The sequence below is a fragment of the Salvia hispanica genome, chromosome 2, assembly GCF_023119035.1.
Source record: "Salvia hispanica cultivar TCC Black 2014 chromosome 2, UniMelb_Shisp_WGS_1.0, whole genome shotgun sequence".
In the NCBI taxonomy this organism is placed as follows: domain Eukaryota; kingdom Viridiplantae; phylum Streptophyta; class Magnoliopsida; order Lamiales; family Lamiaceae; genus Salvia; species Salvia hispanica.
In genome coordinates, this window is record NC_062966.1 from 38,459,816 (window position 1) to 38,592,127 (window position 132,312).

Here is a 132,312-nt window from a genome sequence, read left to right on the forward strand (position 1 = left end):
TATAACATGTCAAAGAAGATATGATGAGAATAAATGATCAAGCTAGGTATGCTTGAGCTTAATTATAGTAAAATAAGTTACGTACGAATAAATGGCTAATGAGCTGTTAAGATAACGATTCTCTTAACGAAGAATTCCCGTCACTAAACCAACAACACACGATTCCGGCGTCCCTAAGCTTGGGATCGGCGGCTGAAACAAAACGGAAAGGTTGCTGGGGCGGAAGAGATTTCTGTCGGCAGCGTGAAGAGTTTTGTCGTTTGTGTATTGCACAAGTATGTGGGCAAATATTACTTCATTAATTGATTGACGGAAATAATGAAAGCCCTATTTATAACCTCTAAGGACCCAAGGGTTGGTTCGACCTAAACCTACATCAGAAAAGAACCAACGAAGAAAATCCGACGGAGCTTATAAAACGCTCAATAAAAATAAGTTCGTGAATGCCAAAAATAATATCCAAAAATACTTAACAAAATAACAGAATAAAATAAAATAAAATAAAGAGCTGCTCGACGCCTTTATTTGGAGCTGTAATCACGGAGGCGGTCAGGCTGCTTCAGACTCTCCCGAGGTCGGAGCTGCCTTCCCGTCGGAGCCTTCTCCATCGCTGCATTGCTCAACTCTTCATTCTGCTACTCCGCTGCTTCACCTGTGAACCCGGTCGACACCACTGTTTCTTCATGGCTGTCATCAAGAACCTCCGCCGGGGGATCGGGAGTTGGTGCGTTCGTAACATGATCCTTCAGCCGCAGCCTGCGTTCTACCCTCGTCTTCAGACGCAAAAACACCGTCATAACTATACGTGTAGATATATTCTTGTTGGATTTCGAAGACCCTGAAAGCGGATCTTCAGATGCATCCGCCTCTTGTCCGAAGCCGGAGACAGAGGCGGAGCTTTCCACTATATCTTCTCCACACATTCTTATCTCTCCGGGCTCAGAAAGAGTCTGTTGGCGCACCTCTAACTCGACCAACGGTTGTCGTATCCGTACCACCGCGCCACCAAACAGTAGACCACAAAATTCCCAAAACTCAAACACCCCAAAAAAATATAATACTTGTCGAGGCGACTATCTTCTAGATCCTTCTGAAACCACTCGAACGGCTTTCTGCTGAAGATAACAACGCAAACGATGCTCAGATATCTACCAACCCCCGTCACAAACTCCACAAATGGCGGCACGAATCTGAATAAACTCTCCAGAACCTGAGATTTGTAGAACAGTTGCAGCCCATCTCCGGTGAGTCCCGCCGTTATCCCCAACAGCAAGTAGCGCGGGGTTAGCCAATACATGCCTATGTCAGTCTCGCGCTGCCTTTGTGCTGCTGCGGTGGCCCAGGCCACCACACAGCACAGCGTGCAGCAAAACATCCCGATTCCGATTCTCACCAGCTCCATTTTCTGCTCACTGTAACGTTTCAGACGCTCCACTGTGTAGTTGGATATTACCGAGACTACTAACTCAGTGAACCTCTGTAGATTGGCGAAGAAGATGATGTCGCGTATGCTTACCTTGTCGAGGCTGTAGGCTTCTTCGAAGAAGAAGGTGCTGCCGGAAGCGGCAACCAGGCTCAAGGTGAGGAAACAAGACCATAATGGGAGCATCTTCAACAAAAGCTTCACTCTCCTCACTTGTTCGACGGTGGAAGGGTCGTCGACCTTCCCCAGCTGGATTCCTCGTCCCACCGCCGCTCTGTCTACCCACCTGGGAATTAGATTCAATCAAGATCTTGTAAAAATAGGAAATAAAAGCTTTTATATTTCTATACTTAGATCGCCCTATAAGGGTGGTGAACAACTAAACCCTAGTGTTTTAGTGGGCTAGGTATGATCACATTTGTGGGGGCTCAACAGTTATCCCACATTGGAGAATTAACAAATGTGCAAGCAATATATAAGTGTAACAGTGGTATCCCATGTGTGATCTTGGTCTTGTGGTGTGCAAAGCAATCTGGAGTATAAGTGTAAAAGTGGTATCCTATGAGCAAAATTATGACTTTCGCACAAAGCGGGACAATATCATACTAATGCACCGACAAACCCTGGTTTAATGAATATGAATATCTCAACAAAACCTTGTCAACCCACCTTAACCATGAAACACGAGGCGGGATATGCTGATCGCCATCTGGAGTTTGCGGATAGTCGACTTTTCTCTTCACGACAGCTTTGACGATGACGGATCCAACATCTCTGAAAGGGTTCGGAATTGTGGGGGCAAAGAAATAGTATCTGGTACCCAGCAAGAACAATATGAAGCAAAAATCCACCATGGCAGCTAACACTAGTGCGAGTTCCGTAAACTTGAATTTCGCTATAGGACCAAACTGAGCGAAAATGCCGGCAACAAAGGCGACAAAGTACCACCAGAACATGCTGTGTCTCTCATCCGTGAGGTGGGCGGCTGCGGTGAGATCCCTCGGCCGCAGCTGATCGTCAAGAAATGCTCGCAGTGTGAATGGCAGCGCTGCTTCCGCCAGAGTCAGGAGCACCAATGCAGGGTAGAACAGACGAAGCTCAAGCGATTCATCGTCGTCTCCAGCTGCCAGAGCGTTGAGAGACAATCCCTGCCAGAATTAGACCAGTTAATTCTGATTAGGTAGATATGTATTTCACCCGAAATTTGGGGTTTAATCAACAATTTCATCAACAGATTTTTCATGTATGTAGCTATGATAGGTTGATGTCACCCTGTAGTAGACAATTCCATGGTAAATTTCTCTCCATACGCCACTAAAACTCTCATTTCTTTTATTTGATTATAATTAGTATAAATTGAGTCCGTGTAATTTTTTTTCACTCATTTTCCTTCATATTCCTTAAAACGTACATCGATCCTAAATGAGACATATTGCAAACGACGGGAGTGTCTTTCTTATTGTAAATTTGTTATACCTTATACATGGAAATTTTCGCATTTTTCTTTCTATTGTTAATCTTGTCAAATTATCTCTAATCATAGCCTCACTAAACTGACGCAGAGAAAAGGACTAATTGTCAAATATAGGAGGATTTAGGAGGTGCTGAAATTAGAGAAAAAATAAAAAATAATTGCAAAAAATTGATTTGATCAAGAAGGAAGAATAAATGTTTAAATGAGTAATAAAAGTAAATGAGAAAGGTCAAAACATACATAAGTATAATTCTAAAATAAGTTAATATAGTGTACTAATTTTATAATATCCGTAGTAAATATACAGTACTCCCTCCGTTTCTTCATAGTTGAGGCGGAACTTTTCGATACCGAGTTTTAGAAATAAATATTGGGTGTGTAAATAAATACTCCCTCCGTTCCATAGTAGTGGAAGCATTTCTTTTCGGCACTGAGATTAAGAAAAATTGTGTTAGGTGAGTTAAGTAAATGAAGAATAAAGTAGGAAATGAAAAAGGTAGAGAGATGTAGAGAGAATAAAGTAAGAGAGAGTAAAGTAGGTGGGAAGAAATGTGTTGACTTTTACCAAAAAAGGGAAATGACTCTACTACTATGGAACGTACCAAAATGACAAAATGACTCTACTACTATGGAACGGAGGGAGTAGATAAAAGAGTAAGAGAGAGGAAAAGTTTGAGAGAATAAAGTATAAAGTGAATAAAGTAGAGAGAATAAAGTAAGAGAGAGGAAAAAGTTACCATATAAGGAAATGACCCAACTATAAAGAAACTGCCTGAAATGATAAAATGACTCAACCATGAAGAAACGGAGGGAGCACCTATTCGATTTTAAGAAAATTGAGCTAAATAAAGCATCTACCAAAATTTTTTATTTGTCTACAACCTACCTCCACGCAAATTTCATGTAGAATTTCATTTTTGGCATATGGAAAATACAACTCACACTGATGCAAACTGCGGTGGAGAAAACCGCCATTTTGAAGTGGCCGGAGTGAACGTCAGCGAGGTAAGCGAAGAACATCACCAGAAGCTTGGCTGTTCCTTCCTGCAAATTGACGACCACGACAGCCTGCCGGAAGTCGTAATCCTTCCACTCGTAGGTGATGCGCGTGATCAAGATATCTAGAAACGTCTTCTCCACCAACTTGTAGCTGAATATTAGGCCTGCGCTTATTTAGCACAATCAATATTAGTTCTAGAAGAATCCGTCGATAAATTTCGCTATGATTATTAATCTCACCTAAGATGAAAACGATGGACTTCGTGAAGACAAGGTTGTCACGACACCATTGACGGATGAGTTGGACTAGCTTCATCGCTGGATTCGAGAATAAAAATTTTATTTAATCTTTCATACTTTACTATCTCTCCATTTAATTTTTAAACACCAATTTTTTAAAATTCGTACCCGAAGGAAATGCCTCAAATAGCTAGGGATAAAGAGAATTATATTTATTGTAAAAATGAATAATTATTATAACATCAAATAAAAACTTGAAAATTTGAAATTTGCAATTTGAAATTATATATATTTACATATCCTAATTTATGTTACAATGAGAAATTTCATGGAAATAAACCATGCTCCAACCCTTTGACATTTTCGGACTTCACTTCATTTTCTAAATTAGATATGTTCAAATTAAAAAAATAGTATTTCAAATCCAAATAAGTATTTATATCTTATTTTGACTAGCAACTGCTCCCTTCGTCCATGAAAGTTTATCCCATTTTTCTATTTTCGTCTGTCCCATAAAATTTGTCTCATTTCACTTTTTACCATTTTTTTATAGTGGATCTCATATTCCACTAAATTATTCCTACTCATATTTTATTATAAAATTAATATATAAAAATAGGACTCATATTCCACTAACTTTTTCAACTCACTTTTTATTATATTTCTTAAAACTCGTGCTCGGTTAAAATAAGATAAAATTTAAGGAACGGAGGAAGTAGGACAGCGTATACCCTCAGACGACTAATCAAAATTTGAATGACTGTGTGGAAGGAAGGATTACACGTATGCTAGTGGTTGCAAAGTTAACATCATAAATAAATGCACAACTAATCAAAATTTGAATGACTGTGGAAGGAAGGATGACACGTATGCTAGTGGTTGCAAAGTTAACATCATAAATAAATGCACAAGGAGAAAAGAATGATATACTGTTAAGATGTTTAGTCGTCAAATAAGAATGTTAGTAGTAACCAATATAACACCCGTGCTGCACGGATTAAGATATTTTCAAAATATTAATTTAGATTATAAATTAGTTAATGAAATTAGAAACAATATAATGAAAATGGTAAACAAAAATGGAGTAGTATATAGTAAATAGATCAATAGGGGAGTGTTATATTGCTAACTCATAACTTAATTGCTAACTACAACTAAATAATAGCCATTAGATATTCAAATTAAGGGCTTAGATCATTAATCCCTAAATGTCAATACGATTAACGAAAAACGTCAATAAGGCCATAGGATTAATTCCAAAAAATATCACTAGGGGTATGAATGTCAATTAACTACATGTTTAATTATAATTAACTTTTAAAAGAAATCTCAAAACTTTAAATTTATATTACATATATCAAATTAAAGATAATTTCATAAGGATTCCAACGATATCATACATGCATATATTTCGACGTCAAAATTTGAAAAAAATTTCAAAATTTTTTAATTTTTTCGTATAAGCAGAAAATGTCAACATGTAATATAAAATATGTCAATATAATACATGTAGAATGTCAATATAAGCAATGGATTAACATTCTTAAAGCATTGTGTTGACATTCTCAAAGCATTGTGTTGATATTTTCGGAATACTATATTGACATTTTCATCCAAAACCCTAATTTGGAGTTTTTTTTTAATCTTTTTCGATTTAATTAATAAAAATGAAAAATTACACGTGGCAAATTGTAGACCACACGTTTTCTAAAATCCTATGACCTTAAATTAGTTGTAGTTAGCAATGAAATGATGAGTTAGCAATTGATCACTCTCCTAGATCAATAATAATATGAAAAAATTAATCATAGACTACAATATTCCATTATTAACTCATGGAGATAAAAACCTACTGTATCATATTAAAGAATTGAACAAAAGAGGAAACATCTATAAATTTTGGAAAACTTTTTTATACTACACTACATAACCTGTAGAATTAAACGAACATAATTATAGTTCTTTATCGATAAAATAGATCCACTCACGTCTTTTATAAAATATATGTGTATAGGTAGGGATGTAATCAATTGCTAACTAATTACCAATCCAAAATTGAGACCAATTTTTAACTATTACATTAGAAGATCTTGTGGTTGATATAATGACAAGTGTAATATATTTTAAATTTAAATAATTATTAATTAAATAAAAAGGTTCCTTTTTAGTTTGTCCCAACTAAGATGACACATTTCCTTTATTGGTAACTTTCTCTCTTCGATTAATACACTCAACAACTTTTTCTCACTCCTATTAAAATATCCATCTTTCTTTATCTCTCTAATTTAATACTTACACACACATTCTCTCTCCAATTAAACACTTTAACTAATAGCTCCTAAAATTAATCTCGTGCCGGCTAAGTAATGTGTCATCTTAGTCGGGACGGAGGGAGTACTATTTTCTCTTTCACCTAACCACATACATATCTACTTACCGGCGCAATGGCTTATCCAGAATATTTTACACAGCAATGAAGCTCGTCCAACTCATCCGCGAATGGTGTCGCGACTACGTTGTCTTCACCAAATCCATCGTTTTCATATTAGGTGAGATTAATCATCGCAAAATTTACAGACAGATTCTTTCAGAATTAATATTAATTGTGCTAAACAAACAGGCCTCATATTCAGCTACAAGTTGGTGGAGAAGACGTTTCTGAACATCTTGATCACGCGCCTCACCAGCGCGTGGGGGGATTACAACTTCCGGCGAGCTGTTGTGGTCGTGAATTTGCAGGAAGGATCGGCCGCGCTTCTGGTGGCGTTCTTCGCTTATGTCGCCGAAGTTCACACCGGCCGCTTCAAAATGGCGGTTTTCTCCACCGCAGTTTGCATCATCGTGAGTAGAAATTTTCCGTATACCAAAATGAAATTATAGATAAAATAATGTAAGTACTCCGTTCTTCCCACTCCACTCAAGATATCCACTTTCTATATTGGAAATAAATTCATCTCTCCTCTCTATTCATCTAAATATTTAACTAGAATGTGGACATCTTGAATACGACATGGTAGTATATATTTTGACATTTCTCATTTACTTTTATTACTCATTTTAACATTTTAAGTCTTTGACTGCATCAATTTAGTGAGGGCCAAATATGATTTCGGATAATTTCGACAAAATTAACAATAAAAAAATGTGAAAATTTCCGCGTAGAGGTATTACAGTAAGAAAGACCCTCCTGTCTGATTTAAATCGATATACGTTAAGAAATAGTACGAAGGAAAATTGGTGAAAAAGTAAGTAAAGCATGGACTCGTTTTAAATACAGTATTAGTTTTATAATTAAAAGTTAGGTAATGTTGAAAAGTAAAATGCGGAAAATAAAACTGAAGAACTCTTAAGATTACATTTTGATTGATTTGAATTGTTGTTGATGCATGGAATGCATAGTATTTATAGGACTCTAGATATAACTATACCTAGGAACTATACTTATTGGTACTCTACATTATAAATGGTATTCTCTTTCCAAAATATCTAGGACTCACATGTTTTCTTCCCAATATACTTGAGATTGAGACTCACATGTTCTTTTTCCAACACTCCCCCTCAAGTTAAGTATCGAGTTTTTTCAACATTTAACTTGCACGATCTTCACTTTTATAGATAGTTTATACTCGTATTCAGGAGTTCTTCACTTTTCAGTTTATGCTCGTATCATAGAGCTTCTTCAATTCATCTTGATAGTTTATACTCGTATCAAGGAGTTTTTTTTTTCATTGAAAGTTTAAACTCGTTTCAAGGAGCTTCTTCGTTTTTCTTCATTGAAAGTTTAGGCTCTTATCAAGGAGCTCTTCATCATTGAAAGTTTAGACTCATTTCAAGGAGCTTCTTCATTTTTTTGTTGACAGTTTTAACTCGTGTCACAGTTCTTCAATTTTTTGTTGGCAGTTTCAACTCATGTCAAGGAGCCTTCTTAGACATTTTTAGCTCGTATCAATTAGCATCTTAGATAGTTTTAACCCGTAGCTAGGAGCGTTCTTAGACAGTTTTTGCTCATATCCAGGAGCCATTTTAGACAATTTTTTTTTCTCTTCTGATGACAGTTTTGACTCGTGTCGAGTAGTTCACTTGGACTGAATTTAATTTGCAGCCCAAAGCTTCATTTTGGAAGGCCATTCTTGGCCCATTCCAGCTCAAACTCATATGAGCCCTTTTTTCATTTTATTCTTCTTCTTAGGCCCAATAACAATAGCCCAAATTACTCTTTCTTGAAAATTAACGAATTCTTTTTTTCTTCTTCTTGGGCCCAACAGCAATAGCCCAAATTACTCTTTCTTACAAACGAACGACTTTAAACAAGCGCCTCCTTTCTCCTTCGCGGCTCCCCTTCAAACGAGCGCCTTCTTTCTCCTTCTTTCTCAACCTCTTTCTCGGCAATGGCGAGACTTCCACTTCTTGTTCTCTTGTGGGCATCTTTTAAGCCAGCTCCTAGTCGTTCCTTCTGGCAACCTTCTTCTCCGGGCATGGCTACTCCATCTTCTGATGAGCCGCCTCCTTCAGGTTTCTCGGGATTGTGGGTGGAACTATCCGGCAGTGGTATTCCTCTCCCCCTCGGCCGGATGGTTCGTTAAACAGCGTTGATACAGATCCAGTTGCTGCTGCAACACAACCAACCGCCTTTTTCTCTTGGCAAGGTTTTCATGCCCACGGCCTCCGCGGTCTCCTCCCATCGGCGTTTGCCTTTCCCGACGGTTGCTCTTTCTTGCCCGGCGATAACCTCTCTAGTAGACCACCATGAGCTTCCTCTCCTCCTCGTCATATCATTTCTGTCATCCACATCCTCGTCCATTTTGTTACGAGCCTTTCATTTAATTAGTTTAGATATATTTGGGTTTTGCATATCTTTTATTTAATTAGTTTAAATATATTAGGATTTTGCATATCTTTTCATATATTTTGTTTCTTATTCAATAAGTTAGAGTAGTACTATTAGAGTATTATAAATAGGAGATGTTATTATCATTTTTATCATTCAATGAATACATTATTTTGGCCAAGTTCCATGTGTGATACGTTGAATCCTAAATTCCATACGCCACCGGCTGCCCGACGGAATCTCTCCTTGTTATTTTCCGTTTAATCGGTTCGTTAGGAATTTAGGTTCCTAACACATTTCTTCGCCAATTTTCTGCTTCTTCGAGGGCTCCTCGTCGGAGGAGCACGACGCCTGCTGCACGCGCTGATAAGTTGGCTCGGGCTTGCCGCCTCTATGGAGCTTGAACAGGTGCTTCAGCTTCTTCTCCCTCCGGCGCTGGTCATCTTCGTCCGCGAACACTTCGTCCTCGTCGGAGTAGTCGTCTAGGTCGAAGACGTACTTCACACTGCGGCGGCGGTGGCTCCGCCGCAGGTCGCGTTCCGTCTGCTTGGGATCTGCCTTCGCCGGTCTCCCTTTCTTCTTCTTCTTCTTCTTCACGACCTGCCCCATCTTTTCTCAGATGAATTCAAGCTCCAGCTGTTTCTCTCTTTTCATCAATCTTCTAGGCGCCCTTGCACCAATAATTCCTTCGCCATTCGCTCCAAGGGTGTTTCTATTACAAGTTGTCCGGTTGGTAAGGTTCTCGCCCTCTCAGCCGGATAACTTGTCCTTTTTTTTTCATGACCCTCTTCACCCGACCATTACAGTTCCGAAATCAGTGACAACCTTCTCAGTGGTGGATGCTTCGTCTTTTCTGGTGGCTGTCTCAATGGTCAGCGACTATTCTATCGTCGGCTCCTTTTCCGGCGGTCTTCTCTCCAGCCAAGTGTTAGAGCTTCCCTTTCTTCCCAATGGCATCCTCTCCTGATGGATCCACTGATGCTGGCAAAGAGCTATCTTTGGATGGTTGGTAATTAGATCTCAGGGGTGGTTTTTGATTTTGGTTTGTTTAGGTGAATTTGTGAAGGATTTAGGTGAAATTCTTGCCGTAGCCAGGGAACATCTTTGAAGGAGATTTTGGATAGTTTTGAATTTTTTTTTTCCAACCAAACACAGATCAGCCATGAACCGAACTCAGATCTGGCTCTCTCAATACTGTGATTGGTTTTTTTTTTGTTTTTTTGCTTTTTGTTTTTTTGGTTTGGAACAAACTAACGAATTAAGGATCGTTAGCTGCTCTGATACCATGTTGGAAGTAAAATGCGGAAAATAAAACTGAAGAACTCTTGAAGACTACATTTTGATTGATTTGAATTGTTGTTGATGCATGGAGTACATAGTATTTATAGGACACTAGATATAACTATACCTTGGAACTATACTTATTGGTACTCTATATTATAAATGGTATTCTCTTCCCAAAATACTTGGGACTCACATGTTTTCTTCTCAACATACTTGAGACTTACATGTTTTTTTTTCCAACTGCTAGAACGTGTAATCTATTTACTAAATACTACGTATAATAAAAGTGAAATGAGATATGCAGCGACGAGATGAAAAATATGAGAGTTTTAATGGCGGAGAGAATATTATTTCCATACTAATATTGACAACTATAGGGTGACACCAACCTAACATATCTACCCAACATGAAAAATCTCTTGATGAAATTGTCGATTAACCCTAAATTTTGGGTAAACATATCAACCTGATTTACGAATAATTGGTCTAATTTTGGCAGGGATTGTTGCTCAACGCTCTGCAAGTCGGAAACAACGAGCAACGCCTCGATGTCCATTTATTCTACCCAGCACTGGCCCTTATGACTCTAGCGCAAGCAGCACAAACTTTCACACTGCGTGCGTTTCTTGACGATCAGCTGCGGCCGAGGAATGTCACTGTAGCCCCCGCAGCCGCCCACCTCACGGATGAGAGGCGCAGCATGTTCTGGTGGTACTTTGTCGCGTTCATTGCCGCCATTTTCGCACAGTTTGGGCCTTTAGCGGATTACGGGTTTAGGAAACTCGCATTAGTGTTAGTGGCCATGATGGGATCTAGCTTCTTACTGTTCTTGCTGGGTACCAAATATTACCTCTTCGTCTCCACGGTTCCGAACCCTCTCAGAGGCGTTGGATCTGTCCTTGTCAAGGCGGTTGCAAAGAGAAAAGTCGAGTATCCGCAAGCTCCAGAGGGGTTGTTCCACAACTTTAATGGCGACCTGCATATCCCGCCTCGTGTTCCATGGTTGAGGTGGGTAGAAAATTGTTTTGTTCAGATATTCACATGTAAGTTGTCTAGTAATGTTAATTAAAAAGTTGATCAACTTAATTAAATACTCCCTCTGTTCCCCCATAGTTGAGGCAAAACTTTTCGGCACGGGAGTTTTAGTAAAGGATGTTGAATGTGTTAACCAAATAGATTAGAAAGTAAGAGAGAAAAAAATATAGAGAGAATAAAGTAGAAAGAATAAAGTAAGAGAAACAAAAAAAGTTACTCCCTCCGTCCCATAAAGATTGTCCCATTTTTCCATTTCCGTCCGTCTCACAAAGTTTGTCTCATTTCACTTTTACCATTTTTGGTAGTGGGCCCCATATTCCACCAACTCATTCCTACTCACATTTTATTATAAAACTAATACTTTAAAAGTAGGACCCACATCCCACAAACTTTTTCAACTCACTTTTCATTACATTTCTTAAAACTCGTGCCCGGTCAAAGTGAGACTATCTTTGTGGGACGGAGGGAGTACTATATATGGAAATGACCCAACTATGAGGGAACTTTCCGAAATGAAAAAAATGACTCAATAATGAGGGAATGGAGGGAGTAAAAGATTGAACCATTTGATTTTAAAGTAGATATTCATTAAGGTTTAATGTGAGCATACCAAACCCCTGGAAGACTAGGGTTTAGTTCTTATATATGTCTTCATCTCGCAATAGGAGTCCTATTTAGTTATGGCACGAGTTTTAAGAAATGTAAAGAAAAATGAATTGAATTAGTTACTGGAATATGGGTCTCACTACATATATTAGTTTTATAATAAAGATGTGAGTGGAATAAGTTAGTGAAATGTGAAGCCTACTTACTAAAGTAAAATAAAACTCTTATTATCGGACGGACCGAAATAGTAAAATAGAACTTTTATTGTTGTTCATGGCAATCTCTTATTCGTTGTGCATACCTGAAGTGAAATGCACATGATAATCTTGATTTGATCATTCATTATTTTGTAGGCATGGGCGGATTTAGGGGTAGGGGCACCTATTTAATTAACTACGCTATACATTTCGTTAAGCGTAAAAAATCGATTTTAGCTTCTCCAAATTAATTTTCTGCGTGCGTCCTATTTAAAAACTACGAAAAAGAAACACTGATTGATCGTAAGGACTACATTGTCTTATTTGTTGTAAAATAGAATTAAAATGTGAAATATTATAAATACTAAAATTAAAGAAGGAAAACAGATCTTGATTGAATCTAATTCCCAGGTGGGTAGATAGAGCGGCGGTCGTGCAAGGAGGCGAGGCCGTCCCTTCCACCGTTGAGCAAGTGAGGAGAGTGAAGCTTTTGTTGAAGATGCTCCCATTATGGTCGTGTTTCCTCACTCTGAGCCTGGTTGCCGCTTCGGGCAGCACCTTCTTCTTGGAAGAAGCCTACAGCCTCAACGGCGGAAACATACGCAACATCATCTTCTTCGCCAATCTTCAGAGGTTCACACAGGCCGTAGTCTTGGTAATATCTGACTACACAATCACGCGTCTGAAACGTTACAGTGAGCAGAAAATGGAACTGGTGAGAATCGGAATTGGGATGTTTTGTTGCACGCTGTGCTGCGCAGTGGCCTGGGCAACCGCAGCAGAACGAAGGCAGCACCGGACTGGCATGAGCGTGTACTGGCTAACCCCGCGCTACTTGCTGCTGGGGATAACGGGAGGACTCGCCGGAGATGGGCTGCAACTGTTCTACAAATCTCAGGTTTTGGAGAGTTTGTTCCGATTCGGGCCGCCGTTTGTCGAGATCATGATGGGGGTTGGTAGATATCTGAGCATAGTTTGTGTCTTTGTGTTTAGCGGAAAGTGGTTTCAGAAGGATCTAGAAGACAGTCGCCTCGACAAGTATTATATTTTTTTGGGGTGTTTGAGTGTTGGGAATTTCGTGGCCTACTGTTTGGCAGCGCGGTGGTATGGAGACGACGACTTCCTGGTGGACGAAGAGACGGGGATTGTAGAGCAAATGCTGGCCGAGATAGAGCGGCGCCAGCGGGCTCTGTCAGAGCCCGAAGAGAGAAGAATGCGTGGAGAAGATAATAGAGGGGAAAGCTCCGCCTCTGTCTCTGGATTCGGACAGGAGGCGGAGGTATATGAAGACCCGCTTTTGGGGTCTTCGGAATCCAACAAAAATTTATCTGCATATAATTATGTGTTGATGCGCGCAGTGACGGTGTTTTCGCGTCTGAACTCAAGGGCGGCGCGCAGGCGGCAGTTGAAGGATCAATAGAGTATATATATATAGTATTCCCTCCGTCCACCCATAAGAGTCTCAATTTGACTTACCATAAATTTTAAGAAAGGTAAAATATGAATGTAAAAATATTAGTGGAATATGATGTATATTACCATGGCAAATTATATGTAAATAGACTATTCCGAATGCATAGATTGATTTTGTTTTCTATAAAAAATTGTAAATTTGTATATTTCTATAAGAAAATGCGTAAAATTGATAAACTTTGGGGAGTGTGAATTTTATAATTATTCTAAATTATAATGAATAATTTATAGGAATACAAAATATGAACTAATAAATCATTTATATCACCATAAAGTATTGATTAGACTTGACAACATCTTAATATAGATGACGGAAATAAAACTTTATAAATATTTATTCAAAATGCAATTCTTTTATACCATCGTTAAACAAACATTGGATTATAGAGAAATTAAAAACTTACGCATTAAAACACAATCATGTTTAATAGATAACGATTTTTGGTATTTCCAGTTTCCAACACAAAATAAAATCCTAACAAGTGATCTACTACGATACAAGGAGGTGATCAATTAAGAGTGGAGATTTAGTCTTGATTTTGAATTAGTGTGCTATAAGCATTAGAATATGACCCCTACAATACATTATCTATCTAAATGGATGTTAATTAGAAGATATTTGCGACAAGAAATAAGCATAGTGATGAACCGAAGCCGCATCAAGAAGAGGAAGTGGTTGCATTAGGCCCGGGGATGGTTGTCCAATACTCCCTCCATTTCATAGTAATGGAGGCAAAACTTTTCGGTACGGATATTAAGAAAAATTGTGTTAGGTGAGTTAAGTAAAGAGAGAATAAAGTGGAAAATGAAAAAGGTAGAGAAATGAAGAGAGAAAAAAGTAAGAAGAGAGTAAAGTAGGTGTGGAAAAATGTGTTGACTTTTACTAAAAAGGAAAATGACTCTATTACTATGGAACAGACGGAAATGGAAAAACGCCCCTATTATTATGGAACGGAGGGAGTAGTATATAGTACGCAACGGTAGCCTGCACCATAATTAAGGCCATCATTTATAGTATCATAAGAAATTTTCATTAAAACAAAAATAATTCAAATTAGAGAGTTGTTAGTTTACATACATTATTTTGTAGGTTGGCATGCAGTGAAAGAATAAGGTAGCCCCTCACAAACCCTAACCCAACAACTTGCTTAATGATTTCTTTATCAAGCTGCAACAATAATCAAACTGCATATGATTTTTTCGGAAACTTGTGGAAAACCAAATGGTTAATTAATTTGTTACCATATTTAGAGGTTGGGGTGCATTGAGAGCTAAATAGGGAGGAAGATTTGGTTGGAACCAAGGATGGCGTCGTATACGATCAATGGTTATCCTCCTCGCTGGGTCGACGACCAGGATCCTTTCAATCAAATCACGAGCACCTGCAGACACGTGGCTCGTACGAGCGTACTTTGCAGTCTAAAATTGATCATAAGTTAGCTAGGTATATAATGATACATCTCAATTGAAAGCATAATTTAGTACATAAATATACATACCGTTATTTTGTTGCATAGTGTGGAAAAATTTTGATCATCAAAAGCAAGAGTCCTACAAAGAAGAAAATACAAATAGCACCACAACTCCAAATATCCACTCCATGCCCATAATGCCTCCCAAAAAGAATCTGCCATTTAACTTAACTTAATTAGCCCTAACCCTAACCCTAACCCTAACCCTAACTCCTAACCCTAAATAAATAAGTACAATTATATATAAAAGAATTAGCAAAAGCAACCTAAGGTGCCATATAGTTTGTGCTTCCACAAGCTGTTGTTAGTAAATTGCCATCCCTCATAATGTTGCTTAATCCAAAATCAGCAATCTTCACGTTGCCTTGTCCATCTAAAAGCAAATTCTCTGGCTTAAGGTCGCGATGAACGACATTTTTACTATGGCAATGCTCCACTCCTGCAATAATCTGCTGGAAATATTGTCTAGCCTCATCTTCTGGCAACCTCCCTTTTCGAACAATGTAATCGAAGAGCTCACCTTGCACCATGTACTCCATGATCATATATATATCTGTTGGTGTGTCTATAAACTCATAGACGCGCACCACATGTCGATGTACACACATTCTCCATAATTGTATTTCTTGTCTCACTGCATATAACTCACTCACTCTTAGAAACAAAAAAAAAACCATTTTTTCTACTATTAGCAATCTAAAAAAAACAAAGGGTATGCATATCAGTGGTGAAGCCAGAATTTTTATACTGGCGGGCCCAAATTATTGATAACAGTTGTGGTTATTTTCGGTTTCGAATAGTAGCTCCGGCCTAAGGAGCAACCAGAGAAAGATGGATAATGAAGAAGAAATATTTATGTCCTTTTTCCACTTACTAAATCATAAATACTATACTAGAATTAATTTCACTTGTTATTTCTCATCATAGATAAAATTCAATACATAAAATGTACTCCCATATATATGTGGCTTCGCCACTGATACATATATGTTATAAATTCATAGTTTTTTAAATTCGAATTATCATGGAGATAAACTGAGAAATCATTGCTAACAATCTAAATAAAACACATGTGTTATTAATTCATAATCTTTGAAATATAGGACATTCTCATGCAACAAGCATTGGAAAATTGGAGAAATTTATTAAGCTTAGTAATCAATTTATTATAACATCAATTATAAACTTGAAAATTTGAAATTTGAAATTATATATATTTACATATCCTAATTTATGTTACAATGAGAAATTTCATGGAAATAAATCATGCTCCAACAGTCCTTGCCTTCCGTTTGACGTTTTCGGACGTCACTTCATTTTCTAAATTAGATATTTTCAAATTAAAAAGATAGTATTTCAAATCCGAATAAGTATTTGTATTTTATTTTGACTAGCAACTACTCCCCCGTCCCTGAAAGTTTGTCCCATTTTTCCATTTTCGTCTATCCCACAAAATTTGTCTCATTTCACTTTTTACCATTTTTTATAGTGGACCTCATATTCCACTAACTCATTTCTACTCACATTTTATTATAAAATTAATATATAAAAATAGGACCCACATTCCACTAACTTTTTCAACTCACTTTTCATTACATTTCTTAAAACTCGTGTCCGGTTAAAATGAGACAAAATTTAAGGGACGGAGGGAGTAGCGTAACATATACCCCTAAATGACGACTAATCAAAATTTGAATGACTATGTGGAAGGAAGGATGACACGTATGCTAGTGGTTGCAAAGTTAACATCATAAATAAATGCACAAGGAGAAAAGAATGATATACCGTTAAGATGTTTAGTCGTCAAAGAAGAATGTTAGTAGTAACCAGTATTCCACCCGTGTTATGCACGGATTAAGATATTTTCAAAATATTGATTTAGATAATAAATTAGTTAATGAAATTAGAAACAATATAATGAAAATGGTAAACAAATATCCACTTCATGCCCATAATGCCTCCCATAAAGAATCTGCCATTTAACTTAACTTAATTAGCCCTAACCCTAACCCTAACCCTAATTCCTAACCCTAAATAAATACAATTATATTTAAAAGAATTAGTAAAAGCCACCTCAGGTGCAATATAGTTTGTGCTTCCACAAGCTGTTGTTAGTAAATTGCCATCCCTCATAATGTTGCTTAATCCAAAATCAGCAATCTTCAGGTTGCCTTGTCCATCTAAAAGCAAATTCTCTGGCTTAAGGTCGCGATGAACGACATTTTTGCTATGGCAATGCTCCACTCCTGCAATAATCTGCTGGAAATAATGCCTAGCCTCATCTTCTAGAACCTCCCTTTTCCAATAATGTTATCGAAGAGCTCACCTTGCACCATGTACTCCATGGTCATATATATATTTGTCGGTGTGTCTATAACCTCATAGACACGCACCACGTGTGGATGCACACACAATCCCCCTAATTGTATTTCTCGTCTCACTGCATATAACTCACTGATCACTCTTAGAAACAAAAAGAAACATTTTTTCTACTATTAGCAATCTAAAAAAACAAAGGGTATGCATATCAGTGGTGAAGCCAAAAATTTTATACTAGCGGGCCCAAATTATTGATAACAGTTATGGTTATTTTCGGTTTCGAATAGTAGCTCCGACCTAAGGAGCAACGAGAGAAAGATGGATAATGAAAAAGAAATATTTTATGTCCTTTTTCCACTTACTAAATCATAAATACTATACTAGACTTAATTTCACTTGTTATTTCTCATCATAGATAAAATTCAATACATAAAATGTACTCCCATACATGTGTGGCTTCGCCACTGATACATATATGTTATAAATTCATAATTTTTTAAATTCGAATTATCATGGAGATGAACTGAGAAATCATTATTAACAATCTAAATAAAACACATGTGTTATTAATTCATAATCTTTGAAATATATGACATTCCCATGCAACAAGCATTGGAAAATTGGAGAAATTTTCAATTCACGAGATTTGATTTGAAAGTAGAGAGATTTTGAGCAAATTAATTAGGAGAAATTTCGGAATATGGGTCTCATGTCACGGACATATTAGTAAAGAGTGACATATACTATAACCAAGGAAATAAAATAATATGAAATCAAATTAAATCATAATAAAAGAAATAAATTGTAATAATGGAAATATGGTTATGTGGCCGCTGTCACTATTTTTTTCAATCATCTTTGTTCTCAAAAGGAAATTTACATGCTATAGCGTTTCACTGGCAAACCTAAAATCTTATTTTTTGAGCTTATTTAATTTTGACATTTGTTAATTATGGTTGATTGTACCGAGGATCTTGTCTAATGGAGTATATTTTTATTTCTTATTTCCTACTTTAGTTAATAATATAGGTATTAGTTAATAGTTATTACCCAAGATTCCATTTTTAATAAAACAAAATATATCATTCCTTATTTATATTATGTTTCATACTATATAATTAATACACATAGAACATGAGCTACATATTGTCAGCCCATTTATTTTTAAAAAAAAATTGGCATTTAAGATTTTGAAATTGGTCTTCACAATATAAAAGAAGATTGTGGGCTCGTATTCATCTTTTCTCTCAAGCCCAACAAATTCCATTCCCCATCCATTACTTTCATAGAGTTTAAATGTTTAATTTTCTCCGGTAAAAGTCTCGTTTTTTCATTTTGGTCGCCTGCTCTCGTTTTATTTTTACTATAAATGATAACTAGGCTTTACATTCACTTATATATTATATTATAAAATTTATTTTCCTGTTTTGAACTCCTCTTGAAATAAATGTTTTGTATTTGGTTTTCAGTTTGTTTATTTATTTGGTATATTTTCGTTGGAAAAAAAAATCAATTCTTACTGTATGGAGAAACTAATTGAAATATACATTGTCGGAAAATGGGGGAAAATAAAAATATAAAATTAATGTAGGAATTGCAGAAATGGAAGTCAAAGCAACACCAAAATAACAAATAAGGCACTGTGGAGAAAAAAATCAAAGATGATTGGTTGGGAGCAGAAATTGCAATATTTTGGTTGGGCACCAGAAAAAGAGATGGAAAAAAGCATGTTGAAATTGCAGAGTAGAGGAGGAAAGTAAATGTAGGGGATGGGCCATGGAAATGTACTAGTCTCGTCGCTATTTATTTTTCTTATTTTTTCTTTTCTTTGTCAAAGTTATAAATTATAATCTCTTTGTATTTTGCCGTTTTTCAAATTTTCATTATATAATTTTATTTTCATTAGATTATGAATTATATTCAATATAATTAAGAGTAGTACTTCATACTCTCTCCATTCGCTGTTAGAAGTCTCATTCCATAATGGCACAAGTTTTAAGAAATATTAAGAAAAATTGATGAAAAAAATTAGTGAAATATAAGTCTCACTTGTATATATTAGTTTTAAATGAGATGTGAGTGGAATAAGTTAGTAGAATGTGTGACCTTATCATTTATGGTAAAAATGAATCTAGACTCTTATTCGCGAACAGATTAAAATAGAAAAATGGGACTCTTATTCGCAGACAAAGAGAGCATGATGTTGCGTTATTTTGTAAATAGAATATACTGTTAGAGAAGGAAACAAATCACACCACAATCTTATAAAAGGTTATAGAACTGTTAGAGATTACTCTTTACCTTGTAAGAATTGCGTTATTTACTTATTTTAATGTGTATATTATTTCCTAACTTAATGTCTTACTTCCTCCGTCCCACGTTAGGAGTCCCGATTTACTATTTTTGGGTGTCCCATTTTAAGAGTCCCTGTTGGAATATTCCATAATTGGTAATAGGCCCCACATTCCACTCAATTTTTCTACTCATATTTTATTATAAAACTAATATATAAAAGTATGACTCACATTCCACTATCTTTTTTCACCAACTTTCCTTTGTATTTCTTAAAACCCGTGCCGAACTTAACCGGGACTCCTAAAGTGAGACAGATGGAGTAGTATTTTGTAATTTTATTTAAAAATAATGCCGAACTATCAAATTTATACTATAATGATATTACACCTTAACATATTCTTGATATTCCTCATACTAATTTTGTATTTTTAGAAAAACTTCATTAATTATACTTCAGAAACGAAAAACATTTATTGTGAGGCTTAACCAATCGTCTAATGTTCATTAATTATTGTCAAAGTCGACAAAATAAAATGATGGCCTTCTGTTGGAATGGGGTTGAGGTTTATGACCAGTCGGCACACATTTTAAGACAGCCCTCTTTTTCTCTCTCTCTCACAAACACACACATCTATATATATAGTACTCATTTGATATATAGATACAATTATTCACAACACAAAAAATTTCATATTCCTAGTAGTATTACAATTGATTTAGGCACGTGAAATATATTAAATTTAGAACTATTAAATTCAAAATCCATATAACTATGAAACTCGATAAAAAAAAGATAAAGAAGAAAAATGATTTTTTTAAAAAATTAAAAATTGAACATACTAATTAAATCATAGATACAATTTTCAAATCTTAGTATGATTGATTGTGTGAACACTACCAAGAAAAGGTAGCAATTCCAATTTAAATATACACAAGTCCTAGTCCTACTATTGGCCTCTCAATAACCAACAAAAAACTTGGTTTCATTTCTCAACTTACACAAAAAAGACATCATCCATTGCAAAATCATCTCCCCTTTTTCCCATCTACATCACTTGAGCCACAATAAGTTGTGTATTTTCCTACAAAAGTTGACAAAATCCTAACACCAACCCTATCATGATCTAAGTCTTGTCTGAATACCATTCACTCACTCCACAAAGCAAATGTAGGAGCCTCTTGCACCAATCCCACATCGGGCTCGGCCCGGCCCGAACCACCGAGATCGCACCCCACGTCCACGTACTTCTGTCCCTCCAAGAAATACCCCCGCGAATACCCACCCCCATCTCCGATCACTTGGTCCATCCGGGGCGGGCTCATGTGTGGGCCCGGCGATTCGCCACTCCCCTGCCCCTGGCCCGGTTGAGCGTCATCCTTGGTGGCCCGGTTGTCTTCCGGGTTGGCATTCCACATCATGTCAGCGAGCTCCTCAGCTTCGCCTCTCTCCTCGCCATTGGTTATCAGCAACGGAGCCTGAGGCGAAGCCGACGAAGCGCAAGAGTTGTAGTCTTCAACGCCCGCGAGCTCCGGGTGTTTTGGGGACCGCTTGGCTAGGTCTCCCGCTATCAGGGTCGAGCTCGAGCAGATCCTCTTCACGTCGTACCTACTTATATCAAAATTCGTGACCGCGCTCGTCCCTCTAAACTTGATCGCGGCAATGTCATAGGCTTCCGCGGCTTCCTCCTGCGTGCCTAAGTATGATTCAAAATTTAGTTCTTTTTCGACAACCATAAGCGAAACACGAGATGTAATATCATACTATTAGTCGGTTCTAAAGTTCGAATTCAACCTTAAGTGAAACACGAGATGTAATATCATATTTAGACGATTCTTGAGGCCGAATTCAAGCCCTAAGAAACCATAAGTGACACACACGGGATGTATTATAGTATTTAGACAGTCGACGATCGTAACAAATAGGCATCAATTTTGACCTAGGGATGCAAATTAAGGACCATTACTCAAAGATTCTAGCATTTATGAGACAGGTCCTATATAAAGCAAGTGTATGACTTATGAGATGAGAGAGCATTTATTTTTCAATGTGGACTTGTGAGGTACAAGCAGTGGAAGCTACAGAATGTGAAAATTGAATTAGAAAATAACAGCACACTTACTAAAAGTACCAAGGTACAAGTCCTTGTTGCCTGCAACTCTTCCAATTCTGGCTTGCCATCTCCCATGTTGATGATGCCTGCAAACCATAATAAGATTAGACCAAACCAAATTGATGTATGCAAGAAACAGACAAAGACCAATCTGGTGGGTGTCTTAAATTCCATACTACTAAATTTATTGAATTTTGAAATTATTCAATTATAGTACTATTGTCTATTGTAACTCAACAATGCACATGAATGATTGTTCTTGTTCTTGTTTTTATTCTTGATTGTTACATATGAGCATTGCAACAAAAAATATCAGCAAACCACCTTGTTACTCCCCTGTACATCGATGCCCCTCTCGAGAATCCGCTGCTTTTCCTGCGAAATCAACGTGAAATCAAAATTTAACCCAAAAACGCAAAAACCATGTCATGGAAACGCATCGAACCTTCTCAAATGGGCTACAAATTCTTGCCGAGTCATGCTCTTCATGTCCTCGAGCTCCCTCTCGTAGTCACTTAGCTGATTCGCGAACGAATTTGTTACACGATCAATTATAAACACAAACAAAATGTAAGGAGAAAAAACTACACATACTGGGAAATTTATGTGAGTGGTTGGTCCCCAATATTTCAAGGCGGCAAGATCATAAGCCCGGGCAGCTTTCTCCTCTTTATCATATCCCCCTACACAAAAACACGAAAACGAACACGAACAAGAACATGAACATCTCCACAAGCACACATTAATCAAAATGCTAAATCAAATCGCAGTGACGGTATAATCTTACCAAGATACACTGTTTATTTCGCGGAAAGGAAGCCGGAAACAGAACAAAACCAGAGTTAGTCCAAATCAAAACAAGAAAGCTACAAACATTGAGAAAGTGAACTAGAAATACATACATACATACACAAAATAAAAAATAAAAATAAAAAGATCAAAATTTTCACCTTGCCTTCCTTTTCTTGTCTGCCCTTCCTTTCTACAACTATTGTCCCATAAATGAGCTTCATATCTACCTGTCCATCTATGCCTACAACACATTTTCTCCTCCATAAATAACTAAATAAACAATAATTAACACCAAAAATTTATTAAATTGATTAAAGATCAAATCTTTCTTTGAACTTAGTTGAAAAATTCTACTAACACACAAAAAATTGTAAAAACTGATTAAAGATCCAATTTGTTTTCTAGTTTTTGTTCTGGAAGTCCATCTATGCCTACAATTTTTTCCTCCATGAATAACTAAATAAACAATACTTAACACCAAAAATTTATTAAATTGATTAAAGCTCAAATCTTTGTTTAAAATTACCTAAAAAGCTCAAATAATTAACTAAAAAAACTAAAAATTGATTAAAGATCAAATTTTTATTTCTAAATTTTGAATAAAATTAGATAAAATCTCTACCTAGTAACGCCGCGATACTGAGAAGTTCTCTGCCCAAAAGTATCAATCGATTTTCTCGGCACGGCCTCCTTCGCCGCCCCGGACTTCGCCACCGCCCGTTTCTTCCCCTCCGCCACCGCCTGCAGCGGCGCCACCACCTGAGAGCTCGGATGCACGGTCAGAGAAAGAGCCTGAAGATCGCCGCCCTCCGCCGCCGGCTTCTCCAGCCATGTCTTGAGCCCTCCACCGCCGAAGTAAGCTCCGGCGGCGGCGTACTGATACGGCGGGTAAAACAGAGGCGGATTGCTGAAGCCTTCTTCCCTCTTTTGATCATCGAAATTTGGCGGCATGTTCATGTTGATCTCTCCCGGTTCATTTTGAGGTGAATTTGAGTAGCAACACCCCAAGAAATCTTCGAATTTTGGGACTTCTTCTTCATTTGGGTTTGATCCATTCATCTCATTGTCATATCTCCAATCTAAAAATAGCCAAAAAAATTTAAAAAGATTAAAAAATTTAATATATATGTACCATAAAAATGCAATCTTGAAGTTTTAGAGCAAGGTAAGTAGTAACATACAATCTCCAATCTACAAATATCCCAAGAATTTTTGTAGCACTAGAAAAAGTAAGAACTTCAAGAATCAAGAAATACAACATGAAAGCTTAAAAATGCAGTCTTGAAATTTGAGAAATGTGAAATAAAATCCAATTTCCAATACCAAACAGCTCAAGAATTGCTTAAAAATGCAATCTTGAAGTTTTAGAGCAAGGTAACATACAATCTCCAATCCACAAATATCCCAATAGTTTTTGTAGAGAAAGTAAGAGCTTCAAAATTCAAGAAAATACCATATGAAAGCTTAAAAATGCAGTCTTGAAATTTGAAATAAAATCCAATTTCCAACACACAAACAGCCCAAGAATTGCTTAAAAATGCAATCTTGAAATCTGAGAAAGGTAACATACAATCTCTCCAACATACAAATAGGCCCAAGAATGATTTGTTCATAAAAATGCAATCTTGAAATTGAAGAGAGAAAGGTGACAAATGTATACAATTCTCAGAGCGCAGAGGCATGGATGGAATATGAGGAGGCAAGCAACCGCTTCCACCGCCGCCGCCATTGCTTTCCTCCGCCGCCTCTTCGCCGCCGCCGACCCTGAGGTGGGGGGTGAGGGAAAACCCCAACCAATTACTCATACTATTTGAATAAAAAAAGTTTTTGTTTTTCTCTCAAATCCTTTCCTTCTCAAACTATGTTTGTTTGTGGGGTTGGAGAAAAGCTCAAACTTCAAAGCTGAAGGAGAGAAAAGATATTTACACACACTAGATATATAGGGATGATTTGTGAATATGTCATCAAGAACAACCCATACACCTCATGCAAAAAAAAGAATGGTTTTTTTTATTAATTTATTGAGTAAAGCCCAGAATAGTCCTGAATATATATCTATTTTATGATTTCGGTCATATACTTTATCTTTTGAATTTTTGCATGCTGGACATTTCAATTCGGATTACAATTGATCCTACACTAACATTTCCATCAATTTAAACGGTTTTAACCCAATTTTGATCGATTTTTAAACGATTTTAACCCGAATGGGACTGTTAAAATCATCCAAATCGGTTAAAATCGGGTTAAAACTGTTTAAAAATTGATGGAATTGTTAGTGTAGTACTTCCTCCGTCCCTGAAAATTTGTCACCTATTTCTTTTTTCGTCCGTCCCTAAAAATTTGTTACCTTTCACTTTTTCCATTTTTGGTAGTGGATCCTACATTCCACTAATTCATTCTCATTCACATTTTATTTTAAAACTAATATATAAAAATAGGACCCACGTGCTACCAATTTTTTCAACCCACTTTTTATTACATTTCTTAAAACTTGTGCTGGATCAAATGGTGCCGAATTTTAAGGAACGGAGGGAGTACCAATTATGATTCTGAATTGAAATATTCATGATACAAAAATTCAAAATATAAAATATATGACCAAAATTGTAAAATAAGCATATATTCGGGACCAGCCTTTACTCGAATTTATTAATTGTTTATTGAATTTTTATGTAATTTTATTAGAATCTACTATTGAATAATATCATCGGCTATGTTTCTCTCTCTTGTTGTTCTGAGCAATTCTGAAACATGAAACCTCGTTTTTCGTTCCTCTCTCTGAGGTTTTTGCAGGTTTTTGTGGTTAAGAGGCGGGACACGATCAGATGGGTCGCGGGTGCATGTGCCTTTTCTTGGACCCGAGTTGTTTTGATTCCAATCATTCTATTGGCCCGATTTCGCAGCTATATTTACGTCGATATTTTAATGATATTTTTAATGCAATGCACCGATTGGAATAATTAGACTGACTTGTGTTGTCAATTATCCATCAACTTTTTTATTTTTTAACTCCCTCCATCCCCGATTAAGAGTCACACTTTGACCGAGTACAAGTTTTAAGAAATATAAAGAAAAATTGGTTGAAAAAGTTAGTGGAAGATGAGACCATTTTTTATATTGGTTTTATAAGAAAATATGAATGAATTGAGTTAATGGAATATGGGACCTATTTACTATTTATGGTAAAAATGAAGTGTGACTCTTAATTGGGAACGGATTAAAATGAAAAAGTGTGTCTTTTATTCGGGAACAGAGGTAGTATATTTTTAGCATATTTTAATTTTTCTTTTTTTCCCAGAATTTTAGACAATTTTGAGACTATATATCACCGTGACACCGTCTGACGATTTATTATAAATTCAATTCAATATGTTATCATAATTAGAGGCACATCTCATTGGTGACGTAGGTTTAGTAGTTTCAGTTCAAATGGTATTGTGTTCAACAAGTAATTTTGAGCATTAATATACTTTCTCAGTCCATGGCTGAATTCCTATAGTTGACCAACTTGGATTTTCTGAAAAATTATTTAACTTTACGGAAAAAAAAATGGTAGAGTATAAAAAAATTAATGGAATATAGATCATACTTTTATAAAATAGTTTTTATAATTAAATGTGAGTATAATAAATTAGTGGATATGATACATTTATTGGCGAATGAAAAAAAAGATATTTAGTGGTAGAATGAGAGAGTATATTTATTGTATAACAAATAGTCTAAATGAAATAAGATATTTATTGATAGATAAAAATAAGAAAATAAGACATTTAATGGCTGAAGTAGAGAGTATATTTGTTGTGCAATAAATAATTGTAATGGCTAAACTCTATGGGCTATCATTTTTTTCTCTTTACTCTATTAGTTTATTTCTCATTTTTCAAAATTTTATATGGATGACAAAGTATTAACTTAAACCGTTCAAAGCTCAAATGACTACAAATATTTGAAAATAAATTACTATAATTGGACTTTTTAATTTGATTGAAGCATAATGATAATACATATACAATGAAAAACAACAATATTAAGATAGAACTTCAAAAATAATGTTAAAATTATAGAATATACTTATGAAATTTTATAAATTAGTTCACAATTATTTGATCCACGTGAATATGCAATTGTACTCTGACTTGCATAAAATGTCTTTTACCATATAAAAAGTGTGAAAAGTATAACAAAACATGTCGAGTATAGTATGTTTCATTTATTTGTATATGGTATGTGTGTTTATTATAGCAAAAGAATATGGGTGTGACACGTGGGATCTTATTACTGGTAGCTGGAATAGGCGTTGATTGGGTGTATTCTAGCTTAAATTTTCCATGTTGTGTGAAGACTCTATTGCCCTTGTATATTTCTACTTGCAACAAAGTTCAAGAACACAACATACATTTGTCAAATCATAGAGATAAGAGTTCTAAAAAGTAGAATGGTGGAAGCAGCTTTCTCTCACACATACACACACAGTCCACAAAAGAAATGGTTGACTAAAAGTAGTATACATTTAACAAAAAAAAATTGCATATTGGTCGACTGTGAAAGAAAATGTGGAGGTAGAAATTGGCATCATATTTTCATGAGAGGAAGAGGGTAGTACTCCCTCCGTCAGTGTATAGGAGTTTCGTTTTTCCATTTTAGTGTGTCCGTGAATAGGAGTCCCGGTTCACTTTTACCATAAATGGTAATAGGTCCAACCTTCCACTAACTCATTTCACTCATATTTCATTTAAAACTAATATATACAAGTGGGACCTACTTTTTTCCATCAACTTTTCTTAACCTTTCTTAAAAGCCATAACCCCATGAATGGGACTCCTAATGGCGGACGAAGAGAGTATATAGTACTTCCTCCGTCACCCATGATTTATCATCATTTGACCCGGCATGGGTTTTAAGAAATGTAATAAAAAGTGGATTGAAAAAGTTAATGGCGTGTGGATCCTACTTTTATATATTAGTTTTATAATAAAATGTGAGTTGGAATGAGTTAATATGGGATCCACTACCAAAAATGGTAAAAGTGAAAGGTGACAAATTTTCAGGAACGGACAAAAAAAGAAATAGGTAACAAATTTCCCGGGTAACATATTTTTAGTGGATATATGCATTTTCTTAAGTTTTTTTCTTTTTTTTTTGAAAAAAAAGCAGTTGAAAAGAATCTGAAACTATATTACTCCCTCCGTCTCACTCAGCCTGAGAAATACCGGTCATATATTGCACGGTGTGCTCACCTAAATTAGAGCTTACCGATTTCAATCCGGGTTATTAAAGAAAATGGTGTTTAGGGATAGTTTTGAATACTACAACTTTGTAAACTATGATATGTCCAATGCTTAGAGATAGTTTTGAACTCAATCAATTTTGTAGAAGATCCATCTGCAGCTAATACTAACAGAGAAGATGCAAAGAAACCAAAAGAAAGAGATTCATAATCCCCATTGCCAAGTCCTACACAATCGGTTTCGCCAGCTGAATGCAACACGAACTACAGCGAAACCTTGCACCAATGGGAATTGAATAGCAATCTCCAAGTCCTAAACAGGACACATACCTTATGTACAGTGATGTGATCTTGGTAGTAGTCATCCCCATGCCATGGAACATGCATAATTCACCACCAATTTACCATCAAAACCGAAGTTCTGTGATGCAAAAACACACGGCTAAATAACATCATGAAGCGTTCCACATTTTGTGCAAAGAAACTCAAACATCTGATGACTCTATGAACAATTCCATCCATTATCTGGGAGAGGTTAATTTTAAAGTTCTAAACAACAAAATAACTCAGTTTCAAAGAGTTTGAGCATAAAGCAAGTAGTTTAGCAGTACTTAAAAAATGATTTCAAGCAAACATGTGCTACACCATCAATATAGATAGCTTATATGGTTAGATCGATTCTTCCTAGCATACCTCTAGTTAGAGAAAAACGTTGCGTTTAATGGCTTAAAAGACTGAATATGAGCAACAACACAAGAGTAAGCAAAATCTTGGATAGAAAAATAGAGCTATCAGAAATTTCTGTAGTTAATGAAAAGTTCATCAGCCTAAAGGAAAAATAAACATCAAAGCACATAGCAACTGCAACTTACGTTATATAGGTCCGTCACTAGCTCATCAGGATTTGGTGAGAAGGCGCTGTTGAGATACACGAACTAAGAGAAAAATATGAAACTTAGTGACATTCTGAAAAGGGGATAATATGAAATGGCTAACACAAACACAGTGATTATTCATGCCATTTTCATTAAAAAAATTGAACATAAACGTTATTTCAGCCTGACTTACAAAACGACCATTACTAAGAGAGAGTCGAACTCCCTCACTTGGATAAGCCAATGAAAAGATTACTTCAATCGAATGATTGCATCGTGTCATGCAATCAGGTTTTATGTTACTTTACTGTGTTATCCAATAACATGGCGAATGAGTGATATTAGCAGCTAAGCACGCAACAATACGAACCAGTTTTTGCGAAGTACACAAATATGTTAAGGAACGAATAACAGTGACTCAAACCACAAAAAACCAAAACAATTTTTTCTTATCCAAATGGCTAAAAACCAACATTCACACCTATGAAGTAGGGAGTAACTCACTAATGTCTCCCGGTGAAGTTGACGACGAAGAAAATCGATCACTTTTAAGAACTTCTCATCTCCACCAATCTGGATTGCAAAATCCATAACACAGCGATCAATATCCAAAATCAACAAAATTCAAACAGTTTTCCCTCAGAAGCCCTATCACAAGCATAATCAACATTAATTTAAAGGTATCAGAGATTGGGGAATACAATTTCATCGACCCCTTCGATGCTTCGAATCACCTCATTGTCAAACAATTGTGATTAATTAATCAGGAATCCAAATTGAATCGCATATCAACAATGATTCATAATTAGAGCTAAAGTTCACTGAAATACTCATCTCTAGCAACTTAAAGCAGCTGAATATGCGATTCAGAAACAAATTGATTCAACATATAGGCAAATTTATCAGTGTATATCACGAAACAAATAGATTCAACATATAGGCAAATTTAATCAGGAATCCAAATTGATTCGCATATCAACAATGATCCATAATTAGAGCTAAATTTCACTGAAATACTCATCTCTAGCAACTTAAAGCAGCTGAATATGCGATTCAGAAACAAATAGATTCAACATATAGGCAAATTTATCAGTGTATATCACGAAATTAAGAGGTAGATCACCTTGAATTTGGATTGCTTGAGAATCGGTGCGTCGCCGGTGGCTCGTAGATGAACTACTACTGCAAAATATCGAAATTTTAGCATCGATAGATATCTGAAGAGAATACGATCATGATCGGCGGCTTGCACCAGCGATTGATTGATTGAATTTCAAGGAAAAAGGGAAAAGGTGTACAAACCTTTTTGAGTCTCCGACGCCATAGCCCGTTTACGAAGTAAGCTGCAAATATTTGAACTTTTAATTTCGCTTTTACTCGACGGTGCGTTTGGTGCAGTTTTATGCGGTTTGAGTAGAGAGCGTCGTTGCCACATTTTCAATAATAAGTGCCTCATTTTTATTATACTTTAAAATTGATTAAACTGGTTAAATATGTTACGAGCCACAGTTTAAGCATGTCTAAAATTAAATCACCGTTAAAAAGTTTAATACAAAATTAAAAATAATGCACTTTAATTATTAGAGGTTGGAGAAGACACAATTGGAAATAAGTGTCGGGCAATATATATTTCAATATTTGAAACTAAATAAAATATTTGAAAACCCTAATCCTTAAAATACCGGGTATTATCGGGTTTATCGGGCATACCCGCGCAGGTAGCGGGTATACATACCTATACTTGCAAAAATTTAAAGCACAACTACCTGATCCCGCCCCGTTTTCTGTTGCTGTCGGATAGCTGGTACCCGATACCCGGCGGGTAGCGGGTCGGGATGTGAATTACCCGATACCCACTAACCGTTTTTACACCCCTAAGTCAAACATAGATTTGATTTTTTTTAATAATAATAATTATAGTGAATTCAATAATGACCTTATAATTAAATGGAATATATAGTATAGTTAATAAAAATAAAACGGAATAATATATTATGAACTGACTAAAATAGTAAAATGAATCACTACTTAGAAATAGCCGAGTCTTTTTTTTCTTATTCTTCTCGTCTTTTTCTTTTTCACAAAATATTTAATATGACTTATTTTGTTTTACAAAGAAAGGGATGAGGTTTTTTTTATGAAAAGATAGTCAATAATGATTCTCCATTTATAAGATGAAAATTTACCATGGATGTGGACAATTATACGTTAATAATCCCTCATTAAAGCATTGGAAACAGAAAAGGTATAGCATCACAAAACTAAGAAATTTTGACAACATTTAAAATGGACTAAAAATTGCACTTTTTAACTGAAATCAATCATATTACTATTGAAAGATATGTACATAACAGAATCCTGTAAGTACACTACAGAGTGTCCAAACAAACTTGAATCATGGCAACATTCATCATTTTATTTAACTTCCAAATAAGATGGTAATTAACTTAAATTACTATAATATAGACTATATAGATAGATAGATAGATCTTCCAAGAAGCTATTTGTTGATTTGGTTATGCTACCAGCACAAGGCAAGCCCACCGCTGCAACAAGATAACGCGGTGTTATAAGATATAGCACATCCACAATAATATATACTTATGCATAGCTTTTTTCAAGAACATTATCTCATAGGCGTCGCAGCAATTTAAGACACTTGCAGAGAAATAAACTCACCGAGCCATGAGATTGCGAAAGTGCTGGTGGTGAAGCGAGAAAGAGCACTGCAGAAAAACGTATCATTAACAAGAGATAATCAAAGAAGAAAAACAACTCTCCCATTTTTTCTTGTATGAACATGTTGGAAGGAAAGGAGAGAAGAAAAGAAGAGAGAGAGGATGAAAATATATAAAGGTATAGAGCAACCAAAACAGCATATGCTACCAAGGAGTCAAGACATAAGTTTTGCATTCAAAGCGACACATTTCTTGTTCCGCATAAGATTTTATGCAATGTTGTTTAGTGTGTTAAATGAAGAGAGAATAAGTAGGAGAGAGAGTGATGTTTTCTTTTTTTGAAATATATGTAACTATGAGAGGGGCGGGGAAGTATAAAACAGCAATAATAATCAGTAAACATAGAAGGTCACACATATTCAACTTGTAATCAAATATATAAGAAAACATCATGCATCTATATATCTGAGAGGAGATACCTTCAGAATCTAGTGTTCTGCTGCAGCATTTGGGGCACAGCAGACTGCGAAACTAACTGCTCGGAGCTTGGAGAAGGTCTTATCATATGGTTTTGACCAACTTGATTTCCTGATCCCTGCCTGACCATCTGCTTAGCTCCACTGTTTGTCTCAGATTGTGCAGGTTCCGTCAAGGTGCGAATCTAATGATAAATTTCTTGATCAGCTCGACTCGTTGAGGGAGGAAATGGGAGAAAGTAGATGCAAAATAGAGAGAGCTTACCACATCCATACGCTTTTTGTGGGCATCAGTAGGGGGCTGCATGTAATTTCAAGTCGGTTTCAGTATAAAGGATATGTATTTTCTAATGCAAAGTTCATCAAATAACCGGAAAACATTTCTGTGTAACTAATAGATTGTTGCTATTTCCATTATGGCATAGATTTAAATATTAAACAACAACTAAATTAAAGAATTTTATATACTATTGAATTAAAAATAACTAACAATGCATACAAAATTAGAAAATAGTACTACTACTTTATAAAGACAGAACCAATCTTACATTTTCAGTACTTTGTTTTTTCTCCTCGCTCGAATACCCAGGAATGGTCAGTTTCCAGTTTTTCTCTGCAAATAATTCGTTCAGTCAGTACAATACACAAAACACAAAATTAGAAAAATGTGGTCATTCTGTTCTGATAGACATTTTATGGGGTATTTGGTTTATAGACAGTAAATCCTTGATAAGTTCCTAACTTGCATTTAAATTGGAATGATATTTGGTACCACTCTTGGTTGTAAATATGCAAAAGTCAAAAGGACAGCTCCGTCCTATCTTTTACTCGTGTGAGGTATAATGTAAAAGTTAGACCGAAAATAGTTGATTTTTTTTTTTTGGAAATGGAGAAAATTTTATGTTCTGCTTGAAGAAGAGAAATAACAGCACCAACCTAAATGCAGCAAGACATCCTTGGCCTCCAACGTTGAAGATTTGCGATGCTTTGCCAAGGTGCATGCAAAAGTAGTAACCTGCATTGTATAAGACATGTTAGACATCAAAAAGGAGAGTTCACTTTACTGGTCAAGAGAAGAAATCATCCATCAGGTATTGCTAAAATATACTAGTAATCAATAGTCATATACACATTTGGAATTTCAAGAAATCGGCAACTGGCATAATAATTAGCTTGAAAGATGATAACAATGTATATCCTCAAGTAGCACATCTGCTTAAAGAAATAGCGAGATACAGAGCTGACAATTCCAAATAACCTCTGCCCAACATGGTATAACCTCCTAGTACTTAAATTCACATTAGATGTGCAACCAAGATTCAAGATAATTTCGAGGTAACTGCCAAATAGTGAAAAAAAAAAGAAAATAAGGAAAGAAATTCAAGTTGGGCACAATACCAAAAAAAAAACAATGTGGATACAACTGTACTAAGCACACAATTAAAGCACAATGCAATATCATCAAAGATTGAGACACACAAAGACGAAGCATAACCGCAAAAATTCACTCTTATACAGATTGCAGGTTATGGTGAGCCTACCGAATCAATAAAGTTATCAGCAATCTCTAACAGAAGCTCTTCAACTTCAGGGTCCAGTTTCCCATTGAAATCCAACTGCAACAAGTGAACAAACAAAAGTACTAATCAATCCACACATATTCGTTACCCATTTCTCTTAAAAAAAGTAAAAAACGTCAGCAGAAACTTCTGATATGTATCAAATCCTGCCCTAATCTAATCATAAATCACTAGCAAACTGATTGAAGAAATTTCAAATCATCAAAATAGTCTAACACCAAACTGATTCTTATGATCAGAAAAATCATAATTTGCGAGGGACAGAAGGAGTACTAAAAGAGAAAACTCACAAACCTGTGACACTAAATCTTGTATCTTTCTCTTCCCAAGAAGTTGATTACCAGCTTCTGTGCCATGGCTTGAACTTCCACCTGGTGTAGTTGCTCCTGATCCAGTGGCATCAGGCTGTGATCCAGTCAAACTCACCGATTTCTGCCCTCCCGGTCCAGCGATTCTTGGTGACTGCTGCTGATGGAAAAGCTGCTGTTGTGGAGGCTGCTGCGGCTGCTGCATTGGCGACTGCAGCTGTTGCTGTTGTTTCTGCTGATGCATCTGTGACTGGGCCTGTGTTTGCTGCTGTACTATTTGAGACAACTGCTGTTGTTGCTGCAACTGGGAAGAAGCTAGTTGTTGTTGCATGAGCAGCTGTTGTTGAAGACGATATGAAGAAGTGTTGGGGGAGGATATTGCTGGCATTTGCTTTAACCACTGCTGTTGTGATATAGCATTCTGCATCATACCCGGTTGTCCATTCTGAGCCAGCCCAGCAATTTGCGCGTTCATAAATGACGTCCTTGCAATATTCTGCCCCTGCAATTTCTTAGAAATCCTATCATTAAATTCCAACCATAAAAGAAAAGTATAACGACATAAAAGAGAGCAAGCGAAATTCAACTTGTAATTTGCTTATTTCAACGGACTGACATCATCAATTTAGGACAACCCCTTAAATTCCTCGGAAAAAGTTCATAAAACGAAAATAGGCTTGGTAGCAACGCTTATTTAGAGCATATATCATTTATTGCAGGCGCTCCTTTATAGAAAGTAGATCAAATTTTCCGTTGACATTAATATTTTATTTCATGAAGAACTAATTGAAATGTATAAATGTGTCTTGAAAGAAGATTTGTGGAAAAGAAATTAAAAGAGTACTGAAAATCTGATGTATTTGGAAAAACGTATATTTATGTTCATCCACTCCTAATCTTTGAGCAATTATTTGTGAACCATTTGGTGATAGATTCAAAAAATGTTTCTAATTATGCTCGTCTATGTGACCAAAAAAGACAATCTTCATATTTGCTTTGAGAGGTGAATATTTTAATGTATTCAATTAGTCAAGCAGGCAAACTAAAATAAATCTTGAGTATTTTCTCACAAGAAAGTAGTAGCAAAATATTTCCAGTTAAGTTAATCTATTAAGGAATAGAGGTGAATCATACTTTGCAAAATAAGTGAACCGGGAAAACACAATCAGGCACAAAATAAAAGACAATTATAAACACATCAGAGGCGATAAACTTAACCACTCGAGATTCGCATAACCAATATTTACTAGTCAAACGGAGATATGCCTTATACATGTTGAAACGCCTTTAAGTACTACATGCCAATGTACATAACAAACAACAACAAAAATCAGGCAACCTTGAAGCTATACCTTTTAATTGTATGCCATAGATCAACATTTCCGATTACGATCAAGATTATCATGTACACCAATACCAATTCAACCACATCAATAAGAATACAGACACATTTTTCCCTTTAAAGGAAGTGTTAAGGGCTAACAGTGAAAATTCCATAAAAGTAACCATTATAATTTAGAATGTGTACATTCAGCATAATTTACATGTCAATTCAAGGTGACATATTACATAATCAATTTTGCCTCAATAGTCGATCAAACTCTTTCACACGAGACAGGCACACACATTAAACCTCGAGGATAGATAAGATTGACTTAGTAACTTATACCTGGCCAGTAGTAAGTGCATTTTGCTGAGAAAGATGCTGCCTTAGTTGGCTTGGAGTCATTCTCTGCTGCTGGGCGTAAGCAAGTGTGCTATTTGGTCTTAGTTGAGAAGCCAGATTAATTGACCCCATCATTCCCATTGCTTGCATTCCTGGCAATGACTGCCCAGGAGAATTACCCTGGTGGAACTGAGACCCTTGCATGAACCCCGCCTTCTGACGTGGCTGCACTCAAAACACCAGGTTGCTCAAAAGCTCATCATAAAACCCCATAAAAGAAAATCAGAAAAGGTACTCAAATGGGTTAAATCTCTATGTTAATAAATAAGCTCTTACATAAATAATACTGATACCAATAAAATATGGTTGGTCGGCACAAACCAAGTTCATTTATCCACAAGCAATGCGTGAAACACTACAACTAGAATAGGCCTAAATTGTACATAGGCAAACATAAAAAAAATATCGAATCCCCTCTAGAAACTTGTAAGTTGATAAAAATCAACAATTCCATTTCTTGTCAAAAGAAAAAAAATGCAAAGCACAAATAAAAAAATGTAATTGAGCAATGATTCATATATATAAATGTACATACATGACTAGATCAAATCATGATCACATAAATGGTCCCACATCACAGTCAAAAAGAAATGGGAGACCTACATGCACAGATCACCTTTTGAACATGTTAACACATAATCATGCAATCATAAACCTTCACACAATCAAGAGATCAAAGTTCACAAAATACACAAACATAGATCATTTCTTTCCAGAAAATCATAAATCACCATCTATCTTACTCCGTACCGAATTCAAATACTGATTTTGCAAATTAAACTGGGCTGCTTGACCAGATAACATAGGCAAATTCCCAGTCCCCATCAGAGCGGACCTCGACAAATTCCCACCAGCCATCTGCCCCATTTGTGATTGCTGCAATTGCCCCTGCCCCATTTGCTGCTGCTGCATCGAGCCCTGTCCTCCTAGTTGCTGCTGCAACTGACTCTGTTGCCCGACTTGCTGTTGCAGTTGACTTTGCTGGCCGATCTGCTGCAACTGATTCTGTTGCCCAATTTGCTGCTGCTGCTGCTGCTGCTGCAGCAGCTGGTTTTGCTGCCCCAGCTGCTGCTGCAACTGATTTTGCTGCCCTAACTGCTGCTGCAACTGGTTTTGCCCCATTTGCTGTTGCAATTGGCTCTGTTGCCCCATTTGCTGCTGCAATTGGCTCTGTTGCCCCATTTGCTGCTGCAATTGGCTTTGCTGCCCGATTTGTTGCTGCAATTGGCCTTGTTGCCCCATCTGCTGTTGCTGCTGCTGGCTGCTATTGCCTCCATTGATACCAACGCTACTGCTCTGCTGCTGTTGCTGCGTCACGCTCATTCCACCGAAATTCATCTGACCGTAAATTGCCGACGAATTCTGCTGCTGTTGGTGCTGCTGTCTCATCATTCCTAACTGGCTATTAATACTACCACTCTGCTGCATCTGATTAAGCCTAGCTATCGAAGGATTCCTTTGCATACCTTGAAAATTCGAAACTCCTATCAAATTGCCACCGCCGCTACCGCCATTGACGCTGCTGCTGTTGCCCTGCTGCTGCATTATCTGCTGCTGCAGCTGCTGCAATTGCTGCTGCTGCGGCTGCTGCTGCTGCTGCTGTACCAACTGCTGCTGCGATTGTACCAATTGCTGCTGCTGCGATTGCATCAATTGCTGCTGCTGCTGCTGGTGGTCGAGCGACGGAGATGGCGATTGCAGCGGCTGTAATTGCTGCGAATTTGAAGGAGGTTCAATCATGGCGGAGCTCTGCTGCACTGGCAAGGGTTTCGGTGGGGAAGACGATGACGGCGAATTCTCCGCCATCTTCGCGAGGAATCAATCTGAATTGCTTCTCTGGATTGATCGTAATCGAATTGAACTTCAATTCATGAATTTCGTTGAAGGCATTTTCTTCGCTTTGTTCAATTCGATCAGACGAAGAAAAGGAAACAATACACTCAACTCTGTGTCTTTTATATATTTGTTAATTTTCTAAAATTATTAAATTAGGGATAATTATTTTTAAATTCTAAAAAGAAACACAAATTTTCCCCTTTTCTATTAAATTAGGGATAATTAGGAAGAATTCTATCAATTTGTATCTCAATCTTTGAATTTATTTAACTAATTAGGAATGTGATCAAATAAAACTATAAATATTGTACAAACTCAAAACTATGATCTGGACTATTGAAAAATGTCAACAGATCACAAAAAGGCACCAACTGGAAAATGTCAACAGAATTTCAACGATAGTCAATGATGAATGTTGTGTTGTTGATATTGTGTTGATACTATGTTGACATTAAAATCTTGAAATTTTACACTGTGCTGATATTGTATTGAAACTGTGTTGGGGAATTTTGAGTTTGTAAATTATATAAGTTTGCATTTCATCACTAACCGAACTAATTAATAGTATCTATTATTTCGAATTTAACTCCAATAGTAGAATCATAACATAACATAATGGTTAAAATTTTATCTGAAGCTTTAAAATCTAATTAAGAATACATGATCACTTGTCGACCAAAATCTAAAGTATTATCCGAAATTTATGTCTAATAATTATCTAAAAATGATTAATTGGATTGAAAATATTATGTTAAAATTAGTAAACTGAAATATCATTCCAAACTATACAAGAAAACTGTTTTCAGGATTTTTCTAACTATACACATGAGGATTCAAGATTCTCATTGTTTCGACCTTCCACGGCTACAACGCCTCCATCCCGATCACGTGCTATGCAAATCAGTCACTGGGATCGCTCTAGAGCAAGGTTGTGGTCGAGGGATTTGCATAGAAATGGACTCGACATATTAACTTCGGTTTTTTGCATTTACCGCCAAGAAGATTGGCCAGAATGGAGGGAGGCTGAGACGATGTCATCTGCTGCATTTTTCGCGGAGTTATGTGGTTATCCAGAATCATCATCTGTAACAGCTGTCTGCAGCTCTGCAAGGCGTTGAATTATGCCGTTAGCAATAAATCACGGCGAAATGAAGTGAGATAAGGAAAGTTGACAGTGATTACAGCAAGCTGCATATAGGAAAGGCAGTTTAGGTGATTGAAGGCATTAAATTACGAGAAATGCAGCGAATTAAGGAAGTCGAGGGTAAATATATGGAAGTTCAGGACCTTGATCGTAGACTATTGGTGACTGGTAAAACTAACATCATGAGGTAAATAGAGTTAGAATTTCCAGCACGGTTTTTATTTCTCGAAAGCCTTTCAACCGCAGAAAAAAACCGATCTAGTGCTGTGAAATATGGTGATTGAGATGAAAACTGTATTTTGTAGATGCTAAGTTGAGAACAAGAATGAATAGTTGAAAGATTTAAACCGTAAAGCTTTCGAAATCTATTTTCTTGATGTAATGTGCTTTCGTCTTTTGCTGAGAAAGAAGAAAGTTGCATACCTGAGGATTTAGACCTTGCATCTGATTTATGATTTCATCCTGTACATAAAGAAAGAAGAATATAAGAAATTGTAAATAAAATCATAAAAAGCTGGTTGATTTGAATGCAACAGATGATTATGAAGCATTGAGAAGATTAAATATAATAAGCTTCAATGAAAAAGATAGCAGACCTCTAATATCCCTGGATTTAGCATGACAATACCAAGAACACGGCGAAGAAGCCTGTGGTATATACGCTCATTTACAGTACCATCTCCATTCACCCATGGCAACAGGGGTCTACTTATGAGATTTGAACGAATACGAAAGCATTCAAGATTTTCTGCTCTAGTCACTTTGGTTGAAGCAACTTCAGAATGTTGATGGCCTGTAATCGTAGTCCCTGCTAATATTTCTGAAGGACGATTTGTGAGATCATGAGGATGATTTAAAATTGTGACCCTATGTCCTTCATTGCCATTTGTGTTGATAGTGCCCTCTGAAGCGGCCAAATCTTCCATGGGATCGTCAAGATTAAGAGGCGTAGGCCCATCCTTGGTTTTCCTTTCTGATTTGAGATGATGAGCAACACGATCATCTATATTGGTCAAGAAATATTTGGATCGGTATAGAGAATCAACCACGTGAACTGAATTGTAAGCATTGACCTGCATTTGAGATGCAATGCGATAAAGTGTCAAAATCAAGAGTGATTCCCTTCCACACTCAGATGAATATGAGACAGAAAACCTGCGGAAAGGAGCTTCGAAAGCAAAATCTAGGATAATGAGTGGGAAAAAAGCAAACCTTTAACGCTCGCCCAAATGCTTCAAGCACCTCAATTGTAACTTCCAATATTTTGTTGTCTGGAAAGAATAATGATGGTTTCAGTTTAATGGAAATTTTACAATAAAGGGTAAATGTAAAAGAAATACCAATCTCTGGAAAGTATCCAAGAGTAAAAGTACATACCCTTAATGTTCAGAACTTTGTGGATCTCTTTCATGCTCAAACCATTGTCACCAGACTTCTGAATGGCTGAATAGAGTGTCCTGAATAAGTCGGATTGAAGCAACGAACCATTTACTTCATAAGAACATGAAGAAAGTAGATGCTTCGCATAGCCCGCCATAGCTTCCCATGGAGACTCACTGAGCTGGAACGTGGGATGATTTATCTTCCCGGGATCAGTAATGTCAGAAGGAAACAAACTTGAGGTAACATCCAAACCAGATGAAGTATTGCTTTGATCTTTTCCACCAAGGAATGGGGTTGGATGCATGTTAACCTTTCTGAATGAGTCGATAGCCGTTAATCTTGGAATTGTTTCTCGGTGAAAGCATAACTTTAGTCTTGGAAAACCTTTTTCTCTCCGAGAAGCTAACTCACTATCACCAGGAAACATTTTTCTTAATTTTTTTGGTGATTCTCCATCAGGCTCAGCACTATCACTTTTACGTTTAGAAGCTCTAATATCTTCTGCCTCTCCAACCCCTTCATTGGGTAGCATTGGAGTAATTGACAGTTCACCTGAAGATAGTAGAGCGCATAAAGAGAAAACTTCACCACACTGGAGATCAGATGGAACTTCAATACCCTCTTCAACTAAATCATTTTCTCTCTCATGAAGCCAGATAGCAAGCTTGGCAGCTCTGCTTCCAGTATCAGTGGGAAATTCGGATGACGTGATACTATGCAAGAAGTTCTGTGATAATTCAAATTGACCATTGCCACCACCAACCTGCATAAGGGAGATAAAAGACCACTTTATTTCGTAGAAATACAGATCAGGATGAAACAGACCAGTGACAGCTAGAGAACTGCCATATAGTTCATTATCAGAGAGCAAACAAGTATTGAGTATTTAAGCCAATGAATATGTCCATAATATTAATAGCTTAATGAGCTAGCATAACTAAATATGGGACCCTCTCACTCACATTATTGAATTATAGTCACTGAACTTATTCCCACCATTGCCTTCTATGACAATAGAGGCATCACAACTCTAAATCATAACTCATAACATTCATCCATATGGTGCCGGGTAACTACTATGAGAATTACATAAATTCTACTACTTACCATTATTTTTTTCTCTCTCAAGTAATTAAAAGCAGCACAGAGGTCATGCTCAGAATAGCGGCGTAGTGTTTTGGCCAGCAAAGCCGCTGCTTCTGGAGCTTTCGATTTGCTTAGAAAGATCAGCTTAAATAGCTCCACAGCATTTGCAACTGCAACGGATTCATGCATCTGCCTCAAAATTTTTGCACCTTTAATTATATGCAAATGTTTTCTGAGACGTTGGGTGCTTGATAATTGGCCAGAAGCATTACTCTGGCTACAATCCTCAATGTCCTGACCATGAGAAGCAGATCAAAATCAAACAGCAACAAAATATTGCACAAAAGGACAGTAAGGAAAAGTTATGCAAAACCAGACAATGCTTCCACAACTAAGCTGGACATACAGTGATACAGACAAAGGTTAATCTGCATAATTGTAATATGTAGGACATATACATCAATTATGTCCGCTGAGTAAATTATTTAGTGTGAAAGCGTATTTTCCAAAAACTATTTCTTAAAGCATGAGATATATAAAACTTACATCATCCTCGCTCATTTCCTGTTCTGGGAATGTTTCTCGAGCAGCATTCAGCTTAACCAATCTTTTGCATCTTAAGACATCATCCAATGCAACCTTAATAATATCCTCATCAAAATTAGCCCATTTCTCAAGCATGGCAGCTTCTTCGGATGGAGGACCCCGAATCATCTCTTTAGAATCTGAATGTATCAACAACTTGTCCTGGAACTTCTCAAGGTATTTTGCATATTGTTCTGAAAGAGCAGTGCATAGTTTCATAACAGCCTCTCTGAAAGGGATAAAACTATTTAGCAATGCCATTCTTCTTTTGCACGCATCAGGAGGTGCTGGAAGATTTATAATTGACACCCAATCTGTACGATGAAAATTTGCTCCCCGAGCAGCTCGGTGTGTAGCATATTCAATCACTAATTGCCTGTGATAAAAATGTCAACAGGCTCCAGACTTAAGAAATTATATTGGATAGGGTGAAGCATGAATCAGCATACTGATAAGCAATTCACATATGGTAGTCACAACTTAACAATTAAATAAAAATTAAATAAAACAGAAATTGAGATACTAACTATCACTTATTAGAAGCTGCTAGCTGCTATTGATATATAAACTTTACGAACAAATATGATAGTATTACCTCTCAGCCTCTTCTGACCAAAAAAACTTTTTATGGCGTGTTGGGTTCAACCTTGATAGTGCTTGCTTGAAAGAATAGTTCTCCGTATCTTCTTCATCCAACCCTTCCACCCCCAAATGCTCTCTATCATCACCTTCAGAATTTCTGTGAGACAGGCAATCATCATCTTCAGCAGCAATTGTCGAAGAACATTGTTCTGTGGTAGGCTGGTTATTTAGATCTATTAACGAATTAGATGCCTTCAGTCCTGAATGAACATTTGCAAGCTTTAATGAAATTCTATCCGATATACGTCTCCTCTTCCGTGGAGATATTATATGTTTTCCTTTGACTTTCTGAAGCTCTCCACCTTCAGAATCCACAGCACTCGTAGATCTAGTAGCAGACCGCTGCCTCTTGCCCTCATACACACGGAGCACCTGCAATTACATAAGCTGATTATATGCATGTCATAACTAATAATTGTTACCCGAAGCCTGCAGTATTACAGATCTTTATAAGTTATTATTTTATTCTAAAAATCAGCTTGTGTAAATGCCCTGGAATTAGTTCGCGGAAATGCTGAGTTTAATTGTTTGTGTAAATAATAACCTTAACTATATCAGAGAGTAATTACAGTCGAAATAAAAGTGAGCTTAAGAAATTATAGTGATACTGAACATGAAATCTTTTTAAGTCTTCAACTCAGCATACTTACTTTGCTTAGGAACCATCTTTTATATTGTATCGAGTCAAGGAAAAAAACAGAACACTAAAGACTTCCCAAATGAACCAACCTGCTCCAGTGTCAAATTGAGATCTTCAGCAATCTTCTCACAGTCCTTGAATGAAAGCTTCTTCTTTGTGCCATCTTGAGCAACGCGCTTCAGAAGTTCTGCTCGCTGGGCAGCTGTCATGATCCGGGAAGATGCCCACGATTTCGGATGAAATATCTGAACAAGTTATATAAATATGAAACACAGACGAACTCAGTTATAATGCCCAATATCAAATCACTCAATATCTATGTATTTTGTTCATGTTGAGACAGTGGCTCCAGCCATGCCCGTGAAAACTTCAAACAAGGGAATACATCTTCCGAGGACAAATATGATTCTTTTCAACCAATCAAGATGAGAATGAAACTAGTGTAATCTCTAGAAATCAGCATTAACTCCGAAAAGGTAAAGTTATAAGTTACTGAATCTTATTTTATACCATTAGTTGTTTTAAGGAGGTTATAAGCTCAGCCAAACACCCTCTTAAACTGATCATAATTGAAATTGATGAAAAGAAATAATCAAATAAAAGAATTGGTATTGAGAGGACACCTGGCTAACTGCAGATCCTGGAAACGCGAGTAATGCAGCCTTTGATTTAGCTGCAGCATAACAATACTCCAGGGTACCCCAATACTCATCAATGGCTTTTTTGCTCGAAAGGACAAAATCATGTCTGATTTGAGGGCGCAGATCAGCAAAAGCGAGATCAGATGATGCAACAGTTGATGTTGGTTCTTCAAGGTAAGGCTTAAACTCCAATGCATAAGTAAGAGTAGTGTGTAGTCTGCTGGATCCATCTTCTGCATGGCCCTTACTCATTAGACGAATCAACTGCCCAAAAGTCCCAATTCACACTTCCAATTAATAACTTAGATCACAAATGAAGCCATATAAGATTCCAGGAAAGTCAGTTCCGAATTCCAATGAGTAAGGAAAAGAAACAATAAGTAATAGGATTATCGGAAAGAATAGAGTACTGAAAGTAGGAATTATAATATTTGTTTGAAAGGGATGGTGGCATGGTGCATCCTACCTTCAAACGCCGTAATATTTCAATTAGATACGACAAGCGATTAGATGCTCGAGTATCCATCAGGCAATTTTGTTTTCCAATAGGAAGATCACAAAGTAGCAAGCCGCTTTTGCACTCCTCGAGCACATCCTCTAGCTTTTCAGCAGATCCAACTACTTGGAAGAACAGTTCAAGTGGCATTGACCTAATTGATAGATTTAAATCGAATAACTTACAAGATCTGTGTGGATTTTCTAAATCATGAGAATGGTCACTAAAGAATAAAGCTTGATTCCAACCAGGGGAGCTACAGACCGAACCCCAAAGAAAGGTGTGAAGAAGCCTTGTCCTAACCATTTTTGCCAGAACAAATCCATTAGCACGCATCAGTCCTGCATTCTCTGATTGACCCTGCATGCTACAGGGGATTCTCTGCACATTGTCCAATATGGGAACTGATTGGAATTTCTTCTGCCGTATATTTGCTTGCTTACGCACTTGGGCTTCGAAACGCCTCATCTTATCATGAATTTGAGTCAATAACTCAGATGTGACATTAAACACTGATGGATGGAGAACAACTTCTGTTGTCCTGCTACGACCACAATTTGTCACACCAGGGACACTCACATGGATGCATTTACAATTACCTTCTCGCTGAATTTTGTTAAGAATACGTTGTAAGGTCTTCCTATCCATCATTGTGTTCTTTTCTGTCTCAAGACTCTCAAGATGCCTGTGGAGCTCAGGTTTTAATAGGAACTTTTCCTCCTTCACACATAAAAGTTTCAAAGATTAGGCAATTAAAACAACTAGTCATAACAGGAATGTAAGTGTGGCAGATTAGGGAATAGACCTCCAAAATCTTGAGTATATGCTGCTCCCTCCCTGAGCCGGATGCACGAAATGCAGGACTGGAAGACCTTGGATGTGATCGATGCCTTGGAGACTTTACAAGAGCAAGATGGTCTGTTTCTGGCATATTGTAGTCACTAGGTACCGATATACTTCCCTGCAATGGTTCCTCGGCAAGGACCCCAGTGCATTGATCCACCTCAGAACTCTGTGTATTGCATAGAACAAGCACACCAGTGGAACATTCATCTACAGTCGTACAGTTGGAAGCTTCTGTTTTGCGAGCTGCATCATTCCCACTTTCATTATTTCCACTATTATTCCCCACAGAGATAGAAGTATCTAGCATCTGCACAGGCTGAGATGAGTCCTTTAGAATGTACTGATCCACAACAAGTGATTTAGATTCATTAATCCGCTGACGAACTGTTTCTCCTTCATTGGGGGTCATGTTCGACACTTCTGGTTTGAAGTTACCAGCTGTCCAAAGTCGGTAGACCTCGCCTTTTTTGTGGCTTTCCTTTAAGGAATGTACGCCAAACATAGAAATCAATGGTTTAAAATGTCGCTTGTGGTACTCCTTACAGCATAGTCCAAGCCTTCCACATACCTGTTCACATAATTTGTTGTGAAGTGGACACTTGAACAATTCTATTGATGTTAAAAACTATTCTCAAGTTTAGTTACACCTTCTACGCACTGTTCAGTGAATTGTAAGTACACCCAGAATATGAAGGATAGCAGCACATGACAATCCCTGTCTGTGTCAATAGTCTAGATATTATGTGTGATCTAAATAAGACACGGAAGAAACTCTGTATATTGAAGTCATCACAACCATGTAAATTATGTTTTATTGAATACAATAGTTAAATTAGTAGAGTGAACAATTAAGCTGTGGGAAGTAGAAAATTAAACCACGGGATGAATAAAGGCATACTAAGTGAAGCAAATATGGAAATAAGATCAAGGAAATTTAAGAAAGAATCTGTTTAAGATGTAAAACCAAAGTTTGTGAACGAAAGGTAAATTGCATTGTTTATGTTTCACTACAATAGTTGCACTTACTTCTGTAGTGGTCAATCCTTTTAATCCTGCAGCATCAATCATGTCATAGATCTGACGCAAGATGGGAAGCTCTACAAGTTGTTCAGTAACTAGTCCTCTTTTCGCCAAATTTTGTGATTGTTGTTCTGTGTCCATATTATTTGGTCCGTGTCCATGGGACTTTGGCTCAAAAAGCGACGTTGAGAAACTTCGAAGTAGACGTAAACAATCCACCTCCTAAATAAATATTATAAGTAGTTAAATGGATGTAAAATTAGAAGCCAGTAGTCCTTCACTTATTCAGAATGTGCACACATCAAAAGTCCATGTCACACACCTTATTATTGATTAGTGTGCAACACTCTTCTACAACTCGAGCATCTTTCAACCTGTGACATATCTAACCATAAATTGCAGGTAAATCAAGTCTGACGGTAAGATATAGGAGCACTCAAAATGATATGATCATAAGATTTATTAATAACAAAATAAAATAAATAAAGACACAAATGAAAAGTGAAAACAGTTTACAACTTACATTTCTCCAGCTTCTGTGACCATGAGTACCCCGATAACCAAGGCCTTTTTTTATATCCGAGACTACCAGGACCTGCCAGCAGCACAACAGTAATAAAATGTTATAAGCATGAGATTATGCAGAGAAGTAGGTTTGTGCATTTTAGTTGCAGACCTTGCCCTCAGCTTTCTCAAGTTTATCGCAGATGGTTTTCAATGCCGGTATAAAATCTTTGACAGACACATCATCGGCCACAATTCCGTCAACCACTCCATCATTAGTTCCAGTGTGACCATCTGCACCCTCCCCATCCATAAACATCCGATCTGTCCTAGTGATTTCAAGCCTCTGCTGAGAACCGAAATGCCTAGCATAACGGGCAAGATATAGCATATTCGTGGACACAATGTTGCCATTCTTCCTAATAACAGACGGCTGCTTTGCCATCAATCCTCTGGTTTCAAGTGTCTTAAATTGGTAGGATAAGCTGTTAGCAGCAATATTTAATTCCTTAGTGAGATCATTCTGAGCAATTCCATTGTTCCTGTGCATAATAATAATGGATATTAACATCTTCAGCTAATTCAAACTAACCAAAAAACACAAAACTAAATCCAGTAGAATTCAATAACTTCATGATCAAAAGCAATATCATCAATCCCATCGCGCAGGCAAATTCTAGGGCACATTATCCAAATCTCGATAAACTGAAGCTCACCGAGCTAGGGCGAGGCGTTCGAGAATCAGGCGTTGAATATCAGCCGATGATGATTCCGGTATTCCGGCATCGTAAAGTCCGAGAAAGCTTCTCCTCATAGCTTCAGGCGCCACGATTTTGACATCCATCGCCTCACACTCTTCAGCCGTGTATCGAATTAAGGCCTCCGCGAGCACGGACGGAGCGCCGTCGCGCGCCACAAGCTTCAGCTCCGGTATCTCCGCCAGATTCTCCAGCACTGCCCGCTTCACGTTCGGGCAGATTGGGAGGCCCCGGGCAGCGAGAGTGGGGGCGATTTTTGCCCACAGGTCGCTGAGATGGAGCCCCTCCGCCGCGCCGCAGCATATCTCTTCCAGTGCTGAGTCGACGGCGGCGTCCATGCGGCGGCGGTTGATCAGTCAAATTCGCCTTTTAAATTTTACTGCGTTTATTTACTTTTTTCTTTTGGCGGGGAAATTGGGATTTTGCCGGCGTTGATTTCTGTGTTAATCAGTCAGGTTTAGGGTTCGATTCTATTTGGGGGAAAATGATGGATTATTTGAATCCGGATCGGGTCGGGCGGGTCGGTTCAAAGCCGAACCCGAAGGGTTGTTAAATTTGCCAGCACTTTTTGTAAGATGAAAAGTAATAGGAGTGTATAGAGGTGCCCACGTTACGGAACCAGCGGTTACGGTTTTGGAAATTTTCGAACCGGAACCGAACCGTGAGAGTGTTTCGCGGTTAAGGTTCCGGTTCGAAAACCGTCGGTTTCGGTTTCGATTCCGAACCGGCGGTTTTTTGACGGTTTTTTTACGGTTTTCACTGTTCCGAACCGTCGGTTTTTTATGATTTCGGCTTGGTTTCACGATTTTTCGGCGGTTTTTCACGGTTCCGATTTGGAACAGCCCGGAACCGGCGGTCCCGGCATGGTTTCGGTTCCAAAATTTTTGAACCTGAACCGCACCACAGTTCAAAAATCGACAGTTTCGGTTTTAACCGCCGGTTCGATAAACCTTGGGCAGGTCTAGGAATATGCATATGTTAATTATTTTATTACTCCCTTCGTCCACAAAAAATATGTCACATTGTAAATGACACGAGTTTTAATGTGGAATTAGTAAAGTAAAAGAGAAGTAGTGGTAGTGGAATGTGAGGTCCCATATTAATAGTACTTCATCCGTCTCATGTTATTTGCACTATTCCATTTCGGCTCGTCCCAAACTACTTACGTAATTTCTAGTCTAAGTTAGAATTAATGTATTTAATTAATAATGTTAGATTAAGTAAGTGCTTCTTATAAAGTGGTGTCTCGTAACACTTAAAATTCTAATTTAATTACACTAAAAAAACACTCTCAAATCTACTGCCTAAAATAAAAAGTGCGAGTAACATGGGACGGAGAGAATAGTGTTTAATTGTGTTAGGTAGCAAATGTAAGGTCTTTTTTTTGTAAACTTGGTCTATTTTTCGTGGACAGCTTAAAATGGCAAATGTAGTCTATTTTTGTTACGGAGAGAGTATCGTTCTTATTCAATTAATGCAACAAAATTATGTATTCATGATTCAATATAAATAATCTACTGTATAATTCTGCTTTTCTAGTTCCAGAAAATTAGAGGTGGGGCTCGTTTGGCACTAGGTATTAGGGTAATGCTAAATCCATGACACTCGAATATCTTATTTGGTGGGAAATATATGATCTTTTATAAATTGAAATCCTACAAATATATGGAGTATCAATTTGCTCTTATTAATATAACTCCTTCCGTATTCAAAAAATCGAAATACTTGAAACGGACACGGATTTTAATGCACAATTGGTAAAATAAGTGAGAGGATTCGGTGAAGTAAGAGAGAGGAAAAGAAAAATGAGTAAAGTAAGAGGGATTAAGAGAAAAAGTAGTGAAATTAGACTTAGTGGATTGTGGGGTCCATGTCGTAGAATAGAAAGATTCTAAAGTTTCTATTTTTAAGAAACGACCTAAAATGAAAATAGTTGCAAGTATTTTAAAAAAAAAAGTAATATTTTCACTCTAATTTGGTACGTTTCAATGGAGGCCCTACTAATAAATTCATGCTAGAGCTTTTTCTTTTTGATAATAATAGAAAAATATCAAAATTTCATTTCATTTTTGGTTATAATGTGTGTCTCATTGTGTGTAGATGAACAACATTTCCACCCAATAGCAAAAGATTCCAAAGATGGAAAAGATTGTGAAAGTTTGTTTTGGAAATGTATAATCAGCTAATGCTCAATTTGATATTACAATTGCAAGATTTACACCAACTACCATGATAGATAGCTATATGTATCCACAGTCCTTTTATCCCAAGAAAAATATGCTCAATTCTAGCTAAAGATCAAGAAAATTCCCAAGAAATAAAGTTACACTAACCAGAACTGTATTTGTATCACCTCAAGAATTAGATAAAAAAAATCCCCAGACATTCTCAATTACCAGATCTCACTCTCTTCTGCCCACCTCTTCCATCAGACCTCGTCGCCCCGGCCGACTCGCCCTCCGAGGAGGCCTCCATGGATTTGGCGAAGGAGTTCGACAGATCGTTGTACAGATCGACCACCCTCCTGATGTTGTTGTTGAGCTCCCGGATCAGCCCCACGTTCCGCGACAGGTTATCCGGGATCTTCGACTCGTGATTCTGGTTGATCTCACTGATCAGCACCCTGTTCTGGTCCAGAATGTTCTGCACTTGCACAAAACTCTTCTGGAACGTTTGGACGACCTTGCTCTCGATCTGTTGGCCGTTGGCAAGGCCAGAAAACACGTCGTCCTCCATAGCCCTTCGCCCTCAAAACGTATTACAGCCACTGCATTAGAAGGGAAATTCTTGAACTTTGCATTACCACACTAATAGTTCATCATCTTCTTCATTTATCCCTTTTGTTTTTTCACAAAGTAAAACACACAAATTCAACATAGATCAACAAATGCAGAGCAAGAAAATTCAGAAATTAGCTTCGATTTTCAGAAAATTCGTCTCGTTTCCTTCACTCAAGTTCCATCGGAGCATACAAATTCAACGAAAAACGAAACTATTGATCAAATACAGAGCAAGAATCCTAATAAACAGTAGCTTCAATCTCCATAAAATTCATCTTTCCTTTCACACAAGTAGCTTCAATCTCCATAAAATTCATCTTTCCTTTCAAACATAATCAATTACTGCTACAAAATTCCTTGTCTTCACAAATCCATGGACAAAAAGGTGAATTCAGCAAGAACAAAAAGAGAAACTGAGTTAAAAGAATAAAAAGAAAGCTGACTTCTTTTTCTTGATGAAATGACCTTTTTCACAAAGTGCTTCTCTTCCACAAACAAAGCATTGACTCCTACAACTCCCAAAACTCATAAATTCTACTTACTCATCTAAAATTCTGGCATTAATAGCATTAAATGTGTACCAATCCTCACTTTGTTGAAGAACAATGAAAGGTCTCTCTCAAATTAAATTCACCACTTTGGGTTTAAAAGGGACCATTTGCAGAAAGTGCAAAAAATGAATTCAGCATTAAATATCGCAAAATTCTCCAAAAATCCCCAACAATCAAAGAGAAAAACCATACAATTTTACCTCAATCGCAGTGAATTGCATCTAAACGGTCAAACAGAGATAAACAAAACCACAGAAATGAGAAGCCCCAAATTTGATTAAATTAAGGGCAGAAAAAATTAAGCAGAAGAAACAAAATTTCGCAGCAATTTCCAGCTGGTTTACCTAGAAATTGTGGACCATTATTGGAGGAGGAGGAGAATCAAGAGGCACAGGGATTGGGAAAAGACCCTGAAATCATGAAGGGGATTGAAAAGAGGAAAGAGAGTAGTATTATTCAGTTACTTTGAGATTTGACAATTCACACACAGAAACAAAGGGGCCCTCTTTGGGAGTTTTGTGGGGTTTGAGCTTTTTTATTCTCCCATGGCGGATTATTAAGGTTTTATTGTGTAATAGTTAGGGATCTAATTATTTCATTGTTTACTTTATAATTGGTGATTGATGCCGGCCTGTCAAATCGGGGATCTGCGGATACCCGATCCGAAAATTTCGGGTACCCGATCCCAAATTTCTCAAAATCTAATACCCGATACCCGACCCGAAAGTTATTTCGGGTACCCGAATATCTGACTCGGGTATCCAGTCCCGAAAAATCGGATATCCAGTCCCAATTTTGGGTTTTTTTAATATTTTTTAATTATTTTTTTTAAGAAAACTGACTACAAACTTTTAGAAATACAACTTGTAGTTCGAATTTTGATACAAACTTGAAGTAGTTCAAAGTTATGAGGAAAAAATTTACTAAAATTTAATTATTTAATTTTTAAAATAATAGAATTAATAATAGTAATTTATTTAATTTTAAAATAAAATTAGAAAATCGGGTAATTTGGGTATACCCGATAGGGTATCGGGTTACCCGATATCCAATAATCCAAAAATCTTATACCCGAACCCGATTCCGAAACCCGAAAAATCGGATATCGGATATCCAATTACCCGATATTTCGGGTTTGGATATCGGGTATCCAATATCCAATATCTATTTTGACACCCCTAATTGATGGAATCTAGATAAATTAATGTTTTATTATTGTTATTATTATTATGGATTTACAGGGAAAATATTTCTGACAAATTTTTCTTGAATAGTTCATCCCGTTTTGGTTATTTTGGAATTAGCAACTTCTTCTTAAAGTGATGTGAGCCGAATTGACTAGGGTTTAATATTCTTCTTTGCTTTTGAGTGGATAACGTCCAAATCAATAATGACAATGAGAAAACTATGAAATCAATTAGTCTCTAATTAATTTAGGTGATCGTAGTCCTCACATTTTTGAATTCCGAAATAATTTTATAATGTTTTGGCTGACGAAGAAAAATTGGTAGTTATCATAGTATCTCAAATTTATAAACTCTACTGATTAAATTATTTCATCTCAACTCATAAATGGGACAATGAGACACTAGCCGATCTAAGTGGGGTTGGTTAGGTTGACTGACTCAACCGTCGATCTGGGTGTTCATAAAACTTCATTATATTATGACTCTATAGTTGTTGTTGACTAACGGTGTAGCAACTCTATTCCAACTCAAGAGGTTCACTTATGTTATTTGTTTATATGAACTATCATATTGACTCTTAACGCTAGTAACAATTTATGTTAATCTATCCAGTCTCTACAAGTTTTGTTTCTTTAGTCATGAGCCCAAATTACTATTCTTTTTAATTTTAAGTACACACTTTACTAATCTATTTATTTCAAGTACAAGTGATATTAAATAGAAAGTGGAAATATAACCAAACAAGTGAAATGTGACATTCACATATTTAAATGGATACTTTGCTATTGCAAAGTCGTAGATTATCATGCCAAAAATAAAATATCTATTTGAGTTCTATTTTGTCCCGGATTAATGTGGTAGCATTACATTTGTCCTTTCAAAGACATCATCATAATGTTTTATAAAAGCTTCAATGTCGGATAAACATCATAATTATGAATTCAAGTTCATTCATATTCGTCTTTGTTATATTACACAACTTTCGACCACTCACAAAAGTAACCATGCTCCACACAAAAAATTAAATATAAAATTAAATTCAAATTTTTTGATTTGATGATTGAATAAATAATAACAATCTCTTAAAGATTCAAAATCCAATTATAATCCCCCGCGAATACGAGACACTGAAGTCTATGAAACATCAATTTTCTTTCTTCTCGTATTATTCTACTGTTTTCTTAGTCCCTGAAAATTTGTCACTTATTTTTATTTTCGTCAATCCCTAAAAATTTATCATCTTTCACTTTTATCATTTTTAGGAGTGGACTCTACATTCCACTAACTCATTTTCACGTACATTTTATTATAAAACTAATAGAAGTATATAAAAGTATGATTCACATGCCACTAACTTTTTCAACATGCTATATTACATTTTTTAAAACTCATGCCGAATCAAATAGTAACAAATTATAAGAGACGGAGGGAATAATATTTTGCTGTTATCTCAATTATCACCTCCCTCTTTCTGTTTCTTCAAATACATAGAAGTAAAAACGAGTTTTCTTTATTAGTTTAGGACCACACAATTAAACATATAATAAACCAAATTAAATTCAAACTTGACGTTTTAGTTATTTTTCCATAAAATGAAAAGAGTTAAGCCCATTGGGCCTGTTTTCTTTGTAAGTCAGCATATTATTGTCTAAAGCTCCATTTATATGGGCCTGATTCAAGCCCAATTAAGTGGGCCTGTTTTGCAGTAACCTAAACAAAATCAGTACTCCCTTCGTCTCTGAAAATTTATTATTTATTTCTTTTTTCGTCCGTCCCTAAAAATTATCACTTTTTACTTTTACCATTTTTAGGAGTGGACCTTACATTCCACCGACTCATTCCTAAACCCCATTTCCCATCGAATGCCTAATGCCAAAAGGTTGAGATTTAATATATGTCGCACATTATAGGTCAACGCTCTGATCAATTTTTATATACTGTCATCAATGATCTCATTCTTAGACAAAAAAAATATTGTTATGAATCATTATGGTTGTTACAATTTGCATAAGCCGCCGCCATGGTGGTATTAAATCTACCAATGTATTTTCATATTTTAATGGTAGCATGCATGATTACACTCTAAAATATAATCTATATTAATAATTAAAGCTTGCATGATATATACCCTATACCCTAATCATGGTACAATGAAGCCTAATAATCAATTATTAAAAAAAGCTGAAATAAAAAACCTAAAAAAAACACACCCTCAATACCAAACATAATGATACATGTAAGAGTTGTGTAAGATTTTATGTTGCAAGTATGACAATTTGAACAAAGTATAATGTCTCTAACAAGGTTGACATTAAGATACAACAATTTTAGTTTAGTACATCATTTTACACTACATTAATATCCATGAATTACACATCTTTACACTACAATCTTATGCTTTTAAAAATGTCCCCTCAAATTTCCCACAAACATACATATAACTTATTTATAAAATTTATTTCTGATCCACTATCTCTTCCCAAGTTTTCATATGATCTCCATATGCTCCGCCCCCCTCAATATTTCCTGGCCCTGCCTCCTCTGGGTGAGTCCGAGTATCCGTGGACTGCCCCGGAATAACCTGATCCGTCTTTGCGTCCCCAACGACTCCATACGAATACGCAACCCAACAATACACCAAAAGGTTCACAACACTCAAAACTGCTAAGAAGATATAATACTTGTCGAGGCTACTGTAATATAGCTCTTTCTTGAACCATTCGAAAGGCGGACTTCTTAAGACGAGAATGCAAAGTATGCTCGCAAATATACCAACTCCATTCGCAAGTGCCATGAACGGCACTCCATATTTCGACAAGTTTTCAGAAACCTGAGACGATGAAGCGAAACTTAATTAGCGAATGAGTAACCATTATTGATCATCTTGTAAAAAGAAAATTAGTACTAGTACGTACTACTTTAATTATAAATTTTGATTGACTTCTGATCAATCTCATTATTTTCCAATCACATGAATTAAATTGTAACTTTACCAAACACAATTCGCAAATGTGCCATCTCATTAATTAATGGGCGCCACATAAAATAATTGTTAATCATAGTAAACTTATATGATTTAATTAGCAAGAATTGAAATCTACCAAAAGATACTACATTTGAATACAAATAGTCTCATTTGTGGATAATATGATTTTAATGCATAATTGATAAAGTATTAGAGGGAAAAAAGAAAAAAAAAGGTAAAGTATGAGTGGTGAAAAAGAGAACAAAGGTAAAAAAAAAATTGATGGACTAAATTGGAATAATTAGACTATTTTTTATGGACGGAGAGAGTATGATGTAAATGACAATTTTCAAAAAAAAAAGAAAGGTTGCAGAACCTGAGACTCGTAGAACGATTCGAACCCGTCTTCGGAAAGTCCCCACATCATTCCTAGTAAAAAGTATTGTGGAGTTAGCCAGTATGTGCTCATGTTGTCGTTGCTGAAGTCGTACTCACCAATGTCCTGCCTGCGTCTCGCAGTCTCCGAAGCAATGATGCAGCAAAGCAAGCAACAGATCATCCCAGTGCCAATTCTCACGAGCTCCATCTTTTGACGGTTGCATTTCTTCCAATCTTCGAGTTTCCCGATTAAGAAGCTGGACGCGTAAGAGACCACGTACTGCGTGAGCCTCGACAGGTTGGAGAATAAGAGAATGGCATTTATGTAATTGTGGTCGGTAGTAAGGTACATGGCCTCATTGAAGAAGAAGGTGCTTCCAGAAGCAGAAACAAGGCTGAAAGTGAGGAAACAACACCACAATGGAAGCATCTTGAAAAGAAGCTTCACTCCTCTCACTTGTTCACTACTGCAACTGCCTTCTGCCGCCGCTTTGTCTAACCACCTGTGTCATGTGTGAAATTTATAAAATTAGCGTTGAAAATTTCTAATCCGATTAATCTGCAACCCGAGAAGAACTGATGAGGAACCCTATACTATGTCCCAACTTAGTTGAATATTTTCTTTTGGATATAGAGATTAGAGAATAGGTGGTTAATAAGTTATATAGTATTTAATTTTGTCATATATGTCTATAGATAGGACCATTACAAGTGAAAAATACAAATGTTAATTTTCATCATTAGTTTTTAGCCCAGATTAGCACGAAATCAGAACATTTTGAACTAGGGTAAAAAACTTTAATGCAATAAACTTCTAGCATGACTAGCAATATTAATATGCATGACCCAAAATTCGATAACCTCCCCAACTAACATCCCTAAATTTATAAATTCATGTGATGGTATAAAGTCATTCTTTATTAATTACTTCATATTGATGATTTTTCAATTATCTAATAGTTATTGTTTCTCATTTCTAAATTTAAAATCCACAATAGTATTATTGTTCCTACTTTTCATTTTAGTTTGATAATAAAATTGACAATGTTAGTCGAATATTAATATGCATGACCCAAAATTCGATAACCTCCCCAACTAACATCCCTAAATTTATAAATTCATGTGATGGTATAAAGTCATTCTATATTAATTACTTCATATTGATGATTTTTCAATTATCTAATAGTTATTGTTTCTCATTTCTAAATTTAAAATCCACAATAGTATTATTGTTTCTCATTTCAGTTGATTAATTGACAATGTTAAATTAGTACTCCCTCCGTCCCATTGAAGCGGGGCTCTTGAGTTTCCGGAGACTCGATATTTCGGTTAGAGATGGCTCCGTGGATGACAATTCCAACATCCTTAAACGGGTTTTCAATCTCGGGGACGAAGTGGTAGCGTTTGAAAGCCAACAAGAAGACAAAGAAGCAAAATCCCATCACAGAGATTAATGTTAATGCAAGGTCCTCGAAGTGAAGTCGTGGTAAAGGCCCGAACCCTGCAAAGATGGCCGCCGCGAAGGAGACCAAAGTCCACCAGAATTTGCTTCGTCTTTTTCTGCGATCGTCTTCAAGACCCTTCGGCCTGAGCTGATCGTCAAGAAACCCTTCAAGGTTGACTCTTTGTGCCGCCAGCGCCAAAGCCAATAGCCCCAGCGCTGGGTAGAATAAACGCATGCTGAGCGTTTCATCGTCGCGGGCCGCCCGTTTGTTGAGCATTAGCCCCTACCAAAATTGCACGATGATTAATGTTACAGACTAAATATGAGAACTCATCCTAAAATAAGAGTTTATCAAGAGAGAGCATTCCCCTCCATATCAATATCAAATCAACTAGAACAAGTAATAAAGAATAGATGGAATATTAAAAAGACTCATCCCATTATCCCAAAAGATTAGTTTATCAATATCTAGTTTTTATATAAGATAAAAAAACATCCAATCAAAAAATTTTCCTTTAAATTGATTATGAACATGTCATTTATGATTTGGAACACATTAATAATTAAGGTTGTTTTAAGACCTTTTATAAGTACATAATAGGAGTAATATTATTGCTTTTTATTTATTGAACGAGAGATTTATATACAAGACATTCCGTTCTATTTTCATAATTGATAAAAAATTTATAGTAGTATGATAAAAGACCCTATAGTATTTTTGGAAATTCCTTTCTCATATATTTTCTTTACTAAAGTCATTATAATTTCAGCTACTCACGATGATGCAAACTGCGGTGGAGAAAACCACCGTCTTGAAGCGGCCGTGATGCATAACATCGGCGGCATAAACGAACAACAGTACGAGAACTGCGGCCGTTCCTTCGTGTAAATTGACGATTATGACAACCGTTCGGAGATCGAAGTTATCCCCTTCCCATGCTTCGGCGAGACGCGTCATCAAGATGTTGAGAAATGTCTTCTCCACTAACTTGTAGCTAAATATGAGGCCTGGGATTGTGTAGCACAACTTAATAAATATGTATGGCAAAAATGAGTCAATTAATTAATATTGCAAGATTGTTATGTACCTAAGATGAAGAAGATGGAGGTGGTGAAAACGACGTAGTATCGAAACTTCTCTCGGCACCAGGGTAGGACTTGATTGAGCTTCATTTTTGCACAATACCAGATTTTTAGCTGTTTACATATATATAGAATTTGTAATTGGCTCATCTTCTTCCCAATTTTTTTTTTTTAATCTTCTTCCCAAGTTGGCCATATAGTATTGTTCAATCATGAATAATCCATAGTGGTGACTTAGGGCTGTAAATTCGGAAGCCGGGTTTGGGCCGACCCGATACCCACAACTCTCAAGATTTTCAGCCTCGTTTCGGATGCCACGTCAGCAAACCCTCATGCTGAAATAAATATTTGTAAAATAACATTACCAAAAATCGAAAAATAACATAAGTTAAATTTAAGATTATAGTATTACATGATCTATAATAAATTTTCCAATTCATGGATTTTAAAATTGTTGGTTATTTGAAAGTTATAGCATCCTCATGGAGTATGTTACTGTTAGTATGTAAAATTAAATGTACTTTGATTTGACTTTTGAGAGGTAGTAATATTTTTCTTTGTAATTTGGTTTCAATCAGCAAATGAATAGAGGGAAATGCTCAATTCATAAATAAATTTGTTTACCAACTAACTAGTGTGACAAGATCATGATCATCCCGCAACACCAAAGCCTTAGTACTCATGTGGCTATAAGAGAAATAATTTATCAAATTAAAAAAAGAAAGAAAATTCATTCTTTTACCAATTAGTGGGCTAGAGTGAAATTTTATCACTTTTAATTTTATAAATAAAACCTATTTTTAATGAAAAAAATGACTTTAAAAAAAAAAAAAAAGGTATGCTGCCTGAATTCACGGCAGCGCCACTCTGGATGGTCTTATGGTGGTTTGATGATCAAATAAAACAAACCTATATCTACATAGATAGTCAACTGTTATATAGTAGTAGTACAAGCTAGTAAATCATAAATTATGTAACTAGTTAATATTGTAAACAGTTAGTTAGGGTTATTATTAAAATGACCTCAACTTTAATCTCAAGTTGTATAATTTATAACCAGAGTCAAACTTGAAGACATCTGAATACTACATTAACTGATAACAATTGCATTTGTTGTTTAATTCATATATACAATTAATTTGACCTTCCAAATATCCCACATGTGTGAGAGAGAATCTTTATCTAACCAACACATGACATACTAATTAAGGAATGTCAAGAGGGGTTGATGACGTTTTGATTCTACCTCAGCACAAAGCAGTTGGAAATGAGCAATTAAAATAGCAGCTAAACGCAAACAGGCAGTCTACTTATCTGTGTGAACATAAAAAGCTTTCATATTTCAGTCATTTTTAATCTATCATTTGTGAGATTGATGAGTTAATTTTGATGTAGCATAGAAGACATTACGGAGGCACGGATATATTACCAAATTTGACTCCTCCGTCCCCTAAAAGTAGAAGTTCTTTCCATTTTAGTCCGTTTTCTAAAAATAAAAACTTTTATATCTAGGAAATTTCTATCTCTCTAATAAGATCTTAGACTTATTTTTTAGCTTTTTTTTGTTATATTTTTTTCAATATAATTTTATTACGCTATATATATCTAGCCATAAAATTACCATATTTATATGTAGTACAATTCTCTCTTTTTCATTGGATCTTCTAATGTATTATTATCACATAAACTTGAAAGCATAAACTAATTTAATGTATAATAGTAAGATTTTTTAATTTTGGTTTCATTTCTGTCATTCATAAATTGAAACCCAACTACCCAGCCTTTTTTTTAAAAATGAAAAAAGAGAGAATACTACAGTACTCTTTAAAATAGTGAAGCCTAATTTTTAAGGGACAAAGATGAGACATCCAAATGTCCAATATACTGGAGTACCTTTTTTTAGCAAGGGTCCATTACTTAAAATCACGCATGAATGCAGTGTATTTTTCTCACATTAACGTGGTGTAAGAGCATCCCCATTCGTGTTCTTAAATAAAAGTACGGAGGTGGGTCCGAACCCACTTTTACTCTTTGTTCTTAGGCAAGGGCACAACACTCACATCCATGCTCTCCCGCAAGGACAAACTCAAGGGTCTCATCATTCTAATTAAAACATTTCTACAATATAAAAATATATTAAAAAATAAAAATATATAATTAAAATCCTAGAAAATAAAAAAATATATAATTAAAATCCCACAAATTAAAAATTACATAATTAAAGACTAAAAAATACTCCGTGGAAGACTTGTCCTTTATCCCCAATGTTCTTCGAAGACTAGTCCTCTATCCCCAATGTTATTGGGAAAATTGAAAAATAAATTATAAGTGTGTAGAAAACGGATATAATTTATTGGGAAGTGGAAAAATTTTTCTTTTTATTACAGAACGATTTTTTAATTAATTTTGATTTTTTTAAAAAAAAGAAAAAAAAACAAATTCTATGTCGTTGGTCAATCGCAGCCCGCCACGTAAGCTGCTCAGCGGCACGGACGTGCTATTATTTAAGAGCACCGCCCTATCGTTGGCAAGGACGGACGACGTGCATTGGTGAGCAGCGGCGTCCTTGCCAGCGGCAAGGATGGACAACGTTACTGCTGCAAATACTCTAATGATCCCACAGCATGAAAAAAAATTATTATAATACTGCCCGTTTACCAAAAATAGAAAAGTTTTAGAGAAAATTTTTATATCATAAATTTTAATGCAAATTGATAAAATAAGAATGAGAAGGAGAAAAAGTTGTGTTAGTACACTTTATTAGAGAAAAGGAAATTTTTAAGTCTGTTTTTTAAATTTTTAATAGACGAACTAAAAATAAAAGCAGATGAAATATACTCATATTCTAATTAGAATGGGTTTGGATGGGCTTAGGTGAGCCTGAATGAAGAAGCCCACAACGTTTTCTCAAAATTACAAATAAATACCCTCTAAATGGGCCAATTTAACTTTAAATGGGAAAAATAGAAGGGAAACTTATCTATGGACTAAAATTTTAAATTACTTCCTCCCTCCCAGTAATGTACTACTTCCTCCGTTCCATAGCAGTGTAGACATTTCTTTTTGGCACGGAGAATAAGAAAAGTTGTGTTAGGTGAGTTAAATAAATAAAGAATAAAGTAGGAAATGAAAAAGGTAGAGAAAATAAAGTAAGAGAGAGTAAAGTAGGTGTGGATGAAATGTGTTGACTTTTACCAAAAAAGGAAATGACTCTACTACTATGGAACGTACCAAAATGACAAATTGACTCTACTACTCCCTCGGTCCCATAAAAGTTGAGTCGTATTCCTTTTTAGTCCGTCCCAACAAAGTTGAGTCATTACCTTTTTTCACAAAAGACAAAATATCTAATCACTCTTACTTTACTCTATCATTTACTTTACTCTCTCTTATCTTTCCTACTTTTTTCATCTCTCCTATTTATTTAATATAAATTCTTAATCTCCGTGCCCAAAAGTTTTGTCTAAATTTTTGTGGGACGGAGGGAGTACTATAGAACGGAGAGAGTAGTATTTTTTTAATTTATCCCACAAGGCTATGCATTTTTAATTTTAAAAATTACTCTCTCTAATGAGACGAGATATTATCCACTAACAATATTTTAATTATTTTTTTCTTTACTTTTTTTTTATTTTATTAATTTTGCATTAAAACCCGTGGCAAAATAAAAGTGCATATTTTGCAGCAACTTTATTCCAACTCAAATTATTGAGATTAACTTACGTTCTCTGTTTAGATGAACGATTATTGACTTTTAATACTAGTAACAATTTATGTTAATGTATTTGATCTTTACTAGTATTGTTTCTTTAGTCATGTGCCCAAATTACTATTCTTTTAAAGTACACACTTTACGAATCTATTTATTTTACAAGTACAAGTAATATTCAAATAGAAAGTGGAATTATTAAAACTAAACAAGTGACATGTGACATCCACATATTTAAATGGATGATTTGCTATACGCCATTGCATTGCAAAGTCGTGGATTATCATGCTAAAAATAAAATATCTATTTGCATGAGTTTTATTTTTGTCCCGAATTGTAGTGGTATTACATTTGTCCTTTCAAAAACAACATCATAATGTTTTATAAAAGCTTCAATGTCGGATAAACATCATAATTATGAATTCGAGTTCATTCTTATTCTTCTTTGTTATTACCCAACTTTCGACCACTCACAAAAGTAACCATGCTCCACACAAAAAAAAAAAAATACATTGTAAAAAAAAAATTTTCAATTTGATGATTCAATAAAAAATATAACAATCTCTTAAAGATTCAAAATCCAATTATAATCCCCGGCGAATACGAGACACTGAAGTCTATGAAACATAAATTTCTTTCTTCTCGTATTGTTCCTAATTTTTCTATCACCTCAATTATCACCTCTCTCTTTCTATTTCTTCACATACATAGAAGTAAAAATTAGTTTTCTTTATTAGTTTAGGACTACAAAATTAAACATAAAATAAATCAAATTAAATGCAAATTTGACATTTTAGTTATTTGTTTTCTGTGTGAGTTATCATATCTATGTCAAAAGCTCCATTTATGTGGGCCTGATTCAAGCCCAATTAAGTGGGCCTGTTTTGCAGTAACCTAAACAAAATCAGTACTAGTAGTATAAAATTATATTCAATTTTGCATGCACAAATCATGGAGTAAAAATTCGATGGTGGCATGATGGTTTGACTTGCCTCACCAATACTTTTTTGACAATTAGAAATAAAAAAGTCCACTCAAGATGGTACCTTTATTTGATTGGTTATGTGATTGCTTAACATTCTTTATAAGTATTTCTTTGGCTTGTTTTAGAAATTTATATATAAACTTATTTCTTATTATTCTTAAACTTTTATTTATGGAATATGCATGTTTTTTAGAATTATTATTATTCATAAATTTCTTGGTCATGGAATCGTTTGTGGTGAAATAAGATATCCCATATCTTATTGATTTATCTAGTTTGAAAACGTTAAATTTTACTAAACGTATTCCTGTTTTGACTGTCCCACCACTATAAGTGAGATATTTAATTTTATGACAAAAAAACAACATTTTGTCTCTCTCTCTCTCACGTCATCATCTCTCCTACTTTTTCTCTCTATTTTTTTCACTTCTAAAAACTCAAAAATGTCTCACGTGTAAATCGTAATGGGACGGAAGGAGTATAAAATAAATAATCATATAATTAATTGAACAAGTATTCATAGACTTTGTTACTAGGAGTATTAAAATGTGTTAACATATCAAATAACGAGGGATGTAATCACTAACCGCTAGCTATGTCAACGGCTTTATGTTATAGATGTCAAGAATGTATTTGTATGTGTTGAAAACAAATGTCTTTGTGTTGACCTTTATAAAATTATAACATAGACCGTTGACATTGTGCTTCATTCAAACTTAACAGGACTCTCAAATAATATTAACCAAATTTAATTTAAAATTATGCTCTTTATTCATAAGATAATTTATTTATGATCGTGATGACTGGAAAATGGTGAGTGACGACAAAATAAATACTCTCAAATTTGGGACCCCGGACACAAATTTCTAGCTCCGTCACTGTTCAAGGCAGTAGTCGTCTCGTGAACTGCTGGCTCCACCAGTTGCGTTGCTGCATCGTGAGAATTGGGACGAGGAGGCAAATTCACATCAGGCTGCTCCGGATCAAGATTACCATCTTCGACTAGGAAGGCGTCGCCTGCATACCAACGCGCAACCTTGCAGTATATCACAAGCGTCACAAAACACAAAATTTCCAAGAAAAAATAATAGTTGTCGAGCCTACTGTCTTTCAGATGGCGCCGGAACCATCTGAAAGGCCTCCTTCTGAGAATGCCGATGCACAGTACGCTCGAGAACTTACCAACTCCCTCCACAAGTTCTCCGAACGGCATTCCATACCTCCATAAGCTTTTGGAGACCTGCGATTTGTAGAACGACCGAAGCCCATGTTGAGCGCATCCCAACATTAGACCTAGTAAAAGGAACTGTGGTATTAGCCAACATATGTTCATGACGTGGTGCTGCCTGCGCGTTGCAGTCACCCAAGCAGCAGCGCAGCACAGCCCGCCCCATGCCATCCCAATGCCGATTCTCAGCAGTTCCATCTTCTGTTTGCTGTAATATTTCCTTTTTTCCATTATGAGCTTGCATGCTGATTTGGCCTTGGACTCTGCAAATCTCATCATAGTGGAGAGATAGATAGCGATAGTTACACGATCGTGGTCATTAACAAGGCTGGTGGCCTCTGCGAGGAAGAAGGTGCTCTTACAAGCATAAACAAGGCCGAAAGTGAGGCAGGAGGGGGCGGTCGCCCCTTCCCGGTCGCTCGGAGAGCCTAAACTTTCCCTTGAATCGAGCCGAAAATAGCATATCCGCCCCCTCCGCAGAGTGTAGAAATATACTTTGTTTTCAATAAATGGCATATAAAATGGAGTAGTCTAATGGTTTGTGTGTTGATTTTTTTCTAAGAGGTCTAAGGATCAATCCTCAACAAGAGCATATTTTTTTCATTTTTTACTCTTTTAGTTTATCAATTCATATTTCTTTCTTATCATCAAAATAATACCTTTAAATACTTTATAAAATCTATTCATATTTATTTAAATACTTTATAAAATCTATTCATATTTATTTCTTATCATCAAAATAATACCGTTAAATACTTTATAAAATCTAAACTTTTACTAATTTGCATATATTTGCATGCTAATTCATGTTTATATTTTATTAACGAAGCTAGTGCTACTTAAATATTAATATAATATTATTTATTTAATTATTAAAAATATTAATAAATTAAATATTAAATTTGGGGGGCACTCAACATTTCTGTTAGCAATGGCGCTGAGTACAACGATCCTGACATCTTTAAACGGGTTTTGGATTCTGGCGACGAAGTTGTAGTGTTTGGTACCCAACAAGAATACAGACAGGAAAACCCCCATCACATAGGTTAATACTACTAAAAGGTGCTCGAAGTGATATTTCATTGAAGGCACGCATAGGGAAACGATGAGCGCCACAATGGAGGTCACATTCCACCAGATTGTGGTTCGTACTATTATTTCATCTTGACTGTCCTCAAGACCCATCGGCCTGAAGCTGATCTTCAAGAAACGCTCTCAGAGCGGACTCTCCGCGCCGCTTGCGCCAAAGCCAGTAGCCCCAACGCTGGGTAGAATAACCGCAAATCAAGCTGCCCATCACCGCCACGCGGTCGAGAGGCTAGCACGAGTCCCTGCCAGAAATTACTCTTGCTCTTAATTTCATAGTAGTATTTTTCTTTTATTTATCTACTGTACTTTATTATTTTATTAGATATTTTATATCATCTCTATTATAAAAAAGTTTTGTGTGAGCTGGCTTCATAGTATTATTTCTATATGCACCCTCCATCTTCCAAATTTAACCAAACACGGATTTTAACAACTCTACTAATAATAAAAATAATAAAAAGAGCCTTTGAGTTGAAAAGCCGGGTCCTATTTTCAAATAGTTTTATAATAAAATGTGATTGAAAATAAGTTAATGGAATGTGAGATCCACTACTAAAAATGGTAAAAAGTGAAATGTATAAATTTTGTGGGACAGACGAAATGGGAAAATGTGACAAAATTTCGGTGGACGGAGGGAGTATTAACTTTGTGAGTCAAGAAAGAATACATAAATTGATAATTTTAATTAAAATAATTTATTGATATTTAAAAATTTTTAGATTTAACTTTATAAAATTAAATCTAATATTTAAAAAAAAATGCATCAAAACGAAGATGGTTGGGACAAACTAAAAAGTTATATTTATATTTGAATTTTTTTCAAAATAAAATTATATTAATAATTTGATGTATTAATTATATATTAAAATTATAAATATAGTAAGTGGATAAGTTAAAAAGACTTATTAGCCTTTAAACTCATTTTTTATATTTATATTTGAATTTTCTTTCTATTGTTTTTAAAATTTGAATTAAAGTATGCACTAATTACATATATAGTTCTAAAATTATAAAAAAAATAATAAAAAATTATAAATATATAACCATAATATTATGCACTTTCTATATATTATATATGCATCTAATATTTTAATTAAATTTATAAATAAACCTATTTTTTATCAAATAAACTAGATTTTGCAATAAAAGCTTCAATGTCGGATAAACATCATAATTATGAATTCAAATTTCATTCTTATTCTTCTTTGTAGTATTACCCAACTTTCGACCACTCACAAAAGTAACCATACTCCACACGAAGAAATAAAAATATAAAATAAAAATTCAAAAGTTTTGATTTGATGATTCAATGAATAACAATCTCTTAGGGGCTTCTTGGTATGATGGAATGGAATGTGATTCCTACTTTCATTCTATTCATTTGCTTGGTGTGATGGAATGAATGAATGAATGGATGAAAATGCAAAGGAAATCCAAGGAAATTAACATTTCATTCATATCTTCATTTCATTCCACCTTTATTCCATTCCACCCTCATTCCATTCCATCATACCAAGCAATGCCCTTAAAGATTCAAATTCGATTACAATCCCCCACGAATACGAGACACTGAAGTCTATGAAACATCAATTTTCTTTCTTATCGTATTTTTCTTTCTTTATATCATCTCAATTATCACCTCTCTCTATCTATTTCTTCAAATACATACGAAGTAAAAATGAGTTTTCTTTATTATTTTAGGACTACACAATTAACCATACAATAAACCAAATTAACTGACATTTTAGTTATTTTTCCATAAAATGAAGAGTTAAAGCCCATTGGGCCCGTGTAATGTGTATGTTGACATATCTATGTCTAAAGCTCCATTAATATGGGCCTAATTCAACCCAATGAAGCGGGCCTGTTTGTGAAGAAGCCCAAACAAAGTTGAACAAAAGTAGTCCTTATTAGATCATCATTATTTAATCTGAAACTAGATAAAAGAGAAATCCTTAAAGCACAATACATGATACTCCCTCCGTCCCAGAAATATTGTCCTATTTCCTTTTTCACACTTGTTTTGCAAAAATAATAATAAATAGTTAAAGTAGAGAGAGAGTAAAGTAAAAGAGAGAATAATGTAGAGAATTTAATCTGAAACTAGATAAAAGAGAAATCCTTAAAGCACAATACATGATATTTGAGAATATATATTTAGTCACATGAATCAAGAAATATGGACCCATATTAAAAGAATAGACAGTGGACAAAGAGGATAGTTAAAGAGAAAGAGGTTTCTTTGAGTGCATTCATTTGTTACTTTGATATATACTTGCTCTTAAAAAAGAGAAATCTTCAAAGCAGAATACATAATAATTGAGAATATATACTTTAGTCACATGAATCAAGAAAATAATTATTCTACACTGTAAAATTGGACCCTTTACAAAAAGATAATTACATGAAAAAGAGAAAGGCAATGCCAAAGTGAAAGGAAATTTATTCTTTGCTTAGATTGTAAGTTTGTATGATTCTTATATTGTTTGAAATATGGGATAGTTTGTAAGCTTAACAACACATATTGAGTGAGAAAGAAAAAAAGAGAGAGATGGAGGAGGAGTGGGAGAAAAGAGAGATGATTGATCATTGGTGCCACGAGCATCCACTTACTCTGGTGGATACTCGGGGAGGAGATTACTGTTATGGTTGTCAACTGCGCTTTAGCAGCGGAGAACAAGCTTATGGATGCAGCATCGATGGATGTGAGTATTCAAAATTATTACACGGAGAATGTGCAGCCATGGCAAGAGAGATACGGGATCCATCGCACCACCCTCAGCACGTACTCACTCAACGACATGAACCGGATTTATGGAGCTGTGGTATCTGTGAAAGGATAATTTGGAGCATTGGTTACAAATGCACAAGCGTGGAATGCAGTTTCGAGATGCACCTGAGATGCGCGCAAGCCAAGGGCGTGATCGGTGCAGCAACCCGTGATGTTGATGATGAGGAAAGGCGCACCATCATACGTCATCCAAGTCATCCCAACCATGACTTGAAGCCATTGAGAAGAAGATGCTCCTTCAAGTGTGATGCTTGCGGCACCACACGCAAAGATAGTTCATACACATGCACCAATGATGCTTGTGAATATTGGATCCATGAGAAATGTGCTTCCTTGCCTCAAAGCTTCAAAAGGGAAGACCATCATCACCCTTTTTCTCTCTCTTTTCATGTCCCATCAGAATATATCAGATTTGACTACAGATGTTATGTTTGCAGCATACCTTTTCTACCCAACTACTGGATATATCATTGTAAACTCTGCAGATATATCGTCCACGTCAAGTGTGCCTTCATGAAGCTGCCTCACATCACTGAGTATGTTCTTTTTACATCATTCTGGTCATTAGTAATTGGATTATCCTTCCTTAATTTATTTTACTAAATTATTTATGTCCAACAGGAATAATGAAAATGGGAAAGACCAGGTCCATCTTCCCACAGATGAGGTGGCTGAGAAACTAATTACACCTTTTGTGATGGGAGAAACAAGAGGAGGAACAACATTGATACCACCCATCATCATCTCTAATAATGATGATGAGTTGGTGAATGTGAAATATAAGTTCCTTCATCACCAACATGAGCTCACTTTAATCTCATCTGGCGAGCGAAGCCAAGAAGAAGAAGAAGAACAAGACGAGGAGAACTATGGAGTGAGATCGGAATTGATATGTGATGGGTGCATCTCTCCTATATCATCAAGTAGCTATATGAGTTGCAGTGAATGCAAATACAATCTTCACGTGGCGTGCTTTCACTTGCCACCTCAACTCTCCTCACTTCCGATCCACCAACATGATGATCACCAGCTTGTCCTCCGATCTTGTGACAAACATCAACCTTGGAAGTACCAATATTGCCGTGTGTGTGAGTATGGTATGAATGGGCTGTTTTATGATTGTGGGGAGTGCAACTTCAAGGTAGATATCAAGTGCGCTTCTACGCCAGATATCATACATCACGCAGCTCACCCGCAACATCTCCTCAAGCGTGTGACTCAGTCGGATCTACGCAGAGATCCTATCAACTCACGACGCTTGTTGTGCGCTGGTTGCGATGGTTATGCATATTATTGTGATTGTTACAGGTGTTGCAGCAGCAGCCCATGTGATTTCATCGTGCACCTTAAATGCGCTATGCTGCCGGCATCAGTCAGCAGCCGTAGATGGGACGAGCACCACCCGCTGCTGCTGACGTACGACGCCACTCTCAACCGTCCTGGTGATTTCTACTGCGATCAATGCGAGACACAGATGAATCCCAGGAGTTGGATGTATCACTGCCGCCCCTGCGATATATCCTTCCATCCAGGATGCTTTGAAACTACATCCGGAAGGTATAGAAACATGAAGTTGGGGCAGGAATATGATGTGAATGCAGAAACCCATCCACACCTTCTCACCTTTCAACTTCTCACCACAAAACGCCGCTGCGACATTTGTCATAGGGATAAATATGAATGTGAAGGATTCTACTGTGCATTATGCAACTTCTTCATTTGTCTCTACAGCTGCGGTAAAAGAGTGATCCAGAATGGGGAGATGAAGGCCATCGGATGAATGAGAGAAATTATATGTATCAGATTATTCGTTTAGTACCTCTTTCCTCTTGTATTCTTATACTATCTATTCTATTTCTCTGTGCAATTATTTCATTTGTTTGAAATGGCTAAATATAATCTCCATGAAAAATACTACTACTACTAACTTAATACACAACTTATATCAAATGATCAAGAACTAACAACAGGAGATGAAGCACGAGCCGGCAAATGGTCATTTTAATGACATAGAGCTCACAGCTCTACCTAAAATCCCGTGTCACTCGAGAAAATGATCATATTGAATGAGACGGAGGGAGTACTATAAAATATGAGCGATGATAAGAAATGCAAAACAATCTTTGAGCTGAATCCAAAGTGAAAAGCAAAAGACAAAACAAACTGTGAGAAAAGCAAAAGACAAAAACAAAGATAAAGAGAAAAACAAAAGACAAAGATGTTAGAAAAGCAAAGTGATTGTTTGATTTAGTTGTGATTGTTTTACATTCTTTGTTTTCATATTGAGATAATGTGATTAGATATAACAACTACTACTATTATATACTCAAAAGTCAAAGTAAACCATTCAGTTTTTGCTTTAAAAAAAGAGAGAAATCCTCAAAGCAGAGTACATAATAATTGAGAATATATATTTAGTGACATGCATCAAGAAAATAATTATTCCACAAGGTGAAATTAAGCCCTACACAATGAAAAAGAGAGAGACAACTTATAAGATAGTACAACATGTCTATTTTACATCAGTTTTGACTACAAATGTGATGTATGCAGCTTATTTTTCTACCCAAATATTGGATATATCATTGTCAACTCTGCAGATATATTTGGCAAGTATTATCTATGAGATGTCCTAAACATAAAAACATGAGTATGAAAATTGCTCTAGTTAAATGACAATTTGAACAAAAAATAAGGTGGACATTTATAACATGCAACTTATAAGATAGTACAACATGTCTATTTTACATCATTTTACACTATATTAATATCCATCAACTACACATCTTTATACTAAGTACAATCTTATGGTTAAAATAAATGCACCCTCAAATTTTCCACACACATATAACTTACATATAAAATTTATTTCTTTTAATTTGTTATTTCCTTCAAAACCCCTACCCAATTATTCATATGATCTCCATATGCTCCGCCCCCCTCGATATTTCCTGGCTCCGCCTCCTCTGGGTGAGTCCGAGTATCCGCGGGCTGGCCCTTACTAACCTGATCCGCCTTTTCGTCTCCGACTCCGTACGAATATGCAACCCAGCAATACACCATGAGGTTCACAACACTCAAAACTGCTAAGAAGATATAATACCTATTGAGGTTACTGTAATATAGCACTTGGTGGAACCATTCGAAAGGCGGACTTCTGAAGACGAGAACGCAAACTACGCTCACAAATATTCCGACTCCATTCGCAAGTTCCACGAACGCCACTCCATATTTCGACAAGTTTTCAGAAACCTGAGACGATAAAGCGGAACTTAATTAGCAAATGGTAACCATTATTGATCATCTTTTGAAAGATAAAATTACAATTAAAATTTTAAATTTTAGTTGACTTCTGGTCAACTTAAACTCGGGTCGAGTTTAAGTTTTCGTCTCATTAAATAAGCACCACACAATCGCCAAAAAATTAGTCTCATGCAATAATTGTGAATTGTGGTGAATTTATGATTCCGGATCGATACGAGTTTTGACGCATAATTGGTAAATTGTGAGAAATAGATAAAGTGGTGAGAAAGTTTTCATAGATAAAATGAGACTAATTTCGTTGACAGACAAAAATGGAATAATGAGACTATTTTTTATGGATATAAAACATACTGATTTAAATGACAATTTTCCAAAAACGAAACTCTCACAAACCTGAGATTCGTAGAACGATTCGAACCCGTCTTCAGAGAGCCCCCACATAAGTCCTAGTAAAAAGAACTGCGGCGTTAGCCAGTACGGGCTCATGGCGTCGTCTCTGTAGTCTTCCTCGCCGATGTCCTGCCTGCGTTTCGCAGTCGCAGAAGCGGTGACACAGCACAGCACGCAACAGGTCATCCCAATGCCGATTCTCACCAGCTCCATCTTCCTGAGGTTGCATTTTTTCCTCTCCCCGAGCTTCCCGATCACGAAGCTGGATGCGTAAGAGACCGCGTACTGCGTGAGCCTCGACAGGTTGGAGAATAGGAGAATGGCATTTATGTAATTGCGGTCGTTTGTAACTTCTATGGCCTCCATGAAGAAGAAGGTGCTTCCGGAAGCGGAAACAAGGCTGAAAGTGAGGAAACAACACCACAATGGAAGCATCTTGAGGAGAAGCTTCACTCCTCTCACTTGTTCGCCACTGCAACTGCCTTCTGCCGCCGCTTTGTCTAACCACCTGTGTCATGTGAAATTTATAGAATCAATCCGATTAATCCGCAACCAGAGAAGATCTAACAAGGAACCCCTTGTCCAATATAGTTATAGGCGTTTCTTCGGTTTTGAGTTAAGTAGAAAGAAATAAATAACTCAACTATACTAGAACGATTAAAAATGGAATACCATTCAAGTAAACACGTGTAATTTTTCTCATTCAGCATTGAAGAGATCATGCATTTACTTTGGACTTATAAAAAAAATTGGTCATTGAATTTTATGACTCTGTGTAAGTTACTACCTCCGTCCCCCAAAATTTGCTACACTTTGATCCGACACGGGTTTTAAGAAATGTAATGGAAAGTGAGTTGAAAAAGTTGGTGGGATGTGGGTCCTACTTTTAATGTATTAGTTTTATAATAAAATCGGCCCAACTAACCCCCCTAAATTTGTAAGATCACATGATTGTACAATGTTATTGTTTTTCACAACAATTGATTGATTGAAAATGTGAAATTAGTACCTTAAGCATGGAACATGAGGCTCTTGAGTTTGTGGACACTCCACATTTCTATTAGAGATGGCTCTGCGGAGGACGATCCCGACATCCTTAAACGGGTTTTCGATTTTGGGGACGAAGTTGTAGCGTTTGAAACCCAACAAGAACACAAAGAAGCAAAACCCCATCACAGAGATTAATACCAATGCAAGCTTCTCGAAGTCGTGGAGTCGCGGTAAAGGTCCAAACCCGGCAAAGATGGCCACCGCGAAGGAGACCATAGTCCACCAGAGCTTGCTTCGTCTTTTTCTCCGGTCGTTATCAAGACCCTTCGGCCTGAGCTGATCGTCGAGAAACCCTTCTAGGTTGACTCTCTGTGCCGCCTGCGCCAGAGCCATTAGCCCCAGTGCTATGTAGAATAACCGAATGTTGAGCGTGCCATCATCGCGGGCCGCCCGCTTGTTGAGCATCAGCCCCTGCCAAAATTGCACGATAATCCCTCTGTCTCATTCTAAACGATATATTTTCATTTTTGGTTATTAAATAACTACCTTTGCTGTCTGCTAATTAAATCACGAAGTTTCAATCTTTCTAATTTATCCCATGAGTCGAATTTTAGGTGGAATCTTTGTTGGGGTGGATTGATTTCAAGATGGATTGAGACTTAAATCACGAAAAGATGTGTGTATAATTCAAAGTGTAATCAAAAGGAGCTTGATTTTAAAGTTAGATTGAGATATCAAGATGGATTTCAATGTAGAGATGATAGATATTCCACCTAAAATTCAATCTTATGGAATAAACTAGACAAATTGAAACTTTGTAATTTAATTAGCAAATTTTAAATTTTGTGAGATAGACTAGATTTTGATTAAATTTGATGATTTAAATCGAATTATCGACGGAATTACCGACGGAATATTTTTGGCAAGGATTTACCAAAGGAATTTTCCGACGGAATATTACGTCGGTAATTTAATTCCTTTTTAATTAATCTACTTTCCGTCGGTAATCCGTCGGTAAAGAGCCAGACGGTAATTTTTTTCTTTACCAACGGATTACCGACGGAAAGTAGATTAATTAAAAAAGGAATTAAATTACCGACGGAAAATTTCGTCGGTAATTCGTAGCGAATATTTTCCGTCGGTAATCTGACATTTTTTGTTAGTGAATTCTGTCTCTGTTCACTTAACTCAGAAAATAACACTATAAATGTGTCGAATAAGAAATGCTTCATTTAAAATGAGACGGAAACGGAAGAAGTAATAAAGAAAAGAACTCACCCCAAAAGTTTAGCTAATAAAAAGAGAGAGCATGCTCGATCAGTATCAATATCGACTTTTTTTGTAGGAGTATAAAAAAAATCCAATCAAAATATTTTCCATATATTGAATATGAACATGTCCTTTGTGATTTGGAATAACGATGTTTCTCCGTAAATTAGAGATTCAGAAAAAAAAAATTCCGTTTTATTTTCATAATTAATAAATTAATATGATAAAAGATTATATCTATAATATTTTTAAAATTCCATTTTAATAAGTAAATATATTTAAAAAAAATATTTTTATTTAATTTGTTTTAAAATTTTTCATATTAGTTGCCTTAATATGGGACACTGAAGTCTGTAACAATTATAATTTCGGCTACTCACAGCGATGCACACTGCGGCCGAGAAAGCCACCGTCTTGAAGCGGCCCCTATGAATAACGTCGGCCGCATAAACGAACAAAGGAACGAGAATCGCGGCCGTTCCCTCATGCAAATTGACGATTATGACAACTGTTCGGAGATCATAGTTGTAGCCATAGCCATAGTCATAGTCATAGTGATCTTCTTCGCTTTTATCCTTCATGCCCCACGCGGCTGCAACGCGCGTCATCAGGATGTCGAGAAATGTCTTCTCCACTAGCTTGTAGCTAAATACGAGCCCTGCATCGTTTGTGTAGCACATCAACACAGTATTAACACAGTATATATGTATGACAAAAATAAAAAATGAGTCAGATTAATTTTGCGAGGTCGTTGTGTAATATACATACCTAAGATGAAGAAGATGGAGGTGGTGAAAACGACGTAGTATTGGAACGTCTCTCGACACCAGCGTAGGACTTGATTGGCCTTCATCATGTCTGCACAATTCAAGATATTTAGCTGTGAACGTTTGCATATATATAGAATTAGTGATTGGCTCATCTTCTTCCCAAGTTGGTCATATAGTATTAAATATTGAAAAATGGCATAATTTAAACTTCTATATTATTATTACATGACCTATAATAAATTGTCCAATTCATGGATATTGAAATAGTTGATTATTTACTTACATATTTAACATTGTAGGTTAAACTATTATTACATGATAACAAATTATTAGAATATGATAATCTATTAGTGTGTGAAATGTACTTTCATTTGACTTTTAAGAGATAAATCTTTTTCTTTGTACTTTGGTTTCAATCAGCAAATGAATAGAGGGAAATGCTCAATTATAAATTACCAACTAGCTAGTGTGACAAGATCATGATCGATCATCCCACAACGCCAAAGCCACGCTTTGAAAGATAAATAATTTATCCCAAAATATTTAAAAGAAAATTCATTCTTTTAGCAATTAATTGGTTAGAGTGAAATTTTATTATTATAATTTTATACATAAAACCGACTTTTAATGAAAATTTGAGTTCTAAAAAAAATGTGGTCATGTGGCACCAGCCGAAAATGAGGCTGCAGGATTCACGGCGGCGCCACTGTGGATGGCCTTGTGGTATTTGATGATAAAACAAACCTGAATCCAAACAAAAAGTCATATGTTATATAGTAAATCATAAATCATGTAACTAGTTAATATTGTAAATAGTTAGTAGGGTTGTTACTAAAAATGATCTCAATTTTAATCTCAAGTTGTTTAATTATTTACCAGAGTCAAACTTGATAGCCAAAGCCAAAAATTGGGCAGATATGTCTAGGCAGTCTGATTGGTCAAATATCGAAGACATTAGTACTATGATTAGAAGCTTCCAAATATCCCACGTGTGTGAGAGAGAAAGGACGAGTGGAATCTATATTTAATTAACACATGTATTTAGTTAACACATATATTTAATTAACAATGTCAAGAGGGCTTGAAGCTTGATGATGCTAAATTTCGAAAATTAAAAGACCAATAGTTGGAGAAGTAGTTAGGCAAATGAGCAGTTGGAAAATATCTAATAAATAAAGAAGGTAAACTGAAAGACACAGTCTGATTGGTCGCGAAATTATTATGTCATGCTCATATATTTTTCGAAAAAATATCATATTAGTGTGTTTAATTGATATTGATGTTAAAGAGAATCGATATGCCTATTTATCTTGTTGTTATAAAAATAAGATAAATTGTAACTAAAATATTAACTGATATTGATTTTAAGAAAATTATAGTACTATGTTTTTGCATTTTAATAGTAGTATGTTTTTTACTATACGCTAATATGTTCAATTATGATGTTAGTGTAAAAATACGATAAAACTACTAAAATATATTAAAATTTTTAATTAATGAATTATTAGGAAAGAAGGTAAATATAGTAGTTATAAGATTTTACCTCTCCATTGATGGAGATGTAAAGATACCTCTTCAAAATGGAAAAGATGTTATACCTTTTCAAATACCTCTTCCCTTGAAGAATGATTTTTTATGAAGAAAAGATAAATATGATAGTTATATTAGTTTACCTCTCTATTTACCTCTCTCTTTGGAGATGGTCTAAGGGGTGATATTAGTTCCATATACTATTTTTATGTTTTCTTTATGGTAGTAATTCTGAAAAAATTATGTACAGAATAATTAATTTATGGGCTTGGTTGGGCCTTAAAAAAGAAGCCCAAAATCTATATATTTTTAAAATTTGTAGACTAACATTTTCTTTCAAGTAACATTTTCTTAATGATATTAGTTACTAAGAGAAAAATGAATAAAGTCCAAGTTGACTTTCGTCCCAGTTATCTCTGTTTCTCAAGAATGAATTTTTTCACTCATCAATTTTCCCAATTTATCATTTGTTTTCAGAAATGTGCTCAATTTTATATTCGCATTTCCATGAATGCTCATCTTTATTCACTCCCAATTCCAGTCTATATGAAGAGGTTCCTGTGGTCTAACCATTTTTTTTAGCACATAACTAAGTTTTGTAGATAGAGCATGTATATTTTTGGGCTTGTAATTAGATCTATTCTATTTTGTCCATCTGTCTTTGATAATATCGTATTACCTCTGCTATCTATTTAAAACTTCTTGGTTTTGTCACAAATTATTTTGTGTAATTTGGTTTAGTTTAAGCATAAAAGAAAATCATACATTGGTTAGATTTAAATGGGATCGTGTTTGGTATTTGGTCCAGGAAGGGATGGAAGAAAATATAATTTGACAAAATAGAAATGCAATTATTTAGGAATGATTATATTGAGTTGAATGTTACTTAAGTTCTAACTAGAACTTAAAGCAATACGAACGGTTTTCTTGCTTGGATAACCTTTTTATTGTTAATTGATAAAAATGCTCTATTCTATAAAGTCTTTATCTATGAAAAGTCCTAATCCGTAATCACATGGAAATTGCCCTACTTATAAAGTAAAAAAGACTATAAATGTTGAGATTTCACCTAAACTCTATTACTTTTCATACATATTTGTACGTGTTTGGTCCTCATTAATGTTCCATTTTGTCATTTCGGATTTGGTCCCCATTAATTGTCTCATCTCAATTACTATTTTATAAGTAAATCTCATATTGCACTAATTAATTCCGTTGTAATTATTATAAAATTAATATATAAAATTATGACTCACGATCCACTAATGTTTTCCTCTCACTTTTCTTAGTATTGTCTATCGATTTTTTAAAACTTGCACCGAGTCAACTATAATACTACAATTAATGGGGACCGGAAAAAATAGTACCCACAAGAGTGATTCAATTCCGTAAAAGTGAAAAATGTTCAAAATATGTAAGAGTTGTTTAAGAATTTATGTTGCAAGTATCATGACAATTTGAACAAAAAAGATATAATGTACTCCCTCCGTCCAAGATAATTCAATTCACTTTGACCAGGCACGGGTTTTAAGAATTGTAATGAAAAGTGGGTTGAAAAAATTAGTGGAATGTGAGTCCTACCTTTATATATTAGTTTTATAATAAAATGTGAGTAGGAATGAGTTAGTGGAATATGGAGTCCACTACTAAAAATGGTAAAAGTGAAATGAGACAAATTATGTGGGATGAATCTAAAAAATGAGAAATTGCTCTAGTTAAATGACAATTTGAACAAAAAATAAGGTGGACATTTATAACATGCAACTTATAAGATAGTACAACATGTCTATTTTACATCATTTTACACTTAAAAATGTCCCCTCAAATTTCCCACAAACATACATATAACTTATTTATAAAATTTATTTCTGATCCACTATCTCTTCCCAAGTTTTCATATGATCTCCATATGCTCCGCCCCCCTCGATATTTCCTGGCTCCGCCTCCTCTGGGTGAGTCCGAGTATCCGCGGGCTGGCCCTTACTAACCTGATCCGCCTTTTCGTCTCCGACTCCGTATGAATATGCGACCCAGCAGTACACCATGAGGTTCACAACACTCAAAACTGCTAAGAAGATATAATACCTGTTGAGGCTACTGTAATATAGCACTTGGTGGAACCATTCGAAAGGCGGACTTCTGAAGACGAGAACGCAAAGTACGCTCACAAATATTCCAACTCCATTCGCAAGTTCCACGAACGCCACTCCATATTTCGACAAGTTTTCAGAAACCTGAGACGATAAAGCGGAACTTAATTAGCAAATGGTAACCATTATTGATCATCTTTTAAAGACCAAAAATGCAATTTACATTATAAATTTTGGTTAATTTCTAATCAGTCTCATTACTTTCCAATCCTGCAAATTAAACTGTAACTTTACTACACATAATTCGCAAAGTGAAGGCAACGGGGGCTATGGTTTATTCAACACAAGTGTCATTTTAAATTCGTAGGATATAAAAGCAATTGAAAGTTAGTATCATGGAATGACTGAAGATTATAGTAAATTATGATTAAATTCGTAGGATTTAAAGCAATTGAAAGGTATTTCCTAGCATGATAAATAGTCTCAACTGATCAAATATAGTACTCCCTCCGTCTACGAATAATTCGATCCCAGTTTTCCATTTCGGGCCGTCCCACATAATTTGTCTCATTTCATTTTTACCATTTTTGGTATTTGACCTCATATTCCATTAACTCATTCCTACTCACATTTTATTATAAAACTAATAATTTAAAAGTAGGATCCATATTCCACCAACTTTTTCAACTCACTTTCTATTAGATTTCTTAAAATCCGTGCGGTTATAAAGTGTCGCCAAATTATCTGGGGACGGAGGGGGTAAGATATAAACAGAAAGAATGGCTTCCAAAGTATGAGTGAGAAAGAGAAAAAGTGGTGAAAAAGTTTTCATAAATGTAAATGAGACTAATTTTGATTGCTAGACTAAAATTGACTGATAAATATACTACTGGTTCCCATTAGTTTTAAAAAAATTACTCCTATTTGTCTTTGTGAAGGAAAGTAGGTGGAAAAAGTTAGTCGAATGAGACCTATATGAGTTAGAATGAGTTAGTGGAATATGAGGCCCACTTACTAAAAATACTACTCCCTCCGTCCCATAGCAGACTTACACAAAAAAAGAAAAATACGAGGTCGTTTAATGGGGACCGGAGGGCTGTAGATACGATTTAAAGCCGATGTCCTGCCTGCGTTTTGCAGTCGCAGAGGCGGTGACACAGCACAGCATGCAACAGGTCATCCCAATACCGATTCTCACCAGCTCCATCTTCCTGAGGTTGCATTTTTTCCTCTCCCCGAGCTTCCCGATTAAGAAGCTGGACGCGTAAGAGACCGCATACTGCTGCGACTCTCGTTAGATTGGAGAATAAGAGAATGACATCTACACAATTGCGGTCGTTAGTAACTTCTATGGCCTCCATGAAGAAGAAGGTGCTTCCGGAAGCGGAAACAAGGCTGAAAGTGAGGAAACAACACCACAGTGGAAGCATCTTGAGGAGAAGCTTCACTCCTCTCACTTGTTCGCCACTGCAACTGCCTTCCGCCGTTGCTTTGTCCAACCACCTGTGTCATGTGAAATTTATAGAATAATTGAAGCATTTCTTTTGGGCATAGCTCATACAATTATTAGTGTTTAATGAGTCGAAATGAAAAAAATAGATAATTGACAAGAAATGTAAGAAAGACAAATAAAGTAAAAATATTAAATGTGTTTAATCACGTAACATGTTTGTGATATATTTTAGCATAATCAGTAAAGTGCGAGTACTTTATCATTATGCATTGAAGAGATCATGCATTCAGTTGTATAGAGATTATAATTATAGAAGCATTAAAAATAAAAGTTAAGGAAGGTTAATTATCATACTAATTTTACTTTACTAGCTTGAAATCCGGACTGGCCTCCCTAAATTTATAATTTCACGTGATTATATAATGTTATTATTTATTAAATTATTTATATTGATGATGTTTTAGTATTGAAGTGTATATATTGTTAAAGTGTGATTACTCTCTTTATGATAAATATTCAAAAGTATTTTCAGCTTGTCTGTGTTATTAATTACTATATATATATATATTATATATATAGGGATGCGATAATATCATAACTCATATTTATGTGATAATCTAATAACCCTATCATTTTATGGGTCAAAAGTATTATTTTTACTAAAAATGATATTTATACAGGATAAAATGATATTTTTTCAGCATGCATAAAATGATACTTTTAATCCATAAAATGATATTCTGTTTCCATAAAATGATATTTTTCGTCTATAACCATAAATATGGGTTATGACTATGATCACATCCCTATATTTGTAAGATCACATGATTGTACAATGTTATTGTTTTTCACAACAATTGATTGATTGAAAATGTGAAATTAGTACCTTAAGCATGGAACATGAGGCTCTTGAGTTTGTGGACACTCCACATTTCTATTAGAGATGGCTCTGCGGAGGACGATCCCGACATCCTTAAATGGGTTTTCGATTTTGGGGACGAAGTTGTAGCGTTTGAAACCCAACAAGAACACAAAGAAGCAAAACCCCATCACAGAGATTAATACCAATGCAAGTTTTTCGAAGTCGTGGAGTCGCGGTAAAGGTCCAAACCCGGCAAAGATGGCCACCGCGAAGGAGACCATAGTCCACCAGAGCTTGCTTTGTCTTTTTCTCCCGTCGTTATCAAGACCCTTCGGCCTAAGCTGATCGTCGAGAAACCCTTCTAGGTTGACTCTCTGTGCCGCCTGCGCCAGAGCCATTAGCCCCAGTGCTATGTAGAATAACCGAATGTTGAGCGTGCCATCATCGCGGGCCGCCCGCTTGTTGAGCATCAGCCCCTGCCAAAATTGCACGATAATCCCTCTGTCTCATTCTTGCATGTTTAGTAGAGGTGATAACTAATCTAGGGATTGAAATCTATGAATAAAATGCAATATCAATATCAATTATGATAATTATTGTACGCTACTCATTATATGTCACATTTTTTTTTTTTTTTAATTTTGGAATGTCCCATAAAAATCATCTTTCACTTTTACCATTATTGATAATAGTCACAGTATTATACTCCTCGTTTCTTCATAGTTGAATCATTTTTTCCATTTCGAGAAGTTTCTTCATAGTTGAGTCATTTCCATACATGGTACTACCTCCGTCCCCCAAAATTTGCTACACTTTGACCCGACACGGGTTTTAAGAAATGTAATGGAAAGTGAGTTGAAAAAGTTGGTGGGATGTGGGTCCTACTTTTAAAGTATTAGTTTTATAATAACATGTGAGTAGGAATGAGTTAGTGGAATATGGGGTCCACTACCAAAAATGGTAAAAGTGAAGTGTATCAAATTTTCGGGGACGGACCAAAATAGTAAGCGAAATTTTCAGGGACGGACCAAAATAGTAAACTGTATCAAATTTTCAGGGGACGGAGGTAGTAACTTTTTTCTCTCTCTTACTTTACTATCTCTTACTTTATTCTCTATGTACTTTATTCACTTTATATTTTATTCTCTCTGTCTTTTCCTCTTTCTTACTTTTTTATCTATTTATTTAACACTCCCAACATTCATTTCTAAAACTCCGTGCCGAAAAGCTCCGCCTCAACTATGAAGAAACGGAGGGAGTACAAATTTATTTCTTTTATATTTTATTACTATAAAACGGAGTATTAAAAAATTAAAATACATTACACTCACTTGTTTTTACATTTTTCAAAATTTGTCTCGGGTCAAGTATTAAAGAAAAGAATTTATCCCAAAAGATTAGTATATTAGAATAGAGGTCATGCCTCGATATCAATATTGACTTCTTTTATAAGAAAAACAAATTTCCGATCAAAATATTTTCCCGGTGATTATCAAGAGAGAAAGAAAGAATCGGAATGGATCGATAGATTTCTTGAAACAAACGAAAAGGAAACGAAAGACGAAGCATAAATCATGGATCAACTAAGCCCTCTTGGGGACTTATGTAGACATATTTCCTTTTTGAATAAACTACTTTTTGCTCATTTGTTTTAAACATTTAACATCAGTCCCCTTAAAAAAATTGCGACTACTCACGGTGATGCAAACTGTGGCGGAGAAAACCACCATCTTGAAGCCGCCTGTATGAATAACGTCGGCTGCATAAACGAACAACGGTACGAGAACCGCGGCCGTTCCTTCATGCAAATTGACGATTATGACAACTGTTCGGAGATCGTAGACGTCCTCTCCCTTGCTATCCTTTTCCCAGGCTTTGATGAGACGCGTAATCAAGATGTCGAGAAATGTCTTCTCGACTAGCTTGTAGCTAAATACGAGCCCTGCATCGTTTGTGTAGCACATCAACACAGTAAATATGTATGACAAAAATAAAAAAAATGAGTCGATTAATTTTGCAAGGTCGTTGTGTAATAGTATACCTAAGATGAAGAAGATGGAGGTGGTGAAAACGACGTAGTATTGAAACAGTCTCTCGGCACCAGCGTAGGACTTGATTGGGCGTAATCATGTCTGCACAATACCAGATTTTTAGCTGTTTACATATATACATACATAATTATTAATTGATTGATCATCTTCTTCCCAAGTTGGCCATATAGTATTGTTCAATCATGAGTCATCCATAGAGGTGACTTAGGGCTATAAATTCAGGAGCCGGGTGACCCGACCCGATATCCACAAATGTGGAGATTTTCAGTCTCATTTCAATGCTACATGCGGTCGTCAACAAACCTCATTTTAGCCAAAACTGTTAGTATGTCTTGAATTTGTATAGTTTGTCGCTAGCTGAACGGGGTCGGGGGCGGAGTGCCCTCGGCCCAACGCTATGATATGTTTCTGTTTTAGGCCTTAATTGTTATATTTGGCATAGCCCGTCGTCTGTGTGCATATTTATATAGAAGTAGGGCACACAACTGTATCTGAAAACAATTTGAATACCATATGTTCTATGTTTCTGCCCGTGGACGTAGCCAACACAACATTGGTGAACCACGTAAATTTTGTGTCTCTTTACGTTTCTGTTTGTCTCGATTACACAATTACTCTATTCTGTCACAACAAACATTAGTATGTTGTAATGTGTACTAGCTACCAAATTTCAGTTGCAATGCAAAAATTTTATTTCAACGTTTGTACTTTGGTTTCCATCAGCAATTAAGGAAAATGCTCAATTAAAAATGGAAGTTGTTTACCAACTAACTTGTGTGACAAGTTCATGGTCATCCCACAATGCTCAAACCCTTAATCAAGGTTTGTAGATAAATAACTTGTCCCAAAAAATTAAAAAGAAAATTCCTTCTTTGAATTTTTTTTTATTACTACTCCCCCCGTCCTCAAAGAATATGCACTTTGGGTTCGGTATGGGTTTTAATGTAAAATTAGTAAAGTAAGAGAGAGATAGAGAGAAAAAGTAATTAAAATATTGTTAGTGGAGAATAAGTCCAGCCCCACTTCATTAGAGAGAAGACTTTTCAAAAATTAGAAAGTGCATATTCTTGTGAAACAGACTAAAAAGAAAAGAGTGCATATACGGAGGGAGTAATATTTATAAATAAACCAAGATGCAGCCGTTGATCTTCTGCAGTGGCGCCGCCCACCCGCTCAAAAATGAGGATATATAGATTCACGGCGGCGCCACCGTGGATGGCCTTGTGGTAATTTGATGATAAAACAAACCTGAATCCAAATAAAAAGTCATATGTTATATAGTAAATCATAAATCATGTAACTAGTTAATATTGTAAATAGTTAGTAGGGTTGTTACTAAAAATGATCTCAATTTTAATCTCAAGTTGTTTAATTAAAAACCAGAGTCAAACTTGAGGACAGCAAAGTACTATGATAACTGATAACACTTATATTCTTTGTTTAATTCATAGCCAAAGCCAAAAATTGGGCAGATATGTGTCTAGGCAGTCTGATTGGTCAAATATCGAAGACATTAGTACTATGATTAGAAGCTTCCAAATATCCCACGTGTGTGAGAGAGAAAGGACGAGTGGAATCTATATTTAATTAACACATGACATACTCCTAGTAAAGAATGTCAAGAGGGCTTGATGATGTACTAAATTTCGAAAATAAAAAGATTCTACTCAGCACAAAGCAGTTGAAGAAGTAGTTAGGAAAATGGGTAGTTGGAAAATATCCACTATAAATAAAGCAGGTAAACTCAATTGTGAACAGAAAGCTTTGAGTCTTTCTTTAATTTATAAATTGGTATGTTTGTCATTATAAATTGATATGCCTATTTATCTTGTTAGTATAAAAATAAGATATATATAATTGTACCTAAAATTTTAACTGATATTGATTTTAAGAAAATTATACTACTATGTTTTTGCATTTTAATAGTAGTACGTTTTCTACTATACACTAATATGTTCAATTATGTTGTTAGTGTAAAAATACAAACTAATAAAATATGTTAAATGTTTTAATTAAATATTAATTTTATTAGTTCCTAGCTGTTATTTTCGACGTGGCTGTCATTTGATCATACTATTTCTATATTTTCTTATGGTAGTAATTCTGAAAAAATTATTTACAGAATAATTAGAGTAAGTGTGAATGGGCTTGGTTGGGCCTTAAAAAAAGCCCAAAATCTAATATATTTTAAAATCTCTTCGCATTCACCGTCGAATCGCAACCAGCCGCCGGAAGCTGCTGAATTGAGAGAGCAATGTTGCTGAGGATGAAGTTATAGCTCGGTATAACTTTGATTGAGCTTATATAGCTCGTTGAGACATTTTGCTAGGGCAATTTTGATTGAATTCGTGTTGTTATTGATGTGCATCATTTTGTTAATTTTCCATGTGATAATTTGTTTTGTGGAACTTGATCAATTTTGCTCTTCTTTTGGATGACTAAAATCTTGGATTATCATTAAAAAAAGGTGAATAAACTCGAATTATCAGAGAATATGATGGGAATTCATACGAGTTGCAGTTTTTGAATGACTAACTACATGAGTTTGGGACACATTGCTTTTTGGATTTGCTTGATTTTGAGTTTTTCTATTGTAATTTCTTGTTTTAGTGTTTGTGGAGATTGGAGGTAGAGGCTGCAATCTCCAATTAATTGAGTGGAACGGTTGAGCACGAGTGGTGCTCGACAAAATGACTGAACAAGGAATAACAAATCAAACAAATGATATATTTGAATATTTATTTTTCAAATAGTAGTACACTATACAAGTTATTCATGTGATGTTTAGCCTAAAAAATATACCACAATCTATTATGAAAAATATGAGCAATGATGGCTTATCCAACACTCCCGGGCTTTTCATAGCTGTAAGAAATGCAAAACAGTCTTTGCTCTGAATTCAATGAGAAAAGCAAACTGTGAGATAAACAAAGATAAAGAGAAAAAACAAAAGACAAAGATGTTAGAAAAGCAAAAGGCAAAACAAAGATAAAGTGATTGTGTGATTACGTTGTGATTGTTTTACCTTCTTTTTCCATATTGTGATTAGATAAAACAGATATATACTCAAAAATCTAACTCAACCATTCAGTTTGTGCTTTTAAAAGGATAAATCCTTAAAGCAGATATGTTTTGTTGTTGTTGGAAGTTTTGTGTGATTTTATTGATACGTATGTTATATGTTTGCTATAAAATGTTTGAAAGATGGGATAGTCTATCAGTACATTTTTCCGAAATTAGTTACAACACATAATGAGTGAGAAAGAAAAAAATATAGAGATGGAGGAGGAGTGGGAGAAGAGAGAGATGGTTGATCATTGGAGCCACGAGCATCCACTTACTTTGGTGGAAACTCGTGGAAGGGATGAATGTTATGGTTGTAGACGGCTGTTCACCAGTGGAGAGCAAGCTTATGGATGCAGCATTACGGAATGTGAGTATTCGAAGCTATTACACGAAGGATGTGCAGCAACAGTGAGAGAGATACGACATCCATTGCACCATCAACACATACTCCGCCAACGCCACAAAAAAAAACCACTGCTGTGTTCTATCTGCGACGAGTATATTTGGAGCATTGGTTACGAATGCACAAGCTCGGGATGTAGCTTCGAGGTGCACCTGTGGTGTGGGCAGGACAAGGGCGTGGTCGATGCAAGTCATGCAAGCCATGAATTGAAGTTGTTGAGGAGAATATGTTTGTTCAAGTGTGATGCTTGCGGCATCACAAGCAGGGGAAGGTCCTACACATGCACCACAGGTGATTGTCAATATTGGATCCATGAGAGATGTGCTTCATTGCCTCAAACTATCAAAAGGGAAGACCATCATCACTCTCTTTCTCTCTCTTCATACATCCCACCTGAATATATTAAAACATTGATACCACCCATCATCATCCTTGCTGCTGCTGCTGCTATTGATGAGTTGATGAAGGTGGAATATGAGTTCCTTCATCACCAACATAAACTCACTTTACTCTCATCTGGTGATCCAACCCAAGAAGAAGAAGAAGAAGAAGAAGAAGATGAGGAGAATTATGGAGTGAGATCAGAATTGATATGTGATGGCTGCATCACTCCTATATCATCAAATAGTAGTAGTAAACATTACTACTATATGGGTTGCAGTGAGTGCAAATACAATCTTCACATTGCCTGCTTTCACTTGCCATCTCAACTCTCTTCTCTTTCAGTCCACGACCAACATGATGATCATCACTCGCTGGACCTCTGATCTTGCGACAAACTTCGACCTTGGGAGTGGAAAAGATGCAGTGTGTGTGAGTATCGTACGAATGGGCTGTTTTACACTTGCACAGCGTGCGACTTCAAAGTTGATATCCAATGCGCTTGTATGCCGGATACCATACACCACACAGCTCACCCGCGACATCTCCTCAAGTATGTGACTCAGTCGGATCTAGGCAGAGATATCAACCGACTGCGCTTGTCGTGTGCTGCTGATTGTGGCGATGACGTAGACGATTATGATTGCTACAGGTGCTGCAACAACTCATGTGATTTCATTGCACACGTCAGATGCGCTTTGCTTCCTGTTTCGGTCAGCAGCCGTAGATGGGACAGGCGCCACCCGCTACTGTTGACGTACAACGCCACTCTCAACCGTCCTGGTGATTTCTACTGCGATCAGTGCGAGACACAAATGAATCCCAGGAGATGGATGTATCACTGCCGCGCCTGCGATCTATCCTTCCATCCAGGATGCTTTAAAACTACATCCGGCTACTATAGAAACATCAAAATGGGACAGGAATGTCATGTGAATGCAGAAATCCATCCACACCCTCTCACCTTTCAACCTCTCACCACTAAACGCTGCTGCGACATTTGTCGTTACAATGAGAATGAAAGCCAAGGATTTTACTGTGCATTATGCAACTTCTTCATTTGTCTCTACAACTGTGGTGAAAAAATTATCAAAAATGGGGACATGAAGGCTGTCGAATGAATGAGAGAAATTATATGTTTGAGATTATTCATTTAGTACCTCTTTCCTCTTGTATTCTTATATCTATTCTATTTCAATGTGTAATTATTTCATTTGTTTGAAATGGCTAAATGTAATCTCCGTGAAAAGTACTACAACTACTACTAACTTAATACACTACTTATTTCAAATGATTAAGAACTAACAACAGGAGATGAAGCTTGAGCCGGCAGGGATTCTTTTGTGTTATTTTGATTTCAATATAATAACACTAATCACCATCAGCAAAAGCTTCAGTTATAAAAAACATCACAACATCAGAATAGAGTGTAGCTTCAACACTCATGCCAGTGTCACAAAACCATCTAAATAAGGAAACAAAAATGAAGGAAACAAAATTTTTATACTCCACTTTTGGGAAGATTACATATTTAAAGCAGTCCGGATCACCTAATACTTTTCCTAAACCATGTCCTACTCCACCTCTCACAAACATGACACAGAGGATTTGTTGGAGCATAATGTCTACTTACCATAGCATTCCATGTTATTATTGAATTTGAATTCCATTATTTTGTTCATTTCTTGTATAAAAAAAACATACTTTGTGGGATTTGATCAATTTTTGCTCTGATTTTTGGATTACTAAAAACTTGATTAGTATCATTTACAGTAAGTTGATTAACATTACTTGTTGAATCTAAAACTATATGATCCATTCAGTTGGTGATTATAAAAGAGAAATCCTCAAAAGCATGAATCTAGTTGATTTTACTATTCAAGTCTTCAAATTTATTACTAGCAATGATGGCTTATCCAACTCTCAAGACTTTTCATAGCAGTAAGAAATGCAAAGCAATGTTTGAGCTGAATCTAAACAGAAATGCAAAAGACAAAACTAACTGTTGGGAAAGCAAAAGACAAAAACAAAAGATAAAGAGAAAAATGAACTGTTAATAAAGCAAAAGACAGAGACAGAGAAATAAAAAAAAGGTATAACAAGTATCAACTATTCTAAAGTTTCATTAAATCTGGAATTATATATCATCTGAACCATTCAGTTTCTGATTTTAAAAAAGAGAAATCCTCAAAGCAGAACTCATAATAATTGAGAATATATACTATCCCACAAGGTAAAATTAGACTCATCACAGAAAGATAATTGCATGAAAAAGAGAAAGACAGTGCCAAAGAAAAAGAAGATTCTTTGAGTGAAATGCTTTTGTTGCTGTGATACATTATTCTTTGCTGATGTTGGAAGTTTTGTGTGATTTTATTGATGTGTGTGCTGTTTGTTTGCTATAAAATGTTTGAAAGATGGGATAGTTTGTCATAACAATACACAATGAGTGAGAAAGAAAAAAAGATTGAGATGGAGGAGGATGAGAGGGAGATGATTGATCACTGGAGCCACAAGCATCCACTTACTTTGGTGGATACTCGTGAATTAGAATTCTGTTACGGTTGTGAAGTGCGGTTTGGTAGCGGAGAGCAAGCTTATGGATGCAGCATCGACGGGTGTGAGTATTCAAAACTATTGCACCAAGAATGCGCAGCGATGGCGAGAGAGATACGGCGTCCATTGCACCACCCTCAACACATCCTCATCCAACGGCACGAACCAGAATTAGGGGGGTGTGCTCTCTGTAAAAAGACTATCTGGAGCATTGGTTACAGATGTAGAAGCTCAGGATGCAGTTTCCAGATGCACCTGAGATGCGCGCATGACAGTGACCTGATCGATGCAGCAACCCGTTACGTTGATGTGCAAAGGCGCACCATCATACGTCATCAAAGCCACCCCAGCCATGACTTGAAGTTGTTGAGGAGAAGGTTTCCTTTCAAGTGCGATGCTTGTGGCGCCACGCGCAAGGGGAGTTCCTACACATGCACCGCAGATGATTGTCAGTATTTGATCCATGAGAGATGTGCTTCATTGCCTCAAAACATGAAAAGGGAAGAGCATCATCACTCTCTTTCTCTCTCGTTTCATGTCCCAATTGAATATATCAGATTTGACTACAAATGTGATATATGCAGCATATCTTTTCTACCCAACTATTGGATATACCATTGTCAACTCTGCAGATTTATCATCCATGTCAAGTGTGCCTTCGACAAGCCGACTCGCATCACCGAGTATAATTTCATTCTACATCATGTCATGTCATTACCTGTTAGATTATCCTTAATTATTGACATGTGTTTTTATGTGCAACAGAGATATTGGGAAGGACATGATCCATTTTCCAACAGATGAGGTGGTTGAACAACTCATTACACCTTTTGTGATGAGAGAAAGAGAAGGAACAACATTGATACCACCCATCATCATATCTAATGATGAGTTGGTGAATATGAAATACAAGTTCATTCATCACCAACATGAACTCACTTTAGTCTCATCCACATCTCAACACCCTCAAATCCTTGGAGAAGAAGAAGACGAGGAGAACTATGGAGTGAGATCGGAATTGATATGTGATGGGTGCATCACTCCTATACTTTCATCTTCATCATCATCAAGTAGTAGTAGTAATAGTAAATGTTATTACTACTACATGAGTTGCAGTGAATGCAAATACAATCTTCACATTGCCTGCTTTCACTTGCCACTTCAACTCTCCGCACTTCCACTCCACCACCACGATTATCATCACTCGCTGGACCTCCGATCTTGCGACAAACTTCAACCTTGGGACGGTAAAAGATGCAGCGTGTGTGAGTATCGTACGAATGGGCTGTTTTACACTTGCACATCGTGCGGATTCAAAGTCGATATCCAATGCGCTTGTATGCCGGATACCATACACCACGCAGCTCACCCGCGACATCTCCTCAAGTATGTGACTTGGTCGGATCTACGCAGGGATATCAACCGACGGCGCTTATCGTGTGCTGCTGGTTGTGGCCAACCCATAGCCGATTATGATTGCTACAGGTGCTGCAACAGCTCATGTGATTTCATTGCGCACGTCAGATGCGCTTTGTTGCCTGTGTCGGTCAGCAGCCGTAGATGGGACAGGCGCCACCCGCTGCTGTTGACGTACAACGCCACTCTCAACCGTCCTGGCGATTTCTACTGTGATCAGTGTGAGACACAAATGAATCCCAAGAGATGGATGTATCACTGCCGCGCCTGCGATCTATCCTTCCATCCATATTGCTTTAAAACTACATCCGGATGGCTTAGAAACATCAAACTGGGACAGGAATATGATGTGAATGCAGAAACCCATCCACACCCACTCACCCATCAACTTCTCACAACAAAACGCCGCTGCGACAATTGTGATCGGGATAGACATGAACATGAAGGATTTTACTGTGCATTATGCAACTTCTTCATTTGTCTCTACAGATGCGGTACAGAAATGATCGATAATGGTGACATGAAGGCCGTTGAATGAATGAGAGAAATCATATGTATCAGATTATTCATTTAGTATTCTGTTGTTTATCTCTTTCCTCTTGTATTCTTATATGCATTCTATTTCTCTGTGTAATTATTTCATTTGTTTGAATGATTAAATATATTCTCCATGAAAAATACTACTACAAACTTAATACACTACTTATTTCAAATGATCAAGAACTAACAACAAGAGATGAAGCTCGAGCCGGCAGGGGCAGGGGCACCGGGCAAGGAGAAATGGTGTATGAGAGAATGAAAACACATGATTTGACAGAGAAGTGTTGGGAGAGGAGACCATAGATGGAGCCAGAGCATTGCTGAGGAAGTACGACAGCAAGTTGGAGATTCGGGCCGACAAGAAAGGCGATTGCATTGCTCTGGAAGGTGGATGTGAGAGTGAAGGAGTGTTTTTTTTGCCCTAGTTGTGAAAGAACTGGTTTTTTTGCCCTCTGTTTTTTGGAATGAATTTTAATCTTTTCGTTTTTTGTCCAGACAAACTTCAAAACTATTCAAATAAAGGAAACCAAAAAAAAAAGGAACGGATAAGAAGATGAATGTGATAAGCTATCACAAAAATTAGTATATATACAGATATTTTGTCAAATTCTCGATACTTTTCTGATGAGACTACGGTTAGTACACTGAAGTATCACACAGATGCAGTTTATCTCTATGCAAAATCTGGCAGGCATCACGAATCGTAAATTCTAACGGAGCTCTGGATCGTCTGTCTACATAGGGGACACTTTGGAGCTATATCACGCTCGACAGAGAGGGCGCAGCGCTGACAGCAGACCAAATGCCCACAGGGGACAAAGGCAGAGCGACGCCTTCTCGTGAGGCAAATGACACAGAGCTCACCATCGGGAATTGCTTCAGCTTCTTCACCCAAGACTTCTTCATTCGAAGATTCGCTGGCAACCCTAGTGGAGTTATTTTGCTGCTGAGTTCGCCGTTGGCTTCTCCAATCTTTATACTTAGTCCAGTTCCTGCAGAAGGCATTATAAACGAACGTTTCATATAAACAAAGTTTAACAAGACAAAAGGGTTGAACAAAATCAGCAGGACCTAGTAAAGTTCAGATGAGCTATTCAGTAGTTCTGAATAATGAGAAGCAATGTTCTAATCGACCATGTAAGAGAGGATATTAATTCCATCGAAGAAGGTAGTTTTCTATGCAAACAATACTTGACAATGTTTCTACAATGCCATGATTTTGTAGGTTAAAACCTAATCTAAGTTGGAGACATGTTTGGAGAAACATACCTCGCAACAGAATAGCCAAGGACACCTATAGCAATGGTACCAAAAACAAGTCCACTCCACATTAACACTTTTGTCTTGAAGGAAAGATCTGCCACTAGTTGATCTTTGGTCAATGCGGACCTACGGAGAGAGCGCCAGTTTGGTCAGTTTTCTAGACTCTCTCTCGTTCAGGAGGAAGAATTAACACTAGACTAGAGACTACAGCACTTCAGAATCACATATTGCAGAACCTACAGCTGCTGAGCTCTCCAGGTAAATTCTTCGCCATGATAAAAAAAAATTGGTCTCAATTCTCAACAAATTCCTAAATAGCCAGCACACAATGTCTAGAAAGGTAGCCTAACACATAACGTCGAAATCAATGGATTTTTAAGAGAAAATCCACATACAGGAAGTAAGGAAGATCTTTCGAGGATTTTATCTCAAACCCCCCGTTTTTTAGACTGCAAATTCCAACAGCAGTTATATCCTTCCCAAGAGGGAGGATTTTTTCCTCATAGAGCATTCCAACCTGATGGGAAAATATCTTTGTAAGTATGAAATAATGAAGAACAGCATAAAAAAAACATTTATCACAACAAGTACATATAGAAAGAAACTCACGGGATATTCAAGACCACAAATTGCCTGCAGGAAAGTGTAAGGAGTAGCAGTTATAGGCTGCAAGTGCTGATAAACTGTTGTTAGAGGCAGCGGATGATTTGATCCTTCCATGTTGACAACAACATAATCAGATTGTGGCCATTTCTCACCTTCAACGAGAATGAAAGGAACCTGAGGGGGCATGTCCAATGCATTTGTAAATGAAACTGAAAATGACTAGAATGGATCTATAAAGATAAATCACTCCCCAAAAAAAAACATGACATTCCAAGAGGTAGCAAAACATAGCTCTTAGTCCCTACATGCCTCATGTGCTAATGATCAAACCATAGAATCCGATTTTTCAGAACATTGCAAATATCTGATCAGTTAGAATATTAGTACAGCGGGAGCATCTAATGCTCGACTAGAAGGCCAGTGCATTTCGAAAGGAGACGACAACCAAATGATTTAACGAAATAATTCTGAACGTATAAAATTTTGTGATTATTGAAGATATAGTAAGTTACCATTCTCGTAGACGATGTTTCTTGCTTTTTCAACGATCCAGCAATCGTATTTCGCAGATCAGTAGTCCATCCAAAAACCCCCTTCCACTCATTGTATATACACTTCAATGATCAATCAGAAAGAGATAACATCAATTCAAGAAACATGACTCATATATTACTGGTAAAGCTTCATCAATTCGTGCTTATTCAATCAGTTGAAGAATAAATGCAGGAAAATAAATTCAGAAAAAGAAATGGTTAATAAATTTCTCTGATAAAGGAAATAACATACGGTTTGAGTAGTCTGCAATATCACCCCCTTTTCACCAGAAGCATTCGAAGAGACTAAACCATTCCCCATCAACGCCTTCCAATTCGCCTTCTCCGCCGCCGATTTCACCTCCACACTACCCCTCACGATGACCAATCTCCCGCCCCCATTCGAGCTGGACGATTCTCCGGCGTCTGGATCGGAGCTACTAGAATCATCGCCGTCGGTGAGAATCGACCGGAGATCGGACGGCAAGATCGACGGCGCGTCGCGAATTTTTCGGAGGGCGGACGCACTGGCCGCGTAATTTCGGATGCTGCAATACGCCACGTAGGCGACGCCGACGCCGAACAATACGCCGTCCGCCGCGAACATCAACTGTGCCAGGACCGCCGCCGTCGCGCGGTTGTGCACCGACATCTCTTCCGCCGCTGATTGAATGATCGGAAAATTTCTCCGGCGGCTTGCTCTGTGTGCTGTGAATTTCGCCTAATTTTTTCCCCGCGTAAAAAAGGTTTTTATTTTTTTAGCTAAGAAGAATTATTATTTTCATTTTCCACTTGTGAATTGCTATTTTCTTTTAACATAATTAGATTTCAATTATTGAAAATTTTATTTTTTTCCATCGTATCACAATTAGAGATGCCCACGGTTTCGGAACCGGCGGTTACGGTTCGGACCCGCTAATTTCGGTCTTGGAAATTTTTGAACCGGAACCAAACCGTGAGGGTATTTCAAGGTTCCGGTTCCAAAACCGGCGATTTTCCGGCAGTTTTTACGGTTCCGACCCACCGGTTTCCGGCAGTTTCGGCTCGATTTCATGGTTTTCCGGCGATTTTTCGCTGGGTACGGTTTCAATTGCAGAATTTTGGAACCTGAACCGAACCATAGTTCCAAAAATCACGGTTTCGGTTCGATTTAAATCTTACGATTCCATGTTTAACCGCCCGAACCGAAAACCTTGGGCATCTCTAATCACAATCAAAAGCATCTAAAATTTAAATGTAGAATAAAATATGATAAGTACAATAAAAGGAAATATTCACAACAATTTTGCATTGCAGTTGGATAAATAATTCCATTCATAACAACACAACATGAACAGTTCTTTACAAATGCTTATATACAAGAATGCCTAATTTTTTTTTTATGTTATAAAATGTAAGACTATTAAAGAATGAATTGAGCCAGGTATAGACTGGTCAGCTTTGGAAGCTAGCCATGGAGCCGGCGGCCAAGGGCGTCGCGCCTCTATTGTACATCCGCTGGATTTCTTCCCGGTACTCCGTCAGCGACTTGTCCGGTATGGCCATGGTTAGTTCCACGACATCGCCCATTTTCAGCTTGCAGGTAGGGTCGCTGACGGGCTTGTGGTTCAGTCGCGGCCTCAGCTCCTCCTTGACAGGGAATCTGAACGACGTCCACCTAGAACTGCCTCGACCAGCTGCCTCCAACAGATCCATTACCGATGAGTTTGCTGGAAACTCTTGAACAGACATCTGCAGGTTGGAATAAAATGTTAAAACGTTTAACTCGATGAACTAAAAACAGTCGCGAGAGAAGACATCAATAGCGAACCTTGTCGTTTTCAATCATGATAACGAAGATGGGACCATCACTGCCACAATGGGGTTTGCACGAAAAGGTGCAACCTTCGGAATGGTTAGGGAAGGTGCAAGGTGGCTTCATGGAGTCGACAAAACCAACGGAGGACTTGTCTCTGCTTATTGCCTCACACTGCCACGTCATCACCCAACGAGCCCATTCAACCATCTGAAGTACGAAGGAGGAGTATTGGGAATCTCCTTCTTTGTATCTCCAATGAGCAGCTAACCCGTACTCAGCTTGCAAATGCATCTCTTTTGTCCGAATCTGAACTTCAAGGGGCACCATATCGTTGCCCGTGACTACTGTATGCAGAGATTGGTACCTGCAATTTGTAACAGAAATTAAGTACTCGTATACGATAAATAAGACTGGATAGAACATCATTTTCGACTTCTGAGTGATTGGCATACCCGTTGCACTTGGGACGAACAATGTAGTCTTTGAACCTTCCGGGCACTTCATGCCATAGCTCCTGGACAACCCTTAGAGCTTTATAGCAGTCTTCTTCAGATTCAACAATTAACCGCAATCCATGAATATCGTGAATTTCATCCATATTCAGCTTCTTCCTGCAGGAGAAAGAATTTCATCGGGTCAGTACAATAGTTACATGAAAACACCACGGGGGAGTTGCCAAAACACACAATGTAATTGTCTGATATGATTGTAAGAAGCAAAGGAAAAAATAAGTCAATACATACTTCAACATTTTCGAATAGATGCTGTACAAGCTCTTATGCCGCCCTGACGCACAGTGGTAAGAAACCCCGGCATCCTTCAGTGCTTCCTCCAACTTCTCCAAAGAAGAAGTAATGGCAGCCTCGTCAAAGGACTTCAGGAGCTTGGAGGACAGCTCTTGGTGATGGTCGGGATAGAGATATGTGAAACACAGATTTTCTAGCTGCTCTTTCCAAGTCGAGATACCTAATCTATTGGCAAGAGGAACAAATATTTCCAGAGTCTCCTTAGCAAATCTTTGCTGTTTGATCATCGGCAATGCATCCAAGGTCAACATATTGTGCAAGCGATCTGCAAGCTTTATCAGAACAGCCCTTGCATCTGCCATCGCAAGGAACATGGTATGCAATCTGTCTGCCTCGTCAGTTTTGCAGGCGGTGTTGTTCTCCCGTGCAAGCTTGCTCAGCTGGCTCAGCTTAGATACCTGACAAAGAAAACCAAGTTCAACATCTACAACATATAGCATATCTCAAGTTCGAAGAAACAGTTTTTAAGCAAATTCTTCCTGATCAATTCGTAAATCCCCTCTTCCAAACCCTAAAGAGCAATCAAAGTAGCACTAACATATTACTACAGCATTCTAAAACCCAATCCACATAATTCACAATCATTAACATTAGCAGATCGACATCAACACCCCCCGTTCATCGCCTACAACTCTACACATGGACTCAACATAGTTACATTGACCCAACATCAAGACTTAAAACTTCATATCCATATCAAAATCTACGAAAACGGAATAAATATCAAATTTTGACTCACCCCCTCCACTAAATCACCAACTCCAGCCCCAAAGGACTTCGATATATGATCGAACGAGAGAAAAGAATCATCAACTGCGTCGTGCAAAAGCCCCGCAGCAACAACTGTTGAACTGGCGCCTATGTCCGCCAAGAGAGCCGCGGTTTCCACGCAATGCTGCAGATAAGGATGACCACTCGCCCGTTTCTACACAGAACAAAAGGATCAGAACAGTTAAACTCCACAATCATCTCATTTCACATAAAATCCAAAAACATTTCAACAAACAGAAGCTCAATACCTGGCCTCTATGAGCCTTCTCTGCTTCATAAAAAGCCTTCACAACAAATTCATCCCTAAATATCGCATTCTTCGACTGCGCATCGGAGAGCAAGTCCTTCGCATAGACCGGCAAATCCATCGCCATGAAATTCTCATCCATATTGAAAGGAAGCTCATCTGCCGACAAATTGAAGTCTCTCACATCCAAATCGAAAGGCGAAGAATCGTAATCAACACACGATCCCAACGCGTGCCTCACGAATCCCTTGAACATCCCCGCACTCCCCGACCTAATCGAGCTGAAATCCGCGCTGATCCTCATCGGCGGGCTCCGAGAACACGGCCCGATCGAGTTATTCACGCCTTGAAGCACCGACACGGGGCTCTGGTGCGCCTGATCTCGCTTCATCGACGAGCTCACCGACGAGTACCGGTACGAGGACCCCAATTCCTCGGCCCTATCATGCCACAGAGATCCCAAATCCTCCGCTCCAGACGAATACCCCGCGGATTTGATCGCCGGCGACGAAAACAGGCACGATAAGCCACCAATCAACGGCTTCTGCGACGGCGACGCCGACGCCGACGACGTTGACCGGGCGTTGACATCCAAATCGAACGACGCGTGGGAGCTGATCTGGTGCGAGGCGGAGCACACGCTGCTCGGCGGGCTCGAGTAGAGCGCAATGGTCGAAACCGCCATGAATTTGATTTTCTAGGGTTTTCAAAAATTGACTAATTGAGCGCCGCCGGTACACCGGAGTCCCGTAATCGGAGCAATTACAGCGAATTCACGATCAAAACCTTCTGATCCCAGCTCAAATTGTGCAATTCAAGGGAGAAGAGAGGATTTTTTTTTTTACCTAAATACTGAAACTGTACAGAATTATATATACAGGGATGGATGAGTGAAATTTCAACTCTCAATTGACAATTGGGATTGGGAAAGTCAAGAAAGTGGAGTTTGAGACTGCGAATTGGATCGAATTTGGTGAGAGAGGTGAAGTTTAATTGGGGATTCTATATTCTTTTGCTGTGATATTTTTTTCCCATTCTTCTCATTTGCTGTGATTTCTACAATTTGAAGACGAAGAAACGTGCTATGTGATAAGACCAATTTGCCCCCATTTGGTGTTTGTGTGTTTGAGACGTACACGTATGAATATCATAAAATATCATAAATTGAAGAATATAAATGTTTATTAGTTATCCGCGAAATATTATCCACGTTTGAGTTAAGAAATGTGAATAAAAATGAGCGAAAAAAGTCAACATTTGGGTCATACATTTATAAACTTCATTATGAGTTAGGAGTACTAGAGAGTGAAATCCATTTACCAAAAAAATGGATAATATTTCGTGGAAGAGCCAAAAAGAAAAGTGACAATATTTTACGAACGAGGGAGTATAATTTTGTGTAATATATTAAATGCGGATTAAGGAACCTAAATTGATTTGGATCAGATGCGTTGAAGAATGTCTTAGTCGGTGTCAAAATTAGGATGTTATATATGAACTGCGGATTAAGGAAGCAAAACCGGTTGGATCGGATGCACTAAAGAATGTCTTTAGCGATGACAAAAGGCATAGGCGGTGCATCGGTTGTTGCTGACAATGGATGCAGATGGAGAATAAAGTGAACGGATTCGGATGGAATTACTTGAGTGATATTGATGGCAAATTAAAGTGGCGAGTTTAGAGTTTAATGAAGTTTTCGGGCTTTTATGTTCGGCGGTGGAGATAGTTAACCTCCGGATTATCTGGATGTGCCATTTATAATACTACACAAATAATTATGTAAATTTTAAAAACAATATGAAAATATAGTATAATAATTTTTTTAATGCATAATTGATGAATTAAAAAAAATGTTTGGATTTTGAAGTAGGGTTAACACTTGGGGTGCCTTTATCTTGAAATGAATTAAACTATTGCAATCCACACACGTAGACTTCTTTTGATGTACACTAAATTATTAGTAAAAATGACTAATTGGAAATATATTAATTACTCCTAATAATCTATAATGTTTTATTTTTAGATACATTCTTTATTGTCATTTGAAATGAATTAAATTATCGCAATCATCAAACGTGGACTTGTTTGGATGCACACTAAAATAATTATACTCCATTTTGGAAATGACTTAATTATAAATTTATTAATTAGTAATCCTCTGAAAATAAGAATATCCATTACTCCTATTTGATTAGATATTTAATGGACTCATGTGACATAGAATCATGGAGTACATTATAAAGTTAATATCCATGATTTGATTAGATATTTAAATGGACTCATGTGACATAGAATCGTGGAGTACATTATAAAGTTAATTTATTCGGTGACTTAGGGCCTACATGTTTCTTAATTAGCATTAAGTGTATTATTTATGCATCATTATTGTAAGAAACCAATTTGATTCGAGTCGTGACATGATATTTGGGATTAAACTAAGCAAGAAAATATTTGTGTTTGGATAAGAGGAATATTTTCCAATCGGCGTGACATGATAATTATTTTAATGCTTAGTAAAATCATTGAATAATTTATGGCCCCCATCCATCTAAAAAAAATAATATTATATCGATGCATTCTAAATTTTGCACACTTTTGGGGAAAAATTGGCTCTACTCAATTTATCGTTTTGCATTTTAAATTTCGTTTTATTTGTAAATAGATTTCGCAATTAAACTATTTCAAGATATTTGTTTATTTGTCAACCATTAGGAATGTGTCTTATTCATTTAATGTTTAGTTTTTAGCCTTCTTTTGCACTTAATTGCACATTATTTTTAAAAGTACATATATATATTTTCTTGATGCTACATAAATACATGCAATAACGCAACAATAATAACACTCGTCATAGAGAATTATTTTAACATCTCATATCTATATAGAATCATTATTCTTCGAAAACGTTAATTAGTATTATATCATTATTTTTGTTGAAGTGCATAATAAAATATATACAATAAATTCCTTACCATTAATTAATAGGACACTGTGTCAAATTTTAAAATGACTGAATTTAGAAAATAGGAATCAAATAAATACTGATACAACAAGAAAAGGATCGAATAATATCCCACGTCAAATAGAGTGTATATTTGTATGATTAAAAGTTCATATTATTTTAATCGGACGCATTGAACAATGACATGGATTTACAATAATTACTTTTTCATTAAATTAGATGTGATATATATTGATGATGATATATTTCAAATTATATTTCATTTATGACGATTAATTAACTTCAAGTTCAAAATAAAACAAGATATTATAAAATGACCTAAGAGAATTGAATTAAGCTTGGTCTTATTAAATACAATAGGCCATTAATTATTTGGTCCAACTATAAATTTTAGGGTTGGTCGAATGTGATGGATACAAATGAACCTACTTATATAATTAATGGTGGAGTATAATTAAAAGTGTGTTAGTATAATTCAAGCATATATGATATGATATTTCAAATTTAAGATCGATACTTCATCATCTAACCAACTCCTTAAGCAACATAGATTGACTTAATTAAGCCATAAAATGAAGTCATGAAGATGACATGTGATATCTTTATCTATAATATTATTGAGCCATAAATGTAAGCGAATAAAGTCACAATTTTATATGGTCTTTGGAATATGCCATTCTATATTTTTGAAATGAAGCATCTTGCATCAATCAAATATTACTTCTTATATTATGAATATTACAATTTATTTTTTATAAAAAAGTTATTTTAATTACACTCTATATTCAAATGAACTGCTTATTTAATTTTATACAATCATGGACTGGTTATATATCGTTACTTTGCTTCTCTCCATCTTTTTATTTTAGAGTGAACTATAAAATTGGCTTCTATATATGACAAGTTGAACGCTGAAGGTATCCATGTTTAAAATAATGAATTGTAAGCCTTTATGTATGAGTATAATATCATTTCAGACATTTTTTCACTATTTTGAGTCTTTTATTATACCCTTTTCCTCTCACTTTTAACCTAAATAAAATTCCAAGGATATTATAGTCTTTCTCATTTTTATTACTATATACTATATTTATTTATATTAAAATATTATTTTCATTTAATCCATAAATATTGTAAATTTAATTAGTCTTTCTCATTTTTATTACTATGTACTATGTTTATTTTATATTAAAATATTATTTTCATTTTATGTTCTTTAACATATTGTCCATTTTATATTTATTTTCTATTTATCAACTTATTTAAATAAAAATCAAGACAAAGCTTGTTATTTTATTTGATTTGCCCATCTAATATCAAGGTATCAGTGATGTATTCGACATAATATTGACTATAAGTAATACACAAATAAAACTTGCAAAAAATGTGGAATCCTAGAGGCATTATGGTCATTTACAATTGTCAAAATCAATGAATCTCCACGGAAATTCCATAAATTTCTAGAATTCAATGAAAATGACGAATAAAAATTGAAATTAATTTTATCTTTTCTATAAATGTAAAAAAAAAAGAAAATAAAATAGGACAAAATAAGGGTGTGGGTTGGGAAGGCACGTGGTAGGCTAGCGGCGGGTGCGAATGACAAGTGGTCTTCCACGGCGGCGCACACGGCACACTTGTTTCTTGGCCACCTATGATGACCACTCTATTGGTTGTTTTCTACTACTTCTATACTCTTTTTATTTTCTCTACTTCTATTTTGTAGTGTTTAATCATCATATATATCCAATTAAAAAGCCACAAATTTTGAAACAAATTCAATATTTCTAAACAAAAACTTTGTCATGTACTCCCCCTTTTCATAATAATGGAGATGTTTTTTTTCAGCACGGAGATTAAAAAAAATGTGTTAAATGAGTTAAGTAAATGGAGAATAAAGTGAAAAATAGAAAATGTAGAGAGATGAAGAGAAAAAAAAAGTAAGAGAGAGTAAAGTAAGTGTGGAGAAATGTGTTGACTTTTACTAAAACGGGAAATGACTATATTACTATGGAACGTATCAAAATGACAAAATAACTCTATTACTATGGAATAGAAGGAGTAATAAGAATCTATGGGTTTGGGACCATAGAAATTTAACAAAAGTTGTTTTGTAATTTTAATATTTTATGTTACACTATAATTTTTTATATTTATTATTTAATTAAATTTGAGGGTTAAGAATTTGTATTATGTCGAAATTTTAATGTTATTGCCAATTCATTTTTTCTTTCTTTGTTCATTCCATCAATTTTCAAAATTAATTTTGAATTTATGTAAACTAAGTATAATTTTCATTTGATTTTACTATAACTATTGTCGAACAAGTTGTGAAATGTGTTTTTATACATGCTAATATAAAATGTTAAGTCGGTAGATTAATCTCTTAAAACTTTTAAATTTAGTTTCACATCGACTTGGTGATGGTCCTAGCTAACTCATAAATAACTGAGCGAGGATTCCCTGTTGTGCAACAGCAGGGACTGTGCTTCAAAACACATATTTTATTGAATAAAACGCAGGTATGGATCCTTTTATCTTATTTTTGTTTCTTTTCTTTTATTTAATTGTCTTTCTTTAAATAAGCACAGCCCCTGCCGTGCACAGCAGAGCGTCTATTTCGATAAATAATCATTTGCTTTATAAGGTCTTTTAAGGTCAGAGTCCTATTTTTAATATGGTATCAGAGCGATCCAAATTGATAATGAATTTTATTTCTTTATTTCTTTGAAGCAATATAAAACATTAATTCAGGACGGAGAGTTATTTAGCTGCTATCCTAGTATAAATAAATTTATCAAAGAGAAGAGAGACGTGCGTTGATTGTGGCTGTGAAATTCCCAAAACAAATCGACCTAATTCTAACGAATCAATGCCCCAATTTATTGGAGATGTTGCTTTACTATACACGTGACGTGAGATCCTTCTCTACACTACACAAACTATGTCGTTTTGTGTGAATCCCATAATGTCCATACATTAAAAATGACTTTTTCTTGTGTGTTATAGTTAGGTGAATGCAAGAAGAAGAAGCAATTGTTACTTGCACTTATTTGTTAGGACAAGTCAAATATGATTTGGGGATTTTGTTCTCTATTTAACTTTTCAATATATAGCCGTTTTGTTTGGATGACTTTTCCCATTTTGAATTACATATTGGATTGGTGGTGTGTTTTATCGTCCCATCAGAATATGATTTACTTATATTTTTATCACAGTTAGCGGTAGCTTCGCTCCACCCTTCGGCAATGTGGTTAACGTACATTCTTTCAACTATGTCCGACTCCGCGAGCTAAATGGAAAATCAAAATCAAGATTGTGATTCTATACATATTAATTGGAATTATTTGAATAACAAGTTATGTTTATGAATGGATGATCATTTTCAGCCATTTGGCATGAGTTCGAATTCAATAAGGTGGAAATTCTATTTTTAGTGTAGTTGGCTCCAATGCTTTTACACACAAAGTGTAATATAATAACGTGCACACATAATAAACTCTTTATATTCATGTATGTATACTTAAATATTGATTTCAATGCGTTTATTTTTTATTTTTAATTTCAAGTTAGAACAATTGTATCGAACAAACGCATGAGGGCAATAGATAGCACTTTGCCTAATTTTGTGTGTTAGGTCTCACTCACCACATGAGATATACAAAAACATATTGGTAGGCAATGAGATCTAATACAAACCAAACCTTCCTAATATTTTTTCCCAAACTTTTTATTATTTCAAATGCTACAAAAAAACTTTTGAACCCAAAGAAATTAATCAATTGAAAGTAATAATTTTCACATGTCATTACATGTCAAGTCTCAATCATATTTCCAAACGTTGCAATTAGATTGTCACATTTTTTATATTGCGAAAACTTAGGGGTCTGCAGTCACTATTGTTAGCACATTGGTTATCGATTGTCCGCACAATGTTATAGACGAAAATCGAAGCAAACCTCAAATGGTTGGGGAAGAGCTGCCGCATCAAGTGGTCGACAACATATTCAGATATTGTATTTGATAGGGTTTTCCGACTCTTATTGGCTGAGAGTGAGGTCTTTCGATCTCCGACCTCACTTGGATTTACGCATAATTTTTTTCAAATATCATTAGTTGGACACAATAAATTCCAAGCTATGGGCTTGTTTTTGATGCCTACAATTTGCTCTTAACCAAATAGAAGTGTACTACAGTGGCAAATTTGGGCCAGTGTTGGGCCATAGTGGGCCTTAATACATGTAGAAGCCCACAAAATATTAGTAGTATTCTATTTTGAGTGTCACAAGTTCAAAATATACTTCAATATGTACTATAGATTCATTTATTATTCATAATATTACTCATTTTTACTGCAAGGATACATCTTTGACTCTTTGTAAATAGTGCTTACGGTTGAATTCGCGAAGGGTTATTTCATTGAATTAAAAATGAATTTAATTATGAAATAATTATCTTTTTATCAATATTCTATAGACCTAATATTTGTTATTAATAATCTAAAAATATATTAAAACTTAAAGTAAGTACGTATAAACTTTGTTAATTCAAATTCCATTAATGACTTGTCATTTAAGTTGAATGCAACTTCAATCAATATTGTTATTTTTTGTTATGGGCTTCACTTGAAAAATCGATAGTGACAATTATGTCTACTTTCTTACATAAAAATTCTGAAGAGAACTCGTATAAAAAAATAAATCTTTTCTTTGAATATAAAATACTTTACTAAATGGTGAATTTTTTATTTTTATTTTTATAATTTTCTTCTATGAAGACTGTGTCCTAAATTACTTAAAAAATATACCCCGTCCTGAAAATTTGTCACCTATTTCCATTTTCGTTCGTTCCTAAAATTTATCACCTTTCACTTTTACCATTTTTGGTAATGGACTCCACGTTTCACTAACCCATTCTCACTCACATTTTATTTTAAAACTAATACATAAAAGTGGGACCTACATGCCACCAACTTTTTCAACCCACTTTTTGTTAGATTTCTTAAACAACAAATCTATGTGACCAAATTTTGTACAACCAAAAACTAGTGTATTTAAAAAAAAATAGGTTTATTTATGCATTTAATTAAAATATTTGGATGCATATATAATATATGGAAAATGTATAATATTGTGGTCATATATTTATAATTTTTGTATAATTTTTTTATTTTTTTTGGAACCATAAATATAATTAGTGCATACATAAATTCAAATTTTAAAAATAATAAAAAGGAAATTCAAATATAAATATAAAAAATGTGGTAAAAGGCTAATAAGTCTTTTTAACTTGTCCACTTACTATATTTATAATTTTAATATATATTAACATATCAAATTATTAATATAACCTTATTTTGGTTGTACAAAGTTTGGTTATTTTCATTACTCTTTTTTAAAACCCGTGCCGAGTCAAATGGTGCAAAATTTTAAGGAACGCAGAGATTAATCATAAATAAACCAATTTAATTAGCAATAGCTGACCGCCTGACCCCACGGAATCTTACCCCCTTCGTATAAATACGTTAGAAATCCCCTTTTCCGCGAAGCCATTTTTTATTCTATTCAAATTCGGCTTCAAATTTGATCTTCCAAAATCGAAGCTATATACATTCAGAGCTGTTCGTGAGCTTCAAATTCGATTCTCCGATTCAAATCTACACACATTCAGAGCTGTTCGTGAGTTCAATTTGATTTGTTGGTTTAGTTTTTCAATTTTATGGCTGCCGGCGATAGCAACACTGGCAACGGCGGCAAATCGGTGAACTCGTCGGCGGCACAGACGAGCCGAAGAGAGCTCTTGCACAATCCTGGATTGTCGCTTGAGTGGAAGCCCCAGGAAGAGTCGGCGCTGGAGGATTTGCTGGAAAAGTGAGCTTCTGTTTTTTTTTTTTTTTTTAGATTCGTTTTCCTTCAATTTCAGTTTTTTAGTTTAGTGAATTAGATGATTTAGTTGCTTTGTGTTTGAATTTCTCATTTTTTGATGCGTGATTTCTAGCAATTGATTGTTGTTGGCATTATGTGGCAGGGTTTTACTTGAATTCGTGTTGGTTTGGAATAGTTTATTGGCAGAGAATGTGGATTGATGAAGTAGTGATGGTTTTGATGTTATGGACGAATAATGCCGGGGAATCGATTTACTGTCTCGAGGCTATTGTTCGAAACCGAGTTGAATTTGATCGTTTTCACGTTTCAGAATGTATTGAGGCTAGAACTAGGAATGATGTGTAAAAACATAAGTGCAAATTTGTTTAAATGGTGACCTGCATTGCTGTTATGCTTAGCAATTTATTATTTATCCGATGCAGATATGCCTCGGAAAGCACTCCTACCCTTTATCTTAGGATTTCTCAAGCTTTGAGAGGCAAGACGGTTCGGGATGTTGCATTGCGCTGCGTATGGATGAGTGTGAGATATCATTCCCTTCAATGAAGTTTCTATATTACATTATGATTGATCTAGAGTTAGTTCGTTATAAACTGAAATCCAAATTAATGTGTTTCTAGAATCTCCTTTCTTCATATTTTGCCCTGTTAATGATGATGGTGAACATCAAGAGGCAATGTTGATCAAAGAAGAGGCAACTTTTATCGATCTGATTTATGTTACTGCTAATTATGCCCTGAACGTGTATGGTTTCTTGTTCTGCAGAGAAGGGAGAATGGCAAGAGAAAGAAAGAGGATGTTGATTCATCGAGGAAAAATGAAGGCAAAAAGGTACCTGTAATCTTGACAGAATCAGCTAGTGATAGATATTCATCGATAAACTTATTTATAATCTGTTTAACTGATCTAACTAATTTTTGCACAATTTGGCTATTTCAGGAAAAAGGTTCTGATGCGTTGCCGGAATCATCTCAAGTAGCAAATCCCATTAATGGACTTGCAATGATGTCGGTGGACGTGGACGTGGACAGTGTAGACAGATTTAATGGTCAGTTTTACAGCATATGCTGTTATGTTTCACTTACTCATGTAGAAAGAAAATTGTTTCTTCTTAGGTGTTGAATTTTCTTGTGTTCTTGTTAACATTAATTTTCTTTCAGAACATTTACATGTCTACAAACTAGATTGACCCTTTGAACTTGTGAATTTCAGCTATCGATAATCCTGCTAGACAGATTCTCAGGAATAATGCTCGGGCCTTGGATCAGATTTCTGACAACTTGTCTGCTTGCAAGGTACTTGCAGCTTAGTGCCTTCAGTGTTGAACTAGCTTTGAATTTGAAGCGGAATTAACCAAAGCATTATTCTTCATTATGATTATGACTACTATTCTACCATTGCATCCATGAATTTGTTTGTCTTCTCAAATACTGACGACATCATGGTTGCCTATTTCGTGCAGCTTGATGAGAACATCCGTCTCTTCACTGAAGCCCGAGCTAATATCAATTTGATCGTAAAAGAGTACATCCAAAAGCCCCAAGGTGATATCAATTTAATCCTAAAAGAGTAAGTCCAAAAGCAGTCTACCACTCATCTATTGTTTTGACTGATCCTTGTGCGAAATCCAGACATTCTAATGAATCTGAAATGTGTTTTTGTGCAGTTTGAGGTTGGAAGAAATGGCAGAAGTTAAGCAGTCGATGCCGTCCTTTCCAGTCAAGCTGAACGACGACCTGGCCAACACCATTCTCCCTCCCTTGAACACTAATCCAAATCAAACAGCTTGATCTTAGGTTTCACAAGTGCATATTTCCTTTCATTATGCACAATTGGTTCATTTATTATCCATATTATTACTTATACTGCAAGAATAAAGCTTTGTAAACACTAAACAGTGTTTAGGATTGGATTCGTGAAGGGTTATTTCATCGAATTAAAAGATGAATTTCGGATTTATCCAAGTGTAGATCCATTATAAATTACTCCCTCCGTCTGCGAATAACAGTCCCGTTTTTTCATTTTAGTCCGTCCGCGAATAGGAGTCCCGGTTCACTTTTACCATAAATGGTAATAGGGTCCCACCTCCACCTAACTCATTCCACTCACATTTCATTTAAAACCAATATATACAAGCGAGACTATTATTCCACTAACTTTTTTGCACTCATTTTTTTTAACATTTCTTAAAATCCGTGCCGCCAAAGAATGAGACTCCTAATGGCGGACAGATAGAATATAATCTAATTCATTTTTTTCTTCTCAAGTTTGAAACTGAGAGGGACATGAGTCGGAGCTGTTGTCAGTCCCGGTGCGGCAGCTCCGCCCAACCCTTGGAAGTTGAGGTTAATTTACGTTATTCGCTTGCCATCTCATGAATTAAATATAATACATACCGAGATATAATCTTCAAATTGAGCGGTTTCTAAGTGAAATGCAAATATTGTTATAATTTAAGTTAAGGGATTTACTTGAAAAATCGACAGTGGCAATTTTGTCTACTTTCCTACATAAAAAAAATCCAAAGAACTCGAATAAGAAATTCAATCTTTTCTTGCATCGAATGTAGTTTTTTTTTTTTTACTAACTGGTGAGGTTTTCTGTAGAATTTTCTTCTATGAAGACTGTATCCTTATATCACTTATTATCATGAATGAAAAATGGTTTAATTTTGAAAGAGTATTATTAATATAGTAGGAATGGTAAATAAATCAATGCATTTAGGTGCTATTCGGTTGTTTGATGAATTAAATAAAATTGACTTATATAAATGTTATTCAGTTTGATTTCAGTATTTAATTTTAAGATAATAGATTAGTGTTCATTTAAAATGAGGTACCAATTTAATTTTAGACAATCTAAGCTCAACTTAAAGTTATAAGACACCAATAAATTTTTTTATGAACAAATTCAGTTGAACATTAGCATAAACCCAATACTCCCTCCGTCCCGGATAATTTATCCCATTTTTCCATTTCAATTCATCTTACATAATTTGTCCCATTTCACTTTTTTACCATTTTTGGTAGTAGACTCCATATTCCACTAACTCATTCTCATTCACAGTTTATTATAAAACTAATACTCCCTCCGTCCCAATAAATATGAAATGTTTGCTTTTCGGCACAAGATTTTATGTAGTGTTGTTTTGTGAGTTAAGGGTGTCTCCAGTGGTGGACGTCCCACTCGCCCCTCCACTAGCCCTTCCCATGCCATATCAGCACTAGCCCTTCCCATTCCACTGCCACATCACTAGCCCTTCCCCTGCACTAGGACTTCCCGCAATAAAATTAATAAATTCACAATTAAAATTAAAATTTGCGGAATTAAAATTTACATAATTAAAATTTCGACACGAGCCGTATTTATAGAGTTAAAAAAAAAAAAAAATTCAGTGGGACGTCCGAGTGGGACGTTCTACCCACGCCACAGTGGCGCCCGTCAGATAAGACGTCGAGCTGAGGGGCGAGGCCATCGCAGGGGCACTCGGGACGGGCGTGGGCGCCCTTCCCGCCCACTATGGCGCCCGTCATCCCCGACGGGCGAGTGGGAAGAGCGCCATTGAAGATACCCTAAATAAGAGAGAGTAAAGTAAGAGAGAGGAAAAAGTATAGATAAAATTATTTATATTTTAAGAAACGTTTCATTTTTAATGAGACAATCCAAAAAGGAAAATGTTTCATTTATACTGGGACAGAGAGAGTACTATATAAAAACTGATCCCATGTTCCATTAACTTTTTCAACACCCTTTTCATTATATTTCTTAAAACTCGTGTCCTGTCAAAATGAGATGAATTATCTGGAACGGAGGGAGTATAAATTTATGAAAATCTAATTAAACATAAAAATTAGGGAAGGCTTTGCCTCGAATTTAGGATAGTGGGAACTATAAATTAGGATCCCTTGAAAATCCACCGTCTTCACTTTTCTTCTCTTCTTCCACCATTGCTGAATCTCTTCTCAAACCCAACCTCTAAAACAAAAAATATCGTCGATCAAAGCTCTGGAGCCTCTGTTCGTCCGATCAATTCGGTAAACAAGTGGATAAATTGAGTTTATTGGTACAACTAAGCTGAGTTAGCAATCGGGATTTTGGTTTTTGAGGGTTTGGAGTTCTGATTCTAGGGTTTAGGGTTTTTGGCGAGTGATGGATGATCTCGAAAAGGCGATTCTCATAAGCTTCGATGAATCCGGCACAATTGAATCGCTGATGAAATTGCAAGCAGCTGCCTTTATCCAGCAAGTTAAAGACGAACCTTCAATCAGTAGCATTTGCATAGAGAAGTTTTGTGTGTCGAGCTTAGTGGAGGTTAAGTTTTGGTGCTTGCAGTGCCTCCATGAGATTCTTCGAGTTAGGTACTCGTCAATGTCGCCGGAGGAGAAGGGTGTGATTCGGAAATCCGTGTTTTCGATTGCGTGTGGCGAGCCTGTCCACGCGAGTGATGCTAATTCGGCGAGGATTTTCGAGAGCCCGTCGTTTGTTAAGAATAAGCTTGCTCAGGTTATTGTAACGTTGATTAGTTTTGAGTATCCGGAAATGTGGTCGTCTGTTTTTGTTGATTTCTTGAATAAATTGGGTAAGGGAGCTGCTGTGATTGATATGTTTTGTCGGGTTTTGAATGTGATGGATGATGAGTTGATTAGCTTGGATTATCCGCGTAGTGGGGAGGATGTGACTGTGGCGGGGAGGATTAAGGATGCGATGCGAGTGCAGTGCGTGCCTCAGATGGTTAGAGCGTGGTATGACATTGTTTCGATGTATAAGGATTCAAACCCTGATTTGTGTTCTAGTGTTCTGGAGTCAATGAGGAAGTATGTTTCGTGGATGGACATAGGGTTGATAGCGAATGATGCGTTCACGAAGTTGCTGTTTGAGCTTATGTTGGCGGAGGGGTTACCGGATCAGCTTCGAGCTGCTGCATCTGGCGCTGTTCTGGCAGTGGTGTCGAAAAGGATGGAGTTTAAGTCAAAGCTTGCTCTTTTGCAAAGCATTCAGATATCTAGTGTTTTTAGGTTGGTTACAGATGATAGTGGCTCGGAGTTGGTGTCTGGTGTGGCTGCGTTGCTCACGGGCTATGCAGTTGAAGTTCTGGAATGTTCGAAGCACTTGAAGCCGGAGGATGGTAGGGAGGTTTCAGTAGAGCTTCTGAATGAGGTTTTGCCATCAGTTTTCACTATCATCCAGAACGGTGAAGTTGATTCGACATTCAGCATTGTGCAGTTTCTCTCAGTGTATGTTGGCACAATGAAAAACCATTCCACATTGACAGACAGGCAGCTGCTTCATTTGAGCCAAATATTGGAAGTGATCCGCGTGCAGATCCAGTTTGATCCCATGTATCGAAATAATCTGGATATATTGGACAAGATTGGGCAGCAAGAAGCAGATAGTATGGCAGAGTTTCGGAAGGATTTATTTGTTTTACTCCGTAGTGTAGGTCGTGTTGCACCAGATCTGACTCAGGTATTCATAAAAAACTCATTAGGAAATTCTGTGTCATCATCAGAAGATAGAAATGTCGAGGAAGTTGAGGCGTCTCTTTCCTTATTTTATGAGCTTGGCGAATCACTAAATGTTGATGCTATGAGGACTGGTAGTGGCCTACTTGGTGAACTGATACCGATGCTGTTATCAACGCGATTTCCTTGCCACTCCAATAGACTTGTTGCGCATGTTTATTTGGATACAATAACAAGATACATGAAGTTTGTAGCAGAGAATACACAATATATTCCAGTTGCGCTGCAGGCCTTTCTTGATGAGAGAGGTATACACCATCCAAATGTCAACGTCAGCAGAAGGGCGAGCTATCTCTTCATGAGGGTTGTGAAATTGCTAAAAGCAAAGCTTGTGCCTTACATTGAGACGATCTTGCAGGTAGCAGTTCGACTTCCTGACTTTCTTATTTTGTTTCTGCAGCACATGCTTTAAAAGATGGTGTTATATTTTGGTCTCTCTGACACATTTTATGCATATCAAATATCAGAGCCTACAGGATACAGTTGCCCAGTTTACAAGAATGGGCAGGGTCTCAAACGATGTTTCAGTATCTGAAGATGGAAGCCACATTTTCGAGGTCAGCTTTATGCATAGAGGCTTTTGATTCAATAAGATAGTTGGTTTAGTATCTAATGTTGTCTTTTTTGTTCTCTTAGGCAATTGGCTTGTTAATTGGGATGGAAGATGTACCCCGTGAGAAACAATCTGATTATCTCTCTTCACTGCTGACGCCTCTTTGCCAGCAGGTCAAAGTTGGCATATGACAGTATTTTTTTAAAGTTACAGTGGGGTTTGGTAGCAGCAGAGAAGTTTTCATTTACCTTTTTTGAATCTGTAGCATGGCGGAAAAACCACGCTAAATTGCAATTTTATGCTTTTGCAGGTTGAGCTGGCCATCTCAAATGCTAAGCCTCAAAATCCTGAAGAGTCTCTTTTGCAGATCGAAAATATGCAGCAAATAGTTATGGCTATTAATGCTCTTAGCAAGGTGTTCATCGAGATCTCAAATTTATCACTTCATATTGTGCATGCTCGGTTTAGTCTATTTTTATTTCATGATTGTAGTGTTAATAGGTAAATGAAATATGTCTAATTAATGATGCCACATTTTATTATGAAGATTACCACATTCTTAACAACATATATATTTTATTATGTTACCATGATAAAACATACTATGTGGCTGTCTGGGAAGTTTGTTTCCATTCTTCTGGTTTTGGGTCTGTATTAAACTGTTTTATGCAAATATTTGCTATAAATTTCTTTTGTGTGATTAGGGCTTCAGTCAGCGTCTGGTAACTACCAGCCGCCCTGGAATTGGTCTCATGTTTAAAAAGGTAATTTCAAATCAACTAGTAAGTTATGAATTTTCTATTCTTCTTTGTGTACTTGATTTAGTTATATCTAGTGTGGAAAAAGTTGAATTTGTTGGAGAAATGGCAATGTATTAATTGATAGCAAGCTTTCTCCCTTGTTCTCAATGCCATCAAACCACCACACACCCATTCTTTTCCACTCCCTCACAATATGCATACGTTATAATTTATAGTGCCTTACTATCTGTTCCAGACTTTGGACATACTCCTGCAAATCCTTGTTGTCTTCCCGAAGGTAGAACCCTTGCGAAGTAAGGTAAGAATTGCTGTTCTCTCCACTTGAATTGTCATATTTCATACACTTTCTATCTAATGTCACATTGTTATTCTAGGTTACATCTTTCATTCATCGTATGGTGGAGACTCTAGGACCTTCCATATTTCCTTGTCTTCCGAATGCACTGGGCCAGTTGTTAATTAATAGTGAGGTATAAGAATTTGGTTCTTCATTTTTCTCAAATCTTATACTTGTGTTTCACATGTTCTGAAATAAATGGTAGATATTGTACCCTTTTGCCTTCTTTGTTTTGAACTTTTTGATGTGTCCGTGATTATATATGATGATTCTGCATTTGCTGCTACATATTAACATGTCTAGCTAGGATACTGAGTGTGCATGTTTAACCATCAGGCTTGTATGTTTGGATGCAATTTTTTGTATGGAAATATACTCTCAACTAGGGTATCATTGTTTATAATACTTTGTTGCAGCCAAAGGAATTGGTGGGTTTTCTTGTACTGCTTAATCAGCTCATCTGCAAATTTGGTACTGAAGTCCGTGACATCTTGGAATCTGTCTACCCTGTTATTGCTAGTAGGGCATTCAGTATTCTCCCAGCGAATGATATTCCATCAGGGCCGGGCAGCTGTGGTGAGGTATGTGAACTAGTTTCCGATATTTGAGCCGATACGATCGAAATTACCTTTGCATGGAGTGTGCATTCGAATCATTTACAGAAGATAAGCAGTTGGACCACTTATGAGTAATATGTAGCCTCTCCCTCTCTCGGCCTAAAGCTTAGAATTCGTGAATACAGCTTTAATCATAGTGCTAGGAAAATCACCTTGAAACATAAGATTATAGATTCCATTTGATTTTATCTTCGTGCTTTTTTTAATTTTTTAATTTTTTTTTTGTGTGTGTGTGTGGAGCTAAGCCTCCGAGCTATTAGATATGCATTAAATTCGATGTATCAGTTAGCCTGATGTCTCCTTTAATGCAAATCTCTTCATTGCAGCTCACTATCAGCTGTGTTTTGAATCTCAATATGGATTTTTGTCTCAGGAAATTCGCGAAATGCAAGAGCTTCAGAAAACATTCTTTGTATTTCTGAATGTTATTGCTACACATGAGCTATCATCAGTCTTCCTATCCCCTAAAAGTACTCCGCACCTGGATTTGATGATGCAGTTGCTGTTATATAATTGTTGTAATCATAAGGATATCATTGTTAGAAAGGTAGAATGCAAAATTCTTGGATTTTATAAATTTGCTTACAAGCTTTTTACTCTGATGTAGTGTAATGTGGGTTTTTATAAATATTCTTTGTAATCTTTCAGGCATGTGTTCAAGTGTTCATTAGGCTAATCAAGGATTGGTGCGCCGGTCCTTACGGAAAAGAGACGGTATCTTACTTGGAGTGTACACCTATTATTTATGCTTTGCAACCTATTTAGAATGCTGAAAGTAGGTATATTTTTCAGTTGCCTGGTTTCCAGAGGTTCATAATCGAGACATTTGCAGTCAATTGCTGTCTCTACAGTGTGCTGGATAAATCCTTTGAGTTTCGCGATGCAAATACTGTAAGCTTATTGCTTAGATTTTAGACATGTACTATCAATTTCCTTTTTCCATTCATCGATTAAACACTATAGCACTTATGAATTCCACCAAATAACGTACGCGTATAAGTATGTAATCTCTCCATATCTCATCTATGCTCTGCTTCTTCTCATCGTGTTTTCTTCTTCTGTTTGTCCTTTGCCTCGCCTAAACTAATCCACCTTTTCTTCTTGTGGCATTGTTTGACAGATCCTCTTGTTTGGTGAAATAGTAACAGCCCAAAAGGTCATGTATGAGAAATTAGGCAATGATTTTCTCCTTCATTTTGTATCAAAGTGTTTTCCGAGTATTCATTGCCCTCAAGACTTGGCAGAGCAGTATTGTCAAAAGCTGCAGGTACTATCTAATGCTTTCAACACTTTCCTCGTTGGCCTACGATTTATTTAAACAGGTCATTTAGAGTTAGATAATTCTCAACTTCCAAAAAGACAATAAATTAATTCAGCAATTTTAGATGGCGACAGTAGCATTTCGCTAACTGTTCTAGGCAGCATGATGATTTGAAGTGGTGTTGTGTTGTGTTTGTTATTAGGGCAACGACGTCAAGGCACTGAAGTCCTTCTACCAGTCCCTCGTAGAAAGGTTGAGACCACTACAAAATGGCAGCTTGGTTTCCAGATAACAGAACGTCCCGCTCCATGTAATACTAAACATCCTAATGTTACAGCTGCTGCTCTTCGATATCTATCCCTAAAAAGGTTCGTCCCGGTCACTTTCTTCTCGAGAATCCATTTAAGAACTTGATTTAAATGTGTGACAAACTTGATTTAATTGCCAGAAACTTGCAGGTCTCTTTTCGTGTAAATATCATTCGTTTGTTATTCCCAATTTTGTTTCGTTCGCATCATTTGGGAGAGAGTATCAGCAACCAACGCGCCCAAGATGATGACTCTGGACCTCAGTTTCTACGTTCCATATATCAAGGAAATGGTAGATTCTGTTTTTAAAACGCTACATTCCCGTTATTTCCATCCCCCGCCCTCCTCAGGCGGGTTTAGTGTGAAAAATTAGCAGATTTTGTTTTCGTTAACTATTTCCTACCTTCATTCCATTCATTCATTTTATATGAAGCGATTGCATACATAATCGAGTCGAGCTGCTTCCACTACACTCAGCTTCATGTTATGGAGTGTGAATGAGGTTGTTGCTAGAGGTGAATCTTTGCTAGTTTTGATTTTTTTTAATAGTAGTATTATTATTAGTCAATAAAATCGAACTATTTGCTAATAATAGTTAAATTAGATTAAATCTTAGCTGGATAGAAATCATTACACATTATGTGATGCTTGAATTCAATATTGTTTCCACACGGCAATAGAAATTAATTTTGGCTCTATGACACATTGTAACAACCATAATTTTTAAAAAAATAAAGTAGACTATTTCGAAAATTCTCCCCATGTTTTGTAAGCATTTAATTTAACTCAATACTTGTATTTATACAAGAGATCATTATTGCAATGCAACTTGTCTTAAAATATGGAATTATTTGAGCGAAGTTGAAAAAAATGAGTCATGGGTATAGGTTGACATTGTTAAAAATAAAAGGCATAATATAGAAATAAATTGGTTGCAAGTTAAGACTCGACTTATTATACCAATTTATATGTTGTCATAATTTTTTTTTTTGCCAATTTCTATAATATATTGCAACTTATTGTATATGGAAACAAAGCAAGGTTCAAAATTTCAACTGCAAATATCATAAATTGTCAGAACATTGAAAAACATTATTTAAAATATACTATGAAATTATTACAAAATTACAACTAAATTAATCTCTTTATTAAATTATAGTTGTATCGGATTCTTCTTTGATCATCTTGCTTACAGTTGGATCATCTTATTTTTAAGCAAAAAAAACTTATTTAATCTCATTTTTTTGTTCCATCTAGTACTATATTTTATCTTTATAATTAAACATATTAATTTCTATTCTATAAAACTTACTAAATACCACAAATTTCTTAAATTTTGTAAAAAAAAAATTGTATCAAGTGGAATATTTGAATCCATGACAATGACCACAACCAAATCTCCCAACATATAACAAATACTCATTCTAACAAAAAAACATCTAATATGAACAAACACAAAAAATTTCAACTCAAAGCAATTCTTCCCCCCAATAATGACCATACCATACAACTTGTCACCCCATACACTAATTCAAGAAACACACCATGGAAACTATATTTAGCCTTTTTGAAGCCTGACTTCCAACACTCCACACAAAACTAGTTTCCTCACTAAACAACTTTTCCAAGTCAAGCCAACAATTCCAAAAGACAATAATGTTGGAAAAAGATACATAGACTCCCTTCTCTTCTCCCCACAATACATATCCCCACCCACTCATTCAATCTTTCAAACTTCAAACACCAAATAATTTCAAAAGAGAAAGAGATGGGAATCAAGAACAAGACACTAAGATGGATTCTCCCCTCTTGCTTCAAGCCCACAATCACCCACAAAATGGATCCAAGAATCCATGTCACAATTCACAACTCCAACTCAAGAATCTCCCTCTTTGACATAAGTGACCCTTCCTCACCTCTCTCCCTAAGTGACCTCTCCAACTCCAAAATCTCCTCAAATCTCCACATCTTCACACACTCTGAGCTCAAACTCATGACCAGCGACTTCTCCTCCGTCAACTTCCTCGGCGAGGGCGGCTTCGGGCCCGTGCACAAGGGCTTCGTCGACGACAGGTGCCGGCCGGGCCTCGCCCCCCAGCCCGTCGCCGTCAAGCTCCTCGACCCCGACGGCGATCAAGGCCACAGGGAATGGCTGGTGAGGATCCCAACCATTCCCCGTCCTAATATTTTTTTTTTTTCAAAAACAGACCTTTGGCATCAGACATTAACTCTACTTTTGTCTTAAACAGACAGAAGTAGTCCTTCTTGGGCAACTGAAGCATCCGCACCTCGTGAAACTGTTGGGATATTGCTGTGAAGACGAGCACCGGCTTCTCGTCTACGAGTACATGGCCAGAGGCAATCTCGAAAACCAACTATTTCGAAGTAAGTTCCGTTACATCTCGTGTTTTCACTATCATCGAAACGAGACAGAGTAATTCACGTTTTTCCTCGATTTTTCCACAGGATACACCTCGCTAGCGTGGGATACTCGGATCAAGATCGCACTTGGGGCCGCGAGAGGATTAGCATTCCTCCACGGCGAAGAGAAACCAGTCATCTACCGTGATTTCAAGACTTCCAACATCCTCCTCGACTCTGTAAATTCCAAACTCTTTCCTTTCCAACACTTCTCAATCAACTCAATTATTCTTTGTCCTAACATGGTTTTAAACATTTTCTCTTACTACTAGGATTACAACGCGAAGCTGTCCGACTTCGGGTTGGCCAAGGATGGGCCAGAGGGAGACAAAACACACGTGTCAACCCGTATAATGGGCACCCACGGCTACGCTGCACCAGAGTACGTCATGACAGGTAATAATAACCATCAGAGTCATGTCTGTCCCACATCGACTTAGTAAATGTTCTTAAGGACCTTTTAAAATAACTAGCAAAATATATGAAAATTTGTAAAATTTACAATTTTATAATAGTAATAAATAAATTAAAATACCAAATTACACTATTGCCCTCATACATGGGAAACATAATAGGAAAATCAAATGTTGTAAATTAAGACTCACTTATAATAGTTATTGTGTTATAACATGTTGCCCCATATTATAGGGCACTTGACAACAAAGAACGATGTGTACAGCTTTGGAGTAGTCCTGCTCGAGCTGCTCACTGGGAGGCGCGCCACAGACAAAAAGCGTCCTCCCAAGGAGCAGAACCTCGTTGACTGGGCTAAGCCCTACTTGAAGGACCACCACAAGCTCGGGTCCATAATAGACCAGCGCCTCGAAGGGCAGTACTCGAGCGAAGGAGCAAGAAAAGTAGCCGCATTGGCTCACCAATGCCTTAGCCACTCCCCTAAAACTAGGCCAACCATGAGCCATGTTGTCATGGTCTTGGAGCTCATCGCGCAGCTCAGAGACGCGCCCTTTGTCTACATCGCGCCTGCACAAGGCAGGGCGGATGCAGAGGTCAAGGAGGATGAAGAGGAAGACGAGGATGAGGGGAAGGCGAAGAAGGAGACGGGGCGGAAGCAGAGGAGGAAGAGAGGCTATAGACACAAGCATCCCATACCCATAAGGGCTCATGGGGTCTATAGTGATACTCATTTGTATAGAGCTTTCAAGAATGAGATGATTGGTTTAAGGATTGAAGGGAGATAAAAGTGGAAATTTGAGATAATTCTTTGTTGATTTTGATGTACATTGGTTGTGTAGAAAATTTTGTACAATTTCTTTGATGACCCTTTTGTTAGTGGAAAAAAATCAAGAATTTGTCATTTTTGATCATTTTAATAGGGTTACCTTTTTGGGTTGTTTTAGGAGATTAATGTTGAGAAGTGTTAGTTTTTTTTAGACATGTTTCCTCCAAACATTGAAGTATTAATGTATTGTAGCAACATCAATGTCACAACTTTCCTCTTCCACTAACCTAAATTCTTACTTCAATAGCAATACTCTCGAGATTGGACATGACATGAAAAATTGGACTATGTTATACTCCATCCGTTCCATAGTAATAGAGACATTTCATTTTGCGCACTCAGTTTTGAAAAAGCCATTATAAATAGTTAAAGTGGAGAAAAAGTAAAGTAAGAGAGAGAATATTGTAGATAAGATTCTTCTCTATATTATTCTTTCTCTTACTTCACTCTCTCTCCACTGTAACTATTTATTATCATTTTTTCAAAACGAGTGCAGAAAATGAAATGCCTCTATTACTGCGGAACGGAGGGAGTATTATCTCTAGGTAGACTGGGCTCGTGCAACATAGGCCGTATTTAAATTCTCCAAAAATTACCGACCGAGCCAAACTAGGGCTATGGTGTAGTTATCATTCTCGGTAAACTTTGCTCGTCAATTCCTAACATTGAACATTTTTACACTCATCAAGAAAAAATTTGAGATCGATATATATATCTAAGACACCAAAGTGGGATTGTAACAACATGAGGAGACTTAGGCTGCTAAGGACAACTATTTTCAAGTGGAAACATGTTGGCTCACATCTAGACTTTGGAAAAGCATACATTATTTTTTACTATCTTTCTTCATTTTTTTTTCTAGATATCATCAGCTTTTATTGTCATTTCACTAGGAAAAATAGACTCGAGGTCGTGTATGTTGAAATTAAAGTTTTTGTTGTATATAATTTCTCAAATTAAAGAATCATTATGGAGGAAGACTTGGAAAGCATTCCATGAAGAAACGTATGACGTTTCTTATTGAGGTCCATGTATTTTTAGGCCAATTACGAAAAAAGTAAGTCTGAAATTTGACCTACTATATTTTTTTAAATCTTTGGTTATTTTAATAAATTATAGAAATTCCCTAGGTTCACCTCCCTATTTAAAATGCATTATGAATTCCTTGAATGTGATATTTGAATTGTTTTATAAATTATGGAGTCCTAACTGTGTTGACTTCTATCTATGCATAATTGTGAAACACACACTGATCAATCATGAAAAAGAAAATGTTTCATCTATTTCACCATAACTGAAACGATGTTTTTAAACTTTGAGATTTAAGAAATTACTCCATCCGTCCACGAATAGGAGTCCCGATTGAGTTGAGTGCAGATTTTAAGAAAAGTTTGAGTGTAATAATTGAAGTGTGTGATAGTGGAATGTTGGATCCATTTATATTATTATTTGCTTTATTCTTTGGAATAATGAAATCTAATATTAAGAGAGAGAAATTGCAATCAAAGTTTTTTTTTTTTTTTTTTAATTTAAAATTAATTGCAGCTTCTAAATTAAGGGAACAGTGGGGTCATTTTTTATACTTCCAAGATAAAATGTCTAACCGGGACTCCTAATGGTGGACGGATGAAAATGGCCAACCGGGACTCCTATTCGCGGACGGAGGAGTAATATTTAGTGAGTTAAGTGGAGAGATAATGAATCAAAAGAAAATAAAATTAATAATTTTAAAAAAATAGTTAAAGCAAGCAGAGTAGGACAATCCAAAACAAATTACAGCTTAACTACGGTGGACCGAATAAAGTACATGAGAAATATTTAACCACTTCATTATGGTAAATAATTTTGAAAAAAAATAATAAAACTAATTTAAAAAATAGTTCGTTATTTACTCTTTAACTGCGATGACTCGAATCTCGACCTATTAATTAGAAGAAGAATTTTATTTACTAAGATGTGTTTTATCACTCTACGCTCTAACATTTAGTATTCCCTCCGTCCCGCTTTAGGAGTCCCGGTTGAGTCGCACATGTTTTAAGAAAAAAATGTTTAAGTGTGTAATAAATAAATATTGTAGTGGATGTTGGGATCCACTTTTAATTGAGTATCCAATAAATAAATATTTTAGTGGATGTTGGGACCCACTTTTAACACTTTTTTATTAGTTGTAGTGGATGTTGGGACCCACTTTTAACACTTTGTATGCATTTTTTATTAGTTTATCTCAATCGGGACTCCTAAAGCGGGACGGAGGGAGTATACGTAATCTTGTTTATTTATTTTCATCTTCCTTCTAAGTATTTAATTACTATGTCCTAATCCAAATTCTTGGAATTTGACATGTATTAAACTTCTTATCTAAACAATGACTTCTTCACGTGACTTGACAAAATAGGTAAACAAATTTACTTATAACTTTTAGATTCAAATGATACAAGTCGCCTTCATATAATCGTTTGTACAATCAGTTTCTTGTTTTGTACCTTAGCGGAAAGAGTTAGGCAATTTTCTTTGCAATTACACAAATTGATTACGTTATTATATAATGACATTTGATTAAAATCATGTCACCGACCAATCACAGTAGAATTTTGGCAAAGGAGAACTTTCTAGGTTATCAAGAGTGGGTCACCTTAAAGTTGCCTAATACTAATAATTAAGTATTTATTTTATATTAAATGTCATGTAGGTAAAACTTTGACAATGGCTATGCAAAAAAACTACAAATATGTGACTCTGGTTTATTTAGATCTTATAGCACTAAATTAGACTTATGGGTTAAAGAATTCTAATCAGTACTACTTGTAGAGCAATTTTGGGTGTCACATAGATCTATTTCTTTTTTTTTTTTGGTGGGGGGGGGGGGGGGGGGCTTAAAATTTGGATATGGTATTTAGTGATATAAATTTGTGTTAAAATGACAACCCCTCTTAAAGTGACACCGAGACACCACTTATACAACAATATTATAAATGTTACACAGTAATATTACAAACACTACACAGCAATCTATAGATTGTTGTATAGTGTGTCGGATATTGCCGGATAAAAAAAATTGCTTTATAAAGACCGGCAAATTGCTGGCCGTCTTTTTTGGGGGTCTTTTTTTTTTTGCCACATGGCAACTTATTATTCGTCTACGTGTACAAATGATTGGCTATAAATAGTGGTATGATGTTATTTTAAGGGGTGATGACACCCTAACATGCCCCTAGTGATATACTTATAAATATTTATGATGTCTGATCAAGTTTGTATCCAATCAGTATTAGTGTGTGTTGATCCTCTCTGTGTTGTTTTATTAGTTTATCTTGATTCCAATACCCTAAATATTTTTATTGACATCATTCTATTAGAAATTAATTAATATTTTAAGATTATGTTTTGTATTATTTATATAGCTCAATAAATGAATAAAATAATAAATTGAAATTTTGATTTGTATGTCTTTATAAAATTAATAGCATCAATAAAAAATTTTGAGATATTATTAATCAAATTAAATGTACAAAATAAAAATAATGAATTAAACAAAAATAGTGCTCACAGTCGATACTTACATTTGAATTTGGGCTTTAATTTCTTCATACCAGTTTTATTTCAATAAAGCTGGCCCACTTAATTAAATCCTTCCACTACATTTCATCAAAAAGATTTTCCCTTGGAAAAGCCCAATGCATTAAATCAATAATCTAAAGCATCAAAATCAAAATGTACATTTATTTTTTCTCTTTATTTTATTCATTTATCAATCCGTACATAAGTTTTAATACTAGTGGTTCTATAATTCATTTCATTTTTCAGTTTTATGTACACCAACTTTCATTTAGTGATAAATTTGCATAGTTTTTTTAATTTATTCGTAATATATATTACTGCTATATAGAGTAGTAGGTAATTAAATGACACTTGAATTTTTACTTGCAATTTCAAATAATTCCTTACATAGAAAAAATGTCACATATCAAGTATAGGTCATTTGAATTGATTTTCCTATTAAATCTCTACTATGACATGTTATATGGGATGACACTTCCCTCTTCTCTTAGTTGATTTTAATTATAGTGCTTTAAATTTTAATTCAAAGCATTAACAAAATTAATTTTTTTAGAATACACCCTCTCCCTCCGTCTCTAATAATTTATTACCATTTGACCGGACACGGGTTTTAAAAAAGTGAGTTGAAAAAGTTGGTAGCATGTGAGTCCAACTTTTATATATTAGTTTTATAATAAAATGTGAGTGTAAAATAGTTAGTGGAATATAGGGCCCACTATAAAAAATGGTAAAAGTGAAAGGTGACAAATTTTTAGGGACGAACGAAAAAGGAAATAAGTGACAAATTTTCAGAGATCGAGGGAGTACCAACCCTGTTTTGGCAAAAGTATTTTGTTTTCATCTACGTTTTTTATAATGCTTCATATATTAAATTTTAGAATAGTTGTTATTGTTGGTTTTATGGAATACAAGAGATAAAAAGCCGGGCGTAATACAACCCAAAAGGAATACAAGAGAAATAACTGAAACTGAATTACAAGGAGATCGAAACTATAAACCGTTGTTTATGTCTTTTTTTTTCCTGATGTTAATTGAATGGAAACAAATGAAATAATAACAAATATAATATATAGGTATAACAATACAAGAGGAAAGAGATAGACATGTGTATCATCATTCTAGACAGAGTACTAAACAAATGATCTGAAACATATAATTTCTCTCATTCATCCGACGGCCTTCATGTCCCCATATTCGATCATCTTTTCACCGCAGAAATAGAGACAAATGAAGAAGTTGCATAATGCACAGTAAAATCCTTGTTTTTCATGCCTATCCCAACCACAAATGTCGCAGCGGCGTTTTGTGGTGAGAAGTTGAAAGGTGAGAGGGTGTGGATGGGTTTCTGCATTCACATCATATTCCTGCCCCAACCTGATGTTTCTGAACCAGCCAGATGTAGTTTTAAAGCAATTAGGATGGAAGGATATATCGCAGGTGCGGCAGTGATACATCCAACTCCTGGGATTCATCTGTTTTTCGCATTGATCGCAGTAGAAATCCCCCGGACGGTTGAGAGTGGCGTCGTATGTCAACAGCAGCGGGTGGTGCTCGTCCCATCTACGGCTTCTGACTGACACAGGCAGCAACGCGCATCTGACGTGCACAATGAATTCACACGGGATGCTGCAACACCTGTAACAATCATAATCGTCTACATCTTCGCCACAGCCAGCAGCACACGACAAGCGCCGTCGATTGATATCCCTGCCTAGATCCGACTCGGTCACATGCTTGAGGAGATGTTGCGGGTGAAATGCGTGGTGAATGGTATCCGGCATACAACCGCATAGCATATCGACGTTGAAGTTGCACGCTGTGCAACTATAAAACAGCCCATTCGTAGCATTCTGACACACACTGCATATTGTGATCTGCCAAGGTCGAAGTTTGTCACAAGATAGGAGGTCCAGCGAGTGATGATAATCGTGGCGGTGGATTGGAAGAGACGGGACGTTAGGTGGCAAGTGAAAGCAAGCCAAGTGAAGATTGTATTTGCATTCACTGCAACTCATGTAGTAGTATGATGATGATGATATAGGAGTGATGCACCCATCACATATCAATTCTGATCTCACTCCATAATTCTCCTCATCTTGTTCTTCTTCTTCTTCTTGGCTTGGATCGCCAGATGAGACTAAAGTGAGTTGATGTTGGTGATGAATGAACTTATAGTATTTCACATTCACCAACTCAATGGATGGGCTTGAAGCAGGGAGGATGATGGGTGGTATCAATATTTCTCCTCCTCTTTGTCTCATCACAAACGGTGTAATTTGTTCCACGGCCACCTCATTCGTTGGAAGATGGACTATGTCTTTCCCAATGGATATACTTGCATAAATAATAGTACAATAATAATTTAGTAAACAAAAGGAAGGATGATGTAGTAAGTAATGACATGAATATAATGGTGTAAAAATAAAGCATACTCAATGACCCGAGGCTTCTTGTTGAAGGCGCATTTGATGTGGACAATATATCTGCAAAGTGGGCAATGATATATCCAATAGTTGGGTAGAAAAGATATGTTGCATACATCACATTTGTATTGAAGTCTGATGTATTCTCGTGGGACCTGAAAAGAGAGAGAAAGAGAGTGATGATGGTCTTCCCTTTTCAAGTGTTGAGGCAATGAAGCACATTTTTGATGGATCAAATATTGGCAAGCATCTTTGGTGCATATATAGGAACTCCCTTTGCGTGTGGCGCCACAAGCATCGCACTTGGAGGGACACCTTCCCCTCAACAACTTCAAGTCATGTTTGGGGTGACTTGGATGGCGTATGATGGCACGCCTTTGCTCATCAACGTCAGGGGTTGCTGCATCGATCAGATCACTGTCATGCGCGCATCTTAGGTGCATCTGGAACCAGCATCCTGAGCTTGTACATTTGTAGCCAATGCTCCAAATAGTCCTTTCACAAATATTACACCCCCTTAAATCAGGTTCGTGGCGTTGGATGAGGATGTGATGAGGGTGGTGCAATGGATGCCGTATCTCTCTCGCCACCGCTGCACATTCTTGGTGCAATAGGTTTGAATACTCACACCCGTCGATGCTGCATCCATAAGCTTGCTCTCCGCTACCAAACCGCACTTCACAACCGTAACAGTGATCTCCTCCACGAGTTTCCACCAGAGTAAGTGGATGCTCGTGGCTCCAATGATCAACCATCTCTGTTTTTTCCCACTCCTCCACCTCTATCTTTTTTTCTTTCTCACTCATTGTGTATTGTTATGACGAACTATCCCATCTTTCAAACATTTTATAGCAAAGAAAAAGCACACATCAATAAAATCATAGTACAAAACTTCCAACATCAGCAAAGAATAATGTATCACAACATCAAAAACATTTCACTCGAAGAATCTTCTTTTTCTTTGGCACTGTCTCTCTCTTTTTCATGTACTTATCTTTTGTGATATGTCTAATTTCACCTTGTGGAACAAAACAATCACTTTGCTTTTCTCTACTCTTTATCTTTGTTTTGTCTTTTGCTTTTCTCACAGTTCGTTTTTAGCCTTTTGCTTTTCTCGTTGGATTCAACTCAAAGATTGTTTTGCATTTCTTACTTGAGAATTGGATAAGGCATCATTATTGTTTTCTTCTTCTTCTTCTTCTTGGCTTCGATTGCCTTGAGGTGAAGACTTGAGTAAAGTGAGTAATGTTTTGTAACTAATTTCGGAAAAATGTACTGATAGACTATCCAATCTTTCAAACATTTTATAGCAAACATATAGCACACGCATCAATAAAATCACATAAAACTTCCAACAACAACAAAACATATCTGCTTTAAGGATTTATCTTTTTAAAAGCACAAACTGAATGATTCAGCTAGGTTTTCGAGTATATATCTGAATAACTTATGTTCCACAATATATATCAACTCACTCAAAACACCCTCAATAAAATTTCAATAGAGAAATGGGCATCAAGAAAATAATAATTAGATGGATTCTCTCATCTTGCTTCAAGCCCAAAATCACCCACAAAATGGATTCAAGAATCATTTTATTTTGCTTCAAGAATCATTTTATTAGTTTATTTTAATTCCAATACCCTAAATATTATTCTTGACATCATTTTTTTAGAAGTTAATAACATCTAAAAATTAGATTTTTTTTTTTAATTTTCTTTATATAATAAATCAAGATTTGATTCGTATGTCTTTATAAAATTAATAATTTCAATGACTTCTTCACATGACTTGACAATACAGGTAAATAAATTTACTTATAACTCTTGGATTTAAATGATATATAAGTTGCCTTCGTATAATCGTACTCCATACACTTGTAAAATCAGTTTCTTGTTTTGTACCTTAGGGGAAAGAGTTGGCAATTTCCCTCACTATTACACAAATTGATTACGTTATTATATAATGACATTTGATTAAAATCACGCCACCGACCACTTGCAGTAGAATTTTGGCAACGGAGAAATTTCTAGGTTATCAAGAGTGGGTCACCTTAAAGTTGCCTAATACTAATGATTATTTATTTTATGTTAATTGTCATGTAGGTAAAACTTTGACAATGGCTATGCAAAAAATCTAGAAATATGTGACTCTGGTTTATTTATATCTTATAGCACAAAAGACTTATGGGTTAAAGAATTCTAATCAGTACTAATAGTAAATCAATTTTGGGTGTCACATGATCTATTCTTTTTTTTGGATAGTTAAAATTTGGATATGGACTCGTATTTAGTAATATGTTTATAAATATTTATGATGTCTGATCAAGTTTGTATCCAATCAGTCACACCTGCATATTAGAGAGTAAAATGTACTCCCTCCGTCCCGCTTAAGATGACACGTTTTTCTTTTCAGTTTGTCCCAACTAAGATGATACATTTCTCCTTTTAGTGACCCTCTCTCTCCAATTAATAAACTCAACCATTTTTTCTCACTCCTATTAAAATATTCATCTTTCTTTATCTCTCTACTATAATACTTACACCCACCTTCTCTTTCTCCAATTAAACACTTTAACCAATAATTCCTAAAACCCCGTGCCAGCTAAGCAATGTGTCATCTTAGCTGGGACTGAGGGAGTAATACATATCTTATGTACACCATTCACGAGCAACACTTTCATTTAGTGTGTTTTGATCCTCTCTGTGTTGTTTTATTAGTTTATCTTGATTCCAATACCCTAAATATTTTTATTGACATCATTATATTAGAAATTAATTAATATTTTAAGATTTTTTTTTACTATTATCTATATAGCTGAAGTAAATGAATAAAATAAAAAATTGAGATTTTGATTTGTATGTCTTTATAAAATTAATAGCATCAATAAAATTTTTTGAGATATTATTAATCAAATTAAATGAACAAAATAAAAATAAAAATAGTGCTCACACTCGATACTTACATATGAATTTGGGATTTAATTTCTTCTTACCAGCCCAGTCCTTTTATTTCAATAAAGCTTGCCCACTCAATTAAATCCTTCCACTACATTTCATCAGAAAGATTTTCCCTGGAAAAGCCCAATGCTTCGAATCTATAATATAAAGCAGAGTAAATGCTAAAATTGGTCATAAACATATGTATTATGTTTTATGATTTTGGTCCTATATTTTATATTTTGAATTTTTATATCATTAACATTTCAACTTATATCATAATTAATCCTGCACGAACTGTTCCGTTAGTTTTTAACAGGATTTAATCCCGATTTTGACCAAATTAAACTGTTAATTATAATTATTTACTTCCTAATTATATCCTTAACTCTCTTTATTTTAAACATAAATCAATCCGTACGTAACAAATAAACTAGAAACTTAGTAACGAACCTTAATACCAGCTATTTTGACAAAAATAACATACTACTAGTGGTTCTATAAGTTCTAACACCTAATTCATTTCATTTTCATTTTTCATTTTTATGTTCACCAACTTTCATTCAGTGATAAATTTGCATAGTTTTTTTATTTATTTATTCGTAATATATATTACTACTATATAGAGTAGTAGGTAATTAAATGGCACTTGAATTATTACTTACAATTTCAAATAATTCCATATATAGATAGAAAAAATGTCACATATTATGTATAGGTCATTTGATTCGATTTTCCTATTAAATCTCTACTATGACAAGTTATATGGATGAGGCATACCTCTTCACTTATTTATATTTTAATTATAATGCTTTAAATTTTAATTCGAAAAATTAATTTTTAGAATACACCTACTCTACTGACCACTAATGTCACATCGAATCTCGCATTAAATTTGAGATTAATCAAATGTGTAGTTTTTAGGAGTATTTTATTCAGTAACCAATCCGTACAATAATTAATACCAGCCTTGTTTTGGTGCTTCATATATTAAATTTTAGAATAGTTGTTATATCTAATCACATAATCTCAATAAGAAAAAAGAATGTAAAACAATCACCCCTAAATTCAATTAAAGAAGCTGCTTCATTTCTCACTCTGTCTCTCTCTATTGCTTTATTAACAGTTACTACTAATTTTTCTCTTTATCTTTGTTGATGTCTTTTTCTTTCCCAACAATTTGTTTTGTCTTTTGCTTTTCTTACTTGCTATGGTTAAGCCATCATGCCGGCTCGTGCTTCATCTCTTGTGGTTAGTTCTTAATCATTTGAAATGAGTAGTGTGTTAAGTTAGTAGTAGTATTTTTCACAGAGATTACATTCAGCCATTTCAAACAAATGAAATAATTACACATAGAAATAGAATACATATAAGAATACAAGAGGAAAGAGGTACTAAGCGAATAATCTGAAACATATGATTTTCTGTCAATCAATCAATAGCCTTCATGTCCCCATTTTGGATCATGTTATACCCGCAGTTGTAGAGACAAATAAAGAAGTTGCAAAATGCACAGTAAAATCCAATCCATTCATGCCTATTGAAATGACAAATGTCGCAGCGGCGTTTTGTGGTAAGAAGTTGAAAGGTGAGAGGGTGTGGATGAATTGCGTCATTGTTCACATATTCCTTCCCCAACTTGATGTTTCTATACTTTCTGGATGTAGTTGGAAAGCATTGTGGATGGAAGGATATATCGCAGGGGTGGCAGTGATACATCCAAGTCCTGGGATTCATTTTTGTTTCGCATTGATCGCAATAGAAATCTCCAGGACGGTTGAGAGTGGCGTTGTACGTCAACAGCAGCGGGTGGTGCTCGTCCCATCTACGGCTGCTGACTGATGCCGGCAGAACATCGCATTTAACGTGCACGATGAAATCACATGAGCTGTTGCTGCACCTGTAACAATCATAATAGATTATGTTCGTCGTCACAACCAGCAGCACACGTCAAGCGCCGTGACTTGGCGTCTGTATATAGATCCGACTTGGTCACATGCTTGAGGAGATGTTGCGGGTGAGCTGCGTGGTGTATGGTATCCGGCATACAAGCACACTTGATATCTACTTTGAAGTTGCACTTTGTACAACTATAAAACAGCCCATTAGTATCATACCTCACACACACTGCAATATTGGTACTCTCCCAAGGTCGAAGTTTGTCGCAAGATCGGAGGTCCAGCGAGTGATGATCATCATGTTGGTGGTGGGGTGAAAGAGAAGAGAGCAGTGGTGGCAAGTGAAAGCAGGCAATGTGAAGATTGTATTTGCATTCACTGCAACTCATATAGTAGTATGATGATGATGAAGATATAGGAGTGATGCACCCATCACATATCAATTCCGATCTCACTCCATAATTCTCCTCGTCTTCTTCTTCTCCAAGGATTTGAGGGTGTTGAGATGTGGATGAGACTAAAGTGAGCTGATGTTGGTGATGAATGAACTCATATTTTACATTCACCAACTCATCATGCAGCAGCATTAGGTATGATGATGGGTGGTATCAATGTTCCTCCTCCTTCTTTCTCTCATCACAAAAGGTGTAATGAGTTCTTCAACCACCTCATCTGTTGGAAAATGGATCATGTCCTTCCCAATATCTCTGTTGCACATAAAAAAAACACATGTCAATAATCAAGGACAATCTAACAAGTAATGACATGATGTAGAAATAAATTATACTCAGTGATGCAGTGATGCGAGGCGACTTGTTGAAGGCACACTTGACATGGACGATATATCTGCAGAGTGGACAATGATATATCCAATAGTTGGGTAGAAAAGATATGCTGCATACATCACATTTGTAGTTAAATATGATATATTCTGGTGGGACATGAAAAGAGAGAGAAAGAGAGTGATGATGGTCTTCCCTTTTCAAGTCTTGAGGCAATGAAGCACATCTCTCATGGATCCAATACTGGCAAGCATCTGCAGTGCATGTATAGGAACTCCCTTTGTAAGTGGTGCCACAAGCATCGCACTTGAACGAACATATTCTCGTCCAGAACTTCAAGTCATGTTTGGGATGACTTGGATGGAGTATGATGGCACGCCTTTGCTCATCAACGTCAGGGGTTGATGCATTGATCAGGTCACTGTCATGCGCGCATCTCAGGTGCATCCGGAACCAGCATCCTGAGCTTGTACATTTGTAACCAATCCTCCAAATAGTCCATCCACAGATATCACACCACCCTAAATCAGAATCATCAGGTTCATGGCATTGGATGAGGATGTGTTGAGGGTGGTGCAATGGACGCCGTATCTCTCTCGCCATCGCTGCGCATTCTTGGTGCAATAGTTTTGAATACTCACACCCGTCGATGCTGCATCCATAAGCTTGCTCTCCGCTACCAAACCGCACTTCACAACCGCAACAGAATTCTAATTCACGAGTATCCACCAAAGTAAGTGGATGGTCGTGGCTCCAATGATCAATCATCTCCTTCTCATCCTCCATCTCTATCTTTTTTTCTTTCTCACTCATTATGTATTGTTATGACAATTTATCCCATCTTTCAAACATTTTATAGCACACACATCTATAAAATCACACTACAAAATTTCCAACCTCAGCAAAGAATAATGTATCACATCTTCAAAAGCATTTTACTCAAAGAATCTTCTTTTTCTTTGGTACTGTCTTTCTCTTTTTCATGCAATTATCTTTCTGTGATGAGTCTAATTATATTCTCAATTAACAGATTGATTTTTGAGTGTATAGCTGTTATATGTAATACAATATGGAAAAAGAATGTAAAACAATCACAACGTAATCAAATAATCACTTTGCTTTTCTACATCTTTGTCTTTTGTTTTTCACTTTAACTTTGTTTGTCTTTTGTTTTTCTAACATCTTTGTCTTTTTGTTTTTTCTCTTTATCTTTGTATTTCTCACAGTTTGCTTTTCTCATTGAATTCAGAGCAAAGACTGTTTTGCATTTCTTAATGCTATGAAAAGCCCGGGAGTGTTGGATTATCCATCATTGCTCATATTTTTTATAGTAATAGATTGTCGTATATTTTTCAGGCTAAACACCACATGAATAACTTGTATAGTGTACTACTATTTCAAATAATAAATATTCTGTTGTGACAGAATAGAGCAATTGTGTAATCGAGATAAATTTGCGTAATTTTTTTATTTATTTGTAATATATATTAATGCTATATAGAGTAGTAGGTAATTAAATGGCACTTGAATTATTACTTACAATTTCAAATAATTCCATAGATAAAAAAAATGTCACATATCATGTATAGGTCATTAGATTGATTTTCCTATTAAATCTCTACTATGACAAGTCATATGGGATCAGGCATTCCTCTTCACTTAGTTATTTTTAATTATAGTGCTTTAAATTTTAATTCAAAGCATTAACAAAATTAATTTTTAGAATACACCTACTCTACTGACCACTAATGTCACATCGAATCTCGCATTAAATTTTAGATTAATCAAATGTGTAGTTTTTAGGAGTATTTTATTCAGTAACCAATCCGTACAATAATTAATACCAGCCCTGTTTTGGCAAACTTTGTTTTCATCTACGTCTTTTATAATGCTTCATATATTAAATTTTAGAATAGTTGTTATATCTAATCACATAATCTCAATAAGAAAAATGAATGTAAAACAATCACCCCTAAATTCAATTAAAGAAGCTTCTTTTCTTCTTTCTTTGTCTCTGACACTTAATTTCTCTCTTTATCTTTTGTTTTTGTCTTTTACTTTCCTAAAAGTTAGTTTTGTCTTTTGCTTTTCAGTTTAGATTCAGCTCAAACATTGCTTTGCATTCCCTACTGCTATGGAAAGTCTTGAGAGTTGGATAAACCATCATTGCTAGTAATAAATTTGAAGACTTGAATAGTAAAATCAACTAGATTCATGCTTTTGAGGATTTCTCTTTTATAATCACCAACTGAATGGATCATATAGTTTTAGATTCGTGCTTCATCTCTTGTTGTTAGTTCTTAATCATTTGAAATAAGTAGTGTATTAAGTTATTAGTAGTTGTATTTTTAACGGAGATTCAAATTAAAGGGGAGTGTAATATTGCTAACTCAATACTCTATTCTAATTGCTAACTACAACTAAATAATAGCCATTAGATATTCAAATTAAAGGCATAGATCATCAACTCTTAAATGTCGCAGTAGAAACGCCGGACGGGTTTGGGGTGGCGCGACGGGGAGCAGCAGCGGGGGGTTGGTCCCATCTACGGCTGCTGACCACGAGGCAGGAAGGATTGACGGGACAATGAAATCACAT

The 132,312-nt window shown here is 36.1% G+C and overlaps 19 protein-coding genes and 2 pseudogenes across 28 annotated transcripts; 7 read left to right on the forward strand and 14 right to left on the reverse strand.

Annotated features, from left to right (window-relative positions):
• Positions 1-964: 964 nt before the first annotated feature.
• Positions 965-4,212, reverse strand: LOC125206969 (protein NRT1/ PTR FAMILY 5.6-like). Its single transcript, XM_048106182.1, has 4 exons — positions 4,137-4,212; positions 3,840-4,060; positions 2,093-2,571; positions 965-1,709 (listed from the first exon to the last, which is right to left on the reverse strand). Exons 1-4 carry the CDS (start codon positions 4,210-4,212, stop codon positions 965-967), a joined length of 1,521 nt encoding a protein of 506 aa, XP_047962139.1.
• A 2,397-nt stretch (positions 4,213-6,609) lies between these two features.
• Positions 6,610-13,506, forward strand: LOC125206970 (protein NRT1/ PTR FAMILY 5.6-like). Its single transcript, XM_048106183.1, has 4 exons — positions 6,610-6,685; positions 6,757-6,977; positions 10,748-11,256; positions 12,498-13,506. The coding sequence occupies exons 1-4, from the start codon at positions 6,610-6,612 to the stop codon at positions 13,504-13,506; spliced, it is 1,815 nt and encodes a 604-aa protein (XP_047962140.1).
• A 642-nt stretch (positions 13,507-14,148) lies between these two features.
• On the reverse strand, positions 14,149-17,414 carry LOC125206972 (annotated as a pseudogene).
• Positions 17,415-20,607: 3,193 nt separating this feature from the next.
• Positions 20,608-24,461, reverse strand: LOC125203512 (AP2-like ethylene-responsive transcription factor AIL1). Of its 3 annotated transcripts, none has more exons than XM_048101867.1 (9): positions 24,209-24,461; positions 23,171-23,627; positions 22,707-22,789; positions 22,544-22,552; positions 22,351-22,439; positions 22,202-22,275; positions 22,081-22,131; positions 21,775-21,842; positions 20,608-21,339 (listed from the first exon to the last, which is right to left on the reverse strand). In XM_048101867.1, exons 1-9 carry the CDS (start codon positions 24,351-24,353, stop codon positions 20,792-20,794), a joined length of 1,524 nt encoding a protein of 507 aa, XP_047957824.1. In that variant the 5' UTR covers positions 24,354-24,461; the 3' UTR covers positions 20,608-20,791. The 3 variants fall into 3 exon arrangements, with proteins under 3 accessions (XP_047957824.1, XP_047957823.1, XP_047957826.1); XM_048101866.1 differs by having other exon boundaries at positions 21,766-21,842; positions 24,209-24,460; XM_048101869.1 differs by lacking the exon at positions 24,209-24,461 and adding an exon at positions 24,119-24,187 and having other exon boundaries at positions 21,766-21,842.
• A 3,419-nt stretch (positions 24,462-27,880) lies between these two features.
• Positions 27,881-30,039, reverse strand: LOC125207932 (ubiquitin-like protein ATG12). Its single transcript, XM_048107454.1, has 5 exons — positions 29,956-30,039; positions 29,777-29,835; positions 29,158-29,226; positions 28,651-28,713; positions 27,881-28,199 (listed from the first exon to the last, which is right to left on the reverse strand). The coding sequence occupies exons 1-5, from the start codon at positions 29,975-29,977 to the stop codon at positions 28,140-28,142; spliced, it is 273 nt and encodes a 90-aa protein (XP_047963411.1). The 5' UTR covers positions 29,978-30,039; the 3' UTR covers positions 27,881-28,139.
• A 918-nt stretch (positions 30,040-30,957) lies between these two features.
• On the reverse strand, positions 30,958-37,353 carry LOC125205854 (transcription initiation factor TFIID subunit 12b). Of its 3 annotated transcripts, XM_048105014.1 has the most exons (11): positions 36,574-37,353; positions 36,172-36,543; positions 35,365-35,586; positions 33,682-34,206; positions 33,349-33,423; positions 32,744-32,822; positions 32,356-32,420; positions 32,073-32,108; positions 31,811-31,992; positions 31,333-31,379; positions 30,958-31,199 (listed from the first exon to the last, which is right to left on the reverse strand). In XM_048105014.1, the coding sequence occupies exons 1-9, from the start codon at positions 37,225-37,227 to the stop codon at positions 31,813-31,815; spliced, it is 2,208 nt and encodes a 735-aa protein (XP_047960971.1). In that variant the 5' UTR covers positions 37,228-37,353; the 3' UTR covers positions 30,958-31,199; positions 31,333-31,379; positions 31,811-31,812. The 3 variants fall into 3 exon arrangements, with proteins under 3 accessions (XP_047960971.1, XP_047960970.1, XP_047960969.1); XM_048105013.1 differs by having other exon boundaries at positions 33,682-34,197; positions 36,172-37,353; XM_048105012.1 differs by having other exon boundaries at positions 36,172-37,353.
• A 636-nt stretch (positions 37,354-37,989) lies between these two features.
• LOC125203869 lies at positions 37,990-47,421 on the reverse strand. 2 transcript variants are annotated; one of them, XM_048102372.1, is made up of 17 exons: positions 46,961-47,421; positions 46,417-46,786; positions 46,264-46,335; positions 46,063-46,125; positions 45,747-45,962; positions 44,680-45,288; positions 43,845-44,594; positions 43,361-43,642; positions 42,827-42,982; positions 42,051-42,469; positions 41,417-41,831; positions 40,892-41,164; positions 39,779-40,547; positions 39,614-39,672; positions 38,998-39,474; positions 38,825-38,863; positions 37,990-38,361 (listed from the first exon to the last, which is right to left on the reverse strand). In XM_048102372.1, the coding sequence occupies exons 1-17, from the start codon at positions 47,338-47,340 to the stop codon at positions 38,176-38,178; spliced, it is 5,535 nt and encodes a 1,844-aa protein (XP_047958329.1). In that variant the 5' UTR covers positions 47,341-47,421; the 3' UTR covers positions 37,990-38,175. The 2 variants fall into 2 exon arrangements, with proteins under 2 accessions (XP_047958329.1, XP_047958328.1); XM_048102371.1 differs by lacking the exon at positions 46,961-47,421 and having other exon boundaries at positions 46,063-46,114; positions 46,417-46,555.
• A 1,739-nt stretch (positions 47,422-49,160) lies between these two features.
• LOC125204634 (protein ELF4-LIKE 4-like) lies at positions 49,161-50,841 on the reverse strand. 2 transcript variants are annotated; one of them, XM_048103339.1, is made up of 2 exons: positions 50,678-50,841; positions 49,161-49,769 (listed from the first exon to the last, which is right to left on the reverse strand). In XM_048103339.1, exon 2 carries the CDS (start codon positions 49,736-49,738, stop codon positions 49,391-49,393), a length of 348 nt encoding a protein of 115 aa, XP_047959296.1. In that variant the 5' UTR covers positions 49,739-49,769; positions 50,678-50,841; the 3' UTR covers positions 49,161-49,390. The 2 variants fall into 2 exon arrangements, with proteins under 2 accessions (XP_047959296.1, XP_047959297.1); XM_048103340.1 differs by lacking the exon at positions 50,678-50,841 and adding an exon at positions 50,534-50,671.
• Positions 50,842-53,975: 3,134 nt separating this feature from the next.
• LOC125206973 (protein NRT1/ PTR FAMILY 5.7-like) lies at positions 53,976-57,480 on the reverse strand. The gene is made up of 5 exons (XM_048106184.1): positions 57,396-57,480; positions 57,086-57,315; positions 56,181-56,590; positions 54,862-55,366; positions 53,976-54,350 (listed from the first exon to the last, which is right to left on the reverse strand). Exons 1-5 carry the CDS (start codon positions 57,478-57,480, stop codon positions 53,976-53,978), a joined length of 1,605 nt encoding a protein of 534 aa, XP_047962141.1.
• Positions 57,481-62,922: 5,442 nt separating this feature from the next.
• On the reverse strand, positions 62,923-63,828 carry LOC125206974 (protein NRT1/ PTR FAMILY 5.5-like). Its single transcript, XM_048106185.1, has one exon. The coding sequence runs from the start codon at positions 63,826-63,828 to the stop codon at positions 62,923-62,925; it is 906 nt and encodes a 301-aa protein (XP_047962142.1).
• Positions 63,829-66,936: 3,108 nt separating this feature from the next.
• Positions 66,937-69,086, forward strand: LOC125204877. Its single transcript, XM_048103633.1, has 2 exons — positions 66,937-67,728; positions 67,814-69,086. Exons 1-2 carry the CDS (start codon positions 66,953-66,955, stop codon positions 68,970-68,972), a joined length of 1,935 nt encoding a protein of 644 aa, XP_047959590.1. The 5' UTR covers positions 66,937-66,952; the 3' UTR covers positions 68,973-69,086.
• A 16,054-nt stretch (positions 69,087-85,140) lies between these two features.
• Positions 85,141-86,097, forward strand: LOC125206975. The gene has a single exon (XM_048106187.1). It carries the CDS (start codon positions 85,141-85,143, stop codon positions 86,095-86,097), a length of 957 nt encoding a protein of 318 aa, XP_047962144.1.
• Positions 86,098-88,079: 1,982 nt separating this feature from the next.
• LOC125207943 lies at positions 88,080-90,308 on the forward strand. The gene is made up of 2 exons (XM_048107464.1): positions 88,080-88,950; positions 89,033-90,308. Exons 1-2 carry the CDS (start codon positions 88,157-88,159, stop codon positions 90,219-90,221), a joined length of 1,983 nt encoding a protein of 660 aa, XP_047963421.1. The 5' UTR covers positions 88,080-88,156; the 3' UTR covers positions 90,222-90,308.
• Positions 90,309-90,767: 459 nt separating this feature from the next.
• On the reverse strand, positions 90,768-93,317 carry LOC125207651 (E3 ubiquitin-protein ligase SPL2-like). Of its 2 annotated transcripts, XM_048107085.1 has the most exons (6): positions 92,879-93,317; positions 92,605-92,706; positions 92,096-92,266; positions 91,882-92,003; positions 91,493-91,612; positions 90,768-91,215 (listed from the first exon to the last, which is right to left on the reverse strand). In XM_048107085.1, exons 1-6 carry the CDS (start codon positions 93,275-93,277, stop codon positions 90,918-90,920), a joined length of 1,212 nt encoding a protein of 403 aa, XP_047963042.1. In that variant the 5' UTR covers positions 93,278-93,317; the 3' UTR covers positions 90,768-90,917. The 2 variants fall into 2 exon arrangements, with proteins under 2 accessions (XP_047963042.1, XP_047963043.1); XM_048107086.1 differs by lacking the exon at positions 91,493-91,612.
• A 604-nt stretch (positions 93,318-93,921) lies between these two features.
• Positions 93,922-97,254, reverse strand: LOC125206035 (probable GTP diphosphokinase RSH2, chloroplastic). The gene is made up of 6 exons (XM_048105307.1): positions 96,249-97,254; positions 95,969-96,154; positions 95,167-95,627; positions 94,876-95,034; positions 94,436-94,787; positions 93,922-94,356 (listed from the first exon to the last, which is right to left on the reverse strand). The coding sequence occupies exons 1-6, from the start codon at positions 96,930-96,932 to the stop codon at positions 94,060-94,062; spliced, it is 2,139 nt and encodes a 712-aa protein (XP_047961264.1). The 5' UTR covers positions 96,933-97,254; the 3' UTR covers positions 93,922-94,059.
• A 7,519-nt stretch (positions 97,255-104,773) lies between these two features.
• On the forward strand, positions 104,774-107,053 carry LOC125208293. Of its 2 annotated transcripts, none has more exons than XM_048107874.1 (7): positions 104,774-105,079; positions 105,517-105,616; positions 105,860-105,925; positions 106,025-106,142; positions 106,307-106,389; positions 106,557-106,663; positions 106,761-107,053. In XM_048107874.1, the coding sequence occupies exons 1-7, from the start codon at positions 104,928-104,930 to the stop codon at positions 106,882-106,884; spliced, it is 750 nt and encodes a 249-aa protein (XP_047963831.1). In that variant the 5' UTR covers positions 104,774-104,927; the 3' UTR covers positions 106,885-107,053. The 2 variants fall into 2 exon arrangements, with proteins under 2 accessions (XP_047963831.1, XP_047963832.1); XM_048107875.1 differs by having other exon boundaries at positions 106,034-106,142.
• A 2,002-nt stretch (positions 107,054-109,055) lies between these two features.
• LOC125207344 (exportin-T) lies at positions 109,056-114,935 on the forward strand. Of its 2 annotated transcripts, none has more exons than XM_048106641.1 (14): positions 109,056-110,974; positions 111,084-111,173; positions 111,253-111,342; positions 111,480-111,584; positions 111,874-111,933; positions 112,166-112,228; positions 112,305-112,400; positions 112,684-112,848; positions 113,258-113,431; positions 113,533-113,598; positions 113,677-113,775; positions 114,005-114,151; positions 114,348-114,513; positions 114,594-114,935. In XM_048106641.1, exons 1-13 carry the CDS (start codon positions 109,244-109,246, stop codon positions 114,435-114,437), a joined length of 2,976 nt encoding a protein of 991 aa, XP_047962598.1. In that variant the 5' UTR covers positions 109,056-109,243; the 3' UTR covers positions 114,438-114,513; positions 114,594-114,935. The 2 variants fall into 2 exon arrangements, with proteins under 2 accessions (XP_047962598.1, XP_047962597.1); XM_048106640.1 differs by having other exon boundaries at positions 109,057-110,974; positions 114,604-114,935.
• A 1,276-nt stretch (positions 114,936-116,211) lies between these two features.
• LOC125207716 (serine/threonine-protein kinase RIPK-like) lies at positions 116,212-118,302 on the forward strand. The gene is made up of 5 exons (XM_048107181.1): positions 116,212-116,608; positions 116,703-116,838; positions 116,920-117,053; positions 117,147-117,270; positions 117,523-118,302. Exons 1-5 carry the CDS (start codon positions 116,222-116,224, stop codon positions 118,071-118,073), a joined length of 1,332 nt encoding a protein of 443 aa, XP_047963138.1. The 5' UTR covers positions 116,212-116,221; the 3' UTR covers positions 118,074-118,302.
• A 4,413-nt stretch (positions 118,303-122,715) lies between these two features.
• On the reverse strand, positions 122,716-124,891 carry LOC125207442. The gene is made up of 2 exons (XM_048106785.1): positions 124,105-124,891; positions 122,716-124,006 (listed from the first exon to the last, which is right to left on the reverse strand). The coding sequence occupies exons 1-2, from the start codon at positions 124,848-124,850 to the stop codon at positions 122,839-122,841; spliced, it is 1,914 nt and encodes a 637-aa protein (XP_047962742.1). The 5' UTR covers positions 124,851-124,891; the 3' UTR covers positions 122,716-122,838.
• Positions 124,892-128,361: 3,470 nt separating this feature from the next.
• On the reverse strand, positions 128,362-129,519 carry LOC125206976 (annotated as a pseudogene).
• A 5-nt stretch (positions 129,520-129,524) lies between these two features.
• Positions 129,525-130,517, reverse strand: LOC125207443. The gene is made up of 2 exons (XM_048106786.1): positions 129,720-130,517; positions 129,525-129,639 (listed from the first exon to the last, which is right to left on the reverse strand). Exons 1-2 carry the CDS (start codon positions 130,498-130,500, stop codon positions 129,620-129,622), a joined length of 801 nt encoding a protein of 266 aa, XP_047962743.1. The 5' UTR covers positions 130,501-130,517; the 3' UTR covers positions 129,525-129,619.
• Positions 130,518-132,312: the final 1,795 nt, after the last annotated feature.

Coding starts and splice junctions, on each gene's coding strand:
- LOC125206969 (XM_048106182.1), bottom strand. CDS start 4,212: ATGAAGCTAGTCCAACTCATCCGTCAATGGTGTCGTGACAACCTTGTC. Junction 4,061..4,136: donor GTCCATCGTTTTCATCTTAG/GTGAGATTAATA, acceptor AAATAAGCGCAG/GCCTAATATTCAGCTACAAG. Junction 2,572..3,839: donor CCACCGCAGTTTGCATCAGT/GTGAGTTGTATT, acceptor TAATTCTGGCAG/GGATTGTCTCTCAACGCTCT.
- LOC125206970 (XM_048106183.1), top strand. CDS start 6,610: ATGAAGCTCGTCCAACTCATCCGCGAATGGTGTCGCGACTACGTTGTC. Junction 6,978..10,747: donor CCACCGCAGTTTGCATCATC/GTGAGTAGAAAT, acceptor TAATTTTGGCAG/GGATTGTTGCTCAACGCTCT. Junction 11,257..12,497: donor CCTCGTGTTCCATGGTTGAG/GTGGGTAGAAAA, acceptor TCTAATTCCCAG/GTGGGTAGATAGAGCGGCGG.
- LOC125203512 (XM_048101866.1), bottom strand. CDS start 24,353: ATGAGTAATTGGTTGGGGTTTTCCCTCACCCCCCACCTCAGGGTCGGC. Junction 22,276..22,350: donor CCACTCACATAAATTTCCCA/GTATGTGTAGTT, acceptor TTCGCGAATCAG/CTAAGTGACTACGAGAGGGA. Junction 21,340..21,765: donor CTTGTACCTTGGTACTTTTA/GTAAGTGTGCTG, acceptor AATCATACTTAG/GCACGCAGGAGGAAGCCGCG.
- LOC125207932 (XM_048107454.1), bottom strand. CDS start 29,977: ATGGCGTCGGAGACTCAAAAAG. Junction 29,227..29,776: donor TCAAGCAATCCAAATTCAAG/GTGATCTACCTC, acceptor TTTGCAATCCAG/ATTGGTGGAGATGAGAAGTT. Junction 28,200..28,650: donor TAGTGACGGACCTATATAAC/GTAAGTTGCAGT, acceptor TTTGCATCACAG/AACTTCGGTTTTGATGGTAA.
- LOC125205854 (XM_048105012.1), bottom strand. CDS start 37,227: ATGGCGGAGAATTCGCCGTCATCGTCTTCCCCACCGAAACCCTTGCCA. Junction 35,587..36,171: donor AAAATCAGTATTTGAATTCG/GTACGGAGTAAG, acceptor TTTTGAGTGCAG/CCACGTCAGAAGGCGGGGTT. Junction 34,207..35,364: donor ATGCACTTACTACTGGCCAG/GTATAAGTTACT, acceptor AGGATTTCTAAG/AAATTGCAGGGGCAGAATAT.
- LOC125203869 (XM_048102372.1), bottom strand. CDS start 47,340: ATGGACGCCGCCGTCGACTCAGCACTGGAAGAGATATGCTGCGGCGCG. Junction 45,963..46,062: donor GCACACTAATCAATAATAAG/GTGTGTGACATG, acceptor ATATTTATTTAG/GAGGTGGATTGTTTACGTCT. Junction 43,643..43,844: donor AAATATTACGGCGTTTGAAG/GTAGGATGCACC, acceptor ACTTTTGGGCAG/TTGATTCGTCTAATGAGTAA.
- LOC125204634 (XM_048103339.1), bottom strand. CDS start 49,738: ATGGAGGACGACGTGTTTTCTGGCCTTGCCAACGGCCAACAGATCGAG.
- LOC125206973 (XM_048106184.1), bottom strand. CDS start 57,480: ATGAAGCTCAATCAAGTCCTACCCTGGTGCCGAGAGAAGTTTCGATAC. Junction 57,316..57,395: donor CTCCATCTTCTTCATCTTAG/GTACATAACAAT, acceptor ACACAATCCCAG/GCCTCATATTTAGCTACAAG. Junction 56,591..57,085: donor CCACCGCAGTTTGCATCATC/GTGAGTAGCTGA, acceptor CAATTTTGGTAG/GGGCTAATGCTCAACAAACG.
- LOC125206974 (XM_048106185.1), bottom strand. CDS start 63,828: ATGCCATTTATTGAAAACAAAGTATATTTCTACACTCTGCGGAGGGGG.
- LOC125204877 (XM_048103633.1), top strand. CDS start 66,953: ATGGAGGAGGAGTGGGAGAAAAGAGAGATGATTGATCATTGGTGCCAC. Junction 67,729..67,813: donor AAGCTGCCTCACATCACTGA/GTATGTTCTTTT, acceptor TATGTCCAACAG/GAATAATGAAAATGGGAAAG.
- LOC125206975 (XM_048106187.1), top strand. CDS start 85,141: ATGGAGGAGGAGTGGGAGAAGAGAGAGATGGTTGATCATTGGAGCCAC.
- LOC125207943 (XM_048107464.1), top strand. CDS start 88,157: ATGAGTGAGAAAGAAAAAAAGATTGAGATGGAGGAGGATGAGAGGGAG. Junction 88,951..89,032: donor AAGCCGACTCGCATCACCGA/GTATAATTTCAT, acceptor TATGTGCAACAG/AGATATTGGGAAGGACATGA.
- LOC125207651 (XM_048107085.1), bottom strand. CDS start 93,277: ATGTCGGTGCACAACCGCGCGACGGCGGCGGTCCTGGCACAGTTGATG. Junction 92,267..92,604: donor AAACATCGTCTACGAGAATG/GTAACTTACTAT, acceptor ATGCCCCCTCAG/GTTCCTTTCATTCTCGTTGA. Junction 91,216..91,492: donor CTTGGCTATTCTGTTGCGAG/GTATGTTTCTCC, acceptor TGCCTTCTGCAG/GAACTGGACTAAGTATAAAG.
- LOC125206035 (XM_048105307.1), bottom strand. CDS start 96,932: ATGGCGGTTTCGACCATTGCGCTCTACTCGAGCCCGCCGAGCAGCGTG. Junction 95,035..95,166: donor ATCTATTCGAAAATGTTGAA/GTATGTATTGAC, acceptor TTTCTCCTGCAG/GAAGAAGCTGAATATGGATG. Junction 94,357..94,435: donor TCATGATTGAAAACGACAAG/GTTCGCTATTGA, acceptor TCCAACCTGCAG/ATGTCTGTTCAAGAGTTTCC.
- LOC125208293 (XM_048107874.1), top strand. CDS start 104,928: ATGGCTGCCGGCGATAGCAACACTGGCAACGGCGGCAAATCGGTGAAC. Junction 105,926..106,024: donor GGAAAAATGAAGGCAAAAAG/GTACCTGTAATC, acceptor TGCACAATTTGG/CTATTTCAGGAAAAAGGTTC. Junction 106,664..106,760: donor ATCAATTTAATCCTAAAAGA/GTAAGTCCAAAA, acceptor GTTTTTGTGCAG/TTTGAGGTTGGAAGAAATGG.
- LOC125207344 (XM_048106641.1), top strand. CDS start 109,244: ATGGATGATCTCGAAAAGGCGATTCTCATAAGCTTCGATGAATCCGGC. Junction 111,174..111,252: donor ATGGAAGCCACATTTTCGAG/GTCAGCTTTATG, acceptor TTGTTCTCTTAG/GCAATTGGCTTGTTAATTGG. Junction 111,585..111,873: donor CTATTAATGCTCTTAGCAAG/GTGTTCATCGAG, acceptor TTGTGTGATTAG/GGCTTCAGTCAGCGTCTGGT.
- LOC125207716 (XM_048107181.1), top strand. CDS start 116,222: ATGGGAATCAAGAACAAGACACTAAGATGGATTCTCCCCTCTTGCTTC. Junction 116,839..116,919: donor CGAAAACCAACTATTTCGAA/GTAAGTTCCGTT, acceptor ATTTTTCCACAG/GATACACCTCGCTAGCGTGG. Junction 117,054..117,146: donor CCAACATCCTCCTCGACTCT/GTAAATTCCAAA, acceptor TCTTACTACTAG/GATTACAACGCGAAGCTGTC.
- LOC125207442 (XM_048106785.1), bottom strand. CDS start 124,850: ATGGTTGATCATTGGAGCCACGAGCATCCACTTACTCTGGTGGAAACT. Junction 124,007..124,104: donor AAGAAGCCTCGGGTCATTGA/GTATGCTTTATT, acceptor TATTTATGCAAG/TATATCCATTGGGAAAGACA.
- LOC125207443 (XM_048106786.1), bottom strand. CDS start 130,500: ATGGAGGATGAGAAGGAGATGATTGATCATTGGAGCCACGACCATCCA. Junction 129,640..129,719: donor TCGCATCACTGCATCACTGA/GTATAATTTATT, acceptor TATGTGCAACAG/AGATATTGGGAAGGACATGA.